This window comes from Eretmochelys imbricata, chromosome 6 (assembly GCF_965152235.1).
Source record: "Eretmochelys imbricata isolate rEreImb1 chromosome 6, rEreImb1.hap1, whole genome shotgun sequence".
NCBI classification, from domain to species: Eukaryota; Metazoa; Chordata; order Testudines; family Cheloniidae; genus Eretmochelys; species Eretmochelys imbricata.
In genome coordinates this window covers 53,635,930-53,780,108 of record NC_135577.1, presented here as the reverse complement: position 1 = coordinate 53,780,108, position 144,179 = coordinate 53,635,930, and the positions used below count along the sequence as shown (strand labels likewise).

Genomic DNA, 144,179 nt, shown 5'->3' with positions numbered 1-144,179 from the left:
GGTGAATTCAGGATCTGTGAATTGGGATGAAAAGAAACCTAGGTATACACACCTCATCTTAAAACAGAAAAAAAAAAGTTTCCTTACATCCCAGCAAAAGGCCTGTAATTAGTTAATGAGCAGTCTTGATAGGGGCACATTACTACAAAACCCAGTATGACTATGATGTATAAATAAGCTTCTTAACATTTTTATTGAGGCTTACAACAAATTGCAATTGAATTTTGAATTGAAACATGTTCCAGTCAATTGGCTTGAGGACGATGAGCAAAATCTCTTACAAAAACTGGGTACAATTGTATGAGGCCTTCCAGTACTATACACAGGAGGAGATGTAGTTCAAGACTTTAGGAGTAATTTTGTTGACAAATGAACTGTATTTTCTTTTTAATTTGTGTTTGCATTTATTTCCATTATTACATAGTTAGTGTTCATGGCCCCATTGTGCTAGGAATGGTCCTTCCAGAGAATGAAAAGATGATCCCTTAGCCCAATGCAATTCTTTACTTACACACTTATGGGATATGTAGTCCAGCCACAGAGCTTGGCCTGTAGAGATGTCATAAATATAAAGGGAAGGATAAACACCTTTAAATCCCTCCTGGCCAGAGGAAAAACCCTTTCACCTGTAAAAGGTAAAGAAGCTAGGATAACCTCGCTGGCACCTGATCAAAATGACCAATGAGGAGACAAGATACTTTCAAAGCTGGAGCGGGGGAGAAACAAAGGCTCTTTTTCTGTCTGTGTGATGCTTTTGCCAGGAACAGAAAAGGAATGGAGTCTTAGAACTTAGTAAGTAATCTAGCTAGATATGCGTTAGATTCTGTTTTGTTTAAATGGCTGATAAAATAAGCTGTGCTCAATGGAATGTATATTCCTGTTTTCGTGTCTTTTTGTAACTTAAGGTTTTGCCTAGAGGGATTCTCTATGTTTTGAATCTGATTACCCTGTAAGGTTGTCATAAATATAAAGGGAAGGGTAAACCCCTTTAAAATCCCTCCTGGCCAGAAGAAAAATCCTCTCACCTGTAAAGGGTTAAGAAGCTAAAGGTAACCTCGCTGGCACCTGACCAAAATGACCAATGAGGAGACAAGATACTTTCAAAAGCTGGGAGGAGGGAGAGAAACAAAGGGTCTGTGTCTGTCTGTATGCTGCTTTTGCCGGGGATAGAACAGGAATGGAGTCTTAGAACTTTTAGGTTTCAGAGTAACAGCCGTGTTAGTCTGTATTCGCAAAAAGAAAAGGAGTACTTGTGGCACCTTAGAGACTAACCAATTTATTTGAGCATAAGCTTTCATGAGATGTTTGGGTGAACCAAACTCCAAATAAAATATTTATTTTAGATTTTTCTAACATAAAATGAATAATGTCAGCAAAATCAACATTTTTCCCATGAAAACTGCATTTTCTGTTGAAAAAACATTGATGGAAAATTCCTAAACAGTTCTATTGCTGACATTATCTATCTTTCCTAGTTGCTTGGGAAAGTAAATACAATAAATGCCAGATTTGATCGTTTGTCCAGGCTGTATAATGGTGGTACCCTTTCTGAATCTTGTTTATCATTAAAAAGGGCCACATTACCATAAATACTCAGGGTATAATTTCTAGGAAACTGGGAAATCACTGAATCTCAAAGAAAGCAACGTTGCCCATTTCTAGTGATGGCAGATGGAAGTAAAACACTCAGAATAGCTATCAGGCAAACAGAATCCAAAGACTTAAAAAATGTGACAAGAAATATACATGGATAAGTTCTCCTGTGACTCCCCTCCCCTCCCCAAGAAATTTTCACATTCAGAATCTGCAGACAACAGGATACATTTAATAAAAGCACTCTCTTTTTCTCTTAATAGTCAATATATGGAAAGGTTCTTGAACAGTGGTCATAATATCTAGGAAAATATTGGAGAGCACCTCAGGCTCCATTTTCAGAAATCAAAGTCACCTCGAGGGAATGCATGTCATGTTTTTCCTGACATATAAAAACTATTACCGTCAGCTGTAGTTAGCTGCTACGAAAGTTTGACAATTTGCAGTTTAAGCATTCATAAGCAAGACCTTCAAGGAAAAAAATGAATTTTGAGAGCTCTATAAGTATCTTTTCTTAACCTCTCCTCCATTTGCAGAATTCCCGCCATTGAACGGGATTCAGAAGAAGAGATACAGAAAAAAGAAAAGGAGTACTTGTGGCACCTTAGAGATTAACCAATTTATTTGAGCATAAGCTTTCGTGAGCTACGTCTGATGAAGTGAGCTGTAGCTCACGAAAGCTTATGCTCAAATAAATTGGTTAGTCTCTAAGGTGCCACAAGTACTCCTTTTCTTTTTGCAAATAAGACTAACACGGCTGTTACTCTGAAACCTGTCATTATACAGAAAAAAGGAATTCACTGGTATTTAAATGTTTATTAATGTGAACTAATCTAATGTGATCACAGAACAATCCCTGAGTTATCAATGTAATTGATGCCTCCTGTTGGAGTTGTGTCGGTTAGTTGTGATTGTGCAGATATGTCACATGGGATTTTCTCTGGTCCCCAGTTGGATGAATGTGCATGCAATTCTGGACAAGTGCAACATTCAGTTTCCACAAATAGTCAGACCTACCACACTGATGCTAGCTTTTCACAAACATTTGCACCAGTAAAACTTGATCTCTCTAATGGCTGACAGAAAGAGAATGCAAAATGCGCTCAAAAATGGCCAGGGTAAATTCATTTTGGAATCTAAATATCTTGGTCAGGTGTTTTTTCACCATTTTACCAACTCTACCTGTAAAAAAATTCCTAATATGAGGTTTCTCATCCTGAGAAGGATCTCTTTGCATAATAGGTTTATGCATAAAGCAACCTTTTACACCTATATTCGGTTGGTGTATACAAGAGGCATAGATGCCACCTTAATGAGCACATTGCTACCTCTGAACAGATTGGCATGAATATGGACTGTCCAGACAAACTTCCAAGTGTAATTTTCAAGTACAACAGGCCACTACCATTCTCTGAATACAGAACCATTTCAGTTTCTGCAGACTTTGCATCTGCAGCTATGGGTGAGTGGATACAGCATGTTATGGCTGAGCAGATACAATGTGCTATCATTTAAACAGATCATTGCTGGATTAACTTTGAAATTAGGGGGGGAAATATAATTGATTCATTTCAACTGGCCAGTGACTGTGAAATCGTACTTGGGTCTGGTAGTCAGAATTAGTGTTCCCTTGAGAAGGTAGGTAGAAAGAGAAGAATAATAGAATAATAGTGAATTCTCCAACTTATGCTTCAGAAAACCTTCATAGACGTTAGAAAAAGTGTTTCTGTAGTCTCACTGGCTCAGCACTTCCCAAGTTCAGCACGACCACATAAACATTTTGGGGAGCTGAACACTGGGCTACTTTATTGACTGACTAAACAGTGTTGTGCTTTTCATTTGTAGAGCTCTGAACACACCCTCTCTGCACTCTGCAAATAATAAATGGATCCGAAAAGAATGCAAAGTTCTCTACCTGAAAGGTAGAAATTTAAAGAAATTTGTCATTGAAAGAACACCTTGTCTCTATTGATTACTTTCTAGCTATTCAGACACATTATATCAGTATAAAATAAACTCCTTATTTGTTAAATAAGAGCTTTCATCTTTTTGGCTTACGGAAGAGGAAAAACAAAGTCAAAACTGCCTAAAGAAATGAAACTAAAATAAATAATAGGCCTGGACTTGATTTGATCTGTCAGATTGGGCCCATTTATGGAATGTTGTACTATTAGATAGTCATTTGCTGGATATTCTTTGTATATTTCTGCCAAGTTAATAAACCAGAAAAGGAAAAGCAAAAATTCCCTTATCCCTCCATTAGTACCTATTATAAAATATATGTATTCATACAGCATTGTATTTTTAAGGCACTTTTCTTCTGAAAACACTTCACAAGCAGTATTTATTTAACATCTGTAATACAGAGGTAAGTATTGTAAAGTTGGGTAAACTAAGATACAGAGGTCTGAAGTGACTTGGTCAAGTTTGCACACTGCATCAGTGATGAAGCAGAGTGGATTGCACCCAGGAGCAACTTAAAACCCTCAAAACACTGTGACATTTAAAAATTGACACTTGACTATCAGATTCAAAACTAAGCTCTGCATAGAACCTTAAATATGAAATCAGTGGGGGATGCCTTCACAAGCTAATTAAGGCAATCAGGGCCCTACGACTCCCTCACATGAGAATTCCTCCTATGGCTCTTCCCCTGCATCATGGCCCACCCATCTTTGAGGGCCGAGAGCCAAGCACACAAGACCTGTCTGCTAGGAATGTGGTAGAGCATTTCCTTTCTACGGGAAGGCTGGGACTAGTAATGGAGGAAGAAGAAGGATGTGGCTCCCATCCAGCTAAATAGAATATTCTGTGTAGCACATATGCCAAATCTACCTCAGCGTAGCCAAAATAGGATGGTGGTAGCAAGAGCCCTACCATAATCTTCTGCTGTCATAGTGTTGGCAGTTACCTTCAGTCAGTTACCCCATTAAGATAAATAAATGGGACAAAACACCTCTCTTAGAGCTACTGTTTCAGGTTGTCTGCAGACTCAGGCAGGCATCAATGCATTGCCTAGCCTGGGATGATATTTTGAAGCTTTTTCACAACCACGAGGGCAAGAAACAATTTTTTTTACCTGAAAATTAAGATTCTGATACCTCTTGACTTTTGAGGGTATAAGCTTCTGAATGTGCCTGCAGTGCTTCAGCCAGAGCTGGCTACGTGTGCAGATCAAAACACAAATGATCTTAACGTTCTAAAAATGTGATCATTTCCTTAACAATTTTACAGTGTGAAACTGAGGGATTTTTCAGTTTTAAAGGTCACGTGCGTGAATAATCATTCAAAATTTCTGAATTTTTTACTCGATCTTCAAATCAGAACTGTTCACATCTTCAGATTATAGTGGATTAATTTTGCATTTATAGATAGCGCATTGTAAAGAGGTTATCCAGGTTTTACAGATATTATCACTGCGGGAGCATAAAAGAAACCATCTAATTCAATCTGAAATTATGGCAGTTAAAAGGATTCAAAGATTCAAACAGTCAGTAATCAGCTAGTTAGAAACAGGCAGTGCAGAAAGCATCCCATCCCATAAACAGAAGGGTTTTCAAGTTCGTTAGTGCGCACGTGTATTGCTATTCACTGCAAATGGGGTGCAAGTTTAAAAAAAAAATCAGGAGCACTAGGTGAGGAAAACATAAGGGTTAGACCTTGTTACTGTAATGTACTATAATTAGACTGGCTAACTGGACTAGGGTACAACATTTAAATGATGATGCTGAGAATAAAATCTTTCACAGAATAGTGGAAATAAAGCAAAACACAGTTTAAAAACATCTGCTTTTAAGACAGTTTACAATAGCAATCAGATACTGCATTTATGTAGAATCTTGTATCTCAAAAGATTTTACAAGAATGCATGGGTTAATCTTCTTAGCGCCCCTACAAGCGGTTGTATTCTGATGCAGGCAGGAGCCAAGTGTACAAAGAGGCAAACATGATTTATAAGTGCTTTATTACAGATCATTTGGAAGCAACACAGTCAGTCAGCACTCCTTCCAGGAGCAGTGAGGTACTTATTGGAATCTGTGCATCTTTTGAGCACTATCCTTCACTACTATAGTTTGGGCCAGATTCTAGTAGGTGTAAATGACCAAAGTTCTGTTGATGTCAATAAAAGTTTGTCCATTTTCAGCAGCTGAGGGTCTGGCCCCTTATTTGTACTTTTTATTTTAATGAAGATAATAGGGAAAATATATCAAACCTTCCCTGTGTTGCCAACTTGACACTAAATGTCCCTAATGATTAGTTATCAGCTTACACACTGTCATATTGTTCCTCTTAATCCCCAAAGAGCCTTTGCTGGGAGGGTACTACCTCTTCTTAAGTTTGTGTGCCTTACTTTTCCCATAAAAACAGGTCATCATGTTGGCCATTATTGCTATGTCCTTCAGTTGCTAGTGGATGATGTTGTATGTTATTTTTTTAATAATGTGCCTTAACAAAAGTTCTGTACTTATGGAATTTGCGATAGTGGAAGCTGATTACAAAATTTGAAAATCTGAACAGATTTTGAAAGAGAAAAAAAAAGAAAAAATGTGCAAGCCAACTTCATCTGCTCTATTTCCTCTATAATTCTCTTACTGACAGTTAAGAGTATCAGATGTTCTGAAATCTCCTGTTTGATACTGGCTGATTGTTTCTCCCTGCAACCCAGGTGAAATTCAGGTCAGTCCATTTTACTCCACCTGGTTGCTCAGCTGGAAAAACAACTGAATGGTGCCTCAGATGGTTCAGATTGAGCCCCAAGTGACATTTTCAGCTTGAAAATAACACTCTTATTCAATTAGTCCAGTGTGTGTGTGGGGGGGAGGGGGGGAATGCAACTGCATTTAGTGAGCAAACCCTACAACTTGAGACTATTTTGTCAATTTCATGCAACTCAGACTTCTCCCTAAGGCCAACAAAATGGGCTTTGATTTGTTTTATTTTTCTAACACAACACATGTATTTCTATTTGATACTTTAGTCAGTGGGCTTTTCTTTGCTGTATTGTTAACTCAAGGTGCAACTTGGAATTTGCTCCTAACTTGATTACTGTCCGTACACAGTAATATCTAGCTCATGTTAATTGGTGCCGTAAACCCAAGCTAGCTGGACTGTTGTGGGGGGATGGCAGGCAGGTATAGACTGATGCTGAAGCTAGTAATAATGCAGTGATGGAGACCAGCTTGAATTACAACTCATCAACTGCTAGTCCCATCGCTCAGTTCTGCTAATCAAATCACTCTGTGTACCTCCAGTGTATTGCAGTGTGATCACACTCACTAGAGCTAGGCTAACTTGAGTGTATTAACTTAACTGTTGCAGTGGAGACAAGCCCAAGGAAAGAGTAACTGGGAAATGGTGATTATGAAATAAAGCTTTAACTATATAAAAGCATTGTTGTAAACTGAGAGATAGCATAGTCCAGTAGATAGGCCAGTGGACTGGAAGTCAGAAGATTTGAATTCTATTCCTGGCTTTTCCTGTTGTGGGATCTTGGGTAAGTCATCACCTTTCCATGCCTCTGTTTAACTTCCCATCCTTTGTCTATTTAAGGGATGTCTAACTGAGGAGGATTCCGGAGTAGCTGTTGCAGATGAACTCCATATGTAGATGCTCTTATCTGGAAAAAGAGTGCCTTATTCTAAATTAGCTTATTCCACTTTGGATTTCTTTTAACACATCCTATCTCATTCCAGATTAGCTTCCATGTGTAGGCAAACTACTAGAGTGTAAAGGCTTTGGGGCAGGGATGTTCTCCTAGTGTGTGTTTGTACAGTTGCTTGAGGAATAGAATGCCAGTCTGCAATTTGGGCCTCTGGGCACTACTGTAAACAAGTGATGTCAATTTCACTGTAAGTAGTTGGAGCAACTGACTCATCAGTGTGACATTTTCTTGGGGTGCCCAGAACTATGTGTCACCTAGTTACCACTAAAAAGAAAAGGAGTACTTGTGGCACCTTAGAGACTAACAAATTTATTTGAGCATAAGCTCCACTGTGCCTTTGCAACAGAGAGACTTTCTGGGGTTACACACTATATCAGTTCCCTGGCAGTTAGCCACCCAGACAATCTCATCCAAAGCTGTGCCAGCCTTTACTTTTCCTTGAAGATAACACTTAATGCACCCCAGTTCCCGGGCCCTCTGGAAGAACATTCCTCTGGAGTATCTAGCTCTTGCCACTGGACACTTACAGAAATTACCAGTTTTGCTATTTCCAAAGAGACAGTGCACACGCCAGCTTGTTTGATTCAACTACGAATTCAAGCTCTGCTGAACATTACAGATTGGAGATCTACTTATGATAAAACAAACAGAGAGATTTAAGTGATAATGAATAAGGATATGTTGACTAATAAAACTAAAGTATAACACGTTTCTAAGACACTAAACATAACTTTTGCAGGCTAAAATCTTCGTCTAAGATAAGCTTCTCAACTAAAGCAACCTCTCAGCATCTCCGGCCCCCAAGGGCCAGGATCCAGCTTTCATGGATGAAATAAACCTGTCCTTTTTTGCTCCTTCAGTGATGGACAAGAAATGTTTTTTTGCTTCTCCTTATATCCCGATCCTCCAACTGATAGAGAATCCTCTGTGATTTTAGTCTCAGTTGTCTTCCTATAAGGGATTTCACATTCCCTGTCAACCTGTTTTGGCTTTTACAATGTTTGATCTACATCAGAAACCTAGGCAGACAGGTAAATCAACATTCCTTTGTCTAGAACAACCTTGTTGATCAATCCTGCCTGGTTACATAATTTAAATATATTTAAATATTTTAGTACATACATACAACTTCTTGAATAACACTCATACATACATCTTGCAATGCTTATGATGACCAGTATGATATAAGCTTTCATTCGACACTTCCTACCCTGTTCCTTATAGATAAATACTATGACAGAAATGTGTTAGGTGAGATAAGTTTGTCAGGCCTGATAGGAATTGCTGAGCTAGAGCAGTGAACCACCAATGGCTCTCTGTATCATGGTCAGGAAAGACTAACATTACTAAATATTTAGAGCCTGGTCAAATAATATCTATGGAGCTAGGGTGTCATGATAGCAATGTACCAGTGTGAGATGGATATAAAACCTGACACTGAGATGTACAATTCTTTTCTCAGGCTAGGGTCCTAAAGATGGAGAAAGCTTGTTGACGGAGGTAGCATGAGTAAAAGACACATTTAGACTATTATCAGGGGACAGTTCCAAAGAGTAAGATCTCTTAGAAAGGGGGATTATTTCCAAAGGGAAATGGTGGGAGCTCCAGCATTTGAGACACTTAAAATAGACTCAATAGGCCATTAAACAAGCTACAACAGGAAACATTTCTGCACCGGCAGGAATGGACTAAGTAATCTCATCCATCAACAATAGTTAAGCAGATGACTGGATACAGCACCACAATGATGGGAACAACTGTGATTTAAGTGGAAGACTTCCTGACACAAGATATGTAAATCATGCATATGACCAGATACCTCAGACTTGTGGGCCACATTCATAGGTGAATTACATTGATAGAGTTTGCAGTCTATACTCGAGTTTTGGAAACAAATTCCTTGATTCTTTTGCCTTTTGAGAAAAGACTTTCCCAAAACAGCACGCAGCATTTAAACCAAGGGTGGGCAAACTACGGCCCAGGGGCCGCATCCGGCCCTTCAGACGTTTTAATCTGGCCCCCAAGCTCCTGCCGGGGAGCAGGGTCCAGGGCTTGCCCCACTCCAGTGCTCCAGCCAGGGGCTTGCTACACTCCAAGCATGCTGTGGTTCCGTGTGGCTCCTGGAAGCAGTGGCATGTCCCCACATCAGGCTCCTATGCGTAAAGGCAGCCAGGGGGTTCCGAATGCTGCCACTGCCCCAAACGCCATCCCCACAGGTCCCATTGGCTGGGAACTATGGCCAATGGGAGCTGCAGGGGCAATGTCTGCGGACGGGGCAGTGCACTGAGCTGCCTGGCTGTGCCTTCATGTAGGACCCTGAGGTGGGACATGCCGCTGCTTCCGGGAGCTGTTTCTTTTTCTCTGCCTGTTGGTATAGAAGGATAGGATAGATAATCCCATGTTGGAACTAGATGTCCATGGTGTGATTTATTGGAGTGCATTTATCATTTCACTGTGACTGTAGGGCCTGAGACAAATTGAGTCCGTCAGCCTTTATCTTTTCATTTCTATTTGCTTGTCAAAAAACTGAAATAATAGAAAGAAAGGGGAATTGCCTAGGAAGGTAGCCAAGGTGAAAGTCAAGCTACAGGGACTCTGCCTTTAAAGTATCTTTTCCACATTCTATTCAGTCGAAGCCCAAATCCTATTCAAACAGGAGACAGAAAATTTGTCCAGTTTAACATATATATACGTATAAACATGAACATAGGAATATATGTGTACAGTTTTTGCATTAAGACTCTGCTACTGTATTAGAAAAGAATACGGGGGGTTAAAGGTGAAAAATTCAGCCCAAAGACACAGTTAACATTTTCCTTGCTTCAGCTGAATATTTACATAATATGCAATTGACTGTCAAAAAGAGAGATCCTATAGCCGAGGGAATCCAGTGGACTGATTTATTTTATAACAGCTGGCAACAAGGGAAAGAAAGGTTCTATTTCTGTGAAACAATATGAATTCAGCATACAAAGTCCAGGCTACTGCTATTGGTATTGCTGATGTACTAATTGCTACAGTAAGTATGTTGCGTAGAGGATGAGATAAAATGTGATGGACCTCAAATGATTCCTCGGTTGATTTCAGATAAATTGCTCTAATCATAAGACCTGTCCTGTGAAATACTGAACACTTCCAGCAAGATGCTGACTGCCTTCAACTCTTATTGGCTTCAACTGGGTACAGTGTCTTTTTAACTTGAAAATCAAGGTGGAAATCTCATGAGATTTTCTCATAAGAATTTCCACTGCTGTCTAGCTTCAATTGGTTTAGGTAAACTATTAAAAAGTCTCCCCAGAGATTAAAAAGTGTTAACATGACCCTGTAACTTTCAAAATTAAACAGTTTTAAACAAGGGTTGGGGGTTTGATATACAGAGACCTCAGCCTGCTTATATGATGGCAAACACAGCATTACACATCTTTTAATCTTTTATTAAAGATATAGAAAAGAAGGAAAAAAGTTAAAGTATTAGAAAGGTAAAATATTAAGTAAGGCTTTCATTTTAACAACTTCCCTTGTTCACTTTCCTTTTAGAAGGAAACCCCCCAATTGAGAGATTCTTAAATGGTATTAAAGGTGGTAATCACTGTACTTCTTGCGGAAAAGAGCAAAAGGTGGTTGAGATGGGCTGGAGCTCTTATTATTGCTATTGTTGTTAAAGTATGGTCCCATTTCCTAGAAGACAAAACAAGACAAACACATACAAGAAAAGAAAGAAGAGAACAGCAATGATGGAAAATGCAGCTTTTGTCTCTCGGGTTGAGTCTCACTTGCAAGCTTCTTGCTGGAAAATAACAGACACCGTGCATGATCTTAATATCAGCCACTCCTAGACCTGGCAAATTTTTACTGCAGTTGGGCTGCTTAGGGCATTGCTTTTAGCTGCCCCTTTCTGGTCACAGGCTTACAGCAATGTTGCAAAATAAACAGTCTTGGTGGGCTGAGTCAGACTCTTATTGATAGAAGGCAAAAAAAGAAGGATAGAAAAGAGAAAAAATAAGATGGAGAAAAAAAAAAAGCCATGTGTGTGTGAGAGAGAGTGTCTCACATCCCAGGTGGTGACTGGAATTTTGCTGCAGCTGGTGGAGATGGTGATGTCATCTGGTCCCACTCTCTTGTTCAGTCTGTTCAGGATGTCTTTCAGTATCAGGATGAAGAAGACACAATGGTGTCACGCTGGATCCCAGAGTCCCAGAGGATGGAGGGGGTGGCAGACATGATGGTGAATCCCCTTCCCTATCTTTCAGTCAGCAGTTGTCCACATTTACTTCTGTTTGTATTTTTTTTCCTCAAAAGTTTTATTTTTCCTTTTCTGTTTAGGAAAGTAATAGGTGGAATAGCCTGACCTCTCATTATTTTTTCTACCAATAAGGCCTAATTTCTAACACACCAATTTTGGTCCATTGATTTCTGGTTTCCACACTTCTCTTGTTTATCAGGCATGATCTTAACATAGTCCTTGAATTATATTAGTAGGCCTTTCTGTTTCCTTCCATTTAATTTTTGCATCTTTTCCTATCAACATTTGGTGATTTAGGTTATTGTGACATTTTGTGAACTTTCATTCACTTTTTATAGTTGAGCACATACTCTGTGCCTCTCCAAACTCCCATTCCATTGGCAAACTTGTTGAAATGCAGAGATAACCAATCTCCAACATGTGCCATCTGCCAACATACTAGACATTTCAGAAACCTGTTTCAAATCAAGGCACAGTGCACAGACAGCCCTACTAGCACTAACAGATTACTTCCTCAGGGCAACAAATAAGAAACGTACCTCAGTGCTCATACTACTTGGCTTTTCTAAAGCTTGCAACACAGTTGCAAACAAGGTGCTGCTGATCTAATAAAAAATACCTTGATCTTCCCAACAGAACACACAGCATCCTGCAGGGATCCATTCCGTCCCTCTTCCTCCTCACCCTCAAGACAGCATTTAAAGAGATCATGGGACACCTCAGGTTCTGCTGTTAACAATTTGCTGAGGACCCCCAGCTGTATATATCTTTTCCACATATTCAGCAGCCAGCACTAACACAACAATGTCATAATGCCTAACAGGGAATAGACTCAAACAAACATTTATAAATACAAGTTCATTTGTAGAGGATTTCAGAATGTAACAAATACTGTTTAAGGCTCTACATTTCTGATCACAGATCTTGATCTTCTAATACACACGAAAATTATCTGAGTGATAAGCATACCGTATCAATGGGAGCAATTTAAAATAAATGTGTGACAATATTGACTCCTCCTATCAGCTTCTCATAGCAGAACAAAGCTGTACCAACTGGCTGGGCAGATTACTGATTCATTTTTAATATCTTGTTCACATGGTGAATAATTGTGAAAAATAAGTAGATGATGTAAACGCAATTTTTGACCATGTATAATGATACTTGGAGTAAATTATTCAATTTTGGCATTTTCAATAACTGCAAAAACATTCATAAATTTGAAAAAAGGGCATTGTAGTTACATGTGTATGCAGTTTGTCATTCATTACAACATAATTGCTCAGTTACTGTAATATTTATATTTTCTTCCATAATAGATTGATCCTCAGAGATAAACAGTATTTACATAATCTCCATCTCTGCTCACTGAATGGGCTGGCAAAACAGCACATGAAACAAAACGCTTTTCAGAAAGAATTTGAAGGCTGAGTATTGACAATGGGGAAAGTAAATGCAATGGATCTCTATAGATTTTGCTTCATATTTATTCATAATGAAATGCTAGCAACCCCTTTATTAATTCCTGTTCTTATGGGGTCTATACATCATCTATTGTGTACGAGAGCTAGACTTTGGAAGTCTTCAAAGCCTGCAATCACAGCCCCCTTGAGTTTAGGAGGCAACAAAAAAAAAAAGTAAAAAGGAATTTCAGTACTGCAGGGTTTTTTGTTTTGCTTTAAGGCTATGGTTCTGTTTCTTGGAAAGAACCTTGAAAAGTAACACCTGCAAATTGTTGTAAGCTACTCACTAGGATTAAAAATCTAACCCTCATTTCCTCAGTGTGGGATTTTGTCCTCCTCTAGTTGCTGGTATGCAGAAGAGGTTAATGAGTCGACTATGGCTAGCAGCTAAGGGAATTAGTGTTTTAGCTCAAGTGATAGATGCTGAAGCTTTTTAGTAGAAGGGACCAGAGTTGCATGGTCAAAGTTTGTTGTGGATTTTTCCTGACAATCACTGTTTTATTCATAGCCCAACAGAGTTGGCTGTTGGGATCTGGAAAACCCATAGCAGTATGTCCCTTTGGTTTTTTAGAGATCCTATATGAATCCACAGCTGTAGGAAGGCAGGAATCCTTACTTTGGTGCCATCTGAAGGACTTGGGTTCTTGCCACATAGAGCTCATTGGAGTATGTGTCCCCTAAATTTTTACAGTAATTATACTGTAGGAAAGCAGGATCATTAGCATTATTATTTAACATTTCTATATACTGCCATAGGTGTGAATAGAGCTTGACAGAGAATGAACATGTGTTCCCCGTCCTTAGGGCATAAAATCAAGGTCAGATACCACGACTTAATGCAGGGAAAGACATGTAGCAATGTGAATAAACTGGCATGGCTCTTGAGTGGAGGTTAGAACTGGGTCACAGGCAGTGACAGAAAGGGACCAAAGCACTCTCTTGAGATGTGGAAGTTTGCAGGATGAGGCAGCTGCAATCTGGTGCTCCAAAACCTTGAAAGAACCATGTTCCATTTCTGCACAATAAAGGAGTTCTTATAGGTGTGGAAGGAGCCTGCCTTGTGGAGCTCCGATGCCTAGCATGAATCAGAGTAGGAAGAGGGAGCTGGAGAGGGTGACTGTATGGCAAGTGGGATCAGGAAAGATAGTCCATGGATAGGGAGCATCCTGGGAGAAGGTGAGATATTTCTTATGGCAATAGGAAACAAAAAGGGCATGAAAGGAAACAGAGGTGATAAAACTTTGAGCCTGAGCATGTGTGGCTAGAAACAAGGGAGGAGATATAGGAAACAGCAGAACCATATGTAAGGAGTAGGAGTTTAATTTTCATGAAGTGGCGGTAGTGTGGGTGGGAAATAAGCAAGAAAATGGTCTCAAAGAGAAGGCAATATGCTGTGAGTGGTGAGAGAGGCAACGAGGTTGTTGACAGCATTGCAGATTGACTGGATGGTGGAGGAGGACATGCAAGGTAAGCCAGAGAGAAGGCTGCATTAGTCTAGGCAAGAAACATAAAGGTCTAGGCAAGACTTTTGACAGTAGGGATGACAGAGACAGGATGACTTTTGACAGAGAGGGACAAAAGAATGTGAAAGTTGGCATGTGAGCTTTCAGGTCCACAACAATTTTCTGGCATGCTGATGGAACAGAACCCATTTATGGCACACAGCCAATTCAGTCTGGAGTGCAAACCCATCCAGATTTTTAATTTTAACTCTGAATTTCTTTGCTTCTGTAAGTGAGACAGTAAGGCCAGCTTTTCCCATTGCTGTATTCTTTCCCCCAGCTCTTGATACCAGGGCATTTTTCATACTGCTAAGCATAAAATGAGTTGACGTATTACGAATTCTCATTTTTACTGGCATAAATGAGAACATAAAAAAGTCCCATAGCTGTGCTTGCAAAGCCTGTCTGATTGTTTGGCTTTTCAAAACCACAGACATGATAAGCAGGCCTGCTGCCTAGTAAAACTAAAGAGTTAAATATTGATTTCCTTTCTTCTGTTTTTAATCCCAAATTCTACTTCAGAACTTTGCTGTGGTACAGTAGGAATCTTATAAATATTTCCACAGCAGGTTGGCCAATGCAGTTTTTCCTATTAAAATGTCATTGTTTCCTCCAGTAGGACAAGGTGTTACCAGTTATGCTTAGAAGGTTTTTTTCCTACATAGATCTCAAAACACTTCACAGAGGAAATGAGTATCATTACCCCTAATTTACAGATGGATAAACTGGGCAGAAAGGTAAAATGATTTGCCCAAGGTCTCACAAAAGGTCAGTGGCAGAGCCAGGAATATAATTCAGGACTCCTCATTCCCAATCCAATGCCCTGTCCACCAGACCACTCTATCTGTCATCATATGGCACGAATCTCATAGTTAGCATAAATAACTTAAGGATAGGACTTCTGACATGAGTGTGAGGAACAGTATTTGTTCCACACATTCTGTTGTGTTAAGTGATAGATCCCGATACCAAAACAACCATGAGACTTTTATTCCATACACTTACGGTGAGTATTAATGAAGGACAATGATGACCTTGCATTTATTTCATAGCTTTCATTCAAATATTTCTCAAACACTTTATAGACTTTTACTGATTACACCATTTGTGAGACCAGTGTTGGCAAGCCCTCTCTGTGCTGAGCTCCCACTGAAGTTCATGGAATGTCTACAGGCAGAGGGCTTTCAGGATCAGGCCTGAAAAATAAAGAAATCACTGGCCCAAAAATGAGGTGTAGACATATGGACAGAAACATCATGACTGTTTAACATCTCAAAAGCATCACCACACCTCTGCAACTACTAAGATAGAAAATGAAGAATAAAATATTCATTTGAAAGGTACAGGATTAATAATTACTCAGATTGGAATTTGATCAGGACTGTAGTACTCACAACCCTAATCTTGCAAAGAGGGATATGGAATCTTTAATGAATGTGATAATCCATGTTACATACAGTATATGGGCCTGTTCCCAAACCCATAAAGTCCATGGGAATCTCTCAGCGTATTTCAGTGGGATTTGGATCAGTCCCTATATTGCTTAGTAAGTATATTATACGAACATCCATAGCAAAATTCTGGCATTAAAATTAAAAATGGAAATGAGGCATAGGGCCAAATCTTGGTCATTATAGTCAGATAAGTAATAACAGTGGTTTCACCTGAAATTCACAAACAGAATGTCTATGTACATATTGTGATTGTATCTACATAGTCAAGCCACTTGTTAGTCTAAGTATCTTATCTATTCAATAGCAGAAGGAAGAACATTGTTGTCATAAATATAAAGGGAAGGGTAAACCCCTTTGAAATCCCTCCTGGCCAGGGGAAAGCTCCTCTCACCTGTAAAGGGTTAAGAAGCTAAAGGTAACCTCGCTGGCACCTGATCAAAATGACCAATGAGGAGACAAGATACTTTCAAAAGCTGGGAGGAGGGAGAGAAACAAAGGGTCTGTGTCTGTCTGTATGCTGGGTCTTTGCCAGGGATAGACCAGGAATGGAGTCTTAGAACTTTTAGTAAGTAATCTAGCTAGGTATGTGTTAGATTATGATTTCTTTAAATGGCTGAGAAAAGAATTGTGCTGAATAGAATAACTATTTCTGTCTGTGTATCTTTTTTGTAACTTAAGGTTTTGCCTAGAGGGGTTCTCTATGTTTTTGAATCTAATTACCCTGTAAGATATCTACCATCCTGATTTTACAGGGGGGATTTCTTTATTTCTATTTACTTCTATTTTTTATTAAAAGTCTTCTTGTAAAAAACTGAATGCTTTTTCATTGTTCTCAGATCCAAGGGTTTGGGTCTGTGGTCACCTATGCAAATTGGTGAGGCTTTTTATCCAACATTTCCCAGGAAAGGGGGGGTGCAAGTGTTGGGAGGATTATTCATTGTTCTTAAGATCCAAGGGTCTGGGTCTGTAGTCACCTAGGCAAATTGGTGAGGCTTTTTACCAAACCTTGTCCAGGAAGTGGGGTGCAAGGTTTTGGGAAGTATTTTGGGGGGAAAGACGCGTCCAAACAGCTCTTCCCCCGTAACCAGTATTAGTTTGGTGGTGGTAGCGGCCAGTCCAAGGACAACGGGTGGAATATTTTGTACCTTGGGGAAGTTTTGACCTAAGCTGGTAAAGATAAGCTTAGGAGGTTTTTCATGCAGGTCCCCACATCTGTACCCTAGAGTTCAGAGTGGGGGAGGAACCTTGACAATTGTGCAAGTCAGTGAGGGTCCCAGGAAGTCTGCAAAGGAGGAACACTTATAGTCATTAGCAACACATCTGATCACTCCACACCTGAAGTGACTGAGCTTTACTAAAAGCTGGGGGCTGGGCTGTTAGATCTATCACAAGGTAAAAATTTGGCTACGTTTGTAGCTTGTTCTTGACACCTTGTATGCCACTCAGAGGTGATATTAGGAGAATTGTCCAAACAGGGTGCCTTGAGCTAAAACAGTGGCTCAGTAGATTAAACATCTTTAAACAGGGGTAGATGTGGCATGACTAGTACCTTAAGAAGCAAATTCTGCAAGGCGACTTATAACCTGATGTCAGTAGGGTGATGTTCAACAGGACCAGCGGCCAGGCCATGTTAGTCAGTCCTATGGTACATTTTATTATACACACAGTTTCATTCAGCTGGATGTCTGCTAATCCTGTGTGGAAAATGCTGAGGAACACTAGGGAGCAATACTCTGCTACAGAACAGCACAAGGCAAGCCCAGAATTTCTCAGTATCTCTGCATTGGCTCCTCATGTAGAACCAGCTAGTTTGCTGAGAAAGTTGTTTCTTGTCTTTATTTTCAGCAAAATGTTGGTAAAATGTTCCTTGAAAGTCAAGGTACAGTTCAATATAACACCTAGACACATAGGTTTTGAGTCATGGGGTAGCTTGTGCCATGAATGGTCCTGTTGTTTGGCCCTTGTGTGATATAGTAGAAGCAGCTGGAAACTCTCTTTTTGGTACTAGGTTAAAGTTTCCATCTTTTGCATGTCAGCATTCAGAACTTCTAGCTAACAGAAACCCTGGTCCTGTACTGCTAGACCGATGTCATCAGTATAAACAGAATGCCTGGCAGTGATGTTGGGAATATCATTTGTGAAGAGGCTGAAAAGTATCAGTGCTAGAACTGAACCTTGAGACAGTTATTTTGAGACCTCCTGTAGCTGTTTTTTTGTCCAAGTGAAACTTGGAACCTGAGGTCTCTCAGAAACAGTTCCATAGCCATGACAACCCACTTCAGTAGGACCAATGTATGCCAGTAGACCCTGTATGCCAGATCATGTCATAAGCACAGTGAAGTCTAGGAATACTGTTCATGTTTTCAGCCTGGTCTGAAAGCCATTGTGGTGACTGCCAGCACTTGATCACAAGGACTGTGGTTTTGTCTCAAACCTACTTGACCTACACTGAGGATGTCATCAATGGTGGGGGCAATTCTTTGAAGGATACACTTTTCAAGTAATGTGTACATGCAGCTTAGCAAAGGGTGGGGGGGCCAGTAACTTGTTGCAAATCATTGGTCTTTCTCAGGTTCTGGCTATTACTTTTGCTTTGTGTCAGATTTTAGGTATATTATTTTCCTGGATGACTCTTGATAGAAAGATGTCTATCTATTGTCTGTTAGTTTTTCCCAGTTTCTTCAGGGATTTGGAAGGGAGATATTATCAAGCCCCCAGCCTTTACCTGTTTTCAATATTTCAGTTGCTCTTTCTATTTCATCTGCAGTGAAAGTCCGGAAGTATTCTTGGATTTCAGGTAGATACTGTTTATATTGCCATCATTACTTTTTTAACTCTCCTTCATACTTTTTGCCCTTATCTGCCTTTGTGACATTTATCAGGTGGGTAGCAATGAATGCTGGGGGCTTCTGAACAGCATCAAGTTTTCTGATTAGAATCTAGGATTTGCAACTGGATCTTGATATATTTAATTCAGCGATAGCCTGTTCCCATCTTGCTCTCCTAGAACCATAGAAGTGGTCTAAAAGTTGTGTGGTAATGTCTGGATCACCACTTTCTTCATATTGCTTGAGGAGTTCTGTACATTTCTCATCCAGGTTCTATTATGAACCTCTTGGAATTGACTTGGTGGCAGCTTTGTAAATGGCTTTTGTGAACTTCATGTAAGCTTCTTCAATAGAGATGTGTGGGATACAAGCTGTCATAAATATAAAGCGAAGGGTAATCACCTTTCTGTATACAGTGCTATAAAATCCCTCCTGGCCAGAGGCAAAATCCTTTCACCTGTAACCTCACTGGCACCTGACCCAAAATGACCAATGAGGGGACAAGATACTTTCAAATCTGGAGGAGGGGGGGAAATGTTTTTGTCTGTCTGTGTGATACCTTTGCCGGGAACAGATCAAGGATGCAAGCTCTCCAACTCCTGTAAAATTAGTAAGTAATCTAGCTAGAAAATGCGTTTTGTTTTCTTTATTTTTTTGGCTTGTAAATTCGCTGTGCTGGAGGAAATGTGTATTCCTGTTTTTGTGTCTCTTTGTAACTTAAGGTTTTGTCTAGAGGGATTCTCTATGTTTTAAATCTGGCTGCCTGTAAGAATATCTTCCATTCTGATCTTACAGAGTTGTTCTCTTATCTTTTTGTTGTTGTTCTTCTTCTAATAAAGTTCTGATGTTTAAAAATCTGATTGGGTTTTTTGGGTCTTAAAAAGGGTTTTATTGGTGCTCATAGTAAGTATGGTTAGTCTACCTTTCATAAGGATCGGATGATGTTGCCTATGTGGAAAGTTTTTCAATACACAGCTTGTACCTTGATATGGATGATTGCCTGTCCTGAGGTCAGGGGAGCAGTCTTGCTTCCATCTGGCAGAAGGAAAAGTACTCACTGTTTTGGGTCATGGATAAGGTGAAGGTCATGGAGGGAGGCCCAGTCTATAAGTCATCCCCATTTTGATCTCACTATCTGTATCCCAAGATGATGTGGTGGTTATTAAAATCTTCAACATAGATATCAGGAAGTAGGAACTTAGGAAGAATATTTAGGGTCAGTCATGGTTAGTTACGGGGCTTGCACTCATTTGCCATTCTGAAATGACCAACTCTCGCAATATAAAAAAAGACTGAATTAGATGGGAGTCATTCCAGGTCAGCACGATTTGCTCTGACATAGCTGGCATATTTCCTAATCAGAGAGTAAATCACAAGATCATAACCTTTGATGTTAAGGTGGCTGGCAGAAAGCGAGTCGACATGTGGAACACAAACAGTAAATGTATTTCAGTAGTAACACTTGTATACGGAAGGCAGCTAGGATTTGTCCCATATATTGTATGGGGAGTGGTAACAGAAACTGACATACTGTGTCACACTCATAAATCACAGCAAGCTCTATTTATATAATTCCTTGATCTTGAATTTATTTCTATTGGAAGGTATTTTAAAAACCCAGAGGCATACCATACAACGATTCCCTGCAACTTCTCCACTAAAATATAACAAGGTTAAAGCAGCACATCACAAAAACAACAAACAACTGAAACCACTAATCAATCTGTCCTTCTCTCTTGCTCATGTGCGCGCACACACACCCCTGAAACAGAATGATTTAAGTGTGTATAAAATTGTTGGAGACCTGGAATACCAAAATCCTACTCAGCCCTTTGTGTATGTGTGTTGCGTTATAAATCTCTAAAATGGAGGTTTACAAAAGAGATGCTGACAGTCCATTAATTACAGTTATACTGGTGCTAGTGGTGTCTCTATAATTAAATGTAATTACTATGTATCTCCATCACTGAAAACACTCAATTGTAAATCTGAATTAAACTAAAGGCTCACAATTCTCTTGACAAATGTTTTGGCTGGCGGCCTTGTTCACTAATCTGAATTCCAAGAGCCCGATTGTCAGTTGCTCTGTTTTTTGCACTTGAAACAGGATGGGTAAGAGGAGATGGCTCTCAGACAACTTTTAATGCCCCATACTTTGGGGCAACCATGCAACTGTCTGGCTCCTTCTGTGGATTACATCAGCCTCAGGGCTGCTCAGATTTACTCTCTGCTTTCCAGGGGTCCTGGGAAGCAGACAATAGTAGTATGCTATTAGAACTACCAGTAGTAGTGAGTTCTGAGTACAATCCCTCCATACATCCAGCCCCAAATATGTCTTTGTTTTCGTAATGGACCACTCAGTGTACCAGAAACAGTCTTTATTTACAGTATGGCAGACTTAGAACACGCTGCTTTATTCAACTATATACAGAGTGTGTGTGTGTGGGGGGGACATACAGTAACTAAAACAAGATGTAAGGGAGAAGTAAAGCAGGGATCCCCAACCCATAATACTCTGAGTAATCCAGTTAACTCCTCAATGATCACTACAGGTTGTTTTTTTTCATAAATTTCTGAATACAGGGTCTTATAATGGAAATTGTTGGGCAACATTAACTATAGACATCTCTGCCAGCTCTGCTTCTAATAAGAATAATTAAGGAGTGACCTTGTAGAGGGGCCTAAGAGTGATAAATTTTCGAAAAAGAATTCCCCTGCTGTTGGTACAAACTATTGCAGAGGTGTAAAAACAGCAACAACAAAAACCCTGTTTTTCTGATATCTGAAATAAATATATGCCTCAAGGATAAACCATCTCTGGCAGAGATAGTTTAGCAATACCAATAGTAGAGAAACCATCCCAAACGTCCCTTCAAATCAATGGGATACCTTTTTAAAAGTTTGTACCTCATCCCTAACTGTGCTGATCAGTTACAGACATTTTTAAGGTCAGGTATTTTATCAGGCCTTTCTAAAATAAATGACAGTTCATGTAAATATAAGTTATTGCACAAAAGTACATTTACATATGAATATTACAGTAATTATAGGTGCTGGAATGAAATGGAAGTCAGACCCCTTATTGAAATTTAAGATGCTTAACAAGAGGTTTAGGAATATTTGTATAATTGTGTTTGTATTGCTTGTTGAGTTTAATTCTGATTTTCCCCCTCATTAATTCAGAAAGTCACAGGTATTCTTAAGAAAATTACCACCAATTTAGATTTTAAAATATGTTAGGGAAAAAATGTGGAGGGAATACGTTAGGAAAAAATTCTCTCTCTGTTGCAGAAGACAATATGAATCTCAGAAAAAGAAAAGCATTTGTACTTCACAATAGAAACCAGGTATAAGTGTCTAATATGCCATCTAAGGTTTGGAAGGGAGGTTAAGGGGTTGATCCATTTTAAAGACGCTTACAAGAAGTGGAAGGTTGGACATATGACCAGGGAAGAGTATAAAAATATTGCTCGGGCATGTAGGAATGATATCAGGAGGGCCAAATCGCATCTGGAGCTGCAGCTAACAAGAGATGTCAAGAGTAACAAGAAGGGCTTCTTCAGGTATGTTGGCAACAAGAAGAAAGCTAAGGAAAGTGTGGGCCCCTTACTGAATGAGGGAGGCAACCTAGTGACAGAGGATGTGGAAAAAGCTAATGTACTCAATGCTTTTTTTGCCTCTGTTTTCACTAACAAGGTCAGCTCCCGGACTGCTGCGCTGGGCATCACAAAATGGGGAAGAGATGGCCAGCCCTCTGTGGAGATAGAGGTGGTTAGGGACTATTTAGAAAAGCTGGACGTGCACAAGTCCATGGGGCCGGACGAGTTGCATCCGAGAGTGCTGAAGGAATTGGCGGCTGTGATTGCAGAGCCATTGGCCATTATCTTTGAAAACTCGTGCCAAACGGGGGAAGTCCCGGATGACTGGAAAAAGGCTAATGTAGTGCCAATCTTTAAAAAAGGGAAGAAGGAGGATCCAGGGAACTACAGGCCAGTCAGCCTCACCTCAGTCCCTGGAAAAATCATGGAGCAGGTCCTCAAAGAATCAATCCTGAAGCACTTGCATGAGAGGAAAGTGATCAGGAACAGCCAGCATGGATTCACCAAGGGAAGGTCATGCCTGACTAATCTAATTGCCTTTTATGATGAGATTCCTGGTTCTGTAGATGAAGGGAAAGCAGTGGATGTATTGTTTCTTGACTTTAGCAAAGCTTTTGACACGGTCTCCCACAGTATTCTTGTCAGCAAGTTAAGGAAGTATGGGCTGGATGAATGCACTATAAGGTGGGTAGAAAGCTGGCTAGATTGTCGGGCTCAACGGGTAGTGATCAATGGCTCCATGTCTAGTTGGCAGCCGGTATCAAGTGGAGTGCCCCAAGGGTCGGTCCTGGGGCCGGTTTTGTTCAATATCTTCATAAATGATCTGGAGGATGGTGTGGATTGCACTCTCAGCAAATTTGCGGACGATACTAAACTGGGAGGAGTGGTAGATACGCTGGAGGGGAGGGATAGGATACAGAAGGACCTAGACAAATTGGAGGATTGGGCCAAAAGAAATCTGATGAGGTTCAATAAGGATAAGTGCAGGGTCCTGCACTTAGGACGGAAGAATCCAATGCACCGCTACAGACTAGGGACCGAATGGCTAGGCAGCAGTTCTGCGGAAAAGGACCTAGGGGTGACAGTGGACGAGAAGCTGGATATGAGTCAGCAGTGTGCCCTTGTTGCCAAGAAGGCCAATGGCATTTTGGGATGTATAAGTAGGGGCATAGCGAGCAGATCGAGGGACGTGATCGTTCCCCTCTATTCGACATTGGTGAGGCCTCATCTGGAGTACTGTGTCCAGTTTTGGGCCCCACACTACAAGAAGGATGTGGATAAATTGGAGAGAGTCCAGCGAAGGGCAACAAAAATGATTAGGGGTCTAGAACACATGACTTATGAGGAGAGGCTGAGGGAGCTGGGATTGTTTAGCCTGCAGAAGAGAAGAATGAGGGGGGATTTGATAGCTGCTTTCAACTATCTGAAAGGGGGTTCCAAAGAGGATGGCTCTAGACTGGTCTCAACGGTAGCAGATGACAGAACGAGGAGTAATGGTTTCAAGTTGCAGTGGGGGAGGTTTAGATTGGATATTAGGAAAAACTTTTTCACTAAGAGGGTGGTGAAACACTGGAATGCATTACCTAGGGAGGTGGTGGAATCTCCTTCCTTAGAGGTTTTTAAGGTCAGGCTTGACAAAGCCCTGGCTGGGATGATTTAACTGGGAATTGGTCCTGCTTCGAGCAGGGGGTTGGACTAGATGACCTTCAGGGGTCCCTTCCAACCCTGATATTCTATGATTCTAAGGATTACCTTTAAAGAAACAGGGTCATTCCTAGCTAGTGTAAGTTGGCATAGCTCCAGTGAATCCATAGAGCCACACTGAATTAGACCAGTTGAGGATGCGGCTTACTAAATCTTCAGCACGTGAAGGAACAGCATTTGGGTCTCTTACACTGACAGAAGTGAAGATAAGAGCATATTTTAAGTTTATAGCTCACTACTGCTTTGATATTCATTCTGGCAGTTCTCAGGAAATTAATACTCAGTGTGTAGGGTCACAATCCCATATTGACAAGGAAAAGAGCATAACAAATCCACATTCTGCAGACAAAAGAGACAATTGCTAGAAATATTTTACATGCACATATCTGCAGAGCAGAGATCGGAACTTTGCCCTTCAAAGAAACAAGCCCCTGTCACTTGCAATAAAGGAGTCCTCCTATAGTTAACAGTAGCAGGGGGCACATTATTCTGCCTGTGGGCCAATCATTAGAAGGTGACATTTCTCAAAAGATGCATTTTTACAGATCTGTTATATTTCTCTGTTTTATGATGATTCTGTGGACCAGGCTTATGCCAGATAAGTGTCAAGTGTGGGTTGCTGCAAAATATAGTTCTAAATAATTGCACATTTGGGTTCTGATCATGTAAGTTTATATGTATGGGGGCACCTGTGCAGAGCCCCATAATGGGCTCTCAGAAATACATTTAGAAGGGAAAAGGAAGACTATTAATGTGGTTCTGTACAAGCACAGCATTAGATGAGTTTGCAGGACAGAGGCCTCATTCCTTTTCAACTTCTGACATGTTTAAACCTAATACGCAGATACTCACTGATAGTAGAACAATCTGTAAAAGCCTCTGTCAGTCCAGCAAACTGCAACATGATGTTATTTTCATGACAACCACAGAGCCAACTAATTCTCAATGTAATTAAAATACATCTTTTCTTATGTAGCACCAATAATGTGATTGGTGGCCCCTATAATGAAAAAGCATTATAAGATAAAGTAGTTAAAAGCAACATTCACTGTCATCCCCTGACGCTATTTCCTCTGCTGCTTCTGCATTTCTTCCTCCCATTTCAATGGATGCAAAGAGCGAGGACATATGAGAAACAGAAATAATAGTTATTTCGGTCACTGCTGGGATCTAGATGTGTTCAAACTAAATGGAAGCTGTCTGGTTTTTGAAGATGCAATGCCTCAGGTATTTTATATTCCTGACATCAGTATTTGTTTGTATATTTATTACCTCGATGTGTTCTGCAGAGTTCTGCATTTCACTTACCAATACCCCGTAGCAGGGATCTGTAGTGAGGAAAATCAAGATTCTTGGCATCATGTCCTTGATCCCTGAAGGTCATTGGAACAGACTGAATGATACACCCCTAATGACTTCAAGGTTGCTTTAGCTGCAGGATAGACCAGAAAGTTATGCACATATAGACAATGCAATACATTTAGTTCTTCCTGAATAAGTAATGAAATCATGCCCTCTCCTGTCTGCTGGGCAGGGAAGCCCAGGGCATTGTTTGTGATTTAAGGACATTTGTTGTTGCTCTCAGATACGTAGGGTCAGGGAAAGAATGAATCTTTACATCACCACATTGTTAATCAGTAAAGTACTGTACAGTTGCACAGAGAGAAGCCTCCATTAAAATGTTAGTATTACCAACCAACAGTTAGCTTGCAAAATAACTCATGGTAGGTGTATATCTGAGGGCCAGATTTACCTTTACACTTTATTCATCAGCTGGTTGATCCTTCCCTTTTTCTAGGGTCTAATTGGCACTGTGAAGTGAATGATAGGTTTGTTGTTGTTTTTTTTTTTGCTTTTGACTTCAATGGAAACAAGATTGAGCACCAATCCTTTCTCAATGGCTTCATCTTGTTGCTATGCCCAGACAAATGGAATGCCTAAGCCATTGTGAATTTGGAAAGTATGCTCAGTTCAATTGTACAACCAATAAAACCTTCCACATCAGCTAGAATATAGGAATGAATGTATTAGAAGGTACCAGAGGAGATATGTGTGATGAAATCTGTCCTTTTGATTAGGTGAATGTGCTCTTTTTATTACACATCATCTTATGAAACCCTTCGATACATCAGGATATCTAGAGAGAAGTCATCACCAAGCTTACTTTTTTCCCATTTTGTGCTAGCTGAGATATTTCATGTTGGATATGGATCTCACATCACTGATTCATGCCTTTGTCATCTCCAGTTTAGATGATTGTTATGCAGTCCATGTGTGGCTACTTCAGAAGTCCACTCATAAACATTTGCTAATACAGTTTGCTGTTGCCCTCTTACTGAGCTGAACTTTTGAGAGACCAAATTAAACTTGTGCTGAATAAATGGCACTGGCTTCCTGTGCATTGCCAGGCGTTTGTTTATGGTGTTGATTTGAAAGTATAAAGTCTTTACCTTATGGGTCCTGTATATCTCAAAGACAGTCTCCTGTTGTACCGCTGCATTAGAGATCAGCTGGGTTCTGTACATCTCAGACGGGGGACCTCTCAATCTCTAGATTTGCACCTGGGACTGGCATTCTCAGTGAAGGGAATTTACTTCACCCTGAGTTTTGGAGACCCGCTTTCTCTTCCAGAGTGTGAATTTACTGAGATCTTCAGAATGCTTACAAAGCTTATGTCTCTATTTACCCACAGTTTGGGAGATGAGCTGAGTTGAGAAGGTCTCTTCATTTTGAAGGCCAAGGGAGTATTTTAGTGTTTTAGTTGTTACTGTATAAAGGTACATTGCATATGTGTGTTTTTAAACATTGTTCATGTATCTACAAGTTTGTGACTCGCATGCTGAATAAATCAAAACCACAAATAATTATATAATGGAACAGACCACTAGTCCAACTAATTCAATATTCTCCTTATTGCGTGCTTATGTAAGTGGTGAGTATCAGTGTGGGGACATGACCTGGCCAGGATATCAGTTTATTCCCTGAAGCATGATGTTAAGATAACTTTTTTCTTATTTTATCCTTGCTAAAATAATTGTAGAAATTATCTTTAAAAGACTGAACTATATTTTCACAGTGACCTCAGTCCATCCTCTTAACTTCTGGCCACATTTTATCCACAAATATATACAAGTGATAGAAATGGGCCCAGAGCAAAACTCCTGATCCAAACACCAAACTCTTAGTCCTGAAAGCTGAATCAAGCTCCAAATCTGAAACTTCCAAATTACCCCATTTGTTTATAATTGACCAAACCAAAACCTTAGATCCATACAACCTCAAAGTTTGGGGTGTAAAAATGGATAACAAAGACCCACCTTTTAAAAAAAAATATGTTGAACATACAATGTGAGTATATAGATGATTGAAGCCATTTTGAAATGTTGGTCCTACTCTGAATGATTAAGAACTGCATTACTGTTTTGAGAGTAGGTGTTGATGTAGAACTCTCTCAGGAACTAGCTTAACTCTTACACCATATTAAATTGCTTTTACAATTGAACCCATACTGTATGTAATCTATACAATGTTTTCTTTCTCTCTCATTGATGAGACAAAGATGGTTTTAATGAAAAGAAGGGAAGTATCTGATTATTAAGTAAAAACTGGAAAACCCACTTCATCTTGATTTTAAATATAGTTTAAAATTGTATATACACACAGATAATTAATGCTATTCTTAATTCTAGTGTGGATTATGAGTTTCTGAAGTATGTCATGCTATATGTACTAAAGTATGAAATTAATAGAAATCTTGACATATGTGTCTGCCATTATCCTGAAATAATCCATTAGACAACAAATGGTGCATATGTTGAAAGGCTCAACATGCATTATGATTTAAATTAACTTTTAAACAAGAAATAAAACATACTATTATGAGTCCTTTTAAACTTTAATTTACTTGATAGACAAGATCTTTTATTAAACATTAAGGCTTTGTTTTTCTTTGCATTGTGAGAATGTTGAACTCTTCCATGTTGCACATGTAATGATGTAATTCTTTATAGTGATTCATTTCAGTAACTTCATGTAAATCAAGTAATAGATCTTTTTGAAATGGGGGAATTTTGAAAACACCTGCTGCATAAGTAAGCTGTTTTTTCTCTTTAATCCTATCTATTTCTAAATTAACCAGGTTTTATGCAAACCCATGGAAGATGAATTAAAAGGAAAAGGGAGATTATATACTGAGCAAAAATTAGGGCAGCAAGGTACAAAAAAATTTTGTTTTTTAATTATTTTCTGTAACATCACATAATGAATAAACTCTTCACAGACAATTCACTAGACTTTCCAGCCTTATTGTTCCTTTTACCATAGTTTTGTTTTGTGTATGTGTGTGCATGAAATATTTAGATATAGTATGTAGGCCACACTGTCAAGGGGGGTTAAAAGAAAGTCATTTTGAAATTGTCAATTAAATAAAAAATGTTAATCAGTTTCAGGGCCTGGATCTGTCCTTGAGTCATCTTACTATTTTTTGTAGGTTTTACCCTCCTTTTCTAAACCATCATTTTTCCTCTGTCACTGTGTGCCCTCCCCGCCAAAGAGCAGGGATACCCACAAGTAGCAGGGACATGAAACTGACTGTACAAAAAGTGCTGTCAAATGCACAAATTAAACAAACTGAAAATAGAGAAAACTCTTTTGGTTATAAATTATTTGGTTACTTGTAACAATACAAGCTTAAAAAAATTAGAAGTGTTGATTTGTAAATTGACTATGTCCCTCTAAAAAAAAACCCTACATTTTATTAGCTTGTGTTTTTATATAGCCAAAGAAAACTCTTTGCATTCCCAAGGCACTTATAGATTTAATAAGAAATTGTGTGCTTGAATAAGCATTGCCAAAAGATCATTTAAAGGTCTTGAGGTTCTATTTTTTTTTATTTTTGAATAAGACATTCAATGCATACATTCATTTCTCTTTTTTAACAAATTAAAAAAAATCCGACAATCTGTGACAGATTTGGAGCTACCTTCTACTAATTTATGAATACTGTATGTTGTCTTGGTTACTGGAATGTTCACTGTATGCATATATTGGCTTACCTCAATAGGTGTCTGTCTGGAAAAAAAAAAACATCAGGAAGGAAAAGAGTGGTCCAAGATAGCCACTTCTCAGGAAACACCCGAGGGACAATGCCAGATTTATTATCTTAGATGTTGCCTCTGTCTCCAGCCGACTTACAAAACTGGATTTGATCAGAACAGGAACAGGCCCCAAAACACAGAAAAACAAAGGATCTACAGTGGGTTTTAAAAAGGGATACTCCCTCAAGAGAGAAGCAGTAGCTGTTTGAGGGAGCCAGACTAAGAATCCAATCACCCCAAAAGGTTTCTGAGGAACTAGGTTTGCCTAGGTCATCATAACAGGATGGTAGGACTGAGGAAGGATAGACATGCATCTGGACTGTTTGTTTTTAAAATCCTGTTTTTGTTTAATGTTTTTTTTCTAAAATAAACAATATTTTGTTTTTATAAACCTGTCTGATCACTGAATACCACTGATCACAGAGTCCTGAAGGGAAAAACTCAGTTGTACCTGCAAGGTAACAGTTCATACCCAGGTACTACAGCTCAGGGCCCTGTCTACGAGTGGGAGAACTGAGAAATTCTTCCCTCAGGTTAGGTAAAGGTCTGAAGCCTAACACCTGAGGGGATGGACTCAGACAGACTAGAAGGGGGTGGGGGGGGAGGTGCAAATGAAGTAACTTTTTTATGATTAAAAGTAGCAATGTTTAAAATTTATCAGTTGCACTCCACAGGGGCTCATGACTACATTTCCTTTGGTCTCAATTTAGATGGTTCCAGCCACCTCAAATTTTGCTTTGAGTTTTAGCTTCAGTGACTTCAAAATATCAAGTTGTCAATTTCCCCCTGGTTTTATTCAGTATTTTAGTGAAAAGCTATAAATCAGCCCAGGTTCTCTGAAGACTGGCTATGGAGTCATCTGGAGTAACTCCAGATGCACACCAAGTCCATTACATTAGTTGACCCTCTGTGCAAATACAACATGCTGGGCGAGTGACGTGTTGAACCTTGGTTACTGGGAGCCTTTGATTACTGTACTGTTATTCAGTAGTAAGATAAACAAGCAGCTTTAATCAAGACATCTGCTTTAGTAGACTCTACCCAGTGTGCTGGGGTCAGGTGGAAAACATAGGATGGATTCTCTATTTTTGTTGCCTCTCACTCCTGATGAGAACATCTGAAGGGACTTTTCCACACAAGTCTCCACCTGAGGTGCTGGAGCCACTGATTTATGGATGTTTTCTTTTCAATCTCTTAAAAAGAGTTACTGCTTCAAGCCAAGCAGGTCTTGGGTATAAATCTGGTTCCATGTGATGGTGTTATTTAACTGAAGAAATGTGACCTAATTGTGAGTATTGAAGACTCTGGAACTCTGTACTTGTGGGATCTGTTCTAAGTGCTTTACTTTTTGACCTTGGGCAAGTCAAGTAACATCTCTGTGCCTTTGCTTCCCCAAACACTTAATACTTCACAGAGGTCTCTGATGCTTAAGTCATTCTTTGTGAAGTGCTCTGATGCTATCAGATGAAAGGTGTTAGATGAGAAATTTATGAAGTATTATTACTGACTACATTTCATAGTGAAATAACATGGTTAAGAGGGGATAATAATAATTTTAATGTGGTATCCTGTTTCATATCAATACTTCCACTAGCTAGTTTAATATGATCTGAAAACCATTTAATTTTCATGACAAAATCCTGTTTGCAAAACTTTTTGAGTAGAAATGTAATCAATTAGCCAATTCTTTTACATTGTATGTGAAATACTGTTCATTCAGAAATCAGGTATTTGACTATTCATTATTTGTTTTACTGTAGTGCCTAGGAGTCTGAGTCGTAGATCAGGATCCCATTGTGCCATGAGCTGTACAAACACAGAGCCAAAAGATGCTCTTTAGGGCAGGGACCCTGTAATCTAAGTACAGCACATTATAGTTCAATTGGCATCATTATAAACTTATGGCCCTATCCCAGTGTTTGACTGAGCTATGTTTGGCAAACAACCCTAAATGTTGGAGACAAAAAGGAGTTTTAAGCCACCTTTCTGATCCACTCCCCTGTCGTTGGCTTGTCTGTGGGCCAAACCATACATAAGCTAACTCAGTTGTTATGCTGACTAGAACGGCTCACTGTGAACCACTTTCCTGTCCAAAGATCACACTCATCCACTGAGCAATGCCACTATGCTTGGTGATGGAGACTACCACGTGAGATTTATGCCACCTCGGTTTTACCTGCTGCACCTGGAAAATTCCTAGATGCTTTATTATAGCAGTTCTCTGTCCCCTTTGTGCTACCCCATGGACTAGAATCCCCTCCCCAAATAACTGTATTATTATAGTATTGTAACCAAACCCACTGCATGGAGTTGCTGTGAATGTTCGGAAGCACGGCAAATAAAAAGAATCAAAACTCAGTTTTCTTAAAATCTCATATCTTTAAGCCAATTTCATGATTCTTTTTGGTCCTGGCTCATGATTTTTGAATGTGTAAGACTGGCAACACAGAGGAATGTTCATCATGCTCACTTTGTAAAAATGTGTAAGAACTTTTGGGATGACTGGTTGTTGTTGTTTCTTTGAACACTGAAAAGCAGTATGGAAATGCTCTTGTTCAGCTTAACTTGTGCACTGTAGTCCATGAATCATAGAATCATAGAATATCAGGGTTGGAAGGGACCTCAGGAGGTCATCTAGTCCAAACCCCTGCTCAAAGCAGGACCGATCCCCAATTAAATCGTCCCAGCCAGGGCTTTGTCAAGCCTGACCTTAAAAACTTCTAAGGAAGGAGATTCCACCACCTCCCTGGGTAACGCATTCCACTGTTTCACCACCCTCCTAGTGAAAAAGATTTTCCTAATATCCAACCTAAATCTCCCCCACTGCAACTTGAGACCATTACTCCTTGTTCTGTCATCTGCTACCACTGAGAACAGTCTAGGGGAAGTGGACTATGGATCTTAACACAAAGCTGGATGCAAGGCAAAGCTAATTTTGTCCCAGAATTTGGTCCCTCCTGTAGCTTTGAACAAGTTGTGTTACAAATTATATCCTGAATTACATACATACTTACATATTCTCTTCATGCAAAGTCCCATAGAATCACCTCAAAATGAACAGTAAACACAGTATACAGCATTCATTGGCCAGTAATCTTCCTTCACATTTCTTTAGCCTTCACACAGCCTTGAGAAACGCCCCATATTGTAACCAATCCAGTCAGCCACATTATCGAACCACACTTGCCACGGGCACCCCTGCCCTGGTACCAGTCTCTGCAAAACTTTCTCCATTCATCCATCCTACATGTCCCACAAACTTCAGCTTTCTTCATCTTATTGTCTTGTTGATACCAGGTATCATCAGTTTTGCTGTAAATTGGGATGTTTACCTCCTTGTTAGTCATAACCCAAGGTATAGCTAAAGCGCAGCAATCGCCTGTACCATTTTAACCTGAAGGCCGAAAGCCTCTTAATGTCCTGTTTCCTTAGCATCCATGTTTCACTAGCTAGATGCTGAAGACAAGAGACTACAAGAATTTCATTTTACCCTTCATGGTAATAACTTTTGTTTCTCCGAACATGGCTGAGTGTTGCTAGAACTGCAGTCACGAATTCAACAGAAACTTCCAACATCATAGGACAACATTTTAGCCTTAAATCAAATTGTAAGTTGACAAGTAGCATTCTTGTTACTTTGCATATCTATAAATTTCTATTATCAAACATAGAAATGTTTGTTGTTGGTTTGCTTGTGTTTTGGGGAAATCGATGTTTATTGGCATTTATGGATAAAAATCTAATCCTTTCAAGCCTACCTACCTCAAGGAAACAAACTGCTTTGTTCTCGCCCACAAACACTGAAGCCGTTGTGCTTCCATAGAGATGTTGTATCAGCCTTGTTACATTTACACCAACTCTGACCAGCCAACTAAAGGAATGTCCAAACATATTTTGTGCCATATGCTGTCAAACACCTTAGCAAAATCTGTAAAAACATAGACCACCTTCCCAGAATTCTCCAGCATGTTCTTGCATAAATCACGTAGATAGATTTTCTGCACTGTGCTTATTTTGGGTCAAAACCACTTGTTCTTCATCCAGAAAGTTCACTCTCTTACACAATTCTTTTCAGAATGATGTGCAGCAGTATTTTCTAGGATGTGTCAATAATAAAATTGTGCAGTAATATCCACAACCAGCCAGATCTCCCACGTTATTAACAGAAATTATCAGGAACTGTCCAAGTCTTGGGCCATCTTCCAGACTCCCCAGTCACACTGATAGCCTTGCAGTATGTCTGGATGAATGGCTTTCCACTACTTTTAATTAGTTCTGCTTGTATGTTATCCTCTCTAGGGGGTTTATTGCTTTTCAGTGTCACACTACATCCTCAACTTCTTCGATCATAAGAGGAAGTTCATCTGGATGAATCAAGCTGCTTGCATAAATTTTCTCTTCCTTCACTTCCAGCTTAGAATTAACTGTGCTCGTATTATGCAGTTCTTTGCAATAGTTACCCCAAGTGTTGAGTGAAATAATATTTTTCCTTCCATGGAAATCTTTCAGAGGACTCTTCATGGTTTGGTAGGCATTCCTAGTGGCATTTGCTGCAAGAGTTGCATATATTGATGCACTGTTGTTCAAGCCAGTCTTCTTTAGCCACTTTAATCTGTGCATCTATTTCTCACATCATATAGGAATATTTCTCTCTTGCAGTTTCATCCATCTTCCTTTGAGCTTTTCGCTTCCTTCACAACTCGCACAACTTGATCTTCTTCATGATTCCAGATTCCCTGTTTAGGATCTGTTTCCCCAGGAGTTCATCCATGGTCTTGGTAATGCAGTGGGAGATGTTATCCTCTGTCTGATCTAATTTACCAATGCAGAGGTCAGCAGCTTGCAGCTTTTGTTCAGTTATCTTCTTGCATTCCACTGGTGTTTCACAGACTTTCAATATGTCAACATTATAATGGACTCTGATGGTATGCTGGTCATTTCTTGCTCCAAAGTTTAATCTCTGTGTTGACTATTATTAAGTTATGATCAGATCCTATGCTTCTTGAAGGATCTACTCCTCGACAGACCAGAATGCCACCTCTTTGAGATCATGATGAAGTTGATTTGGTTCTGAGTCTGCAAATCTGGCAATGTCCAAGTCCATTACTCTGACAGTTTGTGCTTGAACAAGATATTTGTTAATAGTAAGTTATTTCCCGTTGCAAATTGCATGAGCCACAGTCCTCTGCTATTTGTCATGCCATACCCAAACTTTCCAACACAGCTCTGTCATTCTGAGGACCAGTGTATGCTTTCGAGTCACCTTGTACAATTAATATGTCTCTATGGAGAACAGCTGCTAGCTCCTTCTCAATGTTGCCACAGAATTTCTCAACTCCTTGATAATCACAGTTAGTAGTTAGGGTGTAGCTCTGGAAAACAGCTATTTTATAGGAATGGCCTGCCATCAACTGCTGCTGCTGACTGGTTTTTAGACCATCACGTAAGGCCTGATTTGCTGCCAGATCAGCAGCGCAATGCTATGCTGTCTTATTCTGTCATCACCATTCCAGATCAGCATGTTTTCTTCTGTAGTAATCATCATTCTTTTTGAAGTCCCTCTGGACTCTCATAAACCAGTCACATCCCACTTATTTGACAAGTTCTCATTTTGTATTAGCTGGAGGAAACTTGCTTTAATGGTATGAACATTTCATAAGCTGATGGAGAACACTTTCTTGGCCAACTTAATTGGCTTGGAATCCAGTTGTTCCTTATTGAATGCACCCCTGGAATTTTCCTATGAAAATATGTCTGTTCCCTTGGTACATGGTAGCCAATATGTCACCTCTACTGTGAAGTGTTGTCATAAGTTATGGACAATAATGCTGGTGCACACATCTCCTCTCTAGAATCTACTGTCATTTTCATCCAAGGATGATTATCTGCCTTGAGGTGTGTGGCACCCTTGGCTGACTTCTGAGTTTACTTCTTCTGGGTGGGCTGTCTACCAAGACTGCAGAACCCCTCCTGCCCTCCGCATTCTGTATTTTTCCTAAAGTCACCAGATACTCAACTTACACACCTCCACTTTTAATAGAAACACCTCTGCCACATGAAGGCAAGTGACGGGCAGTTTGGCTGTCAGAAATTATTTATTCTGGCAGCCATTTGGGGCATTTTATAGGAGATGGGAGTTCATCCTCAACTCTACCCTGGCCATAACAGCCCAAATTATAGTTCAGAATTAAAGGACATGAACCTTCATCCATGAGCCCCCATCCATGAGCCTCCCCTATTAAATCTAAACTTGTATCTTTGAGAGCTTTTACTATAAATCTCCCTAGCCAGGAATCATTTTCACAGTGGATGGAAATGCATGAATTCAAATGAATTTGGATGATGAATTGGAACTCAAAGGAGGAGACTAATGAAGAGGGAAAAACATTTCGGAGTGATTGATTTGTCTGGTTGACTTTTGCCAGATTGTTCATTTTAAATCATTAATTTTGGTGTCCTGTAATGTTGCTGTGTGTCATCAAACAGTGAAAACAGCTGCAAACTGCTCTACCAGAAATGATTTCATCTTCTCCTTTCCTTTCTCTCTTTCTCTCTGCTCCCCTTGCCCCCGCCCCAACATATTCCAGGAAAGCACAGTGGAATAAATCCTCTCTCAAAGGAATAATGATGCATTAGTTCTAGGGAACTTTAGATTTAAATATGACAATATTATGAAGTTTGGGGGAAAAAATAACCAAGACCATATTTGTTGGGAGGGTGGGAAATGACTTCCATTTGTTTTTATAGTAATAATTAGTAAGTAAAACCTCATTTTCAGAAATAGCACTTTGCATGGGTTTTGCTCCCTACTACTCGTTTCTGTTGAGGAAGCAGAAATGTGCAGCGGAATGAGAAGAGGACTGGGAAGAAAGAACTCCTGAGTTCTATTCCCAGCTCTGAGACTTTTTTCAGAGTAGCAGCCGTGTTAGCCTGTATCCGCAAAAAGAACAGGAGTACTTGTGCCACCTTAGAGACTAACAAATTTATTTGAGCATAAGCTTTCATGGGCTACAGCCCACTTCATCAGATGCATAGAATGGAACATATAGTAAGAAGATACACACATACATATAGTAAGAAGATATATATACACTGTGACAAAGTTCCTCCTCTACCTTGGTGGGTCTTGTGCTTATTGGTGGATTTGCTCGCCTCAGAGATTCATGGCAGCCCTCAGTTTGGCCGTTTTCGTGAACCCACAGTGCAGGTCAACTCCTCCAGTATGAAGTAGGGAGTTGTGGGGGATGGAGGTATGGGGGGAACCCAGGTCCTCGCTCTACTCCAGGTGCCAGACCAGGACCCTGTGGATTGCAGCTGTCTAAAGTGGCTCCTGTAACAGCTGCATGACAGCTACAACTCCCTGGGCTACTTCCCCATGACCTCCTCCCAACACCTTCTTTATTCTCATCACAAGACCTTCCTCCTGATGACTGATAATGCTTGTACTTCTCAATCTTCCAGTAGTACGCCTTCTCACTCTCAGCTTCTTGCGCCTCTTACTCCCAGCTCCTCGCACACGCATCACAAACTGAAGAGAGCTCCTTTTTAAACCCAGGTGCCCTGATTAGCCTGCCTTAATTAATTCTAGCAGCTTCTTGATTGGCTGCAGGTGTTCTAATCAGCCGGTCTGCCTTAATTGTTTCCAGAAAGTTCCTGATTGTTCTAGAACCTTCCCTGTCACTTTACCCAGGGAAAAGGGACTTACTTAACCTGAGGCTAATATATCTGCCTTCTATCACTCTCCTGTAGCCATCTGGCCTGACCCTGTCACAACACATACAGAACATGAAAAGGTAGAGTACGAGGCTAACTAATTAAGATGAGCTATTATCAGCAGGAGAGAAAAAAAAACTTTTGTAGTGATAATCAAGATGACCCATTTAGACAGTTGACAAGAAGGTGTGAGGATACTTAACATGGGGAAATAGATTCAATATGTGTAATGACCCAGTCATTCCCAGTCTCTATTCAAACCCAAGTTAATGGTATCTAGTTTGCATATTAATTCAAGCTAAGCAGTTTCTCATTGGAGTCTGTTTTTGAAGCTTTTCTCTTACAAAATTTCCACCTTTAGATCTGTTACTGAGTGGCCAGAGACACTGAAGTGTTCTTCTACCAGTTTTTGAATGTTATGATTCCTGATGTCAGATTTGTGTCCATTTATTCGTTTGCATAGAGACTGTCTGGTTTGGCCAATGCACATGACAGAGGGGCACATGATGGCATATGTCACATTGGTACATGTGCAAGTGAACAAACCCTGATGGCATGGCTAATGTGATTAGGTCCCATGATGGTGTCACTTGAATAAGTATGTGGACAGAGTTGGCATCGGGCTTTGCTGCAAGGATAAGTTCCTGGGTTAGTGTTTTTGTCGTGTGGTGTGTGGTTGTTGGTGAGTATTTGCTTCAGGTTGTGGGGCTGTCTGTAAGCGAGGACTGGTCTGTCTCCCAAGATCTGTGAGAGTGAGGGATCATTTTTTTCAGGATAGGTTGTAGATCTTTGATGATGCTCTGGAGAGGTTTTAGTTGGGGGCTAAAGGTGATGGCTAGTGGCTTTCTGTTATTTTCTTTGTTGTGCCTGTCCTGTGTATTCCCTATTTCAGGTACAAAGCATCTATCTGAAATCTATAATAGCCATAAAACCAGAAGGAAATTTTATAAATGCATCTACCATATGGGAATTCCAAAACTTTCATGACTAAGCCAGGGAAACTGTTCATGTACACCTCAATAGTATGGGAATTATTTATCCAAAGTGATTGGTGACTACTTAAAAATAACAAATATATTTGCAGAAATCACAAATTATTTATATGACAAGAAATAGGCTCTATTTGTAACAAATAATGGACCAGGTCCAGAGAGGGCCAAGATTTACAAAAGCAACTAGTGGTTTTAGAGGCCCCCATTTTTGGTTCCTACCTTGAAACAACTTAAATGGGCTGATCTCCAGAAAGTGCTGGATGCCCACCTTCTGAAAAAAAGGTGTAGGGCCATGTAACAAGTTGCGCACCCTTAAAACCAGGGGTTGGCAAACATTTTGGCCTGAGGGCTACATTGGGGTTCCGAAACTGTGTGGAGGGCCAGGTAGGGAAGGCTGTGCTTCCCCAAACAGCCTGGCCCCCACCCCCTATCTGCCCCCTGACTGCCCCCCTCAGAACCCCCACCCCATCCAACTCTCCTGCTCCTTGTCCCCTCACCGCCTCCCCCGCCCCTAATTACCCCCCTGGGACCCCACTCCCTATCCAACCCTGCACTGCTCCCGTCCCCTGACTGCCCCAACACATAGCCACACACCCCCTGACAGGCTACCTGGGACTCCCACGCCTATCCACGCCCCCCCTGCTCCTTGTCCCCTGACTGCCCCCTGGACTCCCTGCCCCTTATCCAACACCCCCGCTCCCTGCCCCCTTGCCATGCTGCTCAGAGCAGCTGGGCTGGCAGCCACGCCGCCCAGCAGGAGCTCACAGCCCCATCGCCCAGAGTGCTGGCAGCATGGTGAGCTGGAGGGGGGGAGAGCAAGGGAGGGGGCAGGGTCTAGCTTCCCCAGCCAGGAGCTCAAGGGCTGGGCAGGATGGTCCCAAGGGCCTAGTTTGCCCACCTCTGCTTAAAACGGAGGCACCCAAAATCTTGACCAGGTTAGATTTCATTTCATTTGATTATTTAGAAAGTTTGTGGCTCAATCATACTTCAGGAAAGTTGGACAACTAATTCACTGTATGTTGTAATCTTGGCACACACAACTTTGTTCTGAAGAGTGCTTTGCTTGTGTGAAATAATAGCAGTAAAATAGGGAAGTGTATGTTCACTGTGGGAAAATGTCCTCCAAGTTTAGCTACAGTACATGCATTCACTTTGCGTTTGCCTTGAGGTTTATTTATGACTGTATAAACTACTTTGACTTTTACCGCCCCATGGGAAGATACTTAACCCAACACTTGTAAGCAGAGTAAACACATCATTTCTTCTTGCTATTACGATAGTTCCCCATTTATCATCTGAATGTATAGTCACTAGCATTTGGGGTATTTTACCTGGGTGGTGTTTTTTTCACACCAGGATTAACTGATAGGGAGCAGTGTCTATTTAATTTCCAACCAGAATCTAAATACAGTTCTACTGAAGTGTCTCATATATATTGCCTCAGAGTTAATTCTTTTTGCTGCATTGACTAAAAGTCTAGTAGATATCCCTTTTCACAAATGCATTTTCATGAGTTTCCACCCCTAGAGGAAAGCTCATTCTTCCAGAGGAAGATGTTACAGCAGACCTGACAAAGGACATTCCATTGGAGCCTTTAGAGAGAGAGGAAGTATTATTAAACACAAGGACAAATGGACAAGCATCAGAAGTAAAACTGAAGTTCTGAGCACCTCCAGTGTGTATTATACCCACAGCATTTTTCTCAAGACTCTCAATGTCCTGCCCAAATTCCAATTTGGGTAATTATGTTTTCTTGACTTCTAATTTCCTTTGTACTTTAAATGGAATTTGGCGTTCTTTGGTATGTTGTTAATCAGCTGCTTTGTTTCATCCCCAAGATGGCTACATTTTAGTCATAGGTGAAAAGATTCCCTTATATACATTTTGTACTCCTACTTTTGGACTCCTTCTGGATGAAAAAGTCTGTATAAGAGTAAGGTTATCCTCATCTGAACTTTTTTCCCCAACTACCTTAGGCTGCCTCAAGCTAGAACCCAGCAGTTATTCTTACAACTGACCATTGCAGACGTACAGAGAACATTGTAACACACATCCGAGGGCTGCACAGCCCTACAGATTTGAAAATGTCAGTAAATATGGCAGAACAGTTGGTAATGAGAAAAGTTAGTGGAGGCCCAGGAAATACGAACTGAAAAGTTACATCTCAGCAGTGAAGGCAGGGATGTGGGAGTCATTGTTGTGGGCTAGCTGTGATATAATTAACATCACCTCCCTGGTTGAAATGTTGCTTTTTTCTGGGGACATGAATCCTAGGAACATTGTGGTGTTTAGATGTTGCTTGTAATTATTAGAATTGGGAGCATCGGCTGTTGGGAGTCTGAAAGGACAGGAAACAGGAAGGAGGGGGAGGAGTTGAACAGAACCAAGCAAAGTCTAAGGCTTTCACAGACAAGTGGCGGGGTGCTAAGGAACCAAAGTTTGAGTGTGGTTCCTTTGTTAGAATACGAAAACCTGGAATTTTATGCAAAGGGGACCATAAATTCACAGCTCCTCTTAAAATCATAGAGAAGAAGGGACCTTACACCTATCGACGTTCTGATGGGCGGGTATGGAATGCTTCTTATCTTGCACCTGCCTATGCACCAAGAGGAGATTATGCCAACACGCAGTCTGCACTGGATGGCTTCACCATAGTACCAACACAACAAGACATTGCACTGGAACCGGGGCTTGAGACACGGCCTGTCAGACCCAGACAAACACCTGTCTGGACTAGAGACTATGCTATGTAGTATCCACAGTGTTTTCAGTATAATATTTCTGCCAACAGTATAGTGTCTTGTTTCATATTTGTTCCTGTGGTTAGAACAATAATGTTTATTTTAATTGGGAGAGTTTCTTAAGGAGAGGGGTGGGGAATGTGGTGTTTAGATGTTGCTTGTAATTATTAGAATTGGGAGCACTGGCTGTTGGGAGTCTGAAAGGGCAGGAAACAGGAAGGAGCGGGGAGGAGTTGAGAGGCTGGGAGAAAGCTACAGAGCGTGCAGCAGCAGCTTGGTAAAGAGGTTTCCACTTTGAAAATAAAGTCCTGTTGAAGCTTATTAGTACCTTGCCTGGTTGATACAACAAACACATACACCAACGTGCATGTACTTTCCCACTGCAAGATATAAAAAAGGGATACATTCATCAAGCATTACACTAGGTGGATGAAATATGTGACCACAATCTAAAGAAAATGAGCAACAAGTTCCCTGTGATATCTGATTTTGAGGAATGAATAGTAACTTGGTGCAGAGTCAAGTTTAATGATCAATACAATTCCAAGTTATTACATTAAGAAAGTTATGATGAGAGGGTTTTGACTTAGGGCTTTGAGCTGAAGAAAAAAGTGAAGCCAATGAGCTGGATTTGTGGTCAGAAAATATAAGTATGGTATATTTCAAAATCCAATCCTGAGTTTTGAAAGTAGTGTTGTGAATATAAAATAAACATCTTAAAAATAAAATGCAAAAATTATTTAAATTTTGAATCACAGTGTAGTATGGTGTAGTATTTCTCAAAATGTTATATTTGGCAATGGTAAAATATCTCGGTATATTTGTGGAAATCCATTAGTGCTCTGATCTAGCTGAACACTTAAGCTCATGCTTGAGTTTAAGCACTGAATAATTTGAGTGACTCCAGGCTTAAATATTTTTGTTGGATTGATGCCTAACCATGCTCCCACTGAAATACCCTTGTACAAATTTGGAGCCTGCAATTCCACTCAGTACTATTTCTTGTTCAGCCAATCGCTCTGACAAACAAGTTTGTTGACATTTGCAGGAGATAATGCTGCCTGCTTCTTGTTTACAATATCACCTGAAAGTGAGAACAGGCATTCGCATGGCACTGTTGTAGCCAGCGTTGCAAGATATTTAAGTGCCAGATGCACTAAGGATTTGTATGTCCCTTCAACCACCGTACCAGGGGACAATGCATCCATGCTGATGATGGGTTCGCTCGATAACAATCGAAAGCAGTGCGGAACGATGCCTGTTCATTTTCATTACCTGAGTCAGTTGCCACCAGCAGAAGGCTGATTTTCTTTTTTGGTGGTTTGGGTTCTGTAGTTTCCGCATCAGAGTGTTGCTCTTTTAAGACTTCTGAAAGCGTGCTCCACACCTCATCCTTCTCAGATTTTGGAAGGCACTTCAGATTCTTAAACCTTGAGTGCTGTAGCTATCTTTAGAAATCTCACATTGGTACCTTCTTTGTGTTTTGTTAAATCTGCAGTGAAAGTGTTCGTAAAATGAACAACATGTGCTGGGTCATCAGCCAAGACTGCTATAACATGAAATATATGGCAGAATGACAGTAAAGCAGAGCAGGGGACATACAATTCTCCCCCAAGGAGTTCAGTCACAAATTTAATTAACGTATTATTTTTTTTAATGAGCACCATCAAAATGGAAGCATGTCCTCTAGAATGGTGACCAAAGCATGAAGGGGCATACAAATGTTTAGCATATCTGGCACGTAAATACCTTGCAATGCCGGCTACAAAAGTACCATGCAAATGCCTGTTCTCACCTTCTCACACTGGTGACATTGTAAATAAGAAGAGGGCAGCATTATCTCCTGTAAATGTAAACAAACTTGTTTTTCTTAATTATTAGCTGAACAAGAAGTAGGACTGAGTGGACTTTTAGGCTCTGAAGTTTTATATTGTTTTGTTTTGAGTGCAGTTATGTAACAAAAAAAATCTACATTTGTAAATTGCACTTTCAGGACAAAGAGATTGCACTACAGTACTTGTATGAGGTGAATTGAAAAATACTATTGCTTTTGTTTGTCATTGTAAATATTTATAATAAAAATACACATTTTGATTTCAATTATAACATAGAATAACATATATATGAAAATGTTGAAAAACATCAAAAATATTAAATAAATTTTAATTGGTATTCTGTTTAACAGTGTGATTAACATTGTGATTAATCGCTGTTACTGGTTCAGTCACAGAGACCCCCTTGAGGCTGTCACCTGATGTGCTGGAATTACCTCTGAGCCCATTTTCCACTGCCAGGTTGGGACTCCAGAACCCTCCCTTGTTGAGCCAGACATGCTAGTCTGCTGCAACACAGACCCAGGTCTGGTCCACACCCTGAAAGCTACAGACTTTAACCAAAAACTGCTCAGCAAGTCACTTATCTCCAGCACTCAGACACCCAGTTCCCAATGGAATCCAAACCCAAAATTAATCTGTTCTACTCTGTATAAAGGTTATAAAGGTAAACTCACAAATTGTCCCCCCTCTATAACACTGATAGAGCGATATGCAGAGCTGTTTGCTCCCCCAGGTATTAATCACTTATGCTGGGTTTACTAATAAACAAAAGTGATTTTATTAAGTATAAAAAGTAGGATTTAAGTGGTTTCAAGTGTAACCCTTCTGCTCGTCAGAGTTGGCAGCAACAAGGGCCGGGTTCAATATCTAGGGGATCCATTCCAATAACACAATGCAAACCGGCTCGAGCCCCCACCCAGTGACCTGGGACAAATATATACCACCCCTGCTGGGCGCCTCCAAGAGGCAATACTTCCCCTCTCACAAGCACATAGTCTGAGTGTAACAAAAGCCTTTTAATAACAGAGAGAAACAATGTGGCATTATGTTGGGGAAACACCACCAACAGGATTCATAACACAACCCATGAGCAAAAAAAAACCACCCCAAGCAAATTGGGGCATGCCCTTTTCCCCTTGGTTCTTGAGTCCAGCAACCCCAAATCACCCAAAATCCCAAAAGTCCAATGCCCCAAAAAGTCTCTGTCCCTGGTCAGGGCAGCCCCAGAGTTCGAAAGTTTATCTGCGGAGCTTTACCTCCCAACCTGGGTGGAAATGGGACGGGGGTAAGAGGCACCTTACATGATCTGAAGCTGACCGCCCCATAGCTCCATAGCGGCGCTCCGCTCTGCCAGCCGCCCCACGAACTCCTTTGCTCAGCTCCGCTCCGCTCCGCCAGCCGCCCCACGAACTCCTTCGCTCAGCCGCGCTCCGCTCCGCCAGTCGCCCCACGAACTCCTTCGCTCAGCTGCGCTCCGCTCCGCCAGTCGCCCCACGAACTCCTTCGCTCAGCTCCACGGCCCACAAGCAGCTCCTGCCATCCACAAACTGCTCCGCGTCGAACTGCTTCACCAGCCGTCCCGCAAACTGCTCCACAATATATCTTCAGGCTCCCCCACTACTTAACACAACACTCAGTGATTTCAGCTCTTAGGTAAATTCAGCTTGTAGTCGGGGAGCCCCAGTGCTGGTGCACTGTCAGCCCAAAGTGAGCTCAGCAGCCTATAACTAGACTTCTAATGAAATCAAAATTAGCTCTGATATTCCACAGTGGAGAGAGGAGGAAGTGCAATTAGCAGGTAAGGCCCTCACCAAGGGGGCCATGCCAAGTATTAATACTTGTCCCCAGCCTCTCTCTCTTCACACAGTTTTGGAACCCATGACCCTTGCCTAGCGAGTGCTACTTAGTTGATGGTGAATCCCTCCATCATAACAAAAGTCCACGTACAGTTCCAAGCACAGTTCCCATAATCAGGGTAATAACAATTTATTCTTCCTGCCCCAATAACAGAGACACTGGGGATCCCACAGCAGCCAAAGTGACCATTTGGGCAGCTATGGTCTCATTCTAGGCGTGGTGGGTGTGCCTATGCAAATGAGATCAGCCCCTGAAGTTCTTTTCCACAACTTGCCACACCTCACCACCAGATGTCAGGGTGGAGCTCATCCTGACACTGCTTACACAAGTAATAACGGACAGAACAAAATAAGTTACCAACCAAAATAAAACAAAACATGCAAGTCTAAGCTTAATACATTAAGAAACTGAATACAGGTAAAATCTCATCCTCAGACATGTTCCAATAAGCTTCTTTCACAGAATAGACTCCTTCCTAGTCTGGGCCCAGTCCTTTCCCCTGGTACAGTTCTTGTTAGTTCTAGCTCAGGTGGTAACTAGGGGATTTCTCATGACTTCAGCTTCCTTTGTTCTGTTCAACCCCCTTGTATAGCTTTGGCACAAGGCAGGAATCTTTTGTCTCTCTGGGTTCCCAGCCCTCCTTCTAAATGGAAAAGCACCAGGTTTAAGATGGATTCCAGTATCATGTGACATGGTCACATGTCCTCTGAGACTCCTAGTCTCCATTCTTCCAAGGCTGGCCAGCAGGTCCCCCGGAAGGTTTGCAAGTAAACAGAACCATTTACAGGTATTTGATTCCGAAACACCTTTAATGGCTTCCACTTAACATGTTTATATCAGTAACACAAGTTTATATCTTGTTCTCCTAACTCCAGACATAGAAATAATACATGCAAACAAATGGGATGACTACACTCAGTAGATTATAAGCTTTGTAATGATACCTTACAAGAGACCTTTTGCATGAAGCATATTCCAGTTACATTATATTCACACTTATTAGCATATTTCCATAAAACATATGGAAACGTCACAATCACGATTAATTTTTTTGAGTTAATCACGTGAGTAAACTTCAATTAATTGTATGTCATAGATAGCATATGTCATAGATAAGAAGCAAGAATATCAAAAGCTTAGTTTTTCTGTAAGTGAAGTAACTTTGGTCTTACCCCTTTCAGTGCTGTCTTGCAAATAGTCACAGTTGGGAAGGAAAGAGTTAATATACAATGATAAGTCCAATTCATAATGGCTGTTGCTTGTGAATATTGTTAGAATAATAATTGTTATGCCTCTGCAGTTTTAAGGGCAGATACATTACAAGTACCTTCACCTTAGAAGAACAGAATTATTGTACCCTGCTCATTTAAGAGCTAAAAGAAAGCTGGCCTCTTCCACTCACAAAAACAAAGTCTACAGTTACAATTGTAGATGTATTTTTAGCTGACATTCAACAGAACTGTGCTGCTTTTCAAATGTACCTTGAAATGTCCATTTTCTTTAGCTCCTCTGTCTCTGTGTGCTTGCTGTTTGAAGATAAGTCAGTCATTTGAGTGACTTAGGGATCAGGAAAAGCAGCACTCAGCAGCATGCTGATGTTGGCAAAGGCAGTGAAACGAGCAGGTCCTGAAATGTCCCCCCTTGTGTGCCACCTGATATCTTGGTTAGAGACATCTGTAGGAGGATGGACTCTTAAACACTGTTAGGGAATGTTTATGTACATAAGGCCAAATCCTGTCCCAGCCTCCCTGGTTGCAGTGGTTCCCTTGACAACAGAACCAATAAAATGCTGTAGAATTCCAGGGACCATGCAGGGAGTGGGGAGTATGCTATTGCTGTAAAGCACAGAGGCCAACTTTGCAGGGATACCTGCAGATAAGAGCAAATCCTCTCCTCCTTCCTCCTTCCTCCTTCAGGGAGTCCTCCCAGTTCATCTTGTAGAGCACACCTCGCTGAGTTTGTAGGATGAGTTTTCATAGCTTCACATATTCTAAGCCCAGAAGGGACCACTGTGGTACCTAGTCTGACCTCCCACATAACACAGGCCATAGGACTTCCCTTTATTAATTCCTATTTGAATTAGAGCATATCTTTTTGAAAAAATAAATTGAAGTGAGGTGGGCCAGTGGAGCTATGATTATGCAAATGCACTGGTTAAAGCCCCGGTAAATATTGGGGGTAGGCAGTATGAACCTGCTGTAGGGGCTAAGACAGTCAAAAGATTGTAGTAGTAGCTCTTAATCAGCCGCCACTACAACACTGCAGTCACGGGTGGCAAATTGGACTTTCCTGATCCCTCCAGGCCAACCCAATGTGCACCCCATTTGCCTGATCTATGTGTTCAGTCCAGGATACGGTCATTAATGTATGCACCCAGTTCACTGAAGTAGTTTTTCAACTTTCTTCTTTCTCCCTCCAAAGACACTGTGAGTTGTTTTCCCACAGCACAATGAAGATCTGCCTACTCGTTTTTATTATTATTTAACAAGTCTTAGAACATCTAGACACATTACTTTGAAATATTTTTTTTCAGGACAAGTAAGCTCAAAAGTAAATACAAGCATATAATGTTTTTTTTTTCCTATTTATACTGAGAGATTGTGATGGTTCTTAAATTTGATAATGAAAAGGAATAGTGATTCTTGATGGTTAAGGGTATAATTCCTTCCAACAAAAGATAGTTTCAAAATGACTTTATACAGTTCTGAAGACTCTCTAGGCAATTTTAAAAATGTACATGTCCTGCTAACAATTTGACCGGCTTAATTCAGTGGTGCTTGACCTTTGCTATTCTGACAACACAAATATGTATCTAATTTGGATGGTCAGCAAGTGTCGTGGTGATTAACTTTAAAAAAAATGCCACCTTTCATAGCGGCATAAAGATTTATTGTGATGAAACCCTAAATTATTTTTTCAAATTGGAGCAAATCAAACTTGGGTTTGGAAAAGCAAACAAAAGCTGAAATACTAACTTGAATGTTATAAAGTGCACATCCGTCATAAATTGCAAATAATAATAATCATAATAATAATAATTAATAATAAATAAAATTGGCAGGTAACCAAGAATAGGTCCTCTCAAGTTTCAATCTTCAAATCCCAATGAAATATCCATGGAACAGTTCTTGTGATGCACTTCCAGTTATGCTCCTGGATGGAACCCAAGAGTGCAAAGGAAGGAAATAATGAAGAGATCTGTCTCCCCAAAACATGAAAATGTTTTAGAATGTCAAGGATTTTCCTAGAACAAACCTTGGTTCAAGGGAAGTTTTAGTGTATCTATTTCAGCATTGCATGGCTGCACAGAGGTTTTTGGGGGCCCAGGACACATCCGAAATGGAAGTCCCTCCCACCTGTTCAAAGAAATTACCACTGAGGCCTTGTCTATACTGGCAATTTATAGCGCTGCGAACACCCCCCTGAGCACCGCAAGTTTCAGCGCTGTAAAGCGCCATTGTAGACAGTGCACCAGTGCTGGGAGCTGCCCTCCCAGCGCTGGTAGCTATGCCTCTTGTGGAGGTGGGTTTTTTAGAGCACTGGGAGAGCTCTCTCCCAGCACTCTGCCGTGACTACACAAGCCACGTTAAAGCGCTGCCACGGCAGAACTTTAGTGTAGCCAGTGTAGACTAGCCCTCAGAAGCAGCCGCAATGAGAGCGGGGGCGGGGGCAGGGGTTGGAGAGAAACTTACCCTGCTGTAGAGCTCCTGTCCCATGGGCTAGACCTGTCTCCCCTCTCTGGGTGTTGTGACCTGGCACGTGAAGTCGCAGCACCACTCAGCTTTGGCCTGGCCACCCCTCTATTATGACTCTGCATGCAAGGTCACAATGCCAATCACTCAAATTTGTCCCAGTCACCCCTCCATCATGAAGTTTGGGAGCATTCTCAAGTGCGATGCCAAGGGCAAACTGACCCTGTTGCCCCCTCCTTTGGCCAGCCCTGCAGTACTGAACGCTGAACATTGAAAATTGTGCTGGCCAGTCTACAGTTTCCTGAGAAAGAGGAAGAGGTATTTTTGAACCTCTAAAAATTAGGAAGAACTACAGACCTCCAGATAGCTCCTCTTTCCATTCCAATTGTTATTTATAAAGGATCTTCAGTGTGCTTGTTGCTGTACAAACTAAAAGTGAGACACTATCCTTAGCCCAAGGAGCCTGCAATCTAGTTCAAACATTTATAGTACAGCGATAAATAGTGCAGATGTCTTCACTGAGGTCAACACTGCATGATTTTGTGAAAGAAATATGTTACCAGGAAGGATACAAAAGCTAAGAGGGAGATTGCTTGGTGTATGTGAAGTGGAGAAGTCCCAAACATGGAAGAGGTGATATGTAGTATGGTCAAGGCAATGTAGGTGAAAAGAAAATGGAGGAGTAATTAGGAGGAGCATCAGGACTGATATAAGGGAAAAAATGAGAACACATACATTATATAATTGACTGAAGTGTTTTGTTTTACTTGGCTGGTGCTTTACTTGGTACTAAGAGAGTTGTGTGTGTGTGTGTGTGTGTGTGTGTGCGCATTAGACAAACAGGTGAATTATACATCTAGTTCATGGAAAGTATAAATAGGAAGAGTGAGGTTTGCACAAAGATGTGAGTCATATTTTGTCAGTAACAGGTAAGTCTTTTGGTCTCAATCACCTACCGTAGACAGTACTGCTATTAATTCATAACATAATAGACATTATTGAAAAAAAGCGGAATAACAAAAATCAGTGGGTTACTGTAATGCATGGTTATAAAATATACAAGGAGGACAGCTTAGGTCAAAGAGGTGTGGGGAGTTTCATTGTACCAAAAGATTCCTCAGAATCTAATCAGATAAAATTTGTGGGGAGAGACCCCCTAGTAGAATATACATGGATATAAATCCAAAGTGATAAGAATACAAATGTAATATCAGGATATGCTACCTGACTCCTGATCAGGAAAAGGATACTAAGTGAACAATACCAATCAGATCAAAGAGGCAACTATGTCTGACAAAACAATAATAATGGGCAACTTCAGCTACTAGCCTATCAGCTGGTCAAATTTCACATCACATGCAGGGTTTGAAAAGCAATTTCTCAACACTGGTAACCAGTCTTTTCCCTTCTGTGACCCCATGTTACACCAGAAGAAAGTTTCATGGCTTCCTCCCATAAATAAATTCGGAGAGTGGTCATTATCCATAGGTTTGAAAATGTATGCTTATAAACAATTGCTTCTTGGAATATCTAATTCTACAGCACATGAAATAAGAGACTATTCTTAATTTAGTCTTGGAGCGTTAAGTATAATTGAGCCACTGAGTAACAGCGCCCATAGTGTAGGTTAAGCATTTTGTGGAGAGGCATTGTACCAAAAATGAGCCTGGTAACCATAAAATTTAAAACAGGAGATTTCCATGTGGTTAATAGTCAACATCAATATGAAGTCAGTGGGAGCTGATGGTACTAAAATAGGTGCCTATGGTTAGGGCTACTACATCTGTCTTTAGGTGCCTAAATAAGTGGCTACTTTCAAAAGTGCAGAACAACCAACAGCTCCAATTCACTTCAGGGAGAGGTAGTGGGTATCCAACTTTCTTGAAAATGAGGTCACTTATTTAGGTGCTAAAGCATTAAGTTAGAATGCTGCTCTTAAGCACTCATTTTTAAATCTGGCCCAGAATGTTTTAACAGAAAATTGTTCCTGTTTCCCATTCTTCTATAAATATTAGCATAGCAAAGGAATGTATTGTTTCCCATTGCACTTCTATTGTCCTGTGTTGACAAGAGTTACAGTTTGTGTCTGTCTTATGCCAGCCACGTCCATGGAGAAATTCCAAACAACCTTGAATATAATACACAGTAGTATTTTACATACCAGCTGTATGTTTACAGATTGTTTGCAAGCTCCCACTTAATTGTAATTGTTCCTAAACAATGAAGGCAGCAGCTCTGTTCTCATTCTGCCGCTGACATTTGCATTGAAGAAGTAGTATAAATATGGTCTTGCTGGCACTGTTTCTTATGGGAAATAATGACATTTTCCACCATCAAAAAACAAAAACTTCACTTTATATTTTTCTAGTTGAGGGAATTGAAAAATATGTTTTTTTCTGCTTCCTTTTCGTTTTTTAGGTATTATTCTTGCACCTAAAGACGTGGATACGCTAGACAGTTTGGTGTTAGAGCCAAAAAATAATAAATTAATATAGTAAAGTGAGAATATGTGTAAAAAATAAAAAGCATAACACCTTTGGAACACATATGACACAAGGACTGGTTCTTGTGTTCTTCAGACAGATTTTAGGGGCTGGAGGTATTGAGTCTGATTCTCGACAGCCTTGCATCTTGTGTAGTGATTTACACCTGGGCAGAAGGAGGAAGCCCGCATGCTAAGGACCCTCCGTCCCCTCGCACCTAAACTTTTGGAGGCAGGAGCTACAGTCTTTTTAGTAGTATTATTTGTCCAATGTCTAACACACTGGTACACATCCTTGATTGAGGGTCTAGGTCAGTGGTGGAAAACCTACAGCTGGCAGGGTAATCTGCTAGCAGGACACGAGACAGTTTGTTTACATTGACCATACACAGGTACAGCCACCAGCAGCTCCCACTGGCCGAGGTTCACCGTTCCTGGCCAAAGGGAGCTGCAGGAAGCAGCAGCCAGCCTGCGCCGCTTCCCACAGCTCCCATTGGCCAGGAATGGCAAACCATGGCCACTGGGAGCTGTGGGCAGCTGTGCCTGCGGACGATCAGTGTAAACAAACTTTCTCGCATCCCACCAGTAGATTACCCTGATGGGCTGTGTATGGCCCGCAGGCCACAGGTTGCTCACCTTTGTTCTAGGTGCTACCATAATACAAATAATAAATAATCTTCTTACCTACTCACAGACCTCACCTGCAACATTCCAACCAACCTCAGCCCCAGGCCCTACCCAACCGTTCTCCCAGACTGTCCACCAGACTCCTACACTAATTGTCGCTCCTACTCCAGCATGTCCACACCTGGCACGCAAAACCTTCCATGAGTTATTGCCATGACCCCAATGTCTCAATTCTCTGTAGGTAAAAAATATTGAGACTGGAGAAGCAGCAACACTGGAGTTCATGGAAATGCAGCAGGAATGAACTTTTCCCAGCATTAACTGCTGGGCCTCTTTCTAATGCATCTATATTTTAGGAAAAAAGTTGTTCAGAAACATAAAGGAAGATAAGTCATGGTGATAGATGACCAATGAAACGAAATGATTTTGAAGACACACAAACTGCACAGCTGTGCCAGTTACAAAGAAAATGCCTCTGACCATTTCAATGCTTCTAGTTCAACCATTTGGACAGGTTAGCTTGATTCTATGCCATGGCGCTGTCAGAGCTGCTAGATAATATGTAGATTTCTCACTGATCTCCACAGGATATTGCTGTTATTTCAGGATTTATTACTTTGCGAGGAGAATGATGGACAACTATTCTCACAATACTAGCATACTCTCTGAAAATATTAAAATGCTGAACTTTCAGAAAAATGCAGTTTTTAAATATGATTGTCTTTATGGAAAAAGAACAATGCCCTGAGCTTTGAGCAATGCTGGCAGAATCTGTGAAAGCTTATATAGACATCCTTCTGAACTTTATTCTTGACTGGCAGAATTCTTGCTGTTCCATTCATTCCCAGGCAATCCCTGTGCTGGTATGGCCTCCCAGGGGTATGAGCAGCCATCATAGAGGCTCTTCTGCTTTATGACAGTGCAATAGGACCTGAGGATTTGGGTGACTTAAAACTATCTTCCCATCCCTCCTGAATTATGCCTGTAGGACCAAGCTCAGGATCTGGACCTTAGTGTCTGGAAAGCTGCCTTTTGTATTATTCTCCTCTGTTGCATTGGTAATAATCTCAGGTATTTTCAGCAGTTCTTATGTGCATTCCATTACACTCACATGCCATAAGCCCTACACTGTTCTCCTACAACATGTGAGCTGTCCTATGCTTAAACTCTTTTTCATGCTGCCATCCAATGTTCTTTTCTATTTTCAGTCCTCATCAGTTGAAATGGTTGTTTTCAAAATCTGAAATATGTGTTAGGCCTTATTGTAAATGTCATTTACCTTTACAATACTGTTCTTATGCTGATACTTAAAATGAAAAAAGAAATACAGAAGTAGGTTTAACTACTGTAAATGGGAGCAAAAATGTAATGATGGTCATTGAATGTAGCATGCATAGAGACACAAGGTATACCACCTTCTGTTGGTGGAAAGTACAAGATTTGAAGCCACATAGAACTCTTCCTCAGGTCTGGGAAGGAACTCAAAGTATCTGAACTAAATACAAGTCGGGAAAAATATTTTGTTTCTTGAATTTGCTCATGTGTGTAGCATATTTAGGTATTCAGACACCATGGTGATGGAACACAGTATCAATCTTTAGAAGATAAAAAGGATGAATATAGATTTTGACTGGTTAATAATTTACACTAATGATACACCATTGAATCGGATAACACAATTTTAGTAAGAGAAGTCTGGAATGGTTTATTTAAAAAAAACCCCACACACCTGATTATGGTTTATTTAGATGACAGTAGCTCCTAGATGTTCCTGTAGAGGGAGATCTGTGATATATATGTACAGACAGTTTAGTAAAAGATACACTCCCTACCCCAAAGAGCTAACAATTTTGTCAAGACTCTTCCAAAAAAAAGTTGTGGTGAATGTATCTAAAATAACAGTTGTCAGAGGTACTGTAGAATCTTCAGTACATTTTTATGAAAGCTTCCCTTGATGTAGAAGTGCATTTCAGCTGAAGCAAGAGCTTTGTTTGGAACTGGTAAGCACTCCAAGTTTTATTCCCTTTCTAACCTAATAGGTTTCTATTTTCATGCTTAAGCTGCTCCACCTGGATAAGTGTTCTCAGCCTTTCTTCTTTTCACTGTTTATGAACTTTCAAACACTAGGAAAGAACTGAGGCCATTTTTTTCAAAAGTAGCGACTGATTTAAATTCTGGTTTTTTGGGTGTCTGCTTTGATACTTTAGGTCTGATTTACAAAATTGCTGAGCACCCACAACTCCAACTGGAGATAATGAGAGTTTCAGGTCTTTCACCCCCCTAAAAATAAGGCCCAAGGTGTCCAAAACTGGACACCCCAAATTATTGACTAGTTTTGAAAATGTATCTGAGAGAGAGATGATGACTGCCCTGATACAGATAAAGGATAAAGAGAAATAGATTATACACCATGGTATTTGAGTGTCTACTAATTGAAGGCCACTCCTTCAGTAAGTCAGATGCTCCCTAGACTATGTATTTGACACTTTAAAAAGCAGCTAGTAAATAAAGCCACATCATTGCCCTTTAACATCCACTAATACACTAGGTGTATGTAGTCCTAAAATTATGCAGTTCTATTGAACTAAAAATTTCCTTTTCAACTAGGGCTGTCGATTAATCGCAGTTAACTCACACGGTTAACTCAAAAAAAAATTATCGCGATTAAAAAAACTTATCATGATTAATTGCAGTTTTTATCGCATTGTTAAACAATAGAATATCAATTGAAATTTAATAAATATTTTGGATGTTTTTTCTACATTTTCATATATATTGTATTCTGTGTTGTAACTGAAATCAAACTGTATATTATGTTTATTACAAATATTTGCATTGTAAAAATGATAAATAAAAGAAATAGTATTTTTCCATTCACCTTTTACAAGTACTGTAGTGAAATCTCTTTGTGGTGAAAGTCCAATTTACAAATGTAGATTTTTTTTGGTATATAACTGCACTCAATAACAAAATAATATAAAACTTCAGAGCCTACAAGTCCACTCAGTCCTACTTCTTGTTCAGCCAATCGCTAGGACAAACAAGTTTGTTTACATTTACAGGAGATAATGCTGCCCTCTTCTTATTTACAATGTCACCAGAAAGTGAGAACAGGCATTTTCATGGCACTTTTGTAGCCAGCCGGCCATATTTATGTGCCAGATATGCTAAATATGCGTATGCCTCTTCATGCTTTGGCCACCATTCCAAAGGACATGCTTCCAAGCTGATGATGCTCATTTAAAAAAATAATGCATTGCTTAAATTTGTGACTGAACTCCCTGAGGGAGAATTGTATGTCCCCTACTCTGTTTCACTGGCATTTTGCCATATATTTCATGTTACAGCAGTCTTGGATGATGACCCAGCACATGTTCTTCATTTTAAGAACACTTTCGCTGCAAATTTAATGAAACACAAAGAAGGTACCAATGGAGATTTCTAAATAGTTGTACAGAATTCAACCCAAGGTTTAAAAATCTGAAGTGCCTTCCAAAATCTGAGAGGGACAGGGTGTGGAACATGCAGAAGTCTTAAAAGAGCAACACTCCGATGTGGAAACTACAGAGCCCAAACCACCAAAAAAGAAAATCAACCTTCTGCTTGTGGCATCTGACTCAGATAAAGGAAATTAACATGCATCAGTCCACACTGCTTTGTGTTCTGTTATCGAGCAGAACCCATCCCTAGCATGGAGGCATGTCCCCTAGAATGGTGGTTGAAGCATAAAGGGACATATGAATCTTTAGTGCATCTGGCACGTAAATATCTTGCGACGCTGGCTACAACAGTGCCATGAGAATGCCTGTTCTCACTTTCAGGTGACACTGTAAACAAGAAGCAGGCAGCATTATCTCCTGCAAATGTCAACAAACTTGTTTGTGTGATTGGCTAAACAAGAAGTAGGACTGAGTGGACTTGCAGGCTCTAAAATTTTACATTGTTTTATTTTTGAATGCAGGTTTTTTGTACATAATTCTATGTTTGTAAGTTCAACTTTTATAATAAAGAGATCACACTAGGGTACTTGTATCAGGTGAATTGAAAAATACGATTTCTTTTGGTTTTTTTTACAGTGAAAATACTTTTAATAAAAAATAATATAAAGTGAGTACTGTACACTTTGGATTCTGTGTTGTAATTGAAATATATATATATAATCAAAAATATTTAAAGAAATGGTATTCTATTAATGCTGAACAGTGCAATTAATTGTGTGATTAATCACGATTAATTTTTTAATCACTTGACAGCCGTACTTTCAATATTTAGTGCTGCTTGTATGCTCAGTGACTAATATGCAGGTCAATCTTGCATAATCTTATGGGTATAGCTCCAGAACCAAAGCATTGTCTCAACTAATTTGCTGTGTGTGTTTAGCAGAGATACTGTATGCTTTATTGCTTTGTCAATAACATTTTGAAACAAACTAAAATAATGATGTTGTGAACACATTCATATACTATAAAGCAGTGGATGCTGTCAAGCATTTCTATTCCCATTTTGTTCCAGCTATTTGACTAAATTATTGAAGATTTCTTTTTGAAGTTCATATATTGCACATTAATGCAATGTTCCATTTAGCTTTCCAAATGGCAACAATGTAGAGGGTATAGTACTCCTCTCCCTATTATGCTGACTAAGATGGACATCCTGATTTACTCTAGTGCATCTGTGAGGACAATCAGGTCTATATACTTGACGTGTTTTGGCTATCCCATCCCTTTTCTCTCCAACTTCCTGATGGAGTTTTCGTGACACCACAGCATGTTCATAAAGCTGCTGCCCATAAAGCTGTACATGTACTAAGAAGTGCAATAGCATCATTTCTATCCTCAAAATTCTCTGCTGGCTCCACATTTATTTCAAGACCCAGATTAAAATTGCTGCCCTTGGTTTTAAAACTCTGGATTTCATAGAATCATAGAATATCAGGGTTGGAAGGGACCTTAGGAGGTCATCTAGTCCAACCCCCTGCTCAAAGTAGGACCAATCCCCAACTAAATCATCCCATCCAGGGCTTTGTGAAGCCTGACCTTAAAAACCTCTAAGGAAGGAGATTCCACCACCTCCCTAGGCAACCCATTCCAGTGCTTCACCACCCTCCTAGTGAAACAGTTTTTCCTAATACCCAACCTAAACCTCCCCCACTGCAACTTGAGACCATTGCTCCTTATTCTATCATCTGGTACCACTGAGAACAGTCTAGATCCATTCTCTTTATCTATCCTTTCCAGTCTAGATCCATCCTTTCAGGTAATTGAAAGCACCTAACAAATCCCCTCTCATTCTTCTCTTCTGAAGACTAAATAATCCCAGTTCCCTCAGCTGCTCCTCATAAGTCATGTGCTCCTGCCCCCTATTCATTTTTGTTGCCCTCTGCTGGACTCTTTCCAATTTTTCCACATCCTTCTTGTAGTGTGGGGCCCAAAACTGGACACAGTACTCCAGAGAGGCCTCAACAATGTCGAATAGAGGGGAATGATCGCATCCCTTGATCTGCTGGCAATGCTCCTACTTATACAGCCCAAAACGCCATTAGCCTTCTTGGCAACAAGGGCACACTCTTAACTCATATCCAGTTTCTCATCCACTGTAACCCCTAGGTCCTTTTCTGCAGAACTGCTGCCTAGCCACTCAGTCCCTAGTCTGTAGCAGTGCGTGGGATTCTTCCTTCCTAAGTCCATGACTTTGTCCTTGTCCTTGTTGAACCTCATCAGATTTCTTTTGGCCCAATCCTCTAATTTGTCTAGGTCCCTCTGTATCCTATCCCTACCCTCCAGCGTATCTACCACTCCTCCCAGTTTAGTGTCATCTGCAAACTTGCTGAAGGTGCAATCCACGCCATCCTCCAGATCATTAATAAAGATATTGAACAAAACTGGCCCCAGGATTGACCCTTGGGGCACTTCCCTTGATACTGGCTGCCAACTAGACATGGAGCCATTGATCACTACCCGTTGAGCCTGATGATCTAGCCAGCTTTCTATCTATTTTGTCTCATGGGCTCAGTTCACAACATGGCAAACCCAGATTGTGCGCCTCTGAAGCATGGTTGCATCTGATCCCCTTGCCTCTCCACATTCCCTCCTCTTGCACCAGCCTCCTTTCCTAGCCACTGGAGTCAGTCAGCACTCTAGGAGTGCACCCCATGGCTGAGCAGCTGAGCCCCCCACCCCTGGCGGGGGTGGAGAGGTGACCCCACCCCAGATCCTACAATAAAGAGGAAACTATTTAAACGGGGGGAGGTGGGGCACTGATCCCTGTCACATGACAGCTTCTTGACCTTGTGTAAGTCTGACATACATCATATGACTGGGGACAGGAAACAAAGCTTACTTAGAAGAATTCCTGTGTCACATCCTTACTACATACACATAGTACAGTCTTGCTATTTTTCATTGCAAAAGCCCTCTTTTCTATATCTTTAGCCAGATGAAATAGAACTCCTGTATTTCTCTACCTCCTGGACTCTGAAATTTTCTCCGCCTTGTCTATGTCTCAAATTATGTCCCTCTTCTGCTTCTTAATTAACTCTGGAACACAGTTCACATGAAAAGTCTTTAAAATATATTCTATGTTGTACATAGCCTCAGTGCACTTATTTTCTCTCTTGCTAAATCAGAAACTTCAGGGAGTGAGGGATTAAAAAAAGAAAGAGTTGTTTATATTTAAAAGTCTCTTGATCCATTACACAAACCACTTCAATGCCCAGTCCTATTCATAAGATGATCAACTGTTGCCACAGTTCATAGTCTCACCTGCTTATATAATTCTACTATACGTGAATTATTAAAAAAAAAAAGTAAACACAAATTTCCTTTTTGACATGTGTTAGGAGGTAGACTGGGAATAAATATCAGATTTTTTTGCATACGAAAATAATTAAAATTAATAACTGGCTGACATAGTACCTTATTTTAATCCAAAAATCCCAAATCTTACATCAATACTATATGTAATGGGATGCCTTCATCAATCAGGGAAATGCAGCCACCTTTGGAATGTAAAGTGTCAGTTTTTAAGCAGTTAATAGCTAGATGGTACTACAGTTCAGGACAGAAACGGAAAAACAATGTATCTAGTGGCAATTGCCACGGAAATTTAGGTGGGTAGAATGTAATTACATGCTTGGAATTTGGCCAGGAGCCTGAGGCTAATGTTCCAACTCTTGTAGAAAGTACTAAGGCTCTTTAATGACAACAAATGGTCAGGACCTTGGTTTTAATTAATTAATGTTTGAATAGTACTTTGAAGATGTAAACTATAATATTATTTTACATATCCTTCCAAACAAGGCACCTCGTGCAGGCAGGGCCTTCTAACCCCTTAATAAATATTGCATTGGTTGTGAAGTAAAGTTTGTGAAAAGATACAAAAATAGAGTAAAAGTTTAGGATAATGTTAACTGGTCTGCGGGGAAAACTAGTGAGGAATGAGAAATGACCCAAAACTAAGAATACTCCTGCAGTTCTGGTAACTATGTGCCGGACGGGCTTGTTTTGTGTTTGTGTGTATATGGTAGGGACTGGGATGGGATGGGGGCTTCTGATTAATAGATTCAGAATTGCTCAGTTCTCTGTCTTTGGGTCTGTAGAGGTAACCACAAGTTTGTTACAATAATAAGAATAGAAGAAAGGAGGTTGGTTTTCCTTTTTCTTTTTCTTTTTCTTTCCTTTTTTTTTTTTTTTTTGAGTCCCTGTGTGATATGTGACTGTTAGATTTTGTAAGGAGTGTAAGGTAGGAAACTGAGTCATGAGTCCACCCAATTTAAGTGTAACCAATTTTCATCTTTATTTATAAATTTTCAGACAGATTTATTGTCACATAGTTTCTGATTATATGTTTATGACAGAGACTAAACAGATAAAGCAAAACAGGTGGGGTCCAAGTTTGCCAACTACTCGGTACCAGGAAGCGCTCCTGTATTTCATGATGAGTGCCTCAGTCATAGGTGCTGACTTCCTGGGGTGGATCTTCCTGCTCTGCCCCAGGTCCTCCCCCACTCCACCCCTTCCCCCAAACCCCTACCCCCTGCCTCTTCCTGCTCCTCCTCCCATCCTCCCCAATGTCTCCTGCATACTGATGAACATCTGATCACGGTGGGTTGGAGGTGCTGCCGGGGGGAGGGGGAGGCACTGATCCATGGGACTGCCAGTGGGTGCTGATCACCCACTCTTTTTTTCCTGTGGGTGCTCCAGGGATGGAGCACCTACAAGTCGACACCTATGCTCTCAGTCCCTTTCTGGTATGGTCCTTCAGTCTCATTTCTTCAGTATCTGGTCTGGTATTTCTCCGACTTGGGCTCTTGTTCACTTGTTTCTTATACGTTTTCACCTTATATATTCAATAGTTTTCCTCAATCAACACTAAGCATTGTGTCTTACATAACCTGTACAATATGTACACTCAAGTCTACTCTGAAACCTACCATAACTTTCACTGTCTACACTGTTTTGATGCCATTATGTCTTTGTCACCGTACACCTGATTTTCCCAAGATAGAGGCTTTTACCATGATGTTTTGTGTGTCTATTATACCAGCTGGTATCTAAATTCTCCAGGACAATAACTAACCATCACCTTTGTTCTGTCAGCAATAAATATTACCTAAACAAGTTTATGTAAGAGAAAGAGATTAGCAAGACAACACTTGTGCCAGGAAGAAGCTAGCCTAGGGCCTGGACATAAGCTGTACCCATCATAACTATCCATATTTATAAACTATTACATTAAACTAACAAAACTCTTATTTTTAACATTCAGCAATTCTTCATATTTCAGTAACATGATTCAGCATATTTGAATAGGGAAGTTATGAGGTGCAATGTGACCTGACCCCAATATCAGTATTTTCTTATCTTCTCCAAACATATGTTTTCAGAGGACTTTTGCTCAAAGTCTAACATCACTCTTGTAAATTTATTAACAAGCCTTGTCAGTAATTTTGCCTCTTGGATTTAGAAGGCTGAGGTAATTAATTGTTCCCCAATGTGTTCCACAGTTCCGAAGATGTAACAGTTAAATGCTTGGACATTTAACCTAACCTCTTTGATAAGAGAACAGTGGCTTGCATGGTATTTTGTTACTTGCACTTCTGATACCTGTTGAGAGCAAAAAGAAGACAACTGGATGAAAACAAAGAGAAACAAATTGAACAGAAACAGATTGTTTTTAATTTTTTTAACAGGCTTTTTTTTTTTAAAAAAAAGAGTTTAAATTGCTTCCTTTCACCTCACCCAGTTCATCCATCCAACATAAACATTAGAGTTAATTAAGTAACAAATATGGGAAAACTGCACTAAATATCTACCACTATAGAACCAAGGCACATATCATTGATTCGAAGAGAGGTAGTTGCTGGCCAATGACAATGTTATTTTCAGAAGTGAAGTCATTGTATGCTGTAAACCCTCAGTACTATGCAATTCAGTCACTAGCTACTATTTCTCCTTCCCTCCCTCAATGATGCTGTGTTGTTTTATTGTTTGGGATTTTTTTGAAAATATGTTGGGTAAGGAAAATGTCAACAACCTTGGTGAGGCCTCCTTTATTGGCAGAAGATCTTAAATTGAGCTCTAAGAGTAGTGAAGTAGGATTGCATCTGAATCTTTATCTATAGAAGGTTCTAGAGCTGAAGGCCCTTTGTTGAAAATGCTTCGTCTCCTTCCATATATGAGTTTTGCTAGAGGCTTTCTCAGCCATAGTAAATACCTAGAATTGTACAGTCCACAGGTCTGATATGAAAAGAATTCTATCCAGGCCCTATCCTACTGAGGCCTTTGTACATTGGGACTTGACTTAAAGGAAGATTTAAAATATTCTTTTTAATCATCTGGATTACAGTGAAAAATTGAAATCAGGAAATCAGTTAGGACAGATCCAGAGAAATGTTCATCCTTCTGAGATGGAATTAATACAACCACGAGCAACTTCTATTCAATCAACGACACTGATTTAAAATGCTGGTTCTCCAGGTTTTCAAAGGGAACTCTTAGTTGGCACATGATAAGGAATTTCAGCCTGTATTTTAATGTTTAAAAACCACAAGATATATAACTTCCTGAAATACAGCCTAAATGAGGGCCCTCAGTGGTACACTGAATTCTTAACAAGTTCAAGGATGCTTTAAAGTCCTGAGCATACACAGGGGCAAACTTGTTGAGATGGAAGTCAGGTTTCCTAATTTCATTGAGAATATTCTCCTTGAAACAGAGGTCTATTCATGCTGGTTTTCAAACCCTTTATGTGCTCAGTACAAAATTCAAAGTAAATGACCTTTAAAGTTGAGGATTCCACCCCTGTTTTGATTTGTTTTCGGTTATGATTTTTTTTTTCCTTGCAGCATGAGTAACTTTTACTCTCTGGAAGGATAAGTATTTCCCTACCTTGCTGTCTTCCAAACCATAAGCCATTAACTGAGGAAACTAAGGTCTACTTGGCCTAACTCTTTTTGCAAGTGTAATGCATTAGTATTCAAAAGGAATTAGTTCATGCTTCCAGCTTTAGGAGCCTGGTTGTGTGTGAGGGGCTTTTTGATGTGATGTTTTAGCATGTGACTATATCCTGTTTTACTCTGTTTCTTCCTTGCACAATTAGCTCTCCCAGTTGCACCTGGATACCCATGGTTTTTTTGTTTAGGGCTCAGATTTTTTTAAGTGCAACAAAGAACACTCCAAGGACAAGGGGAGGTGCAGTCTTTTTTTATTATTATTTTATACATATATAGAGAGAGAGAGCGGTGGGGGTTTTAGAACATGGTGGAAAGTTTAGATAGACATGATCAAAAAGTGTGCTGAATACTTTTGGCCCATTATGATCATCTGAACATGTTCAGAACAATCTTCAATTTGGTATTTCTAGAATCTTAGTTCTAAAGACAAGATTAATCAAAGTGTTGCAGTCTCAGTCCACTATGTCCACTTGGCACTACTCAGATGAGGCTGGGTGGTATGGGATCAGGGAAATACAGCTGAATCTCTGATAGCCACCCCCACCCTACTTCAATCTAGTCTGTCTCAGCTCTGCTAATAAGAATCCAACCCTAAGTTATTTAAATTAGTATTTTAGATTTAATAAGTAGTTTTGCTCATAGCATTGTCCATACTGAACATCACAGTGGATTCTACTCTTCAACTGTTGGGTGAAGCACCTGCAACTCTACCAGAAGAATAAGAAAAAAAAAAAAAAAGATTATTCCACATTAACTAATAAAAGCTAAAATTCACCAGTTCTGTTTTAAAGGAAGGGAACAGTGTACAGCCTGACATATTTTATCTATGTCTTTCTTCAGAGGAGAACGTTTAAAGAAGAACTGTCCTTTCTACATAGACTTTATGTAGTAACTATGTATAAAATCAAAAAGGGAGAAAAGAGCTCATTTTCTCACTAACACATCTTCAAAGTTGTCAAACTACTATGTATATATCACATTTCTTTCTTTCTCTCCACCCCCCCACTGTTCAAAATATTCTTTTGACTATCCACCCAACACTGAGTTTAAAGTCTCTAGAAAGAATTGCTTCAAATGGAGCAGGGTTGAATAAAAATGGAAACTCACCTGAAGGAATCTTTTGTAGGTATACTCCTGTATCTATCCCTTTTCTCGCCTTTCCCATATGCTTGATATTTTGAGCATGATGAGTTTTCTTTCATTCAATTAAAAAGAAAAAAAAAAGTTTATGACTCAGAGTCAGATTGGAAAGTGGTGGAATTCAAATTTACTCTAAGAGCACCGTATATATTTGTACACTTATAATGCTCCTGTGAAATTACTCGTTTTGAAATAGAACTAATGATTCCCAGATAACTATTTAAATTAAAATTGAAACTGGGAGGGGAAAAATACCCAGATTCTTCTAAAAGAAGGCCAGTGTTGAGCAGTCAGCTCCTTGTATTTACTACTCCAATGTAGGACACTTGGCTTGTTACAGCTGCTAAAGACAGGGCAGATCATTTAAAAAAAATGCAGATATGGTCTAAAACTCTAATGGTGTGTCGCCCCCCCCCCTCCTACTCCTCCTCTCAGATCTATCATGGAGACTTAAAAAGAAAAAAAAATAGTAGAAAGCAATTAGCTGGCATTCCTGCTTTTCTACAGTTTAATGAAGAATATTTTTGTGCTGTCACAGATTAGAATCAGATGCAATGTGTATCTGAACACTTTTTTGTCCTCTAAGTGACCTGCACAGGAATTATTTGAATAGGAGCACGGAGAGTCAAAGATTAAGATGACCGGTGCTACTTGGCCAACGTACACAAACCTTTAGAATCTAGATCTCTCTCCGCTGCATCTTCATAAAAATATCACGAGGAAACAGAAATCTTAAAGCCTCAAATTTGCCTTTAATGTAGACTAAGAAAAATGGGTAATGACTTCTGTAGATGAAAACTGGTCTCTATTTGATAGAATGTAAATCTCAGTAGGAATGGTGGGAAAATGTCCCTGGTAAAGATTTTGGTGACATCAGTTTATTGAACTAATTAGAACCTGCCTAAAGATGTTTTTAGATTGCAGCAGTTCTCTGAACAATGTTACTGATGAAACAATACCATGTAGGTAGCATTCTCTCTGACTCAATTTTGTTCAAAAGACCTTTTATAGTTTTTTGCAAGGAGGTTGCTCTGCCTAACAGTGGTGAGCTGGTTAAGATAATTTTGTTAGGCTAAACATGCCCAGCTCCTTAAGTCTCTTCTCATAAGGCAGGGTCTCAATTCCTCTGATCATCCTAGAAGCCTTCTCTGCACCTGTTTCAGTTGCAATTCATCTTTCTTAAACATGGGAGGCCAAAATTGCACAAGCATTCCACATGAGGTCTCACCAGTGCCTTGAATGGTAATCACACTTCCCTATCTCTACAGAAAATACCTCACCTGATGCATTTTAGGATTGCATTAACATTTTTCATGACTGCATCACATTGGCAGTACCTAATCATCCTGTGATCGACCAGTTCACCCATGTCTTTTTCTTCCTCTCTCTTCCAACTGATAAATTCCCATCTAATAGCAAAAAATGTTCCAAAGTACATGCCCTTGCACTTCACACTATTAAATTTAATCCAATTTCTATTAGTCCAGTTTTCAAGGTTGTCCGAATCTTCTTGTATGATGTTCCGGTCCTCCTCCACATTGGCAATACCTTCCAGCTTTGTACCATCCGCAAATTTTTTTCTTAATTATTTTTTTTTTGGCATACTCCTACTTTGTGTGCCAAGGTCAATAAGGAAAATGTTAAATAAGATTTGTTCCAAGACTTATTCCTGAGGAACTCCACTATTAATCTCACTCCAGACTGACAGTTCACCTTTCAGCATGACTGATTTCAGTCTCCCCTTTAACCAGTCCCTTCCTACCTTTAAAGTCTCATATTAATCTCCATCTTCTCCAATTTAACTAATAATTTCCCATGTAGAACTGTCTCAAATGGTTTACTGAAATCCAGGTAGATAAGATCTACTGCATTTCCACTGTCTAGAAAACTGGTTAGCTTCTTAAAAAAAATAAAATCAGGTTGGTCTTGAATGATCTACTTTTTGTAAAACCATGTTGTATTTTATTCCAGTTACCATTTACCTGTATGTTTTTAAATACTGTCCCTTTCCAAATTTGTTCTAAAATCTTGCATACAGTTGAGGTCAAACTAATGGACCTGTAGTTGCATGGATCACTTTTTCCCACTTTCTTATATATATATATATATATACACACTGTAGCATTCATACAAGGTTCATGCACTTGGCAACATTCAGGGCACACCCGGAGTGTTGTGTAGGAGCAGTGCACACACGGCTCCTCTCAAGGGCATGAACCTTGGAATCTCGCCCAGATGACATGAACCGTGGGAAGCCTCCCAGGACTGGGCTCAAGGCCCGAGAGCAAGGAATGTGGTAGATAGAAATTGGTAATAAGAATGTTAAACAAAGCCAGTGTATTCCTTTTATCTGTTGGAGAATGTAATGCGCGGGGGGAGAGAAAGAATAAAGGAGAAGGTGGAAAGCTGACAGGACCAGCCCGTTGGCAGACCAGCCTGCTTGCTTGCTTAAAGCTTTGTGCTGTCTTGTATTTGAACCGCAACAACACACACTATATTTGCAATTCTCCAGTCATAGAGTTTGTCCATTAACTTTGGGGTTTCATTAAAAATCCTTGCTGTTGGGCTTGAAATTTCATGCGTCAATTCCTTTAAGTTGTTTGAGTTTGGCTTTCATCTTGGATGTGGTAATTTCCGCTTCCATACCCTTGTTCCCATTAGCCACCCTGCCATTTCCCCCAAGCTCCTCATGACCCTTATCAAAAACTGAGGCAAAGTATTTGTTCAGGTGTTGGGCCATACCTAGATACTTCAATCTGCACCTCATCCTCAGTGTTTAGAAGTCCCACTTCTTTCCTTACTTTCTGCTTATTCGTATGGCTAACAAACCTATTATGATTGTTTTTCATTTCCTTTGCAAAGTCCAGCTCTGCTTGGCTTTTGTCAATTCTCATTTTTTCCCATACTTTCTGACCTCCAGGAAGTATCTTCTTACTGATCCATCCCCTCTTGCATTCCTTGTTGGCTATCTTCTTTGTCTTAATAACCTGTCTGAGATGCTTCTTCATCCAGTTTTTTCTGTAACACTTCCCTACAAGATTTCCCCCCATGCTTGGGCTGCAGGATCTAGATAGTTTCTGCAACTTTGACTAGAAATAATTCCAAGCCACCTCCACATTCAGATCCTTGTTCTTCAGTCCAGTCAATTTCCCTAACTAATTCCTGTTACCTCATTTTCTCTAGAAACCAACCCAGGGTTACACTTATATTGGTTTTATTAAATGCCACTATTGGATCAAACAGAAAAGGGATGGAGCTTATTCATGCATGCACACATTCACGGCATTCATACCCTCATGCACCTACATACTCACAGAGGCAGAGAGTTACTGGAGACAGCAGAGGAAGCTGAGAAGCCGAAGCATAGTAGATCTGGTGTGTCCGCCTGCGGTCATGGATCCAGGTCAGCGAGCAGGTCAAGAAGCAGGGGGCTTGTGCGCATGCCTTCTTCCTTTTGCTGGAACTGGGTGGCTCCTGTCACGTACACTGAGTTTTTCCTGCTGTGTCCATCACCGAGAAGCATTCCCAGACCTTGTGCCTTTCATGCATACCAGGTTCTTCTTTTCTTTACAGCACTCCATGATTGCCTTCTCAGGGCAGATTATATCAGACACACCTGGCTCCTGTCTCTGGGCTCTTTTCTCTTTGCAGTTCCTCTCCACCCAGTCCCACATACACTCCCTTATCTTCCACACACACTCCCTTTTTCACACTCTCTCTGATCGCGTGATGGAATATTGCAAAGCTTGGAGGTTCATACAAGTGGTAACTGAAAAGATTACAAAGCTTGCAAAAGTTACAGAATTTAAAAGGTTATGCTAACAATCACTAAAGTTACAAAGTTTGCAGAAGGTTACAGAACTTAATGATCATACTAGCAATGACTGAAAAGTTACAAATCTTATAATCACATTCTACTGGATTGAGCGGAGGCTTTACATAACAATTCCTATACTTGTTTTAAGTTTGCCCTTTTGGAATCAGAGACCCCAGTTTAAGTTAAACAGAATTAATCATGACTACTCAAACCAAGGTTATCTTCTACAACCAGTTCTTTTATGAGGTCCTCACTATTTACCAATATTAAATCTAAAATGGCATCACCTCTTGTTGGCACAGTGACTATTTGGTGAAGAAATCTGTTAGCTATCACATCCAGAAATATCTGGGCCATATAATTGTGAGTAGCATTTGTCCTCCTATCTATATCTGGTAAATTAAAGTCTCTCATAATTGCACAATGCCCAGTACTATTTATTTAATTAACTACAATAGAGATCTCTATCCCAATCCAGATCAGATCCTGGGGGTCTGTAGCATTCCCCAAGCACTATCTTAGTGAAGCCTCTGCTATCATTTCCCCCCAGTGTTTTTAACCCAAATAGATTCCATTTTATCCATTCCATCACTCTTAATTTCTATAATCTACCTTGTCATTGATACATAATACTACTCCACCACCCTTACCTTTACTTCTCTTTCCTGAACAGTGCATACCTTTCAATACCTGTATTCCAGTCATGACTGTTATTCACCATGTTTCTATTATCCCTCTAATATCTATTTTCACTTCTTGCACCAGTAGCTCTAGTTCCCTCATTTTGTTACCCAGGCTCCTTTTTAAAATTTTTACTTGGTCTCCCCAGATTCCTTACCAGGATAGGTGCCAGTTATTATACTGCCAGTATCGCCTACCTGACCGTTACTGTCATTGTAATTGGCACTATATTTTCCCTTGTTGTCCATTCTCGTACCTTCTGTTCTTTTCTGTATTGCTTTATCCTTTTTTACTTGATTTTCTTCCCAATCAATATTAGAATCAGGTGTGGAGATTACCTGAGCACCTCTCAACCCTCTCCCCTGAATTCCTAGTTAAAAGCTCTTTTAATCAGTTGTACCAACCTTCATTGCAGAAGTCTATTCCCTCCTTATTCAGGTGGAGTTCATCCATGAGAATAGTCTTCTGTCCATGAATGCCTCCCAGCAGTCAAACATTCCAGAGGCCTCTATCTAGCACCATTGCATGAGACATCTGTTGACCATCATAATTTTGTCTCACCTTTGCTCTCCTCCTCTAGTAGAATCCCACTGAAGATCACCTGAGCTTCCATTTCTTCCTGGAGTAGTCTTCCTTGATGCATCCCAATGAAAATCTAGCAGTATCATTTGTTTCCATGTGAAGGATAATCAATTGAATTCTTTCCTACTCCCATTAGGATCCTCTTCCAGCTCAGGTCCACATCCTGTATCTTAGCTTCCAGCAGACAAAACACCCTTCTGTTCTCTGGATCACTTTGGTGACAGGCCCCTCTGTTCTTTTTTGTAGGCAGTCCTCATTCATGGAGACCTGACTCTTCCTGGTGTGATTTTCAGGCCTTCCCCATTCTGTTCTTTCTGGCTGAAAGTCTTCTGGTCTTCTGTTCTCAATTGCAATCATCTGCCAGTCATCATCTATGCTCCCAGGGCTCCAAATTCTGGCTATCTTCACTGTCTTTTCTTTCTTGCAGGATTTGCCACTCTTGTCTTCTTCCTTGCTCTCTTATATTCAGTTATTGCCTGCCTCTCCCCTTCCAACTGCATTATCTAGTCAATCCCACTCCCGGCAGCAAATACAAGGAAACAAAATAGAAAGGAGATTGTCAGTTTTTTCTGGATTTTTTTGTACACAAAGCCAAATGTAGACTTTCAGTCTGAATGACTTTTATTTTAGATTAAGAGAATCTAATCTAAAAAAGAAACACACAATAAAAAAAAAAAGTCAGCTCTCCAAGAGAGTTTGTGCCACATCTGAACTGAACACAAAATGGCAGCAGATAGTAGATTTTATCAGTGAAATCCTGGCCGCAGTTAAATCAATGACAAAACTACCATTGATTTCTATGGGACCAAAATTTCATGCCTAGAGTTTTAAATGAATCAGATAGGGACATTATGCAGAGGCTTGGTAAGCCAATACTTTCTCTGGTGGCCTCTATCCTTTTGCTCCAGAATCTAAGTCCACATGAAAAAAGAAATTTTTGTAATCTAATTTATACCAGTGTGAGTCAGGAGTAACTCTACAGAAGCCAATATAATTACAAAAGTATAAAACTCTGATTTCACTTTGACCAATAAAGACCCAGGTCTGTACTGCTTATAATTATAGGGGAAAACAACTTCCAAACAACAGTACTTCTGAATGCTTGCTAGACCAATACAAATACTATAGGCTGGGTTATCAAAAATAGCTCTTGTTTTGCAGTAGTGAACAGCTCATCATATTAAATAAACTCGGTACTTTATTTTTCATTGCATTACTTTAAACAAAATAAGAATAATTTCCTGATGCAAAACAAAGAAAACATCCTATTGGGATCAGAAGATACATTTCTATACAAGTACTTTGTTCAAAACCAGTGAGAAATGTATTTGTGGATAAAATGTTTTGGAATGTGTTCAGGTGATTTTAAAATAACTTTGTGGGGGCCCCATGGTGACCCACGGTTAGATTCTCTTAATCTAAGGTCACATGACCTTCCCCAAAATGTTGGGGGGTGACAAGTCCAGAAGTTGGGAAGATGAAGGGGCAGGGCCAGAGCCAGAGCCAGAGCCAGGAGAGAAGAAGCGAGGCCAGAGCCTCTCCTCTTCCAGCCTCCTCTTCTGGTCATGCTGCCTGGAGTGGCACGCAGCAGCTGCACGCTCCCAGGCAACCTCCAGCCACACTGCTTGCCTGGAACAATCCAGGCAGGCAGCATGGCCGAAGGCTGCCTGGGAGATGCCAGGGGGACTGGAGCAGAGTCCGCCCTCCCACCAGGTAACATGGGATGGGGAGGGGACAGGGAGAGCATGGCGGGGTGTCACATAGGGAGCAGGGCGGGGAGGAGTCATGTGAGGGGGTCATGTGGTGGGTGGGGATAAGTCACATGGGGAGGTCACCTGCCCCCCTTTTAGCTGGTGCCCCCTTTCTGTCCCTCCCACTAGATGCTTCAATGGGAAGGGGAGAAATTACTAATATTCATCACTAAGTGTAAGAGACAGAAAACATTTTCTCCATGGATGGATTTTTCTTCTCCCATATGTTATCTTCTGACAACACACCTACAATGTTATGCACGGGTATCAAGGTATATAAAAGGGCTTGAAATAGTTTAAAGTCAGAGACTAAATGAAATCCTCCCCACTTTAAAATATATATCCTCCCTGTAGTTTATCTGCCAGGGGGCTACACTAAAGAATAAAGAGAAGATCAACACAAAACCAGCTGAAGTCATTACTTAATTAATAGTTACTTATGCTTTTAATAAAAGATAATTTACATATTTAAAGGAAAGGGAGAGTGATTGAGAAAGATTACGGTGCCTATGTGTTTCAGGCTTAATAGAACCTGAAAGTTACCATGCTTTGACTATTAACAGTTGCCTGTAGATAATGAGCTTATTAAGTGATTCCCATAAAATAAATCTATGGGAATAGAGCCTAGAAAATAAACTAGCTTGCTGTACCAGAGTTTGACTTGCAGCATTTACTGTATTCTAGCATCACTATTCACAGGGCTTGAGTTAAGGCTGTGCCAATAATTCTACTATAAATATCCATTTTCAGGAGGTTTATAATGAGCAGTAATATATTTCTACTCTGTATGTGCCCTATAATTTGGCAATAATTGGCAAAAGCTAATGGGTCAGAACTTATTTTATAGGAATCTTTTATGTATTAAAATAGTCAGATGAAGATTAACTTTCTTGACTCAATTTGCATTATTGTCTCACCTACTAAAAAATCAGAACAGGAAGTACTTTTGATAAATGGATTGAAAGGTGGACTAGCTTCACAACATCTCCTCTAAGTACTTTAGTGTCCTCTTCTGAAATGCTGTTTTGTAACTCCTGAGATTGAAGCTCCGTAGTGAATTAAAAACAGATAACCCTCCAACTCTTAGAATAACCATCTCCTATGGAAGATTTTCCAGAAGCCGAATAATTTCACGGTCACAAAGCAGAGCTGAAACGTGGCACCATACATTCTCCACACAGATATTGCTACATGGCCACAAAGTGGCCAAACACAGTAGAAATGTTGCACATACACTGCAGAAGCTGGATGTAGGAAGATACAGAGGGACTCAGTAGACACGCATGCACCACTGAAGGGACTCTGTAGACACACATGCACCACTGAAGTAAGCTTCACAGCAGTTGCCTTCACAGGAGCATAGAAAAGGGGATTCTGGGAAGTCTTGCAGTATAGCCCGTGTAGTAGAAAATATTACAATACCGATTTTACAGAAGAGGAAATGGAAACAGAGACAAGACTCCTGGGTTCTGTTCTTACTGCTTCCTCCACCTGACTTTGCAATGTTGGGCTTAACATTTCAGTGCCTCAGTTTTCTCCACTGCAAAATAGGATATTGCAGTTTTACCTGCTGTTATGCCAGGTGCTGGTGAAACCTTGTTGAAGCTGGTGGGTGAACTAATCACCCTTCATTCAGGATAAATATTAAGAATCAATGAAGATCCTATATGGAATAAGAGGGCTGAAACAATAGCAGTCAATTCCCAAAACACATAAAAGGCCAGTCAGGAATATGAGCTGTGTGTGTGGAGGGCCTCCACAGGTGGACTGAGTATTGCTTGAGGGAGGTTTGGGTGTCAGAGAGAGAAGCAGCAGAAACCCCACAGAAGCAGGCAAGAAAGAAGCAAGGAAGCACCAGAGATAGCCAGGGAAGCACTTGTAGCATGACCACAAGGAAAAAGCGAAGAGAGAGCTTTTAGTGCAGAGTGCTGGCTGGGCTTGGAGATGTAAGAAATGAAACTGTCTCTTGTTATTTGTTTGATTCCTACTGCAATACTCTGAATTTTGGCTAACTGCTCCGATCAAAAGGGATAATACTATCTTTGGAAAATATTTTGAGAGCTTTGGATTAAAAATTCTATGTAGATTATCATGATTATTTATTATTATTTATTATTATTATTATTATTTTATTTATTTGATGTTTTGTACAGAATAAGTGTTAAAACTCCTGAGATGAAGGTCATGTTGAAACAATCTTACTGTTAGCTGCAGAGGATTAAGGGATATGTTTCCAGAGGCACATTTATAGTATAAATCCCACTCCTTCTGAAATGTGTTCCTTCCTTTTTCATGCTCTACTCTAAATATATTTTATGACCTTACGGGGTCCTCAGCCCATCCTTGGTGTGACAGCAGGTTGCAGAATTCAGATGAGTAAAGAAGTTCAGTTACACTCAGTTCACATTTTCAAGCATTTATTTGCAGCCACCAGGGCTTGTAGCATGTATGGTTCTTTTGTTTTGTTTTGTTGTTTTTAAATTAAGAAAATGAAAGCTAAGATTCTTATTTCATCAGGAGCTGGGAGACCTGGACATGGGACTATAATGCCTATATCTCAATTCGGCCTTGGTTAATGATTAGAGCACAGGACTGGGAGGAAGATTTTAGGGCTGTGTTACTGTCTCTTATACTGGCTTACAGTACAACTCCTGTAAATTGGTGTATGAGTTGAACTAGTCCCATCCCATCAAAACTCTGCCCAAACAGATATGGTAACAATAAAATAGAGCAAGGTGCAAGGAACTCAGCAATGAACAGTTATGGGCTAAGTTGCTGATAGGGGAAGCTTTTGCCTATCCCTTGTCAAAGGTACTTTTATGCACTGAAGAATAAGGGTTTATATTCATTATTTATTATCTATATACATTATCTCTATTATCTATATACATTTTAATCCTCTACTAAATTATTGGCCTCAATCTTATATTGTGATAATGAGTTCCACGGGTTAATTATGCACAATGTATGTATTCGTTTATCAGGGTTTTTTACCCTGCTGCATTTAAATTTCTTTGACTGACCCCATTTTCTTGTATTGTGAATAGGAACTCAGAAGCACCCAAGTGACCAGAGCTCAACAAAATATTCCAGGTAAGGCTTGTTTTCCAGTTTCTGAAGGATATCTGCCTGGCCCAAATAATCACATTGTTCTGACCATTTTACTGTTATGGGTTGGGAATAACCAACAGACTTCATTCAGGGTAGTTGTAAAAAACAGTTAAGCTTCTCCATGAAACAAGGTAACTGAAACCATAGAGGCCTCCACCCAAACACAGGTGCATGTCACCACCCAAAACAAAGACACATGCAAGACACATGTGGACAGAGGGGTTCACTGACTATTGTTTTCTGGAGGTTTGTGTGTGTGTGAAAGAGAGAGAAAGGCAGAAACACAGAGAAGCAGGAGAGAATACCAGAGAAGTAGGAGCAGAAAAAAGGTAAAGATGCAGTCACAAGAAGTGCCAGGAATGTGGCTGTGAGATAAAGTCAGAGAGCTTTTGGGATATGTGCTGTCTGGGGAAAAAACATTTCCTTTAAGTACGTTAACTTGGAACTGTGATACTGGTTCTTGTTTGATTCCTGTTGTGTTCAGGGAAACAGGACATTGTACATTCTTTGTAAGTAAACAAGATTGCATCAGAGAAATGCCTGATTCCATCATCAATTTCTTTTCCTAACTGGAACAGCCCAGAAGATCTTGGCTAACCTCTTGGAACAAAAGGAGTAACGTTATCATACTGTTTGTTTCTTTCCTTCATAATTCCTTTTTTGTAGAACTTCTATGCCTCTGTTATAATTACTGAAGTAGCCTCCCTGCTGAACTGAAAGATTTTAATATCATTGTTCTTCAGTTTAGTTATTTATCTTGCTTCCTCTTTTTTTATTTTAAAACCCTTTTCTAAAGTTTAATACTAGAGTGTAGGGTATGTATGATGAGCAAATCAGTTTTTTCCAACTCCAGTTTCCATGATGCTGTGATTATTACATAATACTAGTTTTACAGGTGGTGAAATTATAAAAGCACAAGAAAAGTTGTGATTTATTCAAGGTCACAAACAGACAGGGCTGGGAAGAGAACACAGAACTCCTCAATCCCAGTATCCTACTAAAACCATTGGGCCACAATAGAATCACCATCCAGTTGCAATATAGGACAGAAAGTACGGGCTGTTACTATCTGTGTGGCATATATTTTATTGAGCATTGCATTTAAAGGGCAGGCACATCAGGCTACCTGGCCTTTTACTGTTCCTAAAGTGTCTTCTGTTCCTACATATTTGACACCTCAGTCTCTTCATAAGAAAGTATAACAAGAAAAGAAATTCCATTCTTGAGATGTAGTTATAATGCGAGTGGCAAGGGGTACAAACTAAACCTGTTTTTCATGTAATCTCCAGGCATGTAATTTTGTGATACCAGCTCTGATAACACTGCCATACTGGTTATCCTACCCCTGCACTTGGAATGGAGGATGAATGACATTTTATTTCTAGTCAGCACCCAAAATCTCCTATGGAAAAATGTCCAATTGTTTCCAAATATAGTCATTTTGTGCACTATGCTGACAGTAAATGTTTCAGCTATTTTTCAAAAGTCTCTCTTTTTATGGCCATGTTCTCCACTTTTAACTCTTGCCCACTCAAGCAGACTTCACACAGAAAATGGAAGGTTTCCCTCCGTAAGCAGTGAGGTTATAAGTGTAAAACAGAGCCTATATTAATATGATTCTATATTCATATGACTTTGTAATTTTTTTTAAGTTTACAAACAAAGTAGGCATAAAAGAAAAGCCTTGTCCCTAAAGAAAAATAATGTTAACTTCTAGCATGTTGAATAGTCTTACTCCTCCCCTGGGATAAGGTGCCATTCAGTGGGATGGAAGAATCTCACCAGGTAGCTTTTGGTAAAACACAGTAATTTTTGGAGGGTGGAGGGAGTCTCATGTTCTATTAAATCATAACTGATTAATGTTTTGTTTGTTTGTTTTCCCACTGATCAAGAATTAATTATCATGCACAGAAGGCCAGATTTCTTGTCTCCTGACAACATAACCTCCTGAGGGGATAAGAGGGAAGGGAACAGAAATTAAACATCTTGTTCCTCTTGGTTTCCATGCTCTTCTTATACATGCATTACCTGCTCTCCCCCTGCCAACTACAAAAGGGATCAAGGAATCAGACCCCCATAACTATACCTGCCTCCTGGGCGTCCATATTCCCAGCATACGGCAGTATTGTCCTACCATAGACAGTGGCCATTGAAGGGAAGCAGCTGCTGCAGCCTTTGCCTAACTAATGAGCCTTGTGGCTGACTGGAAAAAAAAAACTCAGATACCAATACCCTCTTTATCTGCCACCCACTCTGCTTACTTTTCACAACTCACTTTTCAAACCCTAGAGTGCTGTCCCACTCAAAACAAAAATCCTTCTGATTACTTTATACTCATTGTGTCTTCTTCCCAGTGAGTAGTGCTGACATAAGTATCCACTTCTATAGACTCTGCATCCCTACCCCACAAGTTCCTCTGTCACAGAATTACCAGAGAGAAGAATTAAAGATGCTATAATACCCAATGGTACAATCATCCATCCTTCCTCAGTTTTAAGACTACCACCCTCAAAAAGAAAAAAGGATGTTATTTAATTCTGATACCTTCTGGTGTCTCCCACCACAGGCTAATCACACTATCAGCTCTGACCTGCCTCCATGCCACAGAGACTGGCCCATAAGTGTCCCACCAAGGTATTCTCATCTTAACGGTTTCCTACCCTGATGGCCTCTCACCCCAATAACATGCTAATTGTTCCCTCTACATCCCTCAGCATAAACCGTCCACCATATATATAATATACACACACACAGCCTAGAAGGTTGGCTCCTGATCTGCTGTTGGGTATCTACTATGACTGGAGAATAGCCAATGTAACACCACTTTTAAAAAGGGCTTTAGAGGTGATCCCAGCAATTACAGTCTGGTAAGCCTGACTTCAGTACTGGGCAAACTGGTTGAAACTATAGTAAAGAACAAAATTGTCAGACACATAGATTAACATAATTTGTTGTGGAAGACATCAACATGGTTTTTCTAAAGGGAAATCATGCCTCACCAATCTACTAGAATTCTTTGATGGGGTCAACAAGCATATGGACAAGGGGGATCCAGTGGATTTTCAGAAAAAGGTATAAACAGTGAGGTGACAAAATTTGCAGATGATACAAAACTACTCAAGATAGTTAAGTCCCAGGCAGACTGCAAAGAGCTACAAAAGGACCTCACAGAACTGGTTGACTGGGCAACAAAATGGCGGATGAAATTCAATGTTGATAAATGCAAAGTAATGCACATTGGAAAACATAATCCCAACTATACATATAAAATGATGTGGTATAAATTAGATGTTACCACTTGAGAAAAAGGTCTTGGAGTCATTGTGGATAGTTCTCTGAAAACATCCAATCAATGTGCGGCAGTCAAAAAAGCGAACAGAATGCTGGGAATCATTAAGAAAGGGATAGGTAATAAAACAGAAAATATCATGTTGCCTCTATATAAATCCATGGTATGCCCACATCTTGAATACTGCGTGCAGATGCGATTGCCCCATCTCAAAAAAAGACATATTGGAAAGGGTTCAGAACAGGGCAACAAAAATTATTAGGAGTATGGAACGGTATGAGGAGAGATTAATAAGACTGGGACTTTTCAGCTTGGAAAAGAGATGACTAAAGTGGATATGACTGAGGTATATAAAATCATGACTGGTGTGGAGAAGTAAATAGGGAAGTGTTATTTAATCCTTCTCATAATACAAGAACTAGGCATCACCAAGTAAAATGAATAGGCAGCGGGTTTAAAACAAACAAAAGGAAGTATTTTTCACACAACACACAGTCAACCTGTGGAATTCTTTGCCAGAGGATGCTGTGAAGGCCAAGACTACAACAGGGTTCAAAAAAGAACTAGATAAGTTCATGGAGGATAGCTCCATCAATCGCTATTATCCAGGATGGGAAGGGATGGTGTTCCTAGCCTGTTTGCCAGAAACTGGGAATGAGTGACAGGGGATGGATCACTTGATGATTATTGGTTCTCTTCATTCTCTCTGGGGCACCTGGCATTGGTCACTGTCGGAAGACAGGATAATGGGCTAGATGAACCTTTGGTCTGACCCAGTATGGCCATTCTTATGTTCTCATGTTATTTCTAGCTGGGCAGGGCCTATCTGTTCTTGGACAGGGATCTTCAACAGCAATCCTCACTGGTAGTATGTTGTGGGGTCAGATTGTGATGTAGTAACATGAATGAATAAAGTAACCAGAATTTGACTTTCTCTAAAGGCAAGACCTGGTCCTAATTTTACTATCAGATCCAGTGCTATGACTTTGCATTACAGAATAGTTCCAGCCCAGTAACATTTTTTTTAAAAAATAACTCTGAAGGACCAGTGTATTCCTGCAGATAAAATGAAAGAAAAAAAAAGAGTCCAAGGACAATCTGAAACACATTCCAAATAGCTATTCCAACAATGAAAAATTAATATTCTTGTCTGGGCTTTGAAGGGGTCCCGAGTTTGTTAGAACTAGTTTGAGGAGATGGCTGGTTTGTTGAGCCAATGAGAAATGAGAGCAAATATCTTCATGCTCCGTTACTGGAAGATCACAATGAGTAAGGAGAAAAGGTAAATCAATAAAAATATTTGTTCTGAGACTCAGTGGATTCTCCCATTTAATTTTCTGTAATAAAATAATAATAATAATAAATAAATCACACTCCTGGAGCTCTTTTGTTCCTCTCCTTACAAACCGATAAAAGAGAGAGTAAGCTTTGCTTTGTTCTCTGTGTGTTGTATTATTATCACTCTTATCTCTTTTAAACTCCCCCCCTCATTCATGCTTCATAAGAAAGGCGTAAAAAGACTTTAAGGACTATATATCTACAGGCATGTCACCAAATACCTAACAATGGCACTGATACTAGGCTCATATTAAAGACTTAACTGCACTGAGCTATGAAAGAAAATCCATTTCAGAATCATTGATAGCCCTGGAGATCACCAACAGGTGGTTATAGAAATAATTGAGAATATGGTTGCGAACTAGCCATGATGTCTTCTGTTCATGAATAGAGTTAAGCAAAGGCTGTCATAAAAATAGATTTATAAACAGATATGTATATGCTTTGGGCATCCACACTGATAGGAGTGTTTTGTTCGGGACATTCACCAAAACCAAGATGATCCAAATAGAATGGGGAGTAAGGCACAAAGATATACTGTGTTAATAGGAAATCCTCACCATCCAAAACTCCCATTGAATTTGATGATAGTTTTCTTTAGTAAATGTTGCATTATTTGGCCCCATATACTATTTACAAAGTGCTCTCCATACACCTCATGAGTCAATGGACAGTTAAAATATAAGTAACACTCATGAACTAAAGCTCTTTTTTGCAATTTGGAGGACACAGGAGTATGGCAGCTGATGGGATGAAGAAAGTAGTTTTTTTCAAAAACTGGATTGGTTTCAGAGAAGTCAATGCTGGGCCTAAGCTGGTCAAAAAAATAATGGAAGAGTTTTCCATTGGAAAATCCAGTTTTGTTGAAATCAACAGTTTGTGGGAATGTGTTGAGTTTGAGGAGGGAAATGTCAAAATGAATCTTTCTTGATTTTGTTTGGAAATGTTAAAATTATTATAATTATAATAATGTATTTATATTTAATATTTTATATTAACATGCTTTGACAGTATCAAAACTTAATTACTCCACATTTTCAAATTTAATTTTTTGGGACTTTCCATTCCACATTTCAATTTATCAGAGTTTTGCGTTTTTGTTCCAATTTGGAATGAACGCAGATTTCACAACGCCAGATAGAATGGGACTGATTCTGTTTTCTAACCTGCTCTACATAAGCCATTTAGCCTCTTTTTCATTTCTAATTCACTAATCCAAATGCAGCCCTGGTTAGTATTGAAGGAAAGCCATTACTATATAAAAGGCTACGTTTTGCTGGTGTATTTGAAAATGATTCAACCTTAGTGCAGTTCTCAATGGACAAGGGTCTACTGAACAGAAATCATTATCCACTTTTGTTGGAAATCTCAGTAGAGACACTGAGGAATAACTGATCATGGAGACCAAATTCTACCTATTCAACCTTAAAAGTGGGGTCTGCAAGGTCCATGTTAACTCATACTTGCATTACTGCTGCCTCTTTATATATAGACTATTAGGAAAATATTTATTTACTTATTTCTATTTTAGTCTGAAGTAATTTCCATACCAAATGATGTCCATCTCAAACTCCAGTCTCCCTTGAGATACATTTAAAAGTACATTCTTCACCCTCATAACTCATCAGACCAAGACGGTTTAAAACCTTTGTCTCTCAACACTCTTTACCACCAGAGAGAAATTCTACCCCCACCTGCCTCACTCCTGTGCCAATGCCTGCTCAAGCAGATTGGAAGGCTTTCATCTTCAAGCACCTTCACAAGCATTAAATTCACTTTCAGTTTAAAATAAAATAATATTTTTAGAATTCTCCAGGCCTGCTGAGAAAAATATAATTTGAGCTATGCAGCTAACAGTGTTTTGATCTCTCACACAAAGTGGGAAATTATGATTAAAGCATTTCCATGAGAAAGCACAAGGTTTGGTCTAAAAATGAACATGGAGAAGGCCAAAGTCATATCCAACCAGCAGTTTCAATTAAAATAAATTGTCACTGAAGGATTGAATGGATGGCTTTGTATACCATAGAAAAGTGGATAGGTATAGACCAAATACTGAAAGAGATTAAAGGGAATGATGATCACCTCAAACTGGTGGGAACATCTTTGGAAGGCTTTGTAATCCTGAGACACAAATGTCTGATCTCCCTGAACAGCTAGAATTCATGTATCCTGATATCCATCTACTAAGACAAGATCAAAATAGAAGTTTTCCATTAAATTCAAAATTATTAATAAAGAGTATTTCAAAATTTTATCTGGGGAAGAGATAGATACTTACATATTTCAAAACTGTAAAGCAAAGACGGGGATAAAATCAAATGACGATGCAGCCACTGAACCTCATTAATTTAAAATCATCCAGTGCTCGTCACCTGTTTTTCAGTAGCTGTATTCCTGCCTCTTCATTGCCAACACAAAAGAGAGAAAGGACTAATATGCATCTAAATAGTTACGAAGGGAAAATATTGCCTCTGCATGTAACCCTCAGTGGGCACAGCAATGAGATATTGATGGAAATTACAGCGTGGCAACACATTTTTTCATTTGTGTTGTACGTTCCTAAACTAAATTCACCCACAAGACTCCATAAACTGTGTACAATTCTTTGTTATGTATTATTTTAACTTGTTTTTAAAAGGACATACAGTACTATTAATAATACTGCCCTAAGTTTATAGTTTATTCCCAAATGCTATGTCTTTTCACCACAAACAATAGCTTGGAGAGACATAAGTGCCCCACATTCACTTATTGCTTGTTTCCAATTAATGTTAGGGCCCATTGTCTGAGAGCTATTGTTCATGCAAATGGATTCTTTGATCAATTAACAAAAGAACTGGTATCTTAAAGGGAAGTAAATTTCTTAGCTGTTCAAAGGAGTATTTTGAGAAGTGATTTTAAGTGCCTTGATATCCCCAGTATTACATAAATGTAAAGATTTTAAAGATGTTGAGGGTTCAGTTCTCCTATCATGCCACCATTGCTGACTGCTGCTGTGGCTACAGTATATTCAGCATCATTTTCAACTCGTCCATAAAATAAAATGAAGATGTCATTGGTGACTGCTTATCTTAAAATCACCCTCTTCTGGATAAATTATTTTATACATGAGAGAGGAGTTGTGTCTCTCTGATCCATTCAATCTTAGTGTCCCTTCTATGGCTACCAACAAACTTGCTGTGGACATTGTAGATAGTGTGATGAGAGCACCTCTCTAGTAGGAACTTGTATGGCAACCAGTGTGAAATTAGTTTATTGTCTTCAGGTAGAAATCAAATGGTAATGACTTTGTAAGTCCCTTCTAACTTGGGTGTTCCATAGAAAATGGATCTAGAACCACAGGAAAAACAAAGTGTAGCTGCAGTAATGTTCTCAGCTAACAATTCATATTCTGAGTTACTTTAAAACATAGCAGTTTGTTTCCCTGTATCTACTCTCACACACTACTACTTTCCTAACATAATACTTTGTACAGTTGACTGTTTAACAAAGCAGAAGGGAATTTCTTTTCCCCCAAGACTGTATTTTGTTAAAAGCTACCCTTAATCAAATGAGTTACAACTTAAAACTGTGACTTATTTATAATCGCCTCATCCAAAAATACTGATTGTGGGCCATCAAGATTATGCCAAGCACAAATACATCATATGCCACTGTGTCAACACTACAGCATGTTAACTATGCAGCAAGGTGCCAGCGTGGTTATGCAAATAGAGGCACTATTGGCTTATCTGTCAAAAACACTGCCAGAATGCCTGGGAGACAGATTTCAATAAAAGAGAGATAGAGCGTGTATCAGTGAGGCTGGTATTAATAATTTATGATTAATCCATTTATAGAAATGTGCTAACAGAAGGATTTGGAGAGAGGAAGATGGATGCCTTGTCTTGGTTTCCCCCATTGCTTTTCCTCCTGTTATGACTTCAATCGCTTGAAAAGCAAATATAGGGCTTCATCCTGTCCAGTGCAAATGTGTGGTGCATCATGTAGAAACAGAAGGTAAAAAATGATAGGCAGGAACAGGAAGTGCAGAATCACCCTGATCCTGCACTAATGGGTGTTGCTGAATTGCTGCCACGTTACCCTACTCAGCAGGAGGAGTCAAGCCTAAGGAGAGAACTTCATTAGCATAATGTGACATTTTTGCAACACAATTCAGATCTGAGTGTTGGCAGATTTACCATGAAATGTGAAGTTCACACACAAACCCATACATTTTTCACTCAAGAATGGACCAGATTTAGTTGGGTTTTTTTTAAACACTCATTTGGAGCCCCAAAAAGCAAATTTTTACTTTGAAAATTATCGATTATAAATATAATTTGTCATTCAGACGCAAGTAGATATACAAATAAAGTCCAAGGGTAGGATTTTCAAAAACACTCAGCATTGGACTGAGTATCTTTAATGCTTTTGAAAACCCTACGGTCCCATCAATTAGATGGAAAGTGAGTTCAGCCAGTGACTTCTGCAGAACCAGGACTGGCTACCCCCAACTGCTTTTCTTCAGGTTTCCATGGGTCCTGAAGTAAACAGGTCAGATGGTTCAGTCCTTTGGAGATTTCAACAGGAAAGGGAGGGTAGAATCCTTCTACAAACCTCCTTTCTTCACCTTGCACCCAATAACTGAGCTCTTTATATAGTATGGGAGAAGCTCCTACCTCCTCCTGAGTGGAAACGCTCACAGGGCAGGGGCCTGATGAAAAGTTCTGCAGAAACAGAATTAAAGACTCCTCACACATAGGCCATACCTTCTCACAGACTTCCCCCCGCAAGTAGTGTACATAGTTGAGGTGTTACAATCTAATGTCCCCCTTTCCTTAGGAAGTCCCCTGGGAAGGCAGATTAGCACTGTATATTGCTAATGCTGTTGCAAGCATTGCAAAGCATTTTGGGGAGGGTTAAAGGTGTGTGAGTGGAAGTTTTTTTTGCAGGTACAAAAGGCCAAGAGGGGTGGGGGGCAGAGCAAAAAGCAAAACCCAGGTTAACTTAACACTGCAGCTAGCAAGCTTAGTTCAAAGATAAGAAGCTGACTTTAGCCCAAGGCCAGCTGCTACCTGCCAAGACAGAAGGGGGAAAGTTTAACCCCCCGACCAGCCTTAAAAAAAACCCCAAAACCTAAGTAAAGCAAAGCTGTAAAAATAACAGCAAGAACAGTGAGAGCAAATAAAACAACAACAGGAAAGGCCAATAAAAGAAAAAACAAAGTCTCCAAAGACAAAATGTTTTTAAAAAACGAAAAGGCCATAGCAAGCCTGTTTAAACGAACACAAAAGGCACCAGGAACAGAGGTCCCAGAATAAAACACCCCCCAAAAACCCCAGGGCTTAAAACCCTCATAAGAGCTGGAGCAATTGAGAGAGCACAGCAGATCCTTGGACGGCCTGGGCCTAGAACAGCACTCCCGTCCACCTTCCCCCCCTGCCCTTCTTCTAACGTTACACCCAGACTTGGCCAATCTGGGAGGCACGTGTAAGTATAAAAGTGGGTTAGGGCTTGGGACATTAACACTTTCTTTCTTCCCCTAAGTAATGTGAAAATGTTCCTAACACTCTCTGCTGCTATTTTATTATGTTATCAATAAAGCTTTAAAATTTAAACACTTGGTGTGCCTCGTCATCTCCTCCCCCAAAAAATCCTGTGGCCCCAGCCTGATCAACTGTGGCCCAGGCAAATTGAATAATTTTTGTTACCACAGTGGTTCCCACCAAGTAAAAGTTTTTAAACCCTTCCCTGTTAATCCAGAGGACATCCCTGTGGCCCACCACTTCCTGCAGCTCCCACTGGCCAGGAATAGCAAACCGTAGCCACTGGGAGCTGCAGGGGGCCGTGCCTGTGGGCAGTCAACGTCAGCAAAATGTCTCGCGGCCCATAATCAGATTACCCTGATGCACCACATGCATCCCGCAGGCCACAGGCTGACCACCACTGCTCTACAGTCATCACTGATCTCCCAGTGGTAACTACAATTCCCTCCTGATATATGGCATAGCATATATTCTCCCTTGAACTGTGTTTACTCAAACAATGAGCTCACTGATCACAGAATTTATGTGTGTGAACCCAGGTTATGGAGGCACTAAGCACTGAATTCTATAAGTTGTTGAACACTTCTACAAGCTAGTGAGCATGTTCAACCCTGCAATGAAGGCAGAGGGCAGACCATTTCTCACAGGAGTACTCATAACCTTGCAGGGTCAGGGAAGTTCTATTCTGGCTGTGTACTGCTTTTACAAATTAACTTCACAGACATTACAGGATGTTAAATATGCCATCCTTAACGGCCTATTCAAGCATTCTAAGTGTTCTAGCAAAAAAACAAGTACTTGCCTATCAACGTTGCTGTGGAACAAGTCAGGCCATCTGGACTCTCTCTAAGGGCAGACCTTTTTTTGTTCAAAGGATTGAACAAATTCTAATTAATTGTGTCTTTATAAATTAATATTTCCAATAGTGTTTAGTCTAGTTATGGTTCATGACACTGCAACCTTTCATTTGCATAACTTGATCTTGTTATGGAGTTTCCTCACATCTTTTCATGTTTTACCACAGTGTGTTATGCTGAGCACTAAAGAGTGAAATGCTTACCAACGTGCAATAAGTAAGTCTTGAATCATAAATACATCAGCATGAGAATCCAAGTATATTTTATTATACTCTTGTGTGGTGAGTTTTAACATTTGAATGTCCTAATTTATACTTTCAAATTTTGATCTGAATATAGCTTATTATTATTATTATTATTTATTATTATTAACCTCCTGAGATTTCTCTAAGTGCCTTTAAGCCTGTGCTAATAAACTCTGGTGTAATTAAATTGTGCCACATTGCAATGCATGATACTTCTGGAACCTACAGTGGCAAAACTAATTGATAAATCAAAAAGTAATTGACTTGAGATAATGAAACTACTCTTGGGCTGGAGTGAGATTGTCACCTAATTAACTACTTAGAGAACTAAGGCTGTGCTTACTAGATGAGTGATGGGCAAGTGATTGATTCCAACATAATCAAATTAACATGCAAGCTGATAACATTGTATGCTATGTACTGTACAATGTTGTCTTCATGCAGCAAAAGACTTAGCAATCTTTCAGTTCTGTCAGATTTATTTTACTGGCTTATTCATTCATATACATCAACAGATAAATTCATATATCACACTGTGCTTTTAGTTGTGTGTGAGTTCAATAAGAGACGAGGGGCACAAAATTACCTAAGGGATATTTTAGATTTTTTGGCTGCATTTAGTGTCCATTCTTGTACTTCTCACTCAGGTAAAGTACTCCCATTCATTTCAAGATTTCTCATATGAGTAAAGGGCTGATCTTTAGGGAATGGTCTTGCAAATTCTTCATACTGGTAATAACCCAATGATCTCAATGAGACTCCTTCTGTGAGTTAGTGCTGGATCAGCCTTTATTGCTGTGTGCATGAACCTATTTGAGAATGTGGGAGTGACGCACTGTCTGACATTATGATCCACATTGTCAGGTCCCTCAACCTGCTATTACTGCAGGTCGCTAAGTACTTGGCAAATCAATTGACCGGCCTTTACATCCCATTGTCTAGAGGGAGCAGTTTATTAAACCAGCTCAAGTGAAATAGCACATTCCCTATGATAATTCAGGGTGTTTACTCTTGGCTTTCCTGTGAAATGGATTTATTTTGCACAGGAGTGCTATCTACCACCGAGAAGGGGGAATCAGAGCTGTAGGAGGGGCATAGGGGTTCTGGTAGCTGACAAAGGGGATTCAGACTAGCCTGCTTCATTTGACTACCTGTATACTACAACTGCACATCTCCCATATCTCTGTATCTCTGGAACAAGCAGCAAGGCAGGCATACTTTTGCATCCTCCCAGGCCCTGGAACATATCCTGATAACACTCTGCCATTAGCAACGACCTGCAAATTATTGCCAGGGAAAACATTGTCTTTTGGGAGGTAGGAACTAAATTGTTCTGGAATGGAGGCTGAGGATTGCTGAGGGTAGGGAAAGCAAGATGAATGAAGAAAAGAGAGAGGACAAGGGGAAGGAAGTTTGAAACTAAAAATAAGTGAAATTTAACTCTATGGAAATGGAATATGGGTTATAAAGCACTGGGGACAAGTAAAGCTCAGGAGCGAGTAGGCCTTCAGATAGGATGATAAAGAAAAATATAAGTTATTTTATTGTTTCTCATTATATTGTCGAGCCACCAGTTGTGCAACTGAGTAACCTAATTCCCCTCCCCCTGTTTGGGTGCTGCCAGCAATTCTTCCTATCAATCCAATGGGAGTACTGCAAGGAGGTCTGCAAACATGGACTCATTTGGTCATGCGGAGGCTCATGGAAGGTGGGTGTAAGAGGCCGTGCTTGTGGATTTCTTTCCAGGATCATGTCTTACATTGTAAGCCATTCCAGGAAGGAGGCTGTGGTTTTTTTATGAGTTTGTACAGCACCTACCACGATAGGTGCTGAGCCTGACTGTTACTGCTGAATACTGGTGCAATATACATAAAGAATGAAATTTAGAGCTGGGCAGGAACTGCTTTTTAATAAAAAAAATATAGCTTATGATTCACTGTAGCTACATCAGATACCTTGGCAAACAAGTGAGCTTTCTTACCTATCTAAATCTATCTGCTAGTGTTCATAAAATAAAGTCAGTATAAGAAAAAAATTGTGAACACTTATTTTTTCTTAGTTAGAAAAAAAATTAGTGCCAGAAACTTTAGATCAAATATTGTAGGTACTATACATGCTCAACTAATGATTACATTTATAGCACTGAAATAAAATCCAAATGCAAAAAGCCATTACTCTTTCTATAGCTATATTTCTCACATCCTCCAACAATTTTATTAGCTTCCATTCATTTCCATATCAAGCTATAAATTGCTCACTGCTCTTTTTTTTAAAAGCCTCTAGATTGTCCTAGCCTATGTCATGGTACCCATCTCTCTTCACGGCACCAACCTCCTCCATTCAGACAGTCTTTACATGGTTAGTGTGAGAGTCTTCTCTGTAGCCCCTGTCATCTGTAACAGCCTCTATCTCTCTGTCTCATCAACTCTACACAGTACAAAGTTTGATCACAGTTACCAGTGCAAAACAGAATCTGGCCCCATATCTCTTTAGTTATCCCAGTGCCTCCTTTTCCCCTCTCCCCATGACCTATTCAACCAACTCACACAGACCAGATTGGGCTGGGCTTCTTGCTCAGCTGCTGTGACTCCCTCCTTCCTTTGCCAGCTGCTCAGTGCATTTTGCCCAAAGTTACTCCCCCGGTTTCATTCTTTGAAAGAGATGGGAGGAGCTGATGGCACAGAAAAAAGACTAGGAGTACTTGTGGCACCTTAGAGACTAACCAATTTATTTGAGCATAAGCTTTCGTGAGCTACAGCTCACTTCATCGGATGCATACTGTGGAAAGTTTAGAAGATCTTATTATATACACACAAAGCATGAAAAAAATACCTCCTCCCACCCCACTCTCCTGCTGGTAATAGCTTATCTAAAGTGATCACTCTCCTTACAATGTGTATGATAATCAAGTTGGGCCATTTCCAGCACAAATCCAGGTTTTCTCCCCCCACCCCCCCAACTCACTCTCCTGCTGGAAATAGCTTATCCAAAGTGACCACTCTCCCTACAGTGTGCATGATAATCAAGGTGGGCCATTTCCAGCACAAATCCAGGGTTTAACAAGAACGTCGGGGGGGTGGGGGGTAGGAAAAAACAAGGGGAAATAGGCTACCTTGCATAATGACTAAGCCACTCCCAGTCTCTATTCAAGCCTAAGTAATTTATTTGAGTATAAGCTCAAAAAAAAAAAAAAGACTGATTGGCTAGTAAGTGGAAGGTGAGGAAGAAGTCTCACCCACTGGTTTCCCTAACCTGGAAGATGGCTAAAGAAGCCTGATACACAGAGGTTGAAGATGGAGAAACTAAAATCTCTAGCTAAAAGTCAGATTTGCCAGGGTGGTCCAGGAATCTAGAGAACAGACCAAAATCCTGCAATCTCGGGTCAAAAGCTGAGAACTCATGCAGGGGAGTCTGGAAAGCCAGAGGAGAGACCAAAAAGCCTAACTTATCTAGAAGCTCGCTTCCTTGTGGATCCCTATATATGTAGGGTTTATAAACTGCATTCCCTGGCCACTCCCTCCTAAACTCCTACAAACTGAGGGGATGGCTTCCTAGAAAGTAAGTAATGTCTGAACATCTAATAATTACCAACTAGGTGATACAGTAATGAAAGAAGCACCTGGGCTGCCAGAGCCGCTCCTAGATCCAAGCTCTCTAAGTTTGCAGGCATTTCGTTTAAGGGAACAATCACAATTTTGACTGCTGATTAAACTTCTCCCAAAGCTCAGGAGTTGTTGGATTTGGGATTTTGTGTCCATCTCTAATAACATTACACACAGATTGTATCTGACTGCGGTGTTTTTCACAATCCAATATGTTTGCAAAGATTTGTGCTCCCACTTTTCCAGTAGAATTAAATGAATGTTAAAGTTTTGTTGCAGTCTTTGCTGACCTACTGCAAATATGCTGTGATTATAAGAGCCTTCTATTGCCCAAGCTAATGTTGCTATTCATATATAGTTTTAATAGCATTAGCTATGAGGATTTTAATACAGTAGGTTCCACAAATGTTCTTACCACCATTGTTCCAGGAGTTCAAGAAAATTCCAGGCTGCTACTTATTTCACTCTAGGCCAGATTACCATAGCATTCATGTTTGAATTTAGTCCCAAAGTAAAGTTTGTAAATTTGAGCTTAACCTACAAAGTTTATGTGTACTCCAGGATGCTTTGGGATTTTCTTTCCAGATTGTTTACTCAAGTGATGGGTGAACCTCAAAATATTCAGGGGCTTCAGTTCAGATAAACATCCAAAAGCTTGGCTGCTTGTAATAGTCAGTTATGTTAATTGAGCCTGAAAAATCATGCTGAAAAATATCTTATAAATTTTATGCTACCTCTTATATTGGTTGAGCTGGGCATATTGCATATTGTTTCCTAAGTACAGATATGAGTGCCTACAAAAAAACAATAGATCAAAAAGAACCAAACTTTTTCATTTTTCAATAAAGATATGGCCTGAGATTTCCATAAAGGTTTTGATTGCACCTTAATATGCCCAGCCCTGGTGGAAAATAAAAATATCTAGCTATTTGAGAAACTCTTGTTTCCCACTTTCAGCAAAGAATATGCTGTAGCTGCATGAGTCATACACAGGTTTTATTTTCTCCCAGAACTGGTTAAAAATCACTTATCATAAATCTACACTTTGTTGGTGATTTTAGCAGAGTTTGAATTTTAGAACTTTCAAAGCAGCTGTTTCCTGAGTGGAGGAAGCAGCTATTTGAGTCTTAAATTATTTTTGTTGTTGTTTTTTCATATTCCCACAAATACTGAAGAAGAGGAATTTGTCTGGCTTGCCCCAAAGTAATAAGCAATACATCTTACACCCCCAAAACCCATTTAGTAATCATAATAATGATACTAATTAGCAATTGATATTTCTTGTCCATAGAGCTTACATTCCTTCACAAAGGTGATTCAGAATTATTAAAATCACCATTTTACAGATGAGAAAAGTGAGGCAGAGAGAGGTTATTTCCCAAAAGTTACACAACGAATCAACGGCAGAGCCAAGAACCCAGATCTCTAGTCCAGTGTCTTAGCCATTGCCTCCTTAAAGAATGTGCTGATAGTACCTCAATTACTAGTTCCATTTTGAATTCATGCTAGCTAAGAGAAACTATATAATACTGATTTGTCTAGGAAAGCAAAATTTCTGGTGTATATGGTTAGTAGATCCTACTTTTGTTAGGACTAGGGAAGTTGGATTCCAATAAGAACTTGTCAAGTATTTTTCATCAAGGATCTGATCCGAAGCCTGTTGAAGCTAACAGAAGAACTCAAATAGACTTCAGTAAGCTTTGATCAGACTCCAAATAAATTTATTTTATTAATTTTACAATTTTTCATCAAACACCACAGGTAAAATTAAAAACAAAAATTCAACCCATGCTGCGCCAGATCTTCAGCTGATGTAAGTGAGAGTAGCTGCTTTGACTTCATTGCAGGCCTGCTAGTTTACTTTAGCTGAGGTCCTTGCCCACTGAATTCATAACAGGTCTATTCCATCAACCATAGTCTATTCCATAGTGCTTGAATCAACATTGTGGGTTACTGCAGACAGTACAGCACTTTGTTTATTAATTAAGTAATTAAACATTACTTATCTTTCACCATATAGCACTACCACCAAGATGGCCCTATGTATTTGGAGGACATTAGTTCATGTATAAAGAAGACTGAAGCATAGTCCAAGCAAGTCTGAGGTTATTCTGGTGGGCATGGGAAAGCACTTTGAGGAATTTGCGGCACTGTGAAGTCTCCTTTTGGTTGAAGGTACACGCCCACAATTGGCCAATTCAGTCTGTGGTTGAGCAGTGCTCTTGAATTCCTCACTGATGCTAAGCTCTCATAGCCTTACTAGCAGAGGCTGATATTTCTCCCATCTGGGGTCTAGGAGACCATCCTGATGGGGAATGGCCTCAGTTAAACATGTCTTAAACATTAGACTTAACTTAAACAAGTTAAACATCACCTTCCATCTGGACTACTGCAATGCAACATACCAGGGCATGAAGCCCTCAGCTCTTAGAAACTGTAGGGAATATTTTTTGTTCCTAGCACATTGGAGTCCTGGACCATGACTAGGGCTCCTAGGTGCTATGGTATTGCAAATAATGAATAATACCGAAAACTTCAGTTTGTCTCCTCCACAATATGAGGCCTGATTCCAGACTGAAAACTGAACTTCTACAGAAACACTCCTCACTTCACATTTCCTTGAATTTGCATGGTCTAAGATTAACACATGGAAGTGTGTATGTATTGGTGTGGGCTGTGGGGAAATACTAGAGCGCATACACCACTTTGCCTCTGGGGAAAGGATGTGAGAAAAAACAAACCACTTGTGAAGTTAGTCATGTCACATTGCACTACTAGAAAAAAAAATGAGGAGGACTTGTGGCACCTTAGAGACTAACAAATGTATTTTTGTGCATAAGCTTTCATGGGCTAAAACCCACTTCATCGGCCGGATGTAGTGGAAAATACAGTAGGAAGATTTTATATAATATATATATATATACACACATACACACACACAGAGAACATGAAAAACTCATGGACAGATTTTTAAAGTAATTAGATACCTAAAGATGCAGACAGGTGCTGAATGGGATTTTATTTATTTATTTGGCCACCTAAGTCCCATTGATTTAAAAAACTATGTCCTGATGATCTTATTTTCTTTCCTTTAAATTTCATATTGGTTCATGTCATAAAGGGAAGGGTAAACACCTTTAAATCCCTCCTGGCCAGACGAAAAACCCTTTCACCTGTAAAGGGTTAAGAAGCTAGGATAACCTCGCTGGCACCTGACCAAAATGACCAATGAGGAGACAAGATACTTTCAAAGCTAGGGGGAGGAGGAAACAAAGGTTCTCTCTGTCTGTCTGTGATGCTTTTGCCAGGAACAGAAAAGGAATAGAGTCTTAGAACTTAGTAAGTAATCTAGCTAGATATGCGTTAGATTCTGTTTTGTTTAAATGGCTGATAAAATAAGTTGTGCTGAATGGAATGTAGATTCCTGTTTTTGTGTCTTTTTGTAACTTAAGGTTTTGCCTAGAGGGATTCTCTAGGTTTTGAATCTGATTACCCTGTAAGGTATTTACCATCCTGATTGTACAGAGGTGATTCTTTTACTTTTTTTTCTTCAATTAAAATTCTTCTTTTAAGAACCCGATTGCTTTTTCATTGCTCTTAAGATCCAAGGGTTTGGGTCTGTGTTCACCTATGCAAATTGGTGAGGATTTTTATCAAGCCTTCCCAGGAAAGGGGGGTCTAGGGTTTGGGGAGGATTTAGGGGGGGAAAGTTTCCAAGTGGGCTCTTTCCTGGTTATATATTTGTTAGAAGCTTGGTGGCGGCATCAATAAAGTCCAAGGGCAAAAAGGTAAAATAGTTTGTACCTTGGGGAAGTTTTAACCTAAGCTGGTAAAAATAAGCTTAAGGGGTTTTCATGCAGGTCCCCACATCTATACCCTAGAGTTCAGAGTAGGGAAGGAACCTTGACAGTTCATTTTAAACTATTTGAATTAACTACTTGTCAGATGATACATTTGAACTTCATTTTGGCCATGCAAAAGCACTACATGCTAAGTATTATTTCTATTTGAACCTCTCTCACTTGCCAGGAAAAATCTTTTCTTTTGCATCTGTATCCCTGTTACTTCTTGTGTCTATTGAGGGACAAAGCAGGGGATCTGTTTCTATTTAAAGTCTTCTGTTGGTTTTGTATTATTCCCATGGGTAATACCATTCATTCACCTGGAATGCAGTGGAATATAAATACTGTTTTGACATAGATAAGATGCTTTATTCCAGAAAACCCACACCAAAGATTCTGAATTCTAAAGATTGCTTTCTGATAGCAAATCTTGGAAGCCCTTTACCTATTCTTTAGCTCATTGGAAACAAGATTGATTTTTTTTTTAAATGAGTCACTTCCTCTCATAAATTACCTCAGTCACTGGTTGTGAGTGACACCTTAGGTGATGGTCCATCCAACCATAAATTCAATCTTTGAGATAATTAATAAACCTTGTTTTTGGCCTGTCATCACATAATGTGTGTTAATATAATTTAGAGCAGGTATTTGAGCCATTCATCTCAAATGACTGAAGATATGGCTAAAATATAGATCACTAATGCTGATTCAAACTTTCTATTTATCACTTTCTTCTGGGAGAGATCCCATTCGGCCTAGTAGGTGAGAAATTAATTTTAAGATTTGGTAATTACCAGTCTAATATATCTGTACTAGTTGTTTTATGACACCCATCACTTTGGTATCAGAGTGCATATTTTAGGCATCAGATTTTTAAAGAGGCCATAAATAAGTTTCCAATTTGTGTCTGAAATTTAATGTAGTAAGCGTGGGTGACATGCTTCCAGGCCCAATCATCATTTGCAGATAGAAATGGGGACTTCCCCTAGTGGGTAAATGCAAGTAGCCATATCTTTGCCTACCATCCTCTTTGCCCCCCAAATATTTGTGCAGGTGTAATAAGGAAGGCCTGTTTTTTTTCAGCAATATATGTTTTTGTTTATATATTCCCCATAAAAAACTATGCTTATATAAAGTTAAGGTTGACAGTACATATCAGAAATTTAGGGTAAAATACAGTGCTAGGATACTGTAATGATCACATAAACAAGCACTGTAAATCCAGAAAATTCAGTTAAAGTTTTTAGAAGAAATCCAAATATGTAAGGGGCATGCAGAGTTAGGACTCCCTAACAGTTTTAACTCTCCCCTCTAGTGAGGCCATGCAATGACCATTTGAGCATGATTAAGATATTTTGGTAGCTGTAGTCCCAGATTAGGCTAATCTGATTTTTTAAAGTCACATTACATTTTCCCCCAAATGTGTCATATTGCACCTAACTTTAAATATCTGAATAGTCTCATAGGACATAGGATGTGCTTAAAGTTAGGCATGTGCTTAATAACTTGCTGAATTGGGACCTTGAGTGTTCAAGGGAAAGCATACATTACTGTCACTGTGGAAAAGTTAGCTAAATAAGTACAAGAGAAAAGTGTGTTGCCAGATAGTCCTCTATAATGAGCATGATTGAAAAGTGTCCTACACCCTTTTATGTGTATTGTTATTTCAGACAATTTGCCCTTTTCCAGGAATTCAGATAAAGTAATATTTTAAAAGATAAGTAGAAATGGATGTTACATTTACAAATTCTAACAATTCATTTAATTTCTAATTCTATTTCAAGTACTTCATCATTCTTGTCAACTTTCCCTCTATCCTGCTGTGCATTAGTTAGCCCTTGTTCATGTTTCATTGTGCTTACCAGTTGGTTCATTTGTCTAGTCAGTTTTTGGGGGTGATCTTGTGACTAAAGAGTCATTTATTTCTTTGCCAGATTTGGTAGCTTTTAGATAAAGCTTTTGCTTGATAACTCTTGGCAGCCTCCTGACTTTCCAAAATCCTCTGCAGGCTCTTGTTATTGCAATAATCCAGACTGATCTTTCATTACTATTCTTTCTCATGGAAGCCTGGTGATTAAACAATTACACTTGTCTTAAAAATCTTGTATTGTTATTGTATTCAATATGCTTGTGAAGTAGGGACTATTATCCCCATTTTACAGATGGAAACTGAGGCACAGCATCTAAGTGACTTGCCTAAAACCATACAGGAAGTCTGTGGTACAGTAGGAATTTGAACCCAGATCACCTAGATCAGCACCTGCCCTACATACTGGTCCATCTTCTTTCTCCTTCAGCAGATATTGGTTGTGATTATTGGAGGGTAGTTTTCCTCTTCTTTCCTTTTTCCTGCAAAAGCGACCCTAGTTTTAACCTGAGTTATTATCAGACGGCTTTGGGTAACATTTGCATTGAAGCTGATGAATTTGTGTATTTGTCCCAAGAATTCTGAAAAGTGTTTGATAAGAGTAGTCAAACCAGTTCAAATTCCATAAGAATTTCCTAAACTTTTCCATTTTTAGAACTGAACCTCAAGCAAAGCTTTAAGGTTCTGAAAAGTCTGTATACATTATTCCATGTGCAGTTTACAGTTCAGACCCAAAAGCAGACGTGCCAGCAATATTGCAGGAAAATTGCACTTATGAAAGTTGCAGCCTAATTTTGCAGACACAAGGAGGGCAGAAAGGATTAACTTCAGATGAGCATCCAAACCCAAACTCTGAACTTTTCTGAGTTTGCACCTCACTATTTTGTCAATTCTGTCAGAAAGCAGAGCAAAATGATGGACAAATTTGATACCAGATATGTTTTCCTATTGCTATGTGACAGCAGTAAAAAATTGAGTTGTTTCCTTTTAACACTGAAAATTAATCAGTATGTTTATCTTTGCATGTTCATTAAAGACTTAAAACAATAACCAAAAATTAATCACAAGCACAGTACTCAGATATAAAAGACGCCCAATATTTAGGTTATGTCTACACTAGAGAGCTTAAAGAGGCACGGCGGCACAGCTGTAGCCACTCTAAGCTCACTGGAGAGAGCTCTCCTGTCGACATAATTAATTGACAGCGGCAGTAGCTGTGTCTCTGGGAGAAGCTCTCTCACTAACATAGAGCTGTCTGCATGGGTGCTTAGGTCAGTATAAAGTATGTCGCTCGGGAGTGGTTTATTCACATCCCTGAAAGACACACATTGTACCGACAGAAGTGGTAGTGTAGATGTGACAGGTTCCAGGGGGCCCACACTGAGATTGCTCAATCAGGGCACACTGCAAAGAATGGGGCACATGATCCACAGAACTGGAGGTTATTTCTAATTACTAGATCACCAAGCCAGCAACAAAACAGTTTCTAAATACCTTACTGGTTACCCAGAAGCCAAAAAACACACCTCCCTTAAAGCATCGCATCCTTGGGCTCCCACCCAGATAGCCAAGTCAAATATGATGATTACTGAAAATCCTGTTCATCATACTAAAAGTTCTACCAATCCCAAAGAATCGGACACATTACCCACCAGGTCAATGAATGTTTGAGATCTTACACAAATACATGTTTACAGCCAATTCCTATTAACTAAACTAAGATTTATTAAAAGAGAGAGAGAGAGAGAGTATACTTTAAAAGATCATTATACACACAGGTATGAATAGAGTTCTTAGATCAGTTTCACAGTAGAGATGGTGAGCTTTAGAGTTGCAAAAAGTTCTTTCAGAATAAGTTCCATAGGATATATAGTCCAATGTCCAAAATCAGGGTCATCCAGACTGGAACTGGGGACCTCCGTCTTGCAACTCAAATTTCCCCTGATGAAGCTTAAGCAGATATGAGATTCAGAATCAGGGCACAGGAGTTCTTTTTATAGTTCTCTGGTAGCCTCTTGACAGTAGGTGAATAATAGATGAAGCATTGTAGCTTTGAAATAGACCTCATATTTCCTAAGCATCACCAGTAATTAGCTACGTGGATTAGCATAAGGCAACTGCCCATTTCCTGCCATTTACAGGTAGCTTATTACATACTTCAAAGAGAAATTAAGACAGTGATATTACTACATTCACAGTTCATCTAAATGTTAAATATTCCCTTTTGATCTTTGAATCAATAAAACATAGCGACAGACAGGAACCGTCTGGTTACATTGTTAACCTGTAATAAGATACAGGTAAACACAGACTACTAAAATCACTATCTTCTTCCAATTCTTTAACAATACAAGCCTACATTTCAAAACTCTAGTCTATCTAACACAACTTTGCTAGTTATTTATAAGGAATAGCCCTAATTACCATTTACATACTTTCCTAATATGTCTTAGCCCTTTCTGGCTCAGTGTCACAATAGACATAGCCTTACTCTCAATACTCCAGACCACTCTCCAGATAGCTAAAAAGTAAATTACATATCATAGGCCCTGATGCTAACTTACATCTTTCCTCACTCATCCATTTTTTCTTCGCCATTGCTAATCATTGAATGGTGGCAAAAATAGTTCAAACTAAAGTGTCAAGTGATTCTTCCAGTGCCTGAAAACAAGATGTGCACCAGTTCTGCCATAATAATATAAAAAAAGCCTCTTTCATTAACTATTGCAAGTATCTCCAAGACCATTTTTGGAAAACTCCATCCTTCCTTATAGACGTAGATGCACAGTCCTAAAGCATCTTAACACCAGAACCAAATGTCCGTAAAAAAAGGCCATGCAAAAATTTTGTGGTCAGCAAATATGACTGCCAAATATGACAGCCATAGCCACCTTTCCACAGACAGGCTTTATTTATTAGGTTCTTGCTTCAGGCTCATAGATTGCCCCTTCAATACAGTTTTCCATAAAATACCTGCCATCATACATCCCAATTTCTGAACGGAATTTTCTTATTTTGGAGGTAAAATAATTTGAACAAATCAAAACTTCAAAATGACATTCAGAAAAATATTTCTGAAGGACTTCCTGGTATAGCACTTTCCTAAACTGTGAACCAACCTGCTGGAATGCAGTTGCCTGAATTTGACAAAGGGAGATGCAGTATAATGCTCTTTGCAAGTAAAAAGGAACCTCGGGTTGTTGTGAGCAAAAATACTTTTATAAAGGCATTTCTTTTTTCAGTTCCCATCAGTTCCCCCATTTTTCTCCTGTTACTTATTTTCCAACATTATTGGAAAAAGTGACATTCCCTTTTGCATTCCATGGGAACCCTATGAACATTAAAAACCACAAACATCTTGTAGGCCACCCTCTTCTGAGAACTTTTTCCAGTCCCCTGAATGCACTCCATTCAAATGGCAGGCTTGTACCTCCACCTCTCTTTGGGGTGTAATCCTGCAATCCAACCACTGTCTAACTGGATCTCTTGGTTTCACCTCCCTAAGTACCAGTCATGTTACTTAGTAGACATGGACCCTGGCAGAGATGTCTTCTAGGGACCTGTAGACAGTAATATTACGTAGTGAAAAGGAAGCAGTGTCTCCAAAACAAAGTATGATTTTTTTTCCCAAGTGGTATGCAGGGATTACAGAAGTAGTTTTAAAAATAACAGAGACTTATATGCATATTGTCTTTTGCTTGGCATTTCCCTCAAGCACCTAGGTAAGCATGACTTAACCTTGGCGTTTCCCAATTTTCTTTGGGCACCAAGTTACAGCCTGCTTAATACTGACCAGGACTCTCAAGTTGCTGTGTCAGACTCCATCATGCTTACTCTGTGTCTGTCTATCAGCTCCCAGCTGAGATGACTAGTCTCTGCACCTTTCTGTCAGGGGGCACCAGTTTAACCCCTCAGGGTCTCTCAATCTCAACCTTACCCTTGGGAAGAGAAAAAAAAAAAAAACATGTTAACTTGGATCATGCTAGTGAGGGATTTCCTTTCCCCAGCTGTTGGCATATCCATTGTAATCTTAGGGCACATCGTCACTGAAAACGTTGAAGCGCTGCTGTGGCAGCACTTTAACATGGCTTGTGTGGTCGCAGCGCAGCGCTGGGAGAGAGCTCTCCCAGGGCTCTAAAAAACCACCTCCCTGAGGGGCGTAGCTGCCAGCACTGGGAGCGCGGCTACCAGAACTGGTGCACTGTCTACACCGGTGCTTTACAGCACTGAAACTTGAAGCACTGGGGCGGGCGGGGGGGGGAAGCTGCAGTGCTGTAAAGTGCCAGTATAAACAAGCCCTTAACTCTTTTGCAGTGAGTACCTGAGAGGCTGTCTTATCTGTGACATTGTTTTACCTTTGCTGGGCTCCTAAACAACCCCTCTTCACAGCCTCCATTGATCTGATTATACACGCTCAGGGATGTAACAATATCAAATTGAACAGGGTCATACATAATATTAATAAGAAATAGTACAGACATTTTTCCAATTTGTCACACCAACAAGAAAGTTTCTGAGCATACCATCCCCAAGGCCCCTTCTTTAACTGGTAGATTAAACTATACTTCTCTTCACTATGTTACATTTATTTCCCTCCAGCATCTGAAAAAAATTATCCTGTCAATTTAATTGACAATTTGCCAGAAGCAGGATACACATATGCCACATAAATGTAGAGAGGTAACAGGAATGTTTTAATGAACATCACCCTTCCTGCCAACCTCAGCGTGACGCATGGCTAGAAAGGGTTAAACAGCTTGCAGGCTGAATGACCTAAATCCCACCTTTAAAGTCATGTTAGAAAGGTATGTGAATGATAATTAGGGCCATTCTTGCTAAATAGGCTAGAACTTTGAAATGCAAACGTATATTGTTAGAAGTAATACTAATTGTGTGTATCTTAGATGCTAACAGTAAACAGACAGCTCCTGTCTGTCACTATACCTATTGATTCAGAGATCAAAAGGGAATATTAACATTTGGATTAATCTTAGGTAAAATGTCATTGTCTATGTGTCTCTCTGAAGTTTGTAATAGACTGCCTAATGGATAAATTGCCCTATGTTAATTTGTGTAACTAATTACTGGTGGTGTTTGGAAAGCAAAAGGTTACATCAAAAGCCTATTGTTTAACCAGGACTGTGTGGTCAAGTGGATGCTAGGACACTGTATAAGACGACCTGGGGTCGTGATCATCTCAGATCTGCTTAAGCTTCATCAGGGGAAATTTGTGTTGCGAGACTGTGGTCCCGGTTATACTGGTACGCCCTGAATATGATATTTGGACATTGGACGATAACCTATGAACTATTTCTAAAAGAACTTTTTGAAACTACAGAGCTCACCATCTCTGCTATGAATCTTCACCTAAATGGATTGAACTCATGTCTGTATGTATATTGATCTTTTAGCCATACGCTCTCTCTCGATTTGTAATAAATTTAGTTTAGTTAATAAGAATTGGCTGTAGCATGTATTTGGGTAAGATCTGAAACATTCATTAACCTGGGAGGTAATATGTCCAATCCTTTGGGAATGGTAGGACCTTTTCTTTTATATGATGAAATAAGATTTTCAGAAATCTTCATATTTGACACCATATTGGGCACCTGGCTAGAGGCCTGAGGCTGGATCACTTTAAAGGAACTGTGTTATTTGGACTTCTGAGTAACCAGTAAGGTAATAAAGAGGCTTATGTTTTATGAGGCTTTGTAAATCTAGATCCTGGAATATCCACCAGCTTTGGGGGATTTGGCTGCCCCATTCATTGCAGTTCACCCTAATTGAGTGACCATAGCTGGCCCACACTGGGACCCCGGCCACAGTCAGATTTCATCCCTTCCATTATCACCTTATCCTGGCAGGAGGCAAATCACTTCTTCCAGTTCAACTCAGCCTAAGGTTAGTCTTAAAATATCTATAGCACCAGGAGGGCCCCTCACGATCTGTAAATCCTCTGGCAGAGCAAAGGAACCCCTCCCCCTGCCCCAAAGTCCTCACCCACACAGCTTTGCTTGTATTCATCTTGATCACTGCTCTGGCTGCAGCTGAGTAATTGTTTGAGGTCAAAAATGTGTCCCTGTAGTGGAAGAGTTGAGTCACTTGTGGTGCATGCCCTCATGGTTGGGCATGGCATAGCTAGCTCTCGTCTTCTACTGCCCTCTGCCAACTGTCATTGTGGTCTTGTGGTGATCTCTCTTCTCATGACTTGGCCTTTCAGCTAGGTCATCTTTTGTTCTTACCCCTTCTGGGGTAACAAAATCCAACACAACACAAATGTTCTTATGTCAGATTTTCATGCCCCCATTATAAGCCCCATGGTCCTCACACCCTTCACTCAGGGTTCGGTCATCCTTATACTCCTCTCCAAGGAGGTTTCCCACCACTTTCCCTGTAGTCGGTAGGGAAACCCAGGCCATCCCTCTCCTCAAAGTTGTAGCCCAGGAACCCTATAATGGATCAGGCAAGGGCTGTCTATATTCAGCCCCACCTTCTGCTACCTTTCTGGGCTTCTTTCTACTGTAGTCTGTCAATAGTCCTATCCTACAGCCCCTTCCTGGGCCCTCTGTGTACTTGTGTTTCTTTCAAGCTCCCCCAAGTTTCAGACTTCATTCCTCCTCCTTCAAAGCCAGGATTCTTCCCTGACATTATTCAACAAATCCCCAAAACAAAAATACAAACTTAAATCACTTTCAGCCTTTCTGGCTTTGAACTTCAGTTCATCCCCAATATTCTGCTCCTTTCTTCTTTCAGACATTCTCAAAAGAGCAGGAAATCTCAGCCTCCTCTCCCCTGGGTCATCTTCCAACTGATCTTCTCTGGATATGGCTATACGTCAAGCTGGAGTTGGGTTGTCCCAGCTCTGTCATATGTCTGAACTATTCTCAACATGCCAGCTGGGTCCCTGTGGATCTGTCCAGTAACAGGATTCCATAGCTCTCCCATATCCCACTGCATTTTCCTTCCTGGCATCCTGCAAATATGTCTGGGACTGCTGACCCATTTTTTATGCTAAGATCCTTGGCAAATTTATCTGTTTCCAACTTTTTCCTCCTTCAATATTGAATCATCGCCTTCTTTTCTTCCTGTACGACACTCATGTTCCCCAGCTCGCAGTCAGTTATGAACATCTTTCAAATGACCCTGCAATGCTAAACAACACTTTCAATGAATTGTATACAGATATATTGAAAAGAACTGTAAAGAATCCACCAGATTCTACTTGGTCAATTCCCACCATTCCATCAGGGATGCCTAATACCCCCAGACTGACGCTTGTTCCATAAAGACACCTTCGTCTTTTCTACTAGAAACCACAGTATTGAGTAAACAGATATTTAGTTTCCAATAGCTCTAACCAAAAATCACTGTGCCATATTCACTGAATTTAGCTGGAACCAAACAGTGGTCTGGCTGCACTACCATTGCCCAATCATCATATTAACTTTCATATACCCCCTCTTCAACCAACTACCCAAGTCATCTCTATAAATGTAAAAGTCCTACAGCTTCTAAAAGAAGAATGACCAAAAACTCCCTATAACACTGCAGCATTACCTACCACCTGTAAGTAAGTTTTATTTACTTGATTGTTTCATTCTCTGTCACTATAGCTGAAACACTAAAAAAAAACCCTCCCACATTGCCCCCCCAAAAAAGCTGTCAAGTCATCAGTAAGGAAGGAACAATTTCTAGTAAAAAATATCTTTCCTTAACTTCTGATGTTGTGGGCCATCGCTGGTAACACAGCGATACCTCACAGTCAAATAACAAAAATCAACCAATAACCTCTCCCTCGGTGAACTTCTATTCCCCTCTGCCCCATTACTTCATAGGTGAAAAACAGTATCCCTTCTCCATTGCAAGTATGGGGACCAGTGAACCAAAAAGATGGGCCCCACCTCCAATCCCTCTGGATTTCACACTTAAAAGAACAAAGTCTTGTTTTCTGGATCTGCACTGTATCCAAATCTTGCTCCTCTGAAAACTGAAAGAGCATTTTCCTCCAGTGAACATTCAAGATGGAGTCTCCACAGGCATCTGTGCCTAGTTGAGGACCTTGTTAACATTGCTAGTCCCTATGTCTGACCTCTTTTGTTGTCTCACCTTTTCCTTTTGAGCATTTTGTTCTTGTCTACTGACACCTTACTCTAAGCTAAATGGTCTCCTGAGTTCCTAGATCCTGGTATCATCTTGAATATTTCTTCCGTAATCTGCTCAAGCAGAGCAACATCCTGAACTCCATCCTCCAATAAATGTTTTTGTAATGCATCCACAGGTTCCTCTCTATTCTCTCCATTTCCTGAGTCAGTGCCTAATATAGAAAACCTGTTTTCTGTTAGAACTGTGAAAATTCCTTGTGATTCTGATGCAACAGGCTACTCTCAATTCCTGTAATCCCAGCATTCTCATTGGATCTCTTACTTCCCTTTCCTATATTGAAACTCTCTCTCTCTCTCTCTCTCTCTCTGTTGGAAGATGGACAATCTTAATTTTTTGAGATTTCTTCAAAATCAGTGGATCGTGTGGATTTTTCTTACCCACTTTCTCTTTTCCCTATCCCATTTCCCTTGATCTCTGAATCGGGCTTCCCCATATCATTAGTGCTCATGCCCCAATCTGTAACATCCTTCCTCTCAGTGTTTCCTAGTATTTTTCCATGACCCAATCCTTTATTTGTAAAATGGCAGAGTCCTTCTCCCAAAGGTAGAGAGATCCTGCTACTAAAACTGGAGGCCTCATTAATCCTTGAAGGGCTACATGGAATCTTCAGACACTCTGGCTCAGGGAAGGAGGAAGGATTCTTGTGCAACTGGGATCTTTCCCTATTGTGCCATGCTGCTGGGCACGGTCTATAAACATGTCCACAGTTCCCAGACATACCACATCTAATGAATCCTTGCAGTCCTCAGTCTCGTGAGCATGAGATCCACAGCATATGCATTTCCTGACCCCACAGCCAGCACTAAAATGTTCAGTAGAACTACAGGTAAAAGAAGTATATGGCTACATGGAATACATAAGATAACCCTGCTCAGAACCTAAATACTATATATTGGGAAGACATTGTACTAAGTTATTTACCTGTGAAAATTCACTAGTGCCTTTAAATTCTGCATTCCAAACACCTATCATAGTCTTGTCTGGAACATTTTAGTATAATGAGACACCCCATATAGAATGTGCATTTCATGTATACTTAAATTGTGTAAAAAAATCCATTACTATTTCATGTATATTTTCATAGTGCAAAAATTGTAAAAAGAGTTTTGATGGAGGCCAAAATAAATAAATGATCACTGCATCATCCGAGTCCCTGATCCCCTTCTTAATTACAAACTGTTTCCCTGCAAAATTCTCTATCACTATAAGAATAAAAGCAGACATAAAATTTTCTGCTGCCAGACAGATGGATTATTGCTTTCAATGTGCAGGAGAGAACCAAAAGATTTTAACAGGAGAGCTCAACTACAAAATCTTTAATGGGACACTTGTCCATGTCCCCCATGCAAGGCAGTGAAATCATACATCTTTGTTGAGGCATCCTAGGAAAATGCTTCCATTGCAAACAGTCCTCCCCAAAGGTCCAAGCCTGACAAGCTGTGACTGCTACATAGGATTTTTTCCTCGATGGTCCTTGGGAGACCCATGACTGAAAACAAACACTACAACATGCTTCCTTATGGTCACTATTTCTCAGATGCTCATTCTCAGACGTCTGGGCTCCCTCATCTTCACTGAGGCTTCCCTTTGTATTGCGAGGAACCTCGGGTTCAAGAAAAATAGTTTTTTGGGCAACTTTTCCCTCTGCTTAGAAACTTCTTGAGTAGAGTCCTTTAAAGTAGATTGACCCATGTAGGAAGAGCCCTTCTGCCATGATATTACAGGGGATCCTATCTTTGCAATATTTTTTAAGTCTTTCTGGGAGAGTCCTAGTCAGGCTATTTTCATGTGGGCTCTCCCATGGGCTCAAACAGGGGAGAGGTTATGGTCAGACATGTATCAATATTCCAAAGAGTCTCCTGGGACAGCAGTTAAAAATTAATGGCCCAGTTCTTGGTTTCCAGTGTATCTCCAAGGTTCACCTGTTGACAGTTTTTACTAGTTTATTCATATCAACTCCCAGACACGTTCTTGTGACCAGCAATTAGTCCATTCAACGCATATGCCCTGGAGCAAGCCTGTCTATAAAGAAGTTAACCCCTAAAGACCAAATAGGAAGAAATAATAATTTTAAAAAGTGTGGTTAAAGTGAGTTAAATAATTTTCATAAAAATTTCCAACGTTCTCTACACCTTCATATTAACTCCCTCCCCCACCTTTCCATTTACAGAGAAAAGGTCAAAGTTAGATGTGGCTGCTAAGCCATCATTAGCCTCTTATTCTTCTGATTCTCCCTGACCATGGCAAAACCCTTCTGCATCCCTACCCCTTTAAGAGACCACTCTCAGAATTTGCCATGAGGAACATGCCCTGCAAATCTTTCCCCAGAGGCCACAAACCTGTTCCTATTTAACCCACATCCATACCAGCTGCACCCTCTGGCAACTCCTCCTGACCAGCAGGGAGACGTAAAATAAACGTTTTTCTTTATGAAAACTTTCACTCCTGATACCTGTCCCTTTACCTCAAAAGGTTTCCCTACCTCAGATCAGTTTCACTACTCTAGGTATCTTCTCCCTGGGGTCACAACGCCCAGGCTCCACAGGAGCAAGCCTTATAGTATCAATCACGAAGCCAGATGATAGTACCACTGTGTGTTTGGAGTCTCCTATGGTGTTTATGATAATAGAGTAGTAGAAGGCTGTGTAAAATAAACAAACTCATTGGAGGAAAAAACCCTCCTCAGGCCAAACCAACTGAGGCTGCATTTTGACAGGAAAGAAGAAATGAGAGCACTCTGTTTGCTCACTGTGGAACTTCTGGCTGGAACTTTCCTCAGCCACTCCAGAAAAGGGAAGAACCCTTGTGCTTTTCAGAACACAGAGCTGCAATTCTTGCTTGCCTCTTGTCTGAGGTAGAGATTGGGGGTGCAATATAAACTGAAAATCTGTGTAACATGTATGAAATAATTATTCTTTAGTAAGATAGTTCTGACTCAAAAACCCAATTCTGGAGACTGCCATGTTTTACAGAAATTCTTATAAAGCTCTGAACTTTGTGGTTAGCCCTGTATCTATACTGGGAGAAACTAAAAAACTCTTGATCCAAAATTTCCACCTTCCCCTGCATTCCGCTAAACTCTGTACCTAAGCTTTGGTAATGTTTGAATATAGCTCATGCCCATTGCTTTGATTTATAAGGGGCCACATCTGACCTGCACAAATCTAGAAGAAAGGAAAGAGTATTTGGAATAAGGGACGTTGGTAATCACTAAGGATGACAGAACCTATGCTCCAGACTTCCCCCATCAAAATGACATGATGAGTACAATGCCAGCCCCATCAGCCAGCACAGAATACCTCCAGCCTTAAGATCTATCAAAACAACATTTGGTAGTTGAAAAAATTAATACAGCAGAAAACTAATGTACCATTCGAAGAAAACATAGGAATAAAATAGCTTGGTGAATACTCTCTCATGTCAGTTTTCCACTCTGCTACTCATACACATTTCCACTGCAATTGTACCAGGTTGTTCATTATGGTTACTGTATGTATTTTACATCTATGGCCCTAAACCTAGCGGCAAAAGGTTAATGATTTTTTGATACTTATAAATTAGAACTGTTAGACTTTCTGATCCTTAACTCTTCCTGATTAGTGCTTAAAATCTCTAAGGCTAGCTATACTATATTTTAAAATACTGTACCTATATATTGCATATAAAAAAAGGTTAAAGAAAAAGCAGTTTGAAAAGTTACAGCTTATCAGTTTATATAAAATTCTTCAGTTTCCAATTTCAGAAAAGCATTAAACACCAGCCTTCCTGCTGTGTGTCTGCAGTAAACAATTTTGTACTTGTGTATGGCACCTTTTATCTAAGACTCACAGCATATTAATTCAGCTTAACAATATTCCTTTGAGTTAGCTAAATATTATAACATACATTGTATAGATGATTAATATGAGGCTGTGGTTTGACTAGGCTCTTACAGTGGGTCAGAGAAAGAATTTGGACATAGAATCCAGAAGTTCTGACTCTTATTTCTTTTGGTGTAACCACTAAACTGTGCTCCCTATATTTACAATACTACAAAAGCATTATTTTCACAGCTGGAAAACAAATGGAGCTACTTCCTACTCCAAAAATGCAAAAAATCCATTATTCATTTGTACTGCGAAGCAGACATTGCCCTTGCCCCACAGTTTGCAGTCAGATAGTCAAATCAATATGCACCACTTTCAGGTTGGAAAATAATCAAAAGAAAATGGGGTTTCAGAAAATAATATGGGTGGAATAAAGTGTATGAAATATATAAAGATATTAGAAATCTGGCTGACAAAATTCTGAAAAGACGACGACTGGGGATGCAAAAACTAGAGTGGCTGAAAATTGTTGAAATATCAACAAGGTTTTTGTGAAATATATTTTTTTAAATGTCATGAAAAATCTTCTGCATTTTTTGAACTAGCTCTAATTAATACTATATATCCTGGGAGAATTTTATATATATTATATACATACACAATCTTAAAATGCCCTGGTATCTATGCTTAATATGTTCATAGTTGTTTCTTACATATGTACATTCTGAAAAGAGAATGAGAGGGATATCCCTATTACAGATAGGCCTCACTTAAACTCCCCTGAACTTTGAGGGTGTTGGAAATAAGCAATTATTTATATAAGACTGGAATTTCACAAGTGTTCCCAAACTACAGAATAGGTTGAATCAAAACCCTAGATCTAAACCCTGTTCTGAATATGGACAATATACAACACTGCACCACAAATGAAATACTTCAGTCAAAACCAGCTTCAGTTAATCATGTAAATGGCACACCATGTTCAATCAGGCAAATTCCGCTGAGGTCACGGCAGTTACATACAATAGGTTAGTAACTCTCTGGATTGTTATTCACGATATGAACCCCCCTTATGGCATGTCTATACTGCAGCTGGGAGTGAGCCTCCCAGACTTATGCTAGTAGAGCTCGAGCTAGCATGCTAAACATTGATCAGGGTCTCAAGCAGAAGGGGTCAGTTGGGCTTGAGTGGCCGAGCTCCAGCCTTAGGCAGCAGCATTCATGCCATTAGTTTTAGCATGCTAGCTCGACCCGGGCTAGCATGACACTCCTTCTCAGCTGCAGTGTAGACATACCCTTAATGATCAAATATGTTTTATCTGTCATCCCTGTCCTTAAAATATATGGTTGTTTGATCATGCATACTTGGTTGATGGAGGTAAAATTTCATAGTCTTATTTCTTTTGGAGACCACAGAATGGCTGCCCATGGCAATTGTAGCTGTCCCTGCATTTGCTGATATTTTGTTAATTTCAGCAGGGTATCTGAATAGAAGTTTGATCATGTTTCTTTTTATTCCCCACAGATTAAGTCCTATGGGGCTTTCTAAATGGAGCACAATGTGGTTAACAGGGTATGATAATGTGGAGTATAAAATGATTTCTTGCTCCATCTGCCCCCATATCAATGCTCCATGGAACTATTTTTTCCAGTAGAAATGCTCCCTTGTTTACCAGGAGACTGGGGCAAGGGGGGGGACAGGGGTGGAGCGAGAGAAAGAGCATATGATGCCATGGGACGGCAGTTCCCATTTCCTGTTTCAAGAAAAGATCATCTTGATTTCCAACATCCCCACTAGCAGAAGCGGAGGGTATGATCTCAGCATTATTATGCATGTTTCTGTTCTCTGATTTTTCAGCTACCTGATAGCTAGAGATGGACTAACTGGCAGATTATTTGGTTTTGCATCACGTTGCCAATTGGGTTATATTTTTGCTAAATTATATCCTAAACCAATGATTAGTCTAAATGGCTAGAGTTGAGGCTTATCTCGTCAGTCTCCTTTATTATTTTTAAAATAAGCTTTAGAAAGTATTTAACATTTAAAACTTTATTAAAATAATAACTCTTAAGGAGTTGCGAAGAGGGGTAGAGTGATGAAGACTTCCATTCCATCTTTCCATGCAGCTGTTATGAGGTATGTGGCACACTATACATAAATAGCTATTACCAGCAGGAGAGTGAGTTTGGGGGGGGGGGGGGGCGGAGGGTGAGAAAACCTGGATTTGTGCTGGAAATGGCCCAACTTGATGATCACTTTAGATAAGCTATTACCAGCAGGACAGTGGGGTGGGAGGGGGTATTGTTTCATGGTCTGTGTGTGTATATAATGTCTTCTGCAGTTTCCATGGTATGCATCCGATGAAGTGAGCTGTAGCTCACGAAAGCTCATGCTCAAATAAATTGGTTAGTCTCTAAGGTGCCACAAGTACTCCTTTTCTTTTTGCAAAGACAGACTAACACAGCTGTTACTCTGAAACCTGTCATGATGAAGCTTGACTATCCTTCTATTCAATGGGGTGAGATAAGAATGCAGAAGGCAGTAATAACTCTAAAGGTCCTTGTCTTGTTGGTAATGATAGAAAATATTTTATTGTGAAGATATTAGGCTGGGTGACCTCCCTGGAGCTGCTTCAGAAAAAAATTCCTTCTGAACTGATTCTGAACCCATATATACAGGGTCACAGCAGTTCAATGTTTTTTGCCATGAGTCTCATTGTTTTGCCTGCTCTAATTGAAACAGCCAGTGTTCACAAAATTTCACTTCCCTCCCTCCCACCACCGCCCATCTTTCAATACCATAAGAGCTTTATTTTGAAATATGTTCTCTACTGAACCTGGCACTTGCTGTACCTGGTCTCAATTCTCACTTCAAAACAGTTGAGAGAACAAGGTATGGGTGAAAATTCACTGGGAAGCCAGTCGTTAATTCCAATAATCCTGTCACTCCTAGCAATCTATTCACACACATCTCCAGGTTACAGCTGTTTGTTTTGGCTGAAATGAGCTGAGGCTGGATGCAGAGCAGACTCATAGGTAAAATAATATGCCACAAAGAATAGAGCAATCTGAGGATAAAATAAAGGGTGAATAGCTGAAACAGAAAAAGATAATACTGAAGCCAAGGTCATGGCTTTTAAAGCATGAATTCCTACCACATGCTGAGAGCAGAGATTCTGAGGCAGGGTCAAAACTCACTCAGTATCTAGGACTTAGCTTTGCTGGTAAGTCAAAACATAAATTTAAGCCCTAAGTTTCCTCCCTCAATTGGACTGTACATAGAATTTCCTTCCTCTTAGTTCCCTACTTCTCTCTCCTTCAAGAGCCACTCTCTTCTCCTTTATAACCCAGTTGGAGTTACTGAGCCATACCTGTGTCAGTGACCAAGTTATGTGTGGTCAGACCTCATGGTTGGAGCAAAAGTCTGGCCAAGGGTCAAGGGTCAGAACTGGGAGGCAGAAGCCAAAGCCTAAGCCCCAGGGTAAGCCAAAGAGCCCCAGTCAAAGGCATAGCCAAGAGTCAGAAACCAAAGCTGAAGTCAAAAGGTTAACCAGACTTACTGCTATGAGGCATAGGTGAGGGTCAGAGCTGAGAATTCAAAACCAGGAGAGAACTGGGGGCTAGGGCCAGGGGCCAAGGCATGTTTAGCAGCCAGTGCTCTGCTGTTGTTGCTGAGCTTATAAACCAGGCGGCTGGCCCTGCAGCCAGTCAGTTCATTCCAGAGCAGTACATTTTGGTCTATTAGTTGCCTAGTATCAAAAAGTTAGCAGGGAAGTAGGCCAGCAGCTCATTTTTGCTAGCCTGACCCCTGACTGTATTCCCCCCTTTGAGGGGGCCTTCCAAGAGCCGTAGGGCTGGGTTTCTCTGGGTATTTGGTGAAAGGTGAGCAGGCATTCTGGAGAGTGGACATGTTCTGCAAAAGTTCCCATGGTCAATTGTCTGGGCCATATCCTGCCTAATCTGTTAAATACTGGAGTTTTCCTTGGACTCATCGGGAGTCTAGAATTTGCCTGATCATGTATTCCTCTTGGCCCCAAACTGCTATTAGCAGGAGAGAGGAGTGGTGTGTTGTGGGAAGGTATTCTGAGCATACAGTTTTAAAAAGGGAGACATGAAACATGGGGAAGACCTTAAAAGATGCTGGTAATTAATTCTGTAACATCCAGTCTGCATTCTGTTCTGTGGTATGGAAGGGCCCTAAGGACCGATGGCCCAGCTTTGCAGGTGTAGGAGTGGACTTAAGTTTTCAGGTAGATAACTAGACCTTTTTCCCTACCATGATGCTGATCACAGGACTTTATGCAAGTTGCTACAGAAGTGCATAGGGACAGCCACCAGAAGCTCCTTGGTACCAGGTCTTGAGTTTTGAAGAGGCTGAAGTGCCCTGCAAAAGGGGCATCATGACAGAGTATTTGGATGTGAAGCCTTGTTGGGCCTTTGGGCATGTAGATGTTCCCTTTGTTCAGCCAATCATTAAGACAAACAAGTTTGTTTACATTACGGGAGATATGTTTCCTGCTTCTTATTTACAGTGTTACCTGAAAGTGAGATCAGGCATTCATATGGCACTGTTGTAGCCAGCTTGCAAGGTATTTATGTGACACATGCTAAACACTCATATGCCCCTTCATGCTTCAAACACATTCCAGAGGACATGCTTCCATGCTGATTACTATCAAGCAGAAGCTGTTATCTAAACCAGTGAGGACCAGCACACCTTAATTTTCATCATCTGAGTCAGATGTCACCAATAGAAGGTTAATTTTCTTTTTTGGTGGTTTGGATTCTGTAGTTTCTGCATCTGAATGTTGCTCTGTTAATAATTTTGCCAGCATGCTCCACACCTCATCCCTCTCAGATTTTGGAATACGCTTCAGATTCTTAAACCTTGGGTCGAGTGCTGTAGCTGTATTTAGAAATCTCACATTGGTACTCTCTTTGCGTTTTGTCAGATCTTCAGTGAAAGTGTTCTTAAATCAAACAGCATATGCTGGGTCGTCATCCAAGATTGCCTTAACACAAAATATATGGCAGAATACGGGTAAAACCATGGAGCAGGAGACATACAATTCTCCCCCAAGGAGTTCAGTCACGAACCCTGCAGGGTTCAAGTAATGTTTCTAGCTTTTGCAGTTTTTCAAAATCTCTACTTGTTGGCACTGATAGACTGTGGTTTTGAAGAGCTAATGGGGCTGTGATAGCAGCTTTATTTCTAAGGAGGCGCTGAACCATACCCAACGTGAAGTTCCATCTGGTTGAAATATCTTGTACAAGAGGTTCTTGTTTCTATACATTTGCAGCTTGTATTTCTAGCTCTGTACTGTTAGCTGGACTGTGTTTGAAATGGCCCACAAGTTTTCTACATTTTGCCAGCACGTTTCCAAAGCCGTCATCCCTGAGCACTACTGTAATGGATCACGGCAGACTGTGAGCAATGCATGTCATGTGTTCAAAAGACAAAATGATTAGTACTGACAGTGTACCTAATATGACAGCAGTAGCCAATTGTTGTTACCTTTTCTTGAATATTCCATTATTTTGCAACATCCAAGAAACTCACTGCACATTTCAGCATAAGTGTCTCTCTTCAATAGGAGTTACTGTTAAAACAAATGACTGCAATGTCCATGCAGCATCAATCAGGTGTGCCACAAGTCAAAGATAGATGTGATTACTCAAGGATGTCCAGTGATCACTAGTCAAAGCAAGAGCTAGTGCATTTTTCAGAAGCTCCAACGTGTAGTCTTCTCGTTGTGATACAGGTCATGTATTCGCGATGCAACGGTTCCTCAGAATGGCAAGGTATATGACTGATTGGAAGATGCAATTTGAATAACATCTCTTAGCCCTCTGTTTATAGTGTTGAGTGGTCTGCAGTCCATAGCTATCCGCTTTGCAATAGCTTTGGTTAAGCTGTTGTACTTTATTTGATCCATGGGCTTGTAGTGATCCTGAAACTCTGTAAGGTTACTCTGTCGTGGCTGGTGGGATTCATTTGCTGTTGGTGGGTTATCTGTAGCACAAGAACGGGAAGTGAAAGCATGTTTAGCACATAGGTGGCATGCAGACTTGGTATTGGAACTCAACTTTGCAATAGCTATAGATAACCATCTTTTTATCCAGAGAACCATCCAGAAGTTTTTTTTTTTTTTTAACTAAACTTCCCATTCAAAAGACCTGAACTTTTGTTGCTTTGCTCCATTAACTTTTTCCGATATTTAAACACTCCAAATCATGAGAACACAGTAGAGCTGTGCCATTGTCCACCAAGTGATGAAATATAGTAAGTGAAGAGGGTCAAAACAGATGTGTGCAATTAACACTCATTAAAAAAAATGTTCATTTGTTTTGCGTTAGTCCCTTGTGTTAACTGATTAATTGACAGCCCACCTAGAATGATATAAAATTACATGCCACATAAAATAGATTAAAAATTGGCTAAGAAATAGGTCTCAAAATGTAAATATAAATAAGGAATCATCATTGAGATGGTGTGTTGTCATTGGAGTTGTGCAGGGATCAGTTCTTGCCCGATGCTACTTAACATTTTTATTAAAGACCTAGAAAAAAACATAAAATCGTCACTGATAAAATTTGCAGGTGACACATAAAATGGAACAGTGGTAAATATTGAAAAAGATAGGTCACAGATTCAGAGTGATCTGGATTGCTTCGTAATCTGGGGGTGAGCAAACAATATGCATTTTAATATTGTTAAATGTATACATTTAGGAACAAAGAATATAGGCTATACTTACAGGATGGGGGATTCTATCCTGAGAAGCAGTGACTCTGTAAAAGGATATGGAGGTAATGATGGATAATTAGCTGAACATGAGCTCCCAGGGGGATTCCGTAGCCAAAAAAAAGCCAATGTGATCCTGGGATGCCTAAACAGGGGAATCTCAAGTAGGAGTAGAGAGGTTATTTTGCTTCTGTATTTGGCAGTGGTGCAACTGCTGCTAGAATACTGTGTCCAGCTCTGCACACAGTTCAAAAAGGATATTAATAAAATTTGAGAGGGTTCAGAAAAGAGACACGAGAATGAATAAGGGATAGGAAAATATGCCTTATAGTGATAGACTGAAGGAGCACAATCTGTTTCGCTTAACAAAGAGAAGGTTAAAGGGTGACTTGAATACAATCTATAAGTGCCTACATGGGAAATCAATATTTAATAATGGGAATCTTCAGTCTAGCAGAGAATGGTATAACACGATAATGGGTGGAAGTTGAAACGAGACAAATTCAGACCATAAACAAGACTTTTTTTAAAAAAAACTACACTTAGAGTAATTAACCATTGGAACAATTTTCCAAGGATCATGGTGAATTCTCCATCAATGACCTTTCTAAAATCAAGACCAGATGTTTTTCTAAAAGATATACTCTAGGAATTGTTTTGGGGAAATTCTATGGCCTGTGTTATACAGAAGTCAGACTACATAATCACAGTGCTTCCTTCTGGCCATGGAATCTATGAAAAAAAAAACAAAAACAAAAACAAACAAACAGAGAAACCTTGTAACAGGTTCTTTGCCCACAGAACTATCAAGACAACCAGAGCCTCCTCCCCATGCATCCCCTTTCCCCCCAGCCCAAAAGAGAAGTCAACCCCAGCAAGCCAGGACTTTGAATGGAAAGTTCTGTCCAGACCTAGAGGGGATACACCTGAAATGGCAAATAAGGGAGATAATATTGTGTTAGGCATAAAACATTTATGTCCTGACTCTTCCCTGACAACCCTTCACTGGAAAGCCAACTCCAGTTTCTTATGGACCTGAGCAAAAAGGGCAGTGAATAATCCTTTCCCCTTGTCCTGTCAGCAGGAGACACAGAGTTCTGGACTGGCACCATGCCTATGCAGAGGAAGAATATGGTTTTCTCAGTGCCACTACAGAGATCATATCAGAGTACCTTGTCCTGCAAAAGTACCTGTGGAGGGCAGGGCCCAGAGGGCTTAACCAAGGAGGAGGAGGTGTTAATGTTCTCCTACTGGGTCATTCTGCACAGAATTTGGTGCTCACAGCATAGATCAAAGAATAGATGGCACTCACCTATCAGTGATCAGTAAGCTGAACCTGCATGACTGTAGAAACTGAAAGTGGGGTTCTAACTCCCTCAGCACTTTAGCACAGAACCTAACTGGAATAGCTGACTCCATGAGTTTGTCTCTTGCTCTGCTTATTTTAGGTCATTACCCCTAGAATCATCTCCACAGATCAATCCTCACAACCTTCCGTCCTTCAACCCTTTTCACCCCTGCCTTTACTGGACATGGACCACCAGTCTATTTCCTCTGAAATGTCTCCAAATTACAATCTGGGCACCCATTGTGGACAACTCAATGAAAAACTCTGATGTAGTAAAAGCAAACAATGTTAGGATGCATTAAAGAATAGGTTGGAGAATAAAACTGAAAACATTCTAACATTACTATATGGATAAATGGTATGCGCTCACCTGGCATTTAGCAGTCAGCACTGGTCACCCCATCTCAAAGAAGGTACAGCAGAAATAGAAGTAATTCAGACAGACAGAGGCAACAAAAATGACTAGAGGCATGAAAAGGCTTCCAAATGGGATTGAAAAAGACTGGAGCAGTTTACTTTAGAGAGGAAACAAATAAAAGGTGTTATGATAGTTACTCAAATAATAATGAATGGTAGAAAGAAAGTAAGTCTGGCTCTGCTATTTACTCTTTTTTCATTGTACAAAAAGAAGGGAACATTTGAGGATGTTGAAAGGCAACAAATTAAAATCTAATTAAAGTGTCCCTTTTTTACACAACAACCTATTAACCTGTGGAACTCCTTGCCACAAGGTGCCATTGAGGCCAACAGTTTAGCAGGGTTTAAAAAAGGATTTGACATATATATAGATAATTGAAACATCAACAGTTATATTAGATAGAATAAAAATATGAATATTTGGAACCACATGCTTCAGGGCACAAGCCATCCTATAACTGAAGGAGTATAGAAAGAAGCTTCCTTTGTACAGTAAATGAGCCTTGACCTTTCTCTGAGCATCAGGAGCTGCTCACTGATAGTGAAAAGACACTGGATGAGAAGGACCGCTGTTCTGATAATTAGAAATCCTTATAACTTATGTGTTTTCCATTTGAAACACTTGACTGGTCAGGGTACACTTTCAACTGACCCCAGAGTCACCCTCCAAAAGACTAAGAGAAAATGCTAAGTGTTTCTTCTATCCTTCTTGCCAAGGTGTTCTTTTTTCCTTAAATGTGCCTTTTATCCTGTACCCAATATCCTTGAAAAAAATTACATTTGCATCACAATGTGTGTGTTGTTTCTTTCACTAACCACTTTTTCTATTAGCAGAAAACCTCAGATGTTCTCCACAGCAGACACGTGGCTCTGAAGTGGATAACCTAGATCAGTGCCTATCAGTTTAGATGCGGTATGAACAGACTTAACTTTAACATGCCTAAGTCTTGCTAGCCACCACTTTGTCCAGTTAGAAAATTCCACTTGCCTGCCTATACTCAGTCATATCCCCAGTGCTCAGAGATCTTTCTTTGAGCCTAGAGAGGTCACTCATTGGAAAGTCACTTATACACATCCACCTTCCACTTAGGCATCTAAGAAGATGTTTATACGGAGATTAAAAATACATGGCTGGTCTGTGTTAGGCTCATGGGGCTCAGGCTAAGAGGCTGTTTATTGCAATGTAGACATTTGGGCTTCAGCTGGACCCTGGGCTCTAGGACCCTGTGGGGTGGCAGGGTCCCAGAGCTTTGGCTGCAGCCCTAGCTCGAATGTCTACATCACAATTAAACAGCCCCTTAAGCCCAATCCCCATGAGCCCAAGTCAGCTGGCAAGGGTCAGTCATGGGTGCCTAACTGCAGTGTAGACATACACTAACAGGCTTTGAAAATTCTGGGAAACCCAGAAATAGAACATAGGTCTCCTAGTCCTGTATTGTGTCCACTGGACCATCCTGCCTTCTAGGTGTTTACACACAGCGGGTTAAGTTCCTTCCAAGAAAACGCAGGATGCTGTCTGCCTTGAGCCCAGCCCCAGTAAATATGACAGCTTTGACTAAGTCTCATCTAGCAGCAGTCAAGTCTATAAAACCATTCTGCGTGATTTAACAGTACTGGCCGGCGTGATTTTCTGCTGCCGTGGACTCAATAACTAAATTGTTGTGGTTCATTTGAAACAAAAGCCAGAGAAGTTCTTTTCCTGAAAGTATTTCAAGCGTTAATTATTTTCCCCCCACACACTTTTCTGCTGAATGTACTGACACAAATGGATAGGAAAACATATTCCTATCAGACAATGGCACTCTGAAGCTGGGGCATCTTTTTTAATTCCTCGCACGCAAGGGAGTTTGACACCCCTTTTTGGTGCTGTGTGACAATTTAAAAATGAAAGTAATCTTTCAACAGCTTGAATGGCTTTTTTTTTTTTTTTTTGCTTTAAACAGACAGCGTGAAAAAAGTAATGACAAAAAAATCCTTTTAATTTAAAATTCTTCCAAAATATCATCACTTTTCTACCCAAAAATATGCAACTTTACAAAAATTGAAAGGTAGTTATCTTGTCGAAAAAGCTATTTGAATAGCTTAGTAGAAACAAAATGTTTTACACTCAGCTCAAATGTTTCTTTTCTCCCATCTATCCAGCACACTATGAGGCAAACTATTTATTTATGTATTTATTTATTTATTTTTAAAGGAATTATGCTAATCTTTAGTTTGACAGTAACTACAGTGTGAATTATGTGCTTCCTAATAGCATGCACCTCTGGTGAAGAGTAGGATCAGTATTTTTAAAAATACCTTTTATAAAAATCCAGTCGTATTTTTCGGTTGATAACCACCTTTTCTTCCCCGCTTGTTTAACTATAGGAAAAAATGTTTCCTGTTAGCTGACTATTGCAAGCAAGATCATCAGATAATCCTAAAGCACTTAATTTTCATTAGGTGGAAAATATTGCTCACTTATGTTTTCTAAGAACAAATAGCAACATAAAAATAATAGTATCCATATACTTTTCAGCCTGAGTGCTATTTATCTTAGGTGAAGGGAAAGCAATAAAAAACTAAAATAATTTCTCCATGAGAGAGTGTAGTACTAATGATCTTGAACTGAAGCTCAAAATGACAGCTATCTCCCTTAGGTAATTAGGGAGTTCTACTATGACAGGGGTTGGGGTTTGTCATTAATTTTATAATTCATGGCAAAAAAAATATATTAAAAATGGGTTTAAAAAGAGGTCTGAATAAACTGGAGCCAGACCGTCCTAATGATCTGTGAAAGGCTGTACTTTCATTGGTGAGGTCCTGGGACTGATACAGCTACAACAACGTTGTGTACTTCGGTTGGGCATTTCAAAGGCAGAGGTTGTTCTTTGCTAAAAGTCCTTCCCTCATGCTTAGTATAATGGAAGAGGCAATTCCTGTCCTGTATTTTATTTACAGAAAGCTGTTACAGAAAATGGGAGGGGGGGGGATTGCCCTGGTGGTTAGATTTATAAATTGGGAGGTGGGGGAGAAGAAATGGGTGGGATACATAGGTACAACAACAGCAGGAGACTTTCATTCTGACCACGGGAACTCAGAGAAGAGGTTTGATTTCTAGTCATATATGATTTTCCTTTCTTTTCTGTAACTACATTAAGGGGAGTCTGCCTCATTGGAATTTTGCAATCTGTTCAAATGAGGCATGTTATGTAAACTATTTCTTTCATTTTAATAGGATTTTCAGTCTATTTTAATCTTGTTTTTAAGCAAACACCTGTTGTATGGGAGTTTCTTTCCCTCAACGTCTAGAGCGAGGTGCTGCAGGGTGTTTCACTTCTGCTGATGCCAATAGCAGCAACAAGAGCTGGGTTCAATGAGTCTAGGCGTCCATCTGGGATAATAAATAAAACTCCGAGTCAAGCCCCCTTCCAGTGCCATATTCTTATATCTTCATGGCAAAATAAAAATAAAGCCTCCTTGATCATCTTTGCAAGTGTTTTTTCTCCCATTTGCAAGGACTCAGTGGTTTATTAGGACATGGAATTCAAGTGTCTCTGTATAAGAGACCTGAAAGAGATATATTAGTCATATAAGCAACCCAAAATTAACACAGCAGGAGGGAAACCTTCCTAGTCCAAAATAATACATGATCTGCCAGGTAATGGAGGTCTAGAGTCCTGTCTTGCCATAAACCCAACTCACCAAACCACCACCCACAGATAAAGTCATTCTCAGTGGTAACCAGCATGCATCCAAGGTGACTCTCTGCTGCTGGTCTGGTTCAATCCTGATAGAACTATACTGCCAGGGTCCATTTCTGATGAGCAGCTACCCGGTCCAGCTCAGGGATTTCAGCTGTGCTTTCATCAGCCAGGTGAGCTGGAGTCCTGTGAAGTGAGCACTTTACTGCTACCACCCCAGCTTGGTTGGGCATCTCTGTGGAGTCCTTCATACAGAGCACAGAGTCTCCAAGTGAGGAACTCAGAGCAAAATAGGACTCTTGGCAGAGTCCCTGCTCCCAGGTATAGAGCTCCTTATCTCAGGACAGAGTCTTTTCCATTTCTTTCTCTTGCTGAACTCAAGCTTTGTTATCCAACCAAAGCCCATTTCTTGTGCACACAAGCTGACCCGTCACCCTTAAATTCTCAAAACAATTTAAAATTAAATGGTGCGTTAGAGATTAAAGGTGATTTTACCATTTAAGGTGGCTTCAGCACTTGAGTCACTTTTAATCCTTAATGCAATTTATGCTCAAAGCTTTGTAAGGAGACAAGATGGCTTTGTTTCTTAATGTCTCAAAATTTAAACTCTTAAACTGCCTTAATCTTTTGAAGTGGTTATACTTTAAAATCACTTTAAGACAAACCAAAGTCCTCCAAAATAATGCCAGTTCTGTTACTGACTTCCTCTGTCATCTTGGGCATGTCATGTAGTCTCAATGTGTCTCAGTTTCCCCACCTATAAAACAGGAATAATAATATTGTGAATTATGTCAAGAACTAATTAACTGGCTAACATCTGCATAGCCTTTTAAACATGGAAAGGGTATGTACGTGCTATTAGATGCTGTATATACACAGTGTATGGATGCATATATACAATAGTAGAAATCTCATATTACAGAAACAGTTGTGCATACATTTAAGCATAGGTGCTGGAACTAGGAGTGCTGCCGCACCCCCTGGCTTGAAGTAATTTCCATTATTTACAGGGTATACAGTTTGGGTCAATGGCTCTAAGCGCCCCCACTATACAAATTGTTCCAGCACCCCTGCTTTTAAGAACGTAAAATCTGACTGTTTCTCATTTTCCCTTTAGGTTACTGAGAAAATGCATATCAATGGTAATATGAGGAGAGAAGACTTCTGAGAGGTTGTGCATATATAGTGCCTATGCCTTCAGTGGTATGACGACATTTAAGTCCTGTCTCTTGAAACAGCTCTTTCAACTCTGTGTGCAGTTCACTCTTTTCCTGGAAACAGCTAGCTGTGCTTCACGTATAGAAAGCTGCCCACTGAGGCAAGATCACAGCATTATAATGTTGCTAGTCATATACCTTGTCACTGCTGTTGACCCTGACCTGAACAAAATTAGAGGAGGCAAATGTAAAATGGAGCATGCAGTGGCAGAAGACATGAGTTTCAAGCATAGAGGTGCATATGAAATGCATCCAAAGGTCACTACAATTATTTTGGAGACTGGCTAACTCTGTGTGTGCGTGCGTGTTTTATTTTATTGTAAAGGAAGAACATACAGTACATACCGACAAATGCTGAAGAAAGATTGACAATACAGCCAATAACCTTTGCGGGAGTTGGGAAAGGAGAAGTTACCATTGTTATGCCGAGAGACGGATGAAGTGACTTTGATTATCTAAAGTAAAAATTGTCGCCTGACAGAATCCCAGCAGCAAGGCCCTCATTTTGTGAGATACGTGATGAGTTTTTACAGTGTTCTAGTATTTGAGTTTTATGTTGTATGATATTCAGCAAGTGACAGTATGACCCTTTTCTCCCCCAAGATGTTATCACTTCTCTATAGCAAAGTAATTCTGCTGCTGTCTTACCAGAGATGAACTCATGAATCAGTGATGTGGGCCGAGGTGGCATTCCAGATAGCATTCTCTGAAATCTATAAATCCTTTAAGAAAGACAGTTTCTGTGCTGCTGTATGTTGTTATTGTGTCCCAGTCATGCAATTCAATTTTGAAACTGGGGGTGACCTGGATTTGAGTACTAAATGGAGAAGAGCCACCAGGAGCTTAAGGAATCAGCACATTATTTGATGGGATCAAGGTGCTGAAGTCCAGCTATATTTATCTGCTGTTTCTAGTTAGTAGTGATCACAAACGCTGGAGTATAATTTGCTTTCATAATCTTTAATCATGCCCTTTCATGCTAGCAGCAGAGTATTAATAGAGAACAGAGTCCAATATATTTATTTCCTTCAACATGTTGTCTAAACCAAAGATGTGAATGCACTCTGCAAACGTTCAATAATTAAGCCTCATAACGTTTCTGTAAAGATGGTGTTAATATGCCTACTTTAAACAATAATAATACTCATTTACATAGTACTTTATATGTTCAAAGCATTGTTCAGACAATAAGTAATCCTTACAGCACCCTTGTGGTATAAGTGGGTAGGTATTATTATCCTTATTTTACAGATGTGAAAACGAAGACAAAAAAGGTAAAGTGATTTGTTCAAGGCCACACAGTACATCTGTGCCAGAATGATTATTAGAATTCAGGATCCTCTAATTCTGAACCCTGTGCTCAACTTCCTTCAGCATTAAAAAATGTAAGATTTTAAGCTTTGACTGAAAGCGGACAGACTTTAGCATTAGAGGGCTCCACTGACTACAAACCGATGGGGAAACTGAGGCACAAAGAGATTAAAGTGCCTTGTTCTATGCCACAGAGCAATTCCGTGGCATATCCAAGGCAGAGAAGGACTCCTGAATCCTAAGTCATTGTCACATCCAATGCAGCACTTCCCTTGACCACTGTTCATGTGGATGAGTTTTCCTATTAATTCCTTCATTATTTGTCTCTTCTCTGAAGACAAATTATTCCTCCATACTATATGGTGAGATCTTATGTATAAAGTCCAACAATTGGGACTGGTAAATCCACAATTGCTAACCTAAAAAAGGAACTAAATCCAGCTAGATCTACACTTAAGAAAATGGAACAATTTTCAAAAGCTCCATGAAAATTCATTTCCAAGGTAACTTGTTTCAAGAAGGAAATGTACTGTAAGTTCAGTGGCTGGTGAATGAGCTCAGATGGCAGGTATTATGTCCACACTCTGAACTGCAGCAGGTAATAGAAATAAAAGGAGAATGGGACAAAAATCAGAAGGGTATCCTTAGAGAGAAGATCATAGACGAATCAAGCAAGTACTGACTAATTGAGAATAATGCCAGCCATTGATTCTTCATCAATATCACTTCCTGTAGCACCATTTTTTTCCCATTGGAGATATTCAATGTAACTATTAGCTCAGGTGAGCTTGTGAGATCTGATGGAATCACAGAACATGCTGGTATTATCAATTTTATTCCATCCACTAAGCCCAACATACTGTATAGTCTATTTACTGCTCTTATGCTTTAAAGATGACGAGAGTCTTAGTGAGAGATCTTGCATTGCTTAGTACAGTAGTTTCTAATTTACTTTGCTTGTCAGGAGACTCTTTTAAATAAAAGATTTCAGGAGCTCCTTTCTACTGGATAAATATTTTGAATAATTAATAAAGCAGCAGCATTCCATTTCCTAGCATTTAATTTAATGTTTACTCATAAATGCATTGTAGTATATGATGACATATCACACCTCGCCTTGGGAGCATGAAGGCTAGGATTTCTCATTTGGTTTCTTTTCATACTATATTTAGTATGAGCTCTTCATCAAAATCTAAGTATTGTGGGTGAAAAGGAGGACAGTGTGACTAGAGTTTAAATCTTATAAAGGAAACAACCAGTCACCTCTTGTAGAATCCAGCTTTAACCAGTACCTAGTACTATGTGCAATGAAAGTGAGTGGGTTCTGAACCTATTAAATCTCATCCTGTTCTCTGCTGAAGCTGTGTCAGTTTTTACATTTTTTTTTTTTTGGGTGCTTTCAGTGGTTGGCTGGAGATGATAAAAGCATCAGAATGGACTTAGCTACTGGTCTGGGTAAAACCCTGAACCCATGTGGAGTTACATTAAAGTCATTTGCAGGATCAGGTCCCTAGTGACTAGAGGTGGGGGAAATGGCTAATATTTACTTGTGACTATTGCTTATCTAAATTGATGATATTTCACGGCAGGTGCTGTGGTCAACTGGTTACAGCAGGGGATTCCAATTAGACAAGACTTAGTTGAGTAATGCAAAAACCGTTTGAATTCAAAATGGCTCCTCAGTTCAACCATGTTAAACAATTCCAACCTCACCAATTTCAGTTTGCTGCGATAGGACGTAATGGGCAGTTCCCTTATTACCGCTAATTACTATCACAAATTGCATAAGCTTATCCTTGAAAAATGTAATCACCAGCCTAAATTCATTTCAGGGACCACTCTTGGTTATGCTGGCAGAGGCCTCTGTCAGCACTCACTGAGGAGCTCCCAGTGATGGAAATGACTGAATTTTTTTCCTCCGATGGTCCAAGGCAACCCACATCATGTTTGGTGCTTGTGGGAAGTGGGGTAACCAAAGCAGCAAAGGGATACTCTTCCGATTCAGTACATTCCCTTCAAAAGTCTTCTTTGGTCGGGTTGCAATGAAGCTATCGTTATGAATTAAATAAGCCTTCAACTGGAGGTAATCCTAAGAAAGAGCAAACTCTGGCCTTGTCTATGCACAAAAATTGTACCAATTTAACTATACCGAAATAGATTCCTATGGGAATAACTATACTTATATCTTTATGCCTGTATAACTAACTGTGTCCAAACTAGGAATTGTAAAAATTGTTTTTATAATCAATCAATTAAATTATTTTAGTTAGGGGGTAGAAAAAAAAATCACACCGCAAAAAAAAAAAAAAAAAGAGTTAAATTGATATAAACACAAAACAACCCTTTGTAGACAAGACCCAAAGTAAATGAAATCTCCCTGCATCAGCTTTACATAATCGGGCCCATTATTTATTAGTTATGTAGGGAATGTGTTTTGCCGATAATACTGAAAAAACGAACCAACAATAATTGGGTAATTTATGAAGTGCTCTACACTGCAGGGAGTCAGTTAAGGCCACTTCTCTTCTCTCACATTTCAAGGATGTTCTTATGAAATGAGAATCTAGGCCTTTGAAGCTAATTGAGGATGATATGGTTGAGGCACTAATAAAATAGCATTTTACTGACTCTGTTTGAATAAGGTAGGATGTTGTTTTGGGGCAGGGGTGGTTTTGTTTTTATTTTTTCCTTCTTTCCCATGTTGGAAATTGCTTATCACCGATTTAGAAAAAATGAGAATAAAAAGGCCAGAGAGGATGTCTGCAATAGGTCAGCCACTTTTCTACTTTGATTACAAATTAGGATTTCTCTGCATGTTGTCAAAATGAGAAAAGAATCAGAGTTCACCAGTCGAGCTTTAGCTAAAGGATACAAGACAAGTCAAAACATCATTATGCAACCCAGAATTAGAGAATGTAATAAGTTATTTTTTTTAAAAAATTGTGTCAGTGTAGGGAATATAGAGGCAGGTGATCTGTCTGTGGGGTAGAGAGATTTCAGCTGGAACACAGAAAGGGGAGGTTAGAAAACCATCACACAGTTATGCCAATACAAAAGATTTATTCAGACGGACAAACCAGGGATTATTTTCATTCAAGCATGATCAATGATTCCCTTGGATATAAGCAAGGGCTAGATTCACCCAAGGTTCTATATGCCATGATCATGATAAGATACAAAGTACACTGATCTCAGAGTAACAGCCGTGTTAGTCTGTATTCGCAAAAAGAAAAGGAGTACTTGTGGCACCTTAGAGACTAACCAATTTATTTGAGCGTGAGCTTTCGTGAGCTACAGCTCACTTCATCAGATGAAGTGAGCTGTAGCTCACGAAAGCTCATGCTCAAATAAATTGGTTAGTCTCTAAGGTGCCACAAGTACTCCTTTTCTTTTTGCAAAGTACACTGAGTTGTAACAGTGGGGACACATAGTGCTTATGATCTCCTTTCCACCAGAGGGCGTATAGGGTGGGTAGAATGATAAAAAAAAAAGGTACTGACTGAGAATAGATGGTGAATATGACAGCAGGAAGATGGAGGAGATTCAGTGCATCACCACTGCTGCATCCATCAGTGGTGCTCCTACAGGTAGCCCAGCTTAAAGCTCCTGTCCCATCATTACTACCAGCTGTTGTCTACACTCCCAGAGGGAGCATCACTCCCTGGGTTGGAGCAGCCTTCACTGATGCAGGGGAGTGCCCCTGGGGCTGACTGTGATCCTAAGGCTTTGTGCTGTTTTTCTTTCCATGAGATCAAATGCCTTTAAATATTTATAAATAGAAACATTCCAAATGATGATCCATTTATAACATGAATAAAATGGAATCTAAGTAAATTTTTAAATAGTTATGTCCTACACCGTGGCTAAGATAAATTAAAGAGCATCCTGTAACTCATAAAAAACACTGGATAATGTTCAAATGAGTAACAGTTCTGATGTGCATCATCTTTCCTTTATTTCCCTTTTATTATCTCCTTGAAAGTGGATTTTTTGTTGATTTGCATTTTGTTCCATTTTATGCTTTCCTGTGTTATTTGGGGCCTTAGGTCATACCATCTTAGTCTTGCTGCTTCATCCCCACCCCAATCATCCCTCTCTAAGAGGGATCTCATTTCCATTGATAGCACATATGTAGGATATTTGGTTTTGCAACTATATTTATTCATCAAAAAAACAAAGGACAGGAAATAACGAAAGTGGACCAGATTCAAGGGCAAACCTATGCAGGAAAAAAACAAAACAATTCCAGACTCCTATGCAGGTCAGCAGTAGTGTAAAACCTGTTAAGGGGAAGAGGTTATGGCAGCACAAATTGGTTGCTAGTTTAGGCTCTCTCTACACTTGGAGCTAGGAGTGTGATTCCAGCTCATATGCACTAGCTGTCATTGAAGTAGTTTGCTAAAAGTTGTAGTATAGCCACATTAGCATGGGGATCAGTAAGTGATGACATGGGCTAGCCGCCCCAAGTACATATCCATAAATTCAAGGCAGTTTTGGATTTGGGGCAGCTAGCCCTGTTGTAGCTATGGTAGCATGGGCAGCAGCACTTCTATGTTTAGTATGGTAGCTCTCTGAGAGCTACCATGAGTATGTCTACACAAGCTGGGAATCATACCCCTAGCTCCCGCAAGCGTAGGCATAGCTTTAGATGCACTAGATACAGAATGGACACAGAGCCAGACCCCCAAAGTGGGGTATTATTGGACAGGAAGGAGTATGGCTAGAAGATGTGCTGATAGATTATATTCTCTCTCAGCAGACTCTGTTGGTGGGGGCCCTAAAACATTCTGGCCATACACTAAAGCTAACCTCTCCCTCCCACTGCATAAATCTTGAGGGAGAGCTGGCAATGGTGATACATCCTGTCCTCTACAGTGGTGAATCTGGAGTTTAGGGGACATCACTGGGGCAAGGATATGGAACTACTAATGAGCTTGTCCACCATGATAGATCTTAAAATCATAATTAGGAATCTCCAGTCAAAATTTGGCTGCCTAAATCAATAGACAGGATATGCAGAGATGTTTCCAAATACAATGTTTTCCAACTGTTCCCTATGTGGAATCAACCACTCACAGAAGATGCATGTAGAAAAAAAAAGGAGAGAGAGAAAAAACGATGCCCTTTTAAATATGATGTGTTTTTTTTATTTTACATCAAACTTGATCATATACTGATTCACTTTAGTCTACAGTTATGCTCTGAGAGAAGAATCTCAGTGAGATGTTCTGAAAAATGCCTGGTTCACTAACCTTTACCATACATTTACACATGCTATTAAATGGCTGATTCTTAAGAAGGTCAGGACCAAGAATGAAACCATCTCTTTGATAGGTGTGGTGTGGTTCACACTCTGTATTGCCAGGTGGGAGGACCATGTTTGATTTCCTGTTCTGGTCCCTTTCTACCTAAGCCATCATCATGGGAATCATGGAGAGAGAAAGAGAGAGAACGTCCTGACTTTCTAACCAAGAACACTGCCAACTGGTTAAGGAGCAATATTGATAAGCTCTGGAGCAAGTCTCTCCTATCCCATCTTGTGATGTGGGGCTTTAAGCATACAGACAGCTTTCAGAGTAGCAGCTGTGTTAGTCTGTATTCGCAAAAAGAAAAAGGAGTACTAATGGCACTTTAGAGACAAATTTATTTGAGCATAAGCTTTTGTGGGTTACAGCTCACTTCATTGCATGTATAGAATGGAACATACACACACACACCCCCTTCCAAGTTCTGGGACCAGACTACTTCAGAGATTCTTTTTATCCAAATGACCCACAAAGCATCTGTGCTCACCAGTGACACAGGAAATTAGAATGATCCAGGATTAAACTCTGGGGGGCCATAAGCCCACAGGATTCTCCTTATTGAATCCTTAATGCCCGATCAGCCTACCTGTAAAAATTAGAGTGAGCCCTAATACTTTTTTCAGATCCTGGTGCAAATTCCACCTATTTGAAAAATGCTGGTACAACAAAAGGATGTGGGTGGGGTAGGGAGAAGAAGAGGGAAATTTAAATAAAAATAAAAATAAAAATAAACCCCAAAAGCTTAAGCAGATGAATACCAGGATTTCAAGGGAAAAGCCATTATTTCAATATTTGACTATTTTATGTCTGTATTCTTTGCCTATATACAATGGTGATTTGGCATCACGTTTGCTAAATAGGTAGCTAGATCACTGCTAATCTGAATGCAGATATAGGTGAAAATCTTAATTTTATTGCCAATCCTGCTAATCTGTTTCAGTGGAGTCTTCGGTGGATTTTTGTCAGTGTCAAATTGACTAAAAGCTACAGCATATGGCCCGGATGAAAGCATAATGATAAAACATGTCTTGTTTTTGCCTGTCAAATTTATTTCTGCATTCATTCTACTTCATTTATTTCTCAACTCCAAGAAAGTGCCATCTGCCTCCACACTCACACAAAATAGCAACTCACTGTACAACTTTTCTGAAGTAAAATCATAGTTAGAAAAAGAGAGGGGGTCAACAAATAGGCATTTCACCTTACCAAAAGGCCAGTGAATGCTCTTCTACCTCATGAGGAACTCTGCCTCATTCAGGGCACAATCCAGTTCCCGCTTAAATCAATGGCAAATCTCCCTCTGATTTCAGTAGGTCCTCCCTATATACTTCCAAAGAATTCTCCACTGATCAGCTGGGCTAGAACAGAACTGTACATGTTTTCACTCAGTTCACCCATCACTCAGTTTAGACAGGCATGTACTGAGATCACATTTTTGTGTACAATTTTTATTTCATGGGAATTCATCATAAAATGCTAATTAGTATGTGAGAAAGAAAGCCCTCACCACAAGTAAATGTGTACCATCATTCATTATGCCCAACAAACAACAAACAACCCTCTATAGCAGCCTTCATATTGTAAAAATTGACATTTTGATTAATAAAGCACTACCGTATGAAAAGTGCAGTTATGTATTTTGGGAATTCTCTTTGAAAAGCAATCCCTACACAAATGTAGTTAAATTACATATTTTTTTTCTGTATATATTATTAGTGGTGTTAAAGGAAACAAACAAGAATAAACCAAACGAGAATAAACCAAATTAAAAGTTCCCTAGGAACTGCTGAACCATTTAAGGTTCAATATGAACTGACTCAAAGCTTCTCCCAGACCCCAAATTAAGGCCCAAACTTCTGATAGATTTGGAAAAGGAAAAAAAAGGGAACACATCTGCAATTCCCCCCCCCCCCCCCCCGTCTTTCTAGTTTTGGCCAGAAATCAATCAATAGAGGCTATTCTTGTTGTGAAAAGAAGGTTTATCATATGGTTGGAATTACAGCATTTCCAGACGTTGGTGAATGGTAACTCACAGGAACAGATATGCCGTAAACTCACTGGTGTCTCACTTCTTGTTTATTAAATGTAAAATAGTCACACTCCTCTGATACTGATGGTAACTTAATATTTTGATTTGATTTTAAGAGTGCTGAGCCTCCACAGTGCCCACTGGAATCCCATGGGAATTGCTTGGTTAAATTCTGATTTTCAAGGGTGCTGAGCACAAAGAGGAAGAGAACTACCCCTGCACATTTCCATTATCTAACATCTGTTGCTAATGCAACATTCACAGAATGGGCTTTTAACAGCATCTTGTAAGAAGTGAATTATCTCATTCATTTTGTTAATACAAAATCCTGCTAAAGATATGCACCCTTGCTAACCCCCTCTGGTCTGTAATATGTTAGTCTCACTCAGGGTAACAAACTCTTAAGCCTGGTCCTGTGTTTATTAATACTAAAAAAATTCAACAAATGGCTGGTTTCAGGGAAAGCAATGAAAGCAGAGAAAAGGGCAATGGCAGTAATGAGTCTAATTATTTCCAGAAATGAAAGAGGGAGAATTCTCAGACAATAGAGAAATATTGTGTAAAGACAATATTAATAGACATGGTAAAGAGACATGCAAAGTTTTTTCAAAGTTGTGTAATGGAGAGAGAGGATTAAAAGAGGAATTAGCAAAAGCTGAAACAAATGTTATTCATGAATTAAGAGCTTTAAAAGAGTCAGTACATTATCTGTGTTACCACTCATCTTTAATGTAATGAAATAGAAACTTTATCTCATTAAAGATCAAGCAAGAGGTTCTTTATCTGCAGCTTATCCCATGCATTGCAATACTCCAGCTATTTCAACCTGTTGCACTCGAGAGGATTCGATATAAAGACAATTTTCCAGACATAATGACACCATAAGAAAAAACTGACTAAATTAAACCACAAAAGGAAATAAAAGGATAAAAAGAATTACTGTTTAGAAATTAGGATATAAAAAGTGAATATACCTAATATATATAGCTATGTGATGAATTATGGAACCATGCAATTAATTATAGAATCATGTAATAAATGAAGTTTTGACTCACCTCTGATCAAGTCACCAGCCTACCACCCACTAACTTGTCACTCCAAGGCTTATTTTAACATTTAACATTTCAGATTTGCAAACATTTCTAATTTTGTGAATTATTTTCTCTTTCAGTGATTTTCTCTTCAATTTTTTTAAAATCAATCAGTCCTAATATATCAACTCTCACCTCAGAGAGCTGTTAAACTATTTATCTTGCTCTGATGGTTCTATGAGACCCACACACTGTGTGGGAACCAGAATTTCCTTTTTTGTGGGAAATTCTGCAATTTTGATATTTAAAAATTTCAAAATCAGACCAAAACCAAAGAACTTTGAATTTCCTATGAAACAAATTAAAAAAAATCTGCAGTCAAATGAAATAAAATCAAAATAAAAGTGTTTCCATTTTAAAAGATTTTTACAATATATTTTTTTTAAATGAAAAGTCGTTTTGTTTCAAAAAAAAAATCAAACCATTCTGTGCTGAGAATGCTGACACGACTGGGAACAGGATCAGACACATAGGTAGAATATTAACTACAGCATTGCAAACTATCTCTGTAGTGTGACCTGAGACCTCATGAAGGTCTAGTTTTTCCCTTTATGTAATCTCTCTATTGTTGTACTATTTGTGTGTGTCATATCACTTTGACTCTCTTTTCGCTGAGAGAGCTGAACTTCCACTGAAGTTGGGTTAATGTCATTCTATCAGCCAGTGCTATGAAATGATTCAAGTCTAACACCTCCTCCTGGAGACTGAGGTCACTGCCTAGAATGATGAGAATTTGTTCATACCAAAACTGACACTTTTGTTTGTCTGTCTGTTTTTTGTTTTTCAAAAAAATCCAGCTGGGAGTGAAAAGGAGTTTTCACAAATGGAATAACCCCCCTGCTTTTTCCACTCAGACATTTCCAATCAGTGGGGAAACTGTAGGCTGTGAAGGTCTCATGGAATGGAATATAAAGGAAAGAGAAGGACTTCCCTGGTTTAGTCAGTGCTGATATAATTAATAAAGTTCATGGGTTTGTACATCATTATTGAGTACCAGTGATTTTAATTTTTGAAAATCTGCTGAGTGATAAACACCAGGCAGTGAGACCTAAACAACACACAAGACAGGATTTGGCATAGGAAGAGTGAAAGCCATCTCACAATATACCCTCAAGGGAAAGTGTCAAATAAAGGGAAGGGTAAACACCTTTAAAATCCCTCCTGGCCAGACGAAAAACCCTTTCACCTGTAAAGGGTTAAGAAGCTAGGATAACCTCGCTGGCACCTGACCAAAATGACCAGTGAGGAGATAAGATACTTTCAAAGCTGGAGCGGGGAGAAACAAAGGCTCTATCTGTCTGTGTGATGCTTTTGCTGGGAACAGAAAAGGAATGGAGTCTTAGAACTTAGTAACTAGCTAGATATGCGTTGGATTCTGTTTTGTTTAAATGGCTGATAAAATAAGTTGTGCTGAATGGAATGTAGATTCCTGTTTTTGTGTCTTTTTGTAACTTAAGGTTTTGCCTAGAGGGATTCTCTAGGTTTTGAATCTGATTACCCTGTAAGGTATTTACCATCCTGATTGTACAGAGGTGATTCTTTTACTTTTTTTTCTTCAATTAAAATTCTTCTTTTAAGAACCTGATTGCTTTTTTATTGTTCTTAAGATCCAAGGGTTTGGGTCTGTGTTCACCTATGCAAATTGGTGAGGATTTTTATCAAGCCTTCCCCAGGAAATGGGGTGTAGGGTTTGGGGAGGATTTTGGTTGGGGGGGGGGGGGAGTTTCCAAGGGGGCTCTTTCCTGGTTATACATTTGTTAGGAGCTTAGTGGTGGCATCAATAAAATCCAAGGGCAAAAGGTAAAATAGTTTGTGCCTTGGGGAAGTTTTAATCTAAGCTGGTAAAAATAAGCTTAGGGGGTTTTCATGCAGGTCTCCACATCTGTACCCTAAAGTTCAGAGTGGGGAAGGAACCTTGACAGAAAGCTTTTCAAGAATAACATTTCTTCAGACTTGAACCTCTGAGACCATCATGACACTTCTTGTGCATGGGCTAGGGGTAGATACATAATGGCACAACGTTTTGGAGAGAAAAAACAGCCATTTTGCAAATTGAAAACAATACACTAGTTCGATCACCTACTTGGTAGTGTTTCCCAGTGTCTGCCAGCTTTGAAAGAGAGAACTTGAGTACAAACTTCAAACCTTAATCTCTTACTCAGCAGCACATATCCTAATCCTACTGGCCATTGCTTTCTATTTCTAGAGGACTTCATTATCTGGTGGAGCGTGAACAGCAATATGTCTCTTCTCTGTACCTCCAGGAGTGATAGGAAACTGGCAAGGTCATATAACTCGCATATTGTTTTGGTCCTGAGGCCTGCTATCTGTCAGAAAACCAATTTAGAGCAAAATGAGTCAATGAAAGCTTTGTCCAAGTAAGAACTACAGGATTTGGTCCATATTGATTAGTTGTCTTTAGCAAAATGTCTATAAATAGATCAGTGTACTGACTAGGGAAACAGGCTTATGATTACACAGTCTTCAAAAGTTATTTGAAATATGGCTTTACAGAGAGAGCCTATGTGATGTAGTTTTGCTAACCACTGGAGGAAAACCATGGACCCTTTGTGTTAGAGGCTGTAAATCCCTTTAACCTCTTGCAGAGATTTAAAATTGTCTGTTTATCAAATCTATATCACATCTATATCTTTAGCCAATAAGTTCCTCTTGCAAAGCCAAGAAAAGGAGTCTTAGTCCATAAATTGTGTCTGTGGGAAAGTTTTGTTAGTGTATTCTCTCTCTTTTTTTTAATCTTGTACCATAAACACTTTGTAAGGGCTGGAGATGACAAGATAATTTTGGCCCTGTAGCACTTCCCTTATCTACTGCAAATATTTATTCAACTATTTAATTCTTCTAAATTTGTCTGAGCATCTATTTGCCTGCCCACATTTTATTTTTATGTAGAATTGCAAATGAACAACTAAGTTAGTAGACCTGCCTATATCCACCCATTTCACTATTGTTAATTTTAGGCCATGTCAAAATAGACTCCTTGAATGTATTATTTTTAAAAGCAACTAGTCCACCCAGTTCCCCTCGATCCACACTGTTAATTAATTTTCCCAGATCTTATAAAGATGTTTATGACATAAAAAATTGAAGCAAGGTTAGAGGCAAACTGAAGGTTAGAGGCTAAATAGTTTTAGTCACTATCCCATGGGTATTAGCAAACAAAAACTACATTTCATGATAGTGAAGGTTGTGGCAGGCCACATTCCATCACCCATACCTTAAAATAATGAAAATTATAAGTTAAGGGAAGGTTTGTGTTTTCTTTTCTTTTCCACTTTCCTATTGTCTACAATAGTGTCACTAACATATTCCTGTGCTCCATATGTAGGGTGACCAGATATCCTGATTTTTACAGGGACAGTCCCGATTTTTGGGTCTTTTTCTTTTATAGGCTCCTATTATCGCCCCACCCCCTGTCCCCATTTGCTGTCTGGTCACCCTATCCATATGGCTTTCATTTCTATCTCCAGCAGCCACACAAGGTAATATGTACCCTAGTTTCATCCCATTTGCACTCTGAGGAAGAACTTTAACAGGAACTTCACATTGCTTTAATATCAATAGATCAGCACATCTGACCATCACAGTTCATGCATTTGGGAAGTAATTTTGCATTAAAACTGCTGAGGTGACTGTTAATGGTTTTGCGATACAGAGTGCACTGAGACACTTTGGCAAAAAAATTGCCAAAGGGGGTGATTTTTAAACTCCTATTATTCTTTCTATATCAATTCATTTTTCATCAAAGCACCATGAAAAATGCAAATAGAGCTCAAAGTTCTGTTTTATGCCATTTCAAAGAGATTTTTTACAAAATAAAAGTATAAAGCTCCTGTTAAAGTTGAACTCTGTAACACACCCTTAACTTTGGCTACATCATCACTACAAGCTAGGGGTGTGATTCTTAGCCACCCCGAGTACAAACCTGCTGGAATCCCTTCGATATGTTCTCAGAGCAGCTTGTCCATGTCACCACTGCCTGTATTACTGTGGCTACATTATTGTTTTCAGAGTGATCGCTCAATGAGAGCTAGCGCAAGTCTGCCTATGTTAACAGTGGATCCACACCCTTAGTTCATAGTGTAGACATAACCTTTTAATGCAGCTACTGCTACACCAAAAATAGGACATATCCATAACAGCAGCTCCTGTAATGTTCTTTAGACCTATGCCCCTGTCAGCAGGGATGTATGAAACTGCAGAAAATGTTTAATGAATTTCATATTTTTTTTTTATTTCCCACCCCTGAAAATTTGAAGAAATTTGTGCAATACTGCAATTTAGCTAAATATATATATAATGAAGTACTAGCTTTAAGTGAAACATAGTTTTGATTTGTTTATGCCAGCCATATAGCAGACAGAGGAGCTGCGTCGCCCTTGGTGTTTCCTGATACTGACTCACAAAGAGTAAATTTACCGAGAGCTTCGGGTTCACTGGAACCTGGGTACCGAGAGATTCCAGCTCACTGGAACCCCAGGTAACACCTGCATGCAACAGCTTGTAGGGTCATATCTAGATTTAAATAGTTCAGGTCACTAGCCAAAGGATATGCTTTTAGAAGTACCCCAGTTAATAGACTGATACTTAGTTCTGCAATGGTAAATGACAAATCTTAGTTGAATGTTTTATTCCAAATATTTCATGAAGTTTACTTTTTTTAGTCTTTCCATGTCTTTTTAAAATAAATATATTGAGACTGATTTCTGTTGATATCAAGGTCGCTTTACACTGCTTTGTAAAAAGGGCTTTAGGGTATAGTGTAAATGTAACTGAAGGTCACTTTACACTATCCGAGTGATGTGAAGTGACTTAAGTGCAAATGGGAATCATGGACTTCATATTTTATTCTTTTTAGTGTCATAATGAAAGAATGGGTTGTGCACTAGGTGTCTATTATGAAGCCTTTTTGGAAGCAGGCTGGCTTCCCACCTGCTATACTTTAGCAAGAATGAACCACCTTAATCTTGCTGCTTCTTTGTCTGACTGCCCAAGCTTCCATTTTAAAGTTCTTCTCCTGCTTTCTTCTTGTGAGTCTACTGAATCAACATGGGTTTTAGGGAAATGCCCAGAGGAGAAAGCTACTATGAGTGATGCCTATGCTGGTCTGGTGTGTGTATGTATATATGTATATGTATATATGTATATATGTATACATACACACACCAGACCAGCATAGGCATCACTCATAGTAGCTTTCTCCTCTGGGCATTTCCCTAAAACCCATGTTGATTCAGTAGACTCACAAGAAGAAAGCAGGAGAAGAACTTTAAAATGGAAGCTTGGGCAGTCAGACAAAGAAGCAGCAAGATTAAGGTGGTTCATTCTTGCTAAAGTATAGCAGGTGGGAAGCCAGCCTGCTTCCAAAAAGGCTTCATAATAGACACCTAGTGCACAACCCATTCTTTCATTATGACACTAAAAAGAATAAAATATGAAGTCCATGATTCCCATTTGCACTTAAGTCACTTCACATCACTCGGATAGTGTAAAGTGACCTTCAGTTACATTTACACTATACCCTAAAGCCCTTTTTACAAAGCAGTGTAAAGCGACCTTGATATCAACAGAAATCAGTCTCAATATATTTATTTTAAAAAGACATGGAAAGACTAAAAAAAGTAAACTTCATGAAATATTTGGAATAAAACATTCAACTAAGATTTGTCATTTACCATTGCAGAACTAAGTATCAGTCTATTAACTGGGGTACTTCTAAAAGCATATCCTTTGGCTAGTGACCTGAACTATTTAAATCTAGATATGACCCTACAAGCTGTTGCATGCAGGTGTTACCTGGGGTTCCAGTGAGCTGGAATCTCTCGGTACCCAGGTTCCAGTGAACCCGAAGCTCTCGGTAAATTTACTCTTTGTGAGTCAGTATCAGGAAACACCAAGGGCGACGCAGCTCCTCTGTCTGCTATATGGCTGGCATAAACAAATCAAAACTATGTTTCACTTAAAGCTAGTACTTCATTAATTCCCTGCACTCCCAACAGAATGCCTCTACTTAGTCACTGCTTTATCTAGTGTCAAGCACAAACAAATACAATAGGTTTTAGAGCACCCACAAACTGCAAAATACCCCTCAGGATTATCCCTTAGGAGTTCAGAGCAGTCTTCGGGTGATTCAGATTTCCAGTGGCCAGTTTTCCATCTGTGGCTGGAGATATTCTCAGTGTGTTCACAAAACTCTTGACCAAGACCCACAGTTCCCCTTTTATACCCCCAAAATTACAAAAATATGTCAACCAAAGACGTTACCTAGCTGATCAAATGGAATCAGTCGCTGGTTACAAAGAAAGTCAAAACAGGATGCAGTTTTGTGGTTTCTAGCAGTTAGTATGGCAGGTGTAAATATTTCCAGACTGACTGTTTTTCACAGACTGTCATCCCTGCACATCAAGAAAAAGGCACAGAATGAAAGGTTCACCCCTTCTGGCTTTGCTTTAACTAAGCTAAGTTCCTATAAAGATCTACTAAATAATTATTCCTAGCAATAAACAAAATAATTGCTAGCCCATCCCAATAGTTGGCAGTGGCTTAGGCACCTGGTTGTTTATTAAAATACCCCTCTACACAGATGGGCCCCAAAACTGCACTGAAGTAAATGTAGTTGCACACAGCGCAGGATTCCAGCCCCATGGAAAAGCTTACAGGATCAGGGCACTATGAAGAATCCATCAGGATACATGGCCACCTGTTCCAATACTTTTCTCCCTCCCTCTAATCCAGCAATAGTCTCTCTGCTGACAATGTTCTAATACTATCGAAACAAGTGTCAACTTCTCATCTCAACAAGATTATCCGAGTTGATGAACCGAGCAGTGAGAGGGAGAGACTGTTCCTGGTCGTTGGACAAGCCTGGGGCAATTGAAATCCTTGCTCTGTGAAGCACAATTTCTTCACAATAAACCATGACATGGTGCACATATGCACCCCCCAATACTGGGCAGTACCTTTTAGTTTCCAGACTAGATCCTCAGCTGCCGTAGTCAACGGAGCAATACTATTTCACACCAGCTCAGGATCTGGACCTAAATATTAATCTATCCCACAATGAATAAAATATAGGATTATTTTTTCAGAGAAGCACTTACTCATATCTGGAAATCTACTTCTCTTAAGTGCAGTTCATTATCTCCATTTCCTTCTAGTATTAAAATATATGGGTGTGTAAGAAATGTAATTTAGGCTCTCATACAAAACATTAGAGAATTTCTCTTCACAGTGGAAGGGACTAAAGTGTAAAATCCCCTGAAGCAAAAGAGCTCACTCTTCCTTTCTTTTCCTTTGATATTTCACTTTCTCATTTTATTTATTTATTGAAGTGTTGAATTTCTATTAGAGTTTTAAAGATTTTGTAGCTGGCTGGAGGAAAACATCTGAAGTGAGCTAACATGGATAAGACTGGCTTTTTTGCACCCTCTATAATTATCCGCTGACCTGATTTCTAAAAATAATGCCAGATTTCCCCCCCCCCCCTTTTAAAAGTCTTCATCTTTGTCAAACAAACTGATCTGAGCTACAGCTAGAGACTGCTGTTTTAGCCTACAGAGGCTGGAAGTAGTATGTTACTATTTAAATAGTATAATAATGGTCTGGAATTATAACAAGAATTGCCAAACAAATTCACTCACCTGGGTGTGTATATGAGTGGAAAATGGAAAGAGTGTTAATCCAAATGCACCATGTACTGCCTTTTTTCAGAAGAAACCCTTTGATTTTGCCATAGCTATGTATGCTAGTATGGGAGCTGGTGCTGCTGAGAAATCAGAGTCTAGAGATGACAACCATGCTTGTAGGTGTGCTGCCTGTATCTCACCTGAAATCATCCTGAACAATGAAAGAGGCTGTGAGCAATAAGAGCCTCAAGTGAACTTTAGTAGACCAGTAGTAAACTGTGTACAAGTGTGACAGAGTGCTGAGATCTGACAAGTGTGTCAGCACTCTGATTACTGTAGTTCCCCCAGTGGTGTCTGATTGAATAACTAACTAATCGGAAGGGAAGGCTGAGGGGAGGTAAGGAACTAATTAGCCCTCAGCTGACTGACCTAAGAAAACCCAGTAAGGCAGTGCTATAGGAGGAGAAAGGAGGAGAGGGGTAGGGAATCCCAGGCTGAAAGAGCTTCTTAGCGAGGAAGATTTCTTCTCCACCTAGTGCACTAATAAAGAAAGGCTAAAAGAAGTAGGGGTTTAAAAACTGTGATGTTGCACTATACTGATGTGGGTGGAAGGGTGTAACAGAGTACAGCCTGAACACTAAAAGAAAGTGAATCTGAGCAGTTTTGGGGGTATCAAAAGATGGGAACAGATGTGGTCCCACCACAACAAGGAATCCAGTCCAGGGTAAAGATCAAACCAGATACATGTTGATGTTTATTTTATCTTGAATATTGCTAAAGGATTCCTGCTGATTGTCCCTATGACATACAAGGGTATAATCCAGACTAATAAGAAGCAATATTACCCCTGCCCTGCAACCTTGGGTGCCTTCCTGAAGTAGCTCCTACCTGCACCGCTCACACACAGCCTCCCAGCATGCAACCCACACTCTGAATGTCTGTGTGTAACTGCAGCCTGGCGGCCACACTTGAGTTATGCTTTGGCTCTCCCCAGCCTTTGTTATACTGCAGGTGACTCTAACACACCGCCATTCTTAGATTTACCCCCAGAAATGTATGTCCTGTACTGCCCAGCCTTCTCTATATTAGGTCTTCTTCTATATTAGGTCTGTTATTTCTTTAGAAGAAATAATATGCACACAACTAGTCACTCCAAATGGAGTTACCAAGACATTTCAATTTAAACCCACTGGATTAGATTAAAAACAATAAAGTTAAAATCTGAGTACAAGTAATGAAGCACAAAAGTCATAAATAGTTACAAGAAAAATAAATATAAAATGCTACTGGTACCTAACTTAAACTATGTTAAATTCAAAGCAAAGTTTTCATACCACATGCTTTCAGCAGTCTTACTGAACAAATTTCTTAGGTCAGGACCCCTTCTCTCAGAGTCCAACAAAGGCTTCCTTTGTTTCTTTCGGTGCAGTGAATGTGACAAGCAGAGAGAGAGAGAGTGCCTTGGAGTGTTTTCCCCTCCTTTTTATAGTTTTAGTCCACCTCTTGAAAAAAAATTCAGCTGGACATCATGAGACAAAACGTTTGTGTGCAAGATGTCTACCTGTCTCTCTAAGTACTATTAGGGCATCTCTCCCTGCATTATCTGAGTGACATGTCTAATTTTTAGTGGACAAGTGTCCAGATTAAAATTGACAGTAATTGGCATCTGTGTTCCTGATCTCCAAAGGACTGAATAGATGCAGAACTATCTTCTCACCCTGAGGGTGAAACCTCCAGAATATAGGTTAAAGGAACATTGGTTGGAGAGCGTGGGGGCAATTATGTACTGCCATTTATTGTGTTGTATGGGTTCTGTGGATAAAAAGCCTTTATCTACAGGTTTGTTTATTTCCCCTTTTCAGCAACACAAAATGTAGTTTAAAAACTTAATTTAGCAAGACAAATAAATCTCTCTTTACAAAATATTATAAAAAGCCCTTTTAATACTTACAAATACACAGTGTCCTTTCACAGCTATTATCCTGATTAAAAGAATTCATTTTCAGTGGGCTAAAATAAAATGCAGTTGAAAGCTGACTTGCTGAAAGAAATAAAATTGCTAAGTAAACACACATCTTCCTGTCTACAAAATCCAAATATATTTCATAATGTCCTCAGCAAAAGTCTGTTAAAGGAATAGGTGTGCTGAAAGAATGCATTCTCTGTCCATGAAACAAGGTTATGCATTCAACAGATTGCCATTATAGAGTGTATTGTGTTGCCGAGACTGATTGTCAGAAAGAGAGAACATTTTCTAAATAGGTTAAAATGGTACCTATCTGAAGAAAACAGTGCGAACAACATGACTGTGTCTCTTCATATTCTAATTTATTTAATTTAAAGTAGTGTTTGCTTGTGTTTGTATTGCACTTCAAACATGCAAAGTGATTTACATGAGCAATTGTTACTTATTAAAATACAATATTGGATTTTTCAGAGCTTAAGCATTAATGTGTACCTATTAATAACACAAAATATTTACCAAAAAGAAAAGGAGTACTTGTGGCACCTTAGAGACTAACCAATTTATTTGAGCATGAGCTTTCGTGAGCTACAGCTCACACGGCTGTTACTCTGAAACAAAATATTTAAAGGAACAAGAGGAGGAGACAGTAAGCTCTCTCAGAGAAAGAAAGAGGAAAAGAATGAAATAATTGAAATAATTGCTAAAGAAAAATAATAAAAAGATATCATCAGACCAGACTGCTGAAAACTAAGTGATGATTTTTTAGAAAGTGGAAACATGACTCTGAAAAAAATAAGAACATCAACACCCTTCTCTCCTACATTGAAATGTCACCCAAAATATAACGTAATCACCAGCAATATTTTTAAAAGCTTTGAAAAAAAACATTCCTATTTTCCCTTCTATTTTTCTATGTTTTTATCTTTCTTGGCCCCTTTGTAAATGGCAGTGCTAAAAAAGCTTCAAAAAAAGTTGTATGTGTGAGATTTCCTGTTTACTTTGGCGGATCCTGGAGGATCAGCAGCCATTACAAAATCAACATTTGACAATTGGCACCAGAGAATTTCCATAGATAGTTCCTATTCTAAGAAAAGAAATGTTGGCATCCCTGAGTGGCAATTATTGGCAAATGCTTACATTTTAATAGCAACGACTGTAGTTTGATATATTTCCAAAAAGTATCCAAATCAAACCTCCAAGCTCTTTAAATTATTTTATATTATATATTTTAATCTTAAAACAGAAAAGTTAAGAATTGTGCATTGTCTCAAGATCTTTCAGCAGTGGGGAAATCAAGAAATTTCTGAAAATTGGTAAAACTTCAGAGCCTCTTTGTAAGTGTTTTGGGGGTGGGAGTGGGTGATGTAGGTGAAATAGTCAGGGGTGGTTAATTTGTTTTTGTTATGCGGGTGATGTGGTTATTTGCTTCATTCTCTCATTTTCATTGCACATGTTATTAATCAAAGAGTAGCACCTTCAGTCCCAAAGTACCAACTCCCTCTTGTAAAGTTATGACAAAAATGAGAAAAAAAAGGGCACCCATCACGAAAATAGAAGTGACATTAGGCACTGTGACAAAATTCCAGCGTAGATAATTACATTCTGTTTATCTAAATTCTCCCTGAAGTTTCAGCTGGATGCAATATCCCTCTTAATTTTCTCTCCAATGGTCTTCATTATAGTTAAGTCAAGGTGGGTAATATAATATGTTTTATTGGACCAACTTCTGGGTGAGAGAGACAAGTTTTCAAGCTTATACGGACCTGTACTTAATTGGTGATGTTAAATAGCTGCCATCTTCCACTGGTACTGGCTGCATTTCAGTGATTTGTGAATAAGTATGTAGCTAAATTAGGGCTATCTCTGAAGGACTGCAAATAAGTGGAGAGATCACATGAAGCCTCTTTTCCCTCTGGGAGCAGTCATGTAGCTTCTTTTGCTCCCTGAGCACAATGGAGGGATGTGTGTTGTTGATATGTTCGACCAGTCCTTTGCTAGGCCTTTTAGCTAGCCTAAGAGCAAAATACCACAGTGCTTTGTGATTATGCTAAGGAATGGAAAAATACCAGCTTGAAGGTAGTATCAGGAGAAAGATACAAGTGGTCTTTTGATTTAGTAAGCAATGTACAAAGCACAATAGACAGGGAAATATATAAATATTATGTACTAACAGTAAAAATAATAAATAAGCAACAAATGTTTGACTGTGCAGTTGGAAATTTATGAAATGTACTAAAATTAATATGTCTGTATAAGAAAAACAGGAACAAATAAAAACTGAAACTGTAAATAACCTGGGGTATAAGTGTACCAGGCTATTGGCCGACAGAACTAGACAGGACCAACATCGCTGTCATTACTACAAGGACCAGTTCCACAAGTTATGGTAACTATACCTTTGCTATGTGCTGTTACTTAATTGATTGTCTAATATATACATTCAAATGGACTTATTTGAGGTCTCTGATTATGGATGACTCAAACCTGTGGATATCGATTTCCATCAATTGATTAGTTATGTAGCCCTTACAAATAATGACAACTGATTTGCCACACTTATAACGTTTATTATGAATAATCAATCACAGGTTCTTTCCCAAAATGGACTACACATGAGTTTCCCTTAGAAACTCATTTTCTGTCTGGGATTTAAATGACTGGCAATAAAGTAGTATAGACTCAACTATAGCCTTACAAAGAAACCATATAATTGTACTACATTTAATTATTAAACAGCATAAACCTATTCAAATAAGGCTCATACTAATACAACAAATCCTTAACATAGCAAGTTTCATAACCCAATTACATATGTTCATTTACTTGCCCCTCATGCACGTTTCATAGTAATAAGGAGAATATCAACGTCAGTCATATACTGCTTATAGTATTATTGCACTTATTGCAAAGAGCAAATGCAGAGGAAGCAGTGGAAAGGACGTAGATTAACAGTTAAGCATACTAGCACTGTCTGAAGATCTCAGTACTCAGTGGGAACATAACTGGGTGAAGTAAGAAAGTGGCCAATTCCCGGCACTCCTATGTACCAGCTTGTGATTGGAGTGTTGCACTGAGGGAAGCATGATCTTAAGTGTCTTCAAAGATATACGCAAAAAGAAAAGGAGTACTTGTGGCACCTTAGAGACTAAATTGGTTAGTCTCTAAGGTGCCACAAGTACTCCTTTTCTTTTTGTAACTAACTAACGGCTGTTACTCTGAAACCTGTCTTCTAAGATATAGATATGTTACCCTCAGAGCATATATAAGCATTATAGCTTCTCCTACTCTGAAGCCACAATTTGTAAAGTGCTTTGGAAACTTTTGGTATGACAGAGGCTACAGAAGATAATTAATTAAACACTTACTTTAATTTGAGGGTCACTGCAGTAGAAAATTTCACATCCATAATTAGCAGTTCTTATTACCCTGGTAGACAGCTGGGTTGACCAGTATCTCTGAGAGACTTCCATTAGTTTCTAAAACACTTAAATAATATATAAAACACATTTTAAACAGCAAAGCAGAATGAGAACTGCTGCCTCTACAGACTTCTGGCTCTCTGCCATTCAGGGTCATACAGAGGTTTTTGGGTGCCCCGGATGATCTGAAACTGTGGCCCTCCACTCTTCCAAAAAATTAGCAACGGTGCAAAAACACTAAGAGGAGGCAGGGTTAAGGGAGAGATGGAGAGTCAGCCCACCCTGCACTCACCTCTCAGCTGTGGCTTCTATCCCATAGGACTCAGCCCAGCTCCCCACTCTGGGTGTTGCAACCTGAGTGGCACTGTGACTCTGTGCACCAGGTTGCAATGCCACTCAGTTTGGGGGTCCTCTCAAACTGTTCCTTTTGCTCCTTCCCCTTTGGTGGTTCTAGAACTCTTCCCTCCTTACTCACAGGGACCAATTCATTACACTAATGTGGGGGCAGTAATGTGTTTTGCAGGTCTGTGATTTTTAAACTCAGAGTGAAATTCACCCCAGTGCAGAGGGCCACACAAGTTCTATGAACCACATAAGCCTTTGTCTTAGCATGTAAGGGGGACATAGCCCTTTCACACTGACAGAACATGGTCCCTTCAAGCTACTGTGAAGCTTAGGGAAAGCTCACACCCTGCCAAACCTAGGAACAACAGTATTTTGGAGTAGATAACTTAGCTGAATATCAGATAATAGATCACTTGCAGCATAAACTTATCAAGAATCTGTACTCCTTGTTTTTTCCTTTTCCCCACCTCTGCTAGGAAACATTTTTCTTCCTCCTCGTTTCCTCCTCTCCCTTCCTTCATTGCTTCCCTTGCTTTTCTGGTGTTAACAGACAAGTGGTACTAGCCCTTTAAACACTGTGGGCCTGCTTCTTGTTTACACTAAGGCCTCTTTACACCACTCTGGCTATGTAAAGAGTCTTGAACAGAAATGTAATTTATCTATGGGTGCTTTAGCTAATAGTTTTGTTGTTTTTTTTTTCAATTCCAGCTCATATCAAATATTAACTCTCTTCAGTCCTCAAGGATTTTTTAGCCTGGGCTGAATAAAATTGCAGAGAAGGCTGCTATTGCTTATCCAATTTATCTTCTTATCTTTTTCCTGAATTTTGATGGGGCTCTGTGCATTCTGCACTTCAAACATCTCTGATCTTCTGATAATCACCAGTTAAAAATTATTGAGATTATTCATTTCCCTTTTTCTTGATTATCTAATTTCTAAGTGAACCTTTGTCCTATTGCTCTGTAACGTTGGATGCACAGTCATTCACAGCATACTTACTCTCTAATGTGGCATGTACTCTGTCGGAAACAGAAGTGTGCCAATTAAGCAATCATTTTGATTATCAGAGCTTCATAGCAAATGAAGAATATGTTGTGCTGGCAGATTTTTAATTCTTTTAATTCCTTTAACACTAACCCTAGAACAAATTATTAAGAGCAAGTTTGTGACCTTGTCCTACACTGTTGCATAAACGAGTCAGGGGAAATAATACTCTAACCTGCCACTGAGAAGCCATGCCGAGGTCTTGGGTCCAGATGTATGTGAGAAAGCAGGAACGGCATGCTTAATATGCCTTTTACACTCCTCAGGCAAGTAGGCAGAAAGGCCGTGGAGAAGGGTAGGGAGTAGATGGTGTTATGGGTCCACCCCCTTATGTGTAATCAGTAATGCTGGCTGGATGAAGGGAGGAGTATGCTGTATCAGGTAAGGAGTGAGGTGGCCCACCCTTCTCTCTCTAGAAAACAGGAGCTTCAAAGGAATTGTGCCTGGAAGGATGTCTCTGAGTTAGAATTCCTTTCCGAGCTCCTCCTGGGGCAATGCAGCTACACAGTACCCCATACGCTGGGCTGAGCCTAACGGTTCAATCTAGTCTTAAACCTTATATATATATATATATTTATATACACACCGTCAGATCAATTCACTTATAACCCACAAGAGAGAGTAGGGAAATAATCATTGAACAGAGAGCTGCACATTGCATAGTTTATGCCACAGCACACCAATCCATACCTTATTACTACTGTGATTAGACTACAGGCAACACTAGGTTTGCTATTTCTCTATTTTTCAGTGTTTCTGAAATGCATTGAACACACCAAAAGATGCCATGATAATGGTTCCAATTCAATAGTTATGCCATTCATCAGTTCAAACGTCACCTGATATCTACTTCTCTGTTTATAGGTGCACTTATTCTTTACTTTCTTTTCTAGACTACAGTGCATTGGTTCCATGATGAACCAGCAATAGTTTCCTTTGTGCAGTAGGTTGCAGTAGTCCAGCCTGCAGATGGTAAAAGCATGAATTGCCATGGCTAGGTCTGCACCTGAAAGCAAAGAGCTGTCTCCTGGCTAGCTGAAGATGTCAGGAATGCTCTCCTCCAACTATTCTTATATGGATGTCGAACAGTAGCATTAAGTAGAGCAGGACCCCTAGACGGCACACGACTTTGACCATTGGCAGGGTGATGTCCTCGCTGGAGGTCACAGTCTTTTATACTCTGTAAGAAGGCTCACTTTTGTGTATTCCATACTGTACTGCTCTCTGGCATGGCACACACTTCATTTTACTCATGTTTCTAAAAGGCAGTTGGATTGCTCTGACTGCACTCTGTTGCAGAGGGCAATGTGAATAGATGCCAAACCTGGAGGGAATATATATTTCAAGGGGCCCAAAGTGTACGATTGACATTAGGCACAGTTAGTTATTCTCTCAGCACTTGCATGGGTAATCATAGCTCTTCTGCCAACTTCGTGCCACAATCCCGTTAACTTCCG

The 144,179-nt window shown here is 39.7% G+C and overlaps 1 pseudogene; it reads right to left on the bottom strand.

Annotated features, from left to right (window-relative positions):
- Nucleotides 1-41,585: 41,585 nt before the first annotated feature.
- LOC144266219 (E3 SUMO-protein ligase ZBED1-like) lies at nt 41,586-111,360 on the bottom strand (annotated as a pseudogene).
- Between the last annotated feature and the right edge of the window lie 32,819 nt (nt 111,361-144,179).